Source organism: Malaya genurostris, chromosome 2 (assembly GCF_030247185.1).
Source record: "Malaya genurostris strain Urasoe2022 chromosome 2, Malgen_1.1, whole genome shotgun sequence".
Lineage (NCBI taxonomy): Eukaryota > Metazoa > Arthropoda > Insecta > Diptera > Culicidae > Malaya > Malaya genurostris.
This window is the reverse complement of record NC_080571.1, coordinates 3,325,323-3,469,501: the sequence shown is the minus strand read 5'-3', so window position 1 is coordinate 3,469,501 and position 144,179 is coordinate 3,325,323. Positions and strand designations below refer to the sequence as shown.

The 144,179-nt window shown below is 37.8% G+C and overlaps 1 protein-coding gene across 1 annotated transcript; it reads right to left on the bottom strand.

Annotated features, from left to right (window-relative positions):
* Positions 1 to 55,362: 55,362 nt before the first annotated feature.
* Positions 55,363 to 113,762, bottom strand: LOC131430779 (pair-rule protein odd-paired). The gene is made up of 3 exons (XM_058595981.1): positions 112,275 to 113,762; positions 57,438 to 57,607; positions 55,363 to 57,229 (listed from the first exon to the last, which is right to left on the bottom strand). The coding sequence occupies exons 1-3, from the start codon at positions 113,245 to 113,247 to the stop codon at positions 56,621 to 56,623; spliced, it is 1,752 nt and encodes a 583-aa protein (XP_058451964.1). The 5' UTR covers positions 113,248 to 113,762; the 3' UTR covers positions 55,363 to 56,620.
* Between the last annotated feature and the right edge of the window lie 30,417 nt (positions 113,763 to 144,179).

Here is a 144,179-nt window from a genome sequence, read left to right as displayed (position 1 = left end):
TCCAATAGCTAGAAATTTTTTGAAGCAGTTATCAGCTCAATGGCCAATTGTCTCAGGTTTTGTATCTTTTGATGGATAATTTATCACCCGCCGCAAATGATACAATCACTGTCCTGCAGTGGAATTGTCGAAGCATCATGCCAAAACTTGATTCATTTAAAATTTTATTGCATAGTCAAAAATGTGATGTATTTGCTTTATGCGAAACATGGCTTACTTCAAACATAGCTTTAAATTTTAATGATTTTAACATTATACGTCTCGATAGAGACTCTCCGTATGGTGGAGTGCTTTTGGGAATTAAGAAATGCTATTCCTTTTATAGATTAAACATCCCTTCAACTTCTAGTATAGAAGTTGTTGCTTGCCAAATAAACATTACAGGCAAAGATATTTGCATAGCTTCGGTTTATATTCCTCCAAAAGCACAAGTCGGACAGCGACAGCTTAATGAAATGGTTGAAGCCCTTCCTGCTCCACGATTGATTCTGGGGGATTTAAATTCGCACGGAATGATGTGGGGTTCCGTTTACAATGATAGCAGATCATCTTTAATACAAAACATTTGTGACAATTTTAGCATGACGGTATTAAATATGGGTAGCATGACACGGATCCCAAGACCTCCTGCACGCCCAAGTGCATTAGATCTATCTCTTTGCTCAACATCAATTCGACTAAATTGCACCTGGAAAATATTGCCTGATTTACACGGTAGCGATCATTTACCAATCATCATCTCAATTAGCAATAGCAATTGCATTGCTACTTCAGCTAGTATTCCATATGATTTGACAAAAAATATCGATTGGATTAAATACCAAAGTAGTATCTCTAGTATTTTGAATTCAATGGAAGAGCTCCCTCCACTTGAAGAATATGACTTCCTCATTTGTTCGATTCTGGAGGCAGCAGAACAATCCCAAACTAAACGCTTTCCTGGGCCAACGACTAACAGAAGGCCTCCCAACCCCTGGTGGGACAAAGAGTGCTCAGAGGCTAAACTCGCAAAACAAAATGCTTGCAAGACGTTTCTAAAACGGGGAGGAGGAACTCCTCAGAATTTTGAAAAACTTATGGTTTTAGAAACCAAGTACAAGAGCATACTTCGAGCCAAAAAATGTAGCTATTGGAGAAATTTTGTCGAAGGTTTGTCAAGAGAAACCTCAATGAGCACTCTTTGGAACACGGCCAGACGAATGAGGAATCGTAACTTGGGCAATGAGAGTGATGAATACTCGAACCGATGGATATTTGACTTTGCTAGGAAAGTTTGCCCAGATTCTGTTCCTACGCAAAGCATTATTCGGGGATCTCCTCCAAATAATGGTTTTATTAATAACCCATTTTCAATGATGGAATTTTCTATAGCACTCTTGTCTTGTAAAAATAACGCTCCTGGGTTGGACAGAATTAAATTCAACTTGGTGAAGAATCTGCCCGACCTCGCAAAAAGACGTTTGTTGGAATTGTTCAAATTTGTTGACTGGAGACAAGTGAAAGTTATCGCCATTCAAAAGCCGGGGAAACCAGCTTCCAATCACAACTCATATAGACCCATTGCGATGTTGTCCTGCATCAGAAAATTGTTCGAAAAAATTATTCTACGACGTCTCGACACTTGGGTCGAGACGAACGGTTTGTTGTCAGATACTCAGTTTGGTTTCCGTAGAAATAAAGGGACGAATGATTGCCTTGCATTACTTTCATCTGACATCCAAATTGCCTTCGCTCAAAAGCAACAAATGGCATCTGTATTTTTAGACATTAAAGGAGCATTTGATTCAGTTTCCATTGATGTTCTTTCAGACAAGCTCCACCAACATGGACTCCCAGCGGTTATAAATAATTATTTGCACAACCTTTTGTCAGAGAAACGCATGCATTTTTCATATGGCGATTTGACAACATTCAGAATTAGCTACATGGGTCTACCGCAAGGCTCATGCCTCAGTCCGCTCCTTTATAATTTTTACGTGAATGACATTGACAGCTGTCTAGTGAACCCATGTACACTAAGACAATTGGCAGATGATGGCGTGGTTTCAGTTACTGGACCCAAAGCTATTGATCTGCATAAACCATTGCAAGATACCTTAGATAACTTGTCCGTTTGGGCTGTTCATCTTGGTATCGAATTCTCTGCGGAGAAAACAGAGTTAGTCGTCTTTTCAAGAAAGCATGATCCCGCGCAGCTTCAGCTCCATATGATGGGAAGAATGATCCAACAGGATTTAACTTTTAAATACCTCGGGGTGTGGTTTGATTCCAAATGCACGTGGGGAGGACACATTAGGTATCTGATAACGAAATGCCAACAAAGAGTAAATTTTCTTCGAACAATAACAGGATCTTGGTGGGGTTCTCATCCGCAGGATCTAATAAAATTGTATCAAACAACGATACTTTCAGTGATGGAATATGGATGCGTTTGTTTTCGTTCCGCTGCAAACTCTCATATTATCAAACTTGAGCGAATTCAGTACCGTTGTTTGCGAATTGCCTTAGGCTGCATGCATTCGACACATACAATGAGTCTTGAAGTTCTGGCGGGAGTTCTTCCATTGAAAGATCGATTTTGGGAGCTTTCATCACGCCTGCTAATAAGATGTGAGGTGCTGAATCCCATGGTAATTAATAATTTCGAACGACTAGTCGAGCTTCGATCTCAAACAAAATTTATGACAGTATATTTTAACCATATGTCACAGGAAATCAACCCTTCAAGATATATTCCTATCCGTGTCAGCATCCTAAGTGCCCCTGACTCAACTTTATTTTTCGATACATCCATGCAGCGCGAAGTGCGTGGAATCCCGGATCATCTACGCTCGACGGAAATCCCAAAAATATTTTCAAGTAAGTTCAGGCATATTGACTCTGAGAAAATGTTTTACACGGACGGATCGCGAATTGAAGAAGCGACAGGGTTTGGTATGTTCAACAATAATGTTTCGGCCTCATTTAGGCTTCAAGAACCTGCATCTGTTTATATAGCAGAGCTAGCAGCAGTTCATTATAGTTTGAGTGTAATCGTCACATTATCTCCAAACCATTATTTCCTCTTCACAGATAGTCTGAGTGCAATTGAAGCCATTCGCTCAAACATGACTGGCAAGACTGAACCGTTTTTCCTGGGCAAAATAAAACAGTGCCTGAACGACATATTGAACAATAATTATCTAATCACTATAGTCTGGGTCCCGGCTCATTGCTCCATTCCTGGCAATGAAAGAGCCGATATTTTAGCCAAACGTGGTGCTATTGAGGGTGAAATTTATGAGCGACCGATTGCTTTTAACGAATTCTATAGCTCGTCTCGCCAAAGAACACTTGCCAGCTGGCAAACTTCTTGGGATAGTGATGATCTGGGTCGGTGGATGCACTCAATTATTCCGAAAATATCGACAAAGGCATGGTTCAGGGGACTGGATGTGAGTAGGGATTTCATTCGTGTGATGTCCAGACTCATGTCCAATCACTACACGTTAGACGCACATCTCCTTCGAATTGGGCTCTCCGAGACTAATCATTGTGCTTGCGGAGAAGGTTATCGGGATATTGATCATGTCGTTTGGACATGCGTGGAGTATCGTGATGTCAGATCTCAACTAATAAATTCTTTGCGTACCCAAGGTAGACTATCCAATATCCCAGTTCGAGACATTCTTGCTTGTCGTGACCTTTCATACATGAAACTTATTTATCATTTCATAAAGAAAATTGGAGTTCCAATTTAATAAAGGCCCCTTTTAAGACTTAGTTCTGATCCCAGCTGCGTCCATGAGTTCAACCAATAGCTAAATTAGAATAAAAATTATGTAATGATATAGATGATATTTAAGCTATAAGAGAATATGTTTTAATAAATTCAAAAGGTTGTGACAATGTTAGAATTAAATTAGGATAAGAATATTATGTAAAAGTGATGCTACGGCGAAGAAAAACTTATGTAAACTGCCTTAAGAAATAAACGTATTTATGAAAAAAAAATGGTATCCTTCGTTAGTTACCGAATCAAATAGCACCTTGAAACATTTTATCTCTTTATTTTACCAAATGGATAAAATTACCTTCATCTCACCCATTTATTTGTTCGCATTTATGTTTTCGGACAGAAGAATTGTCAAACGACTAAGTGGTCAACGTTTCTCTCCATTATTATTTCTGATTACTTAACCTACAATCAACGGAATTTCGACACACACTCGCTTTAGCTCAAAAAGAAGAAATATCACCAAAGATTAATGTGAAAATATGAAATTCTTCTGTTAAGAGAAAATTGAACAAATGCACAGATTTCATCCGACAGAACAAACTTTGAAGCAGTTACTTATACACAAAAAAAATTCTATTTTGATGTTCGGTAATAATGTTTGCGGTGACGATCTGTAAAATATCATTTTTACTGAAAGATACGTAAATTTATCTACCTTACGGTCATCTGTCAAAGAACTACTAAATATCGGAAAATCGTATGTGAAAGTTACGATGCATTTACTGACACGGTCTGCAAGCTCTGAAATGTCATTTCTCTTGACGAACTCCGTAAATGATGTACCAATATGTGGAAAATTAATAAAAGATAATGAAGAATTTCAGTAATTATCACTATACATTCAGCAGAAATACAGATCTGTCAAATAACATCATTTTCTTACGTAAAGATGTGAAAATTTCTAGATTTGAAGAGATAAAATTGTAGTGCAAATCCTGGCAGTAAGTTTTCATTAAGTGAATATATTCAAAAAAACTTCTACAACTTTTTATTTCAGCACTCTAAAAATATCATGGGTGATCCCATATTCTACTGAATTGCATACGAAAGATATTTCATCATTTTATTTGTATAAATTATTTCTGGCGAGCAAATGCAATTCAATTCATTCATCACACGCAAATAAATTAATTAATCGGATGGAAATATGTTTTGAAAACGAAATTGCTCCTTCCTTTCACAGATCTCCAATAAAATTTATTAAAAAACAATAGCACTTTACGGGTCAAGACGTTTACATATTTTTAGGATTGTTTTGTAAATTTCGCCGAACGTCGGTATTGAATGATGAAGAAGTCAGTAGAATTATCGAACAGATCGAAGTTCAGTGGAACTCTACTCTCTCATTCAGCAAATAACACTTTTACTGAACGGATTACCGAATGTAGCTGAACACAAAGTCGAAAGTCAGTAAAACTGTACCGACATTCGTAAAAATAATTCGGTGTGTACAGTTTTTAAGCAGCGAGAAAGTTTTCTCAGAATTTGTTCTGTACGTTCAAGTTATCAAAAAGCGTACCATGCGTACTTTACACACTTAGAAAATATCGCAGAATTCGGTAATTTTTTACCAAGTTTTCAACAGCTGAACCATCGGTAATCAGTTCGTTAATTAAATTGACTACCGATCGTTCGGTAATTGCTGAACTGTCAAACAACTACCGTACACTGTAAACCAATTGAATCTAACTGATTGTTCGGTAATTTATTATTTGTTTGTTTTCCTTTGGTTAAAATTCTGGATTTTCGGATTTCAAAAAACAACACAAATTCACAAATGAATGAAGGAAATTCCAACCTGTTGTGGCTATGGTTTTATTCCACAAAAAAAAGGTCAAATGTTCCGGCTGACCGGAATTATGAGCGCCTTCCAAAACACTGCACAATCCGTCTGTTTGACTGTTAGTTTCATGACTATCAGTTTTCACAGAAGTTCGGTTATTGGAAGATAATTTTACCATACGGCCAGTATGGTTTTTATCGTTCTCGGCAACTATTCAGATTTACCGTATGAATTGTATATCTATTTACAAAAGTCTGTAATGAAAATTTACGTAAGACTGATCGGCCGGTGAAAATTTGCATAATTATTGTAAAAGAAAACTCATGTACCGAAATATCGGTCATTTCTATAGATTACCTAAATTTCTCGTCAAAAATATTACCGATCAAAGAAATTAAATCTTAGTATGTAGAGCTCTAATAAAGTTCGATATTTTCAGGTACTGCGGAACTTTTGATTGTTTGGAGACGACGCTTAAATTTTAATTTGATATTGATCTTACCAGTTCGATCAGTCTTCACAGAATATGCAATATGAAATGACAGTCTCAATTCATTATGGTAATCATCTTGAGCACTGATATCAATTAGTCACTTACTGTGTGCGCATAGTCTAATTTAAATCATTAGAAAGAAAAAAGGTAAGTAAAATCTCTTAGTTTGACCTTAGCGCTTCTACAGCACAATCATTTCATTGATTCATTAAACAAATTTCTGATTGGTTCATCAACTGGTAAATGATATCAGAACTCATTTCCCCTGCCTGCAGCGGTTTTCTAGAACAGTCATTGAGTCATTCATGTCATTTTCGCTTGATACTAAACCTAACCCAGTTTCACCCTAACTGCTGCCAAACCTTTTGTTTAAAGCTAGTTTCGAACCTAGTTTCAACGTTGTTGAGCTGAAAATCGAGTCAGTTTCAAACCTGGTTGATATAACAGGTTTGCTCAAACCCCCGTTGCTAAGTGCAAAATCAACGCAGTGTTGTTTGATGAAACTAGGCTGGGTCAGTTTCAGTTTTCTCAAGCGAAAACGACATTAGTAAGCAATAGTTTTGATACTCAATTAAGCACGTGGTTCGAAATGACGAAGCACATCGATCAAGTATGCATGTGAAATCTTCACACAAAACAACTCGTTGCGCGCCAAACATTTTTTCGATAATCTAGTATTCTTTCCTTCGACGGTCAAATAAAGGGTGATTTTTTAAGAGCTTGAGAACTTTTTTAAACAATAAAACGCATAAAATTTGCAAAATCTCATCGGTTCTTTATTTTAAACGTTAGATTGGTACATGACATTTACTTTTTGAAGATAATTTCATTTAAATGTTGACCGCGGCTGCGTCTTAGGTGGTCCATTCGGAAAGTCCAATTTTGGGCAACTTTTTCGAGCATTTCGGCCGGAATAGCCCGAATTTCTTCGGAAATGTTGTCTTCCAAAGCTGGAATAGTTACTGGCTTATTTCTGTAGACTTTAGACTTGACGTAGCCCCACAAAAAATAGTCTAAAGGCGTCAAATCGCATGATCTTGGTGGCCAACTTACCGGTCCATTTCTTGAGATGAATTGTTCTCCGAAGTTTTCCCTCAAAATGGCCATAGAATCGCGAGCTGTGTGGCATGTAGCGCCATCTTGTTGAAACCACATGTCTACCAAGTTCAGTTCTTCCATTTTTGGCAACAAAAAGTTTGTTAGCATCGAACGATAGCGATCGCCATTCACTGTAACGTTGCGTCCAACAGCATCTTTGAAAAAATACGGTCCAATGATTCCACCAGCGTACAAACCACACCAAACAGTGCATTTTTCGGGATGCATGGGCAGTTCTTGAACGGCTTCTGGTTGCTCTTCACTCCAAATGCGGCAATTTTGCTTATTTACGTAGCCATTCAACCAGAAATGAGCCTCATCGCTGAACAAAATTTGTCGATAAAAAAGCGGATTTTCCGAATGGACCACCTAAGACGCAGCCGCGGTCAACATTTAAATGAAATTATCTTCAAAAAGTAAATGTCATGTACCAATCTAACGTTTAAAATAAAGAACCGATGAGATTTTGCAAATTTTATGCGTTTTATTGTTTAAAAAAGTTCTCAAGCTCTTAAAAAATCACCCTGTACTTATGCAATTGGTTATGCGCCAAACACCTATCGATGATCTAGCAACCATAGACGATTTTTTCAACGGAAAATTCCATTGTCCATACAAAACAACTTTATGGATTTCTCCCACTTTTCCGGTGAGTTTTTCTAATTTTTTTGATGTACGAACCCGATGGGGATAGAAATTGATCGAGCAAAAAAGAATCGTGTAAATCCGTTCATCCGTTCCTACGTGATGCGATTACAAAGAATGATCTGTGCATATTGACACATTTGAAAAATAATTTTTTTTTTGTGTTTTCATTTAGTAAAACATTTTAATAACATTCTGTGAAATTTTCTACCCTCTTGGAACAAAACTCAGCAAGTTATAGGTCTTTATCATTACTTATCTCATACAGCGAAGAAGTAAGAGCTCGGCACATAGGCTCAAGATTTCTGCTTCGATTGATTTAAAAACTTGACAAAACATTCTTGAAATGATTCATCATAACAAATTGTAAAAGAAAAAATATATTTTTTTTGAAAATGTAATACCCTACAGGCCCCTTGAACAGTACATTGTTTCCATTGATTTTATAGACAAAAAACTTTAAATGCGTTTTTTCTCGAAAGCAGGTTTTAAAGGCCGTGTATATCGTTTTTTTTTAAACTGCTGCACCAATTGTAATTTTCACTTTTAACAACCACCAAAAATTCAAAAAAATTAAAAAAAACTTCTATTCTAACTATGCTGCTTTGATTTGTTCACTTCCGATTAGTCTGCGCTGTGGACACTGCAAATCATAATTTTTAAGAAGCGTCATCCGATTTATTTCTCAATATTTTTTGACGAAAAAATTACAAAATTTGGTTCGAATAATGCTTTTTATCGTGCAAAACATTTGAATTTATTTTGTTGAACGATAATTCTGAGAAAATTCGCAAAAATGATGATTTATTATACCATTTAGACCCTACCCGTCCCCCTTAACCCACCTAAAAATGAGTTGATATCTTTTTATCAATCTGCATCTGTTTTTGCTTGTATATTCTTCGGTGTTAGTAGTTTTCAAATTAACTTTAATAATTTATAAAGGCATTCAGTTTGATAATAAATAATAAAAAATTATTGTTTCCTTTACATTATCAGTATCTTAAAATTATATCCCTTAAAAATTGTGGGTAGGAAGAACGACAATTTTAAGGTCAACATTTTTAGACATATTTTTAAATGACTCCAAGTAATCTGAAAATATCTTAAAATAGACCAGTAATTATTAAGTAATCATAAAGTAATCAGATCGTACTTTTCCAGTTTTGATTCACAATATCTTTACTGAAAGTTTGTAAGTAGTTTTCTAAATAAAGCTTACCGGACATTTTTACTGGTGGCTCAATACGACCTGAGTATTTTTTATGACCTGCGTGTTTTTCGTTTTTGTGACGCGTATTGAAAGCACATAACCTGTCCGACATATTAGAATGAACCTATTTTAATCGACCTACTGGTGTAATTGTGACTTTCTGATATGACTTATATTTCCATAAAAATTTCTAAAGAAAGTTTCTTTCGGTAGAATCTTGTATCACTAGTTCAATTCGTGAACAAATTTGAGTAAAACTTAGAAGTATTTTTTCCGTCCTTTGAAGCAACGCCCCAAATGCCGCACAGTGGTTCGAATCAATAAAAACGTGGACATAAATCAGTAGCTGCCAAACCGTTATTTTGATACATATAGTTGCTTTTAAGAAATTATTTACAAATATACACCGCGTAATTTGATTCTATCCCTAATTATTCATGGCCTACTTTGACAAAAAATATAACCATAACTTTTTTTTTCATGAAGAGATAGAAAATTTGTTTCTTCTACAAAGTTTTAGAACTATTAGATATAATTTACTTTGTAAAATATACCAAAAGTCTAGGTCACACCGTTTCGGATATACAAAGCCTTTTTATGGTAACCCCCTTAAAATCAATTTTTTATTCATAACTTGTTTCGAGTTATTTTTTTATACATACTTTGTTTGAAAAAATTGAAGAAAATAGAAAATCCCATATTTTTGTTGAAGGTAGTGCATAGGTTTGTTGTTTCCTGGCAAAGTTATACAACATTTTACATTTTTTTTACCTGCGATAAAACCTTGCACCGAAGCGAAATATGAAACTTTATGCAGCTGATTTTTAAAAAATTTATAGGAAAAGATATGTCCAATACTATAAAAAAAATCTAAATGTAACTCGATGGAATTTTTTGAAGGCCTTTTCAAAGTTTGTTTTAGTTATTGTATTATGACAACCCCCTTAAAACTAGTTTTCTAATCATAATTTGTTTCAAGTTATTTTTTATACTTACTTTGTTTGGAATAATTGTAGAAAATATAAAATCCCATAATTTTGTAGAAGGTAATGTATAGGTTTATTCTTTTTTTGGAAAAGTTATACATCATTCTACCTTTTTTTACCTAGTAAACAGCAGCAAACTTTTACAATACTTATAGGAAAATATATTCCTAATCCAATTAATTTTTCAATGAGAATATCCTGAGCACTATTCGTATGACTCATTTTCACTATGGCCATGCTGAAACCATGAATGGTTAAGAAACGGAGGACGTCACGCGTCTGCTATTTCTGTAACTTACTTTTGCAGGGAGCGTAGAGATGGGCAATTCGCTCCTGAGCTATTCCAGTGAATCGAATCTTTGAAGTGAGCTGATAGCTCACAGCTAATTTTAAAAGAACCGCAGCTCACCAGTTCACTGCACTGGTAAGCAGGGTTGCCAGGTTCACAGATTAATCATCTGTTTCACAGATTTTCAACCTTTTGCAAAAAAAAATGGCACAGATGTTCATAGATTTCTGAAATGGTCACAGATACTGAAATCGATCACAGATTTTTGAAATTGACACCAAAAATTACAGAGCGGTAGGATATAGCGAGACCTTTTTTTTGCTTACCGAAATGATTCCGATTAGCTATTATGGAAAGAAGGAAACGTGCACAGAATTTCCCAGACAGGTTTTTGGCTTGATCACAGATTTTTGAAAAAATGACCTGGCATCCTTGCTGGTAAGGTGGAAACAAGCTACGAGCTGAACGGATATTCGGCACTTGAAGAGCGAGTTATGAATGAGAAGAAATATGTGCATGAGCTTTTGTTCGTTCTTCCAAATGTGTATCTATCCTTCTTTAACAGATTGAATGAGCCATTGTAAATAAGAAATCTTACCTCTCACTCAGTAGGCTAAGGTACATTCAGGGATGCCACTTTTGCAGATATTCTCAAATATGACATAATAATAATTCGCAGACAAGTTAGTTCGCATAGTATTGTTCTTTGTGCATCAATGATTTCGATCATGAAAGAAAAACGGAGTAAGAAAAACGGTGCAAAAACGGCGTTCAAAACAAAGCTTCAGTTCAATCTAAATGAGCTGATGAGCTGATACATTGAATCGATTCCCTTTAGTGAGCTGATCTGTTCTGAGCTGCTCACCAGTATGAGCTGCTTCGCACATCTCTAAGTGAGCGTCGCACGATCAACATAAAAAACGTGTCGCTTCACGATAGCTCAATTTATTTACACGTTTAAAAATGAAATCTCATCGTGAAGGTTTGTACTTTTACAATACTTTTTCATATTTTGTTTGGAAAACTATTTTCCATTTTTTCATATGTGTTGAACTTTTGATAATTTTTCGGATTTTCAATATTTAAAACTAACTTGAAAAGGCCTAAAAAAATTGCACCGAGTTCCACTTAGACAACAATTTGCTTAAGTTGTGCGTGCAAGCATAAGTTTGTTTATGCGTGTTTAAGCGAACTTTGTAGTAGATACATAGGTAATTAGAGGTAGATTCTACGTAGATTTCCAAAAAAAACTGTTTTTAAAATAAAGTGAATATATCTCAAAAAATCATTTTTTTACATTATTTGTATCTTCAGCAAAAATACTTCAAATGTTTTTTTCTTCAAAATGAGATAGAAAAAAGAAATTTTTTGTGAAAAAAAAATTATTTTTATTCGAAATTGGTACTACCCCCTTAACAAAAATTAAGGTGCCACTTTCAAAAGAAGCGTAATATAATCTTGTAAAACTTCTTCGAAGACACGTTAGCTCTTAAAAATCAGTGAAAGTCAGTACAGACTTTTGACCGTCTTTTTCCAGTTTTGCAGTGGTCGCTGGTTTGAAATTTTAAATACGCTTAACTCTATAGTTCTGGAACCGAAAGTAGGATCTGATCCAAACCCAATAGCAGACCTTATATTTCACCTATCATTTGAGTAAAAGTTTGTGAAAAATAGGTTCAGCTGTCTTTGAGAAAAATGGAGTGAGTTTTTTTTTATTTGACATTTGTAAACCGACAGTAAGTTCAGTGCGTTGCGAAGTCTTTAAAATTAGAAATATTGGAGTAATGTATGTTATGTAAGTAAGTTATGATATGATATTATGAGTCTAGTGCTCTTTTTGATTGCACCGTGAAATAGTTGTTCCGAAAGTTTTATGATAATCGAGATTCCACTACCGGTGAAGCCCGCAGCGGCAGCCCTCCTATGGTTTTCAAGATCGAAAATTTGTTCGTTTATTCAGCGGTTGTAGTTGAATCAAGTTACAATTATTTTAGTTATAAAAATGAATGGGTAATCAATTTAAATTTGAAGATAATGCAGAACTTCCAACATAAGTATTAACACGTCACAGTCGAACAATTATGGTGAAATGGGTATAGCACATTTTTTATAAATATAAAAAGTAGGTACAGCATTTGCCCAAACTATCAAATGTCGTATACTAATCGATTCAACTCGATGAACTGCGCAAATGTATGTGTGGAAAAGAAAGAGATGTGAATCTCAGAGATGGTTGGACAGATCTTTATCAATCTAGTTGCAAATGAGAGGTTTTCCTATGAGTATTTACGCTATTGTTAGTTTTTTTTTGATCTGATGATTACTTTCCGAGTAATACAAAGTTTTATTTCAAAGCTTTTTGACAGTATCTGTCACGATTGACCTTGAAACCTAAAAAATAGTTCCAAATTTAGATACCTTATCGTAATACCAATCAAACGAAGCGTAGATTGTTAGAATCCTTCAACTGTTCACGGAGATATAGATATTTTCGCAATATCACAATATTAAAATTAGACACAATTTTCAATCACTTTGAAAAACGAACTGCAATCGTCGTTCAATCACTCAGATTGAAAGATTGAATACAGTACTCTTCAGCGTAGTATTTTGGCTCGATTTGCTTTTAGCACAGCTCTTTCTGGCAACATAATTGCTCGACTGGGACGTGTTAATCATTGTTTTGGAAATTCTGCATCATCTTCGAATTCAAAACGATAACCAATTCATTTTTATAACTGAAAAGATTGCAACTTTTTTCAATTACAACTACTGAAAATACGAAATTTTCATATCACTCAAATGCATTAAAAAAATGTGTATATATTTTTGAATTGTTTTCTAATAGAAATCTACTTATTGTTAAGTTTTAGTTGTGTAGATATCTATTGAAATTTTATTTTTGTTAGTCCAAAAGTCGAATCAAACTTTCCAACTTGAAAAATAACCGAATCACATAAAAAACGTACCGCACTGTGTTCGCTTCGACACGAATTGCTGCCGGGCGGATCCGGAGAAAAACTACGGCACGGTAATGTAGGAACAGTCCGGTGCGAGAGCTATTTCCGATAGTCGTATTTTACCATCAATATGGGAACTTATTTTTTTAGTGCTATCCCAACTCTCCAAGTTGGTCATGAGTGTCATCATTTTTTGGCCCGGGTTCCATTGAATATCCATGGGTAATGATTATCGTCTTTCGCTTGTGTCGCTTTCCAGCTCCGTCCTCTAGTTCACGTACAAAAGAATTCACCCGGAGAGGCTGCAAGGCAAGCAACTAATTTATGTTGATGAGATTGGGCTGGAAGAGCTAAATTTATTACGATTTTGCAAGGTCGTAAAATAGAGAAGCTCGTCTTGTCGCTCGTTTTTTCGGATCTGCGCTGAATTAGATGAACGAGAGAAAAAAAATTCGATGTTAATCTATCATTTGAGTGATTTTTGGCAGCAGGCCATGATTTGTTGCGCGAGAAACGTATTGCCAATCGTTATGCTAATTTATCGCTCGTACCGGATCGCGTTCGCGCACAGTTTAGAGAAATCAATCAGTTTGATAATCGGTCGAAAAATAGGCAGTGCGGTTTTATGTGCGAGCGCTCGGTTGCTAGTGATTTACTTGCCCACTAGTGAAGAAGATGTGTTTGTTTTCGGGGCTTGTGGTTTTATTTTTTGGTTATTGAACCAATTTCGCAGACCACCAGGCGTCTTGATTGATGTAAAATTGGTTCGCTGTTTTGCTAGATTACTGCAATGAGTGGACTTTCTGTTTTCGTTGCTGCCAAATAAACGCACCCGATTGGTGGGGGTGAGCGGCGGCAGGGGTGATGAAAAATGTGCTATTTATTTTTTTTTCCTTTTCATGGAAACGAATTACCCCATCACATTATCCCATTTTGTAAAAATGTTCATTTGCGTTTGTTCCCTCCTGATTGCGAACATCAAACCCGGCGAAAATACATTGGAATTCAGCGATTGAATTCATTTATCTTTGTTTCGACGTTTTTTTTCGTTTTTTCTTCTGCTGCTGTCATTTGAAGCATGTAAACGGATGACAACATTTTAATTGAAAAAATTCACACACGAGTTTAATTTATGTAAAGTTATGCCCATTGACGATAATATTAATGATAAAAATACCATTGTCAGCTTGAAGCTATAAAAAAACATACTGATCGCTGCAGAACAATAGTGAAAACAGCATTTTTTTCCATTTCGGTTTGTGAGAACACGACGAGAAAATATCAATTGATAATGCTGTTAAAATGCTTAATTACAAAAACAGTCAATGACAGCTATTGAAAAAGTCAGCATGATTGCAACTGAACGTACATTTGAGTGAATATAAAATAAATTATTGTTCATATGAACAAAAAAAGGAGGAAAAACAAATTGGATTATGGAATGCAAATCAGTGGAAAATGGCATCCGAAATTGGTTCATGTTTGACATCAAATGTCAGCCTACTTTGTGGACCTTAAAAAAACTACGCGACGCCTCACTGTCTGAGGTGGGAGACGGGTCGTTATGGAAACAAAGGAAACGCATCTAAATTCAAAATTGACAGCGAAAGTGTACTCATTCCAAATTGCAAGGAAACCAACGCGAACACCGCATCTTCGAGGCACGATTCCTCACCGTTACTTGTGACTCCCGGGCCGGAGCGGAATCGTCGAATGATTGTTCAGATTAGGAAACCCACAAAACCCACGAGCGGACCAGTAAGTAGTGGAGTAAGAGGGAACTAAAAACGAGAACCTTTTTTTTATTGGAATGCTTCTTTTCGTTTGTATTTTTACCTGACCGTTGTTTCTGTTAGAATGCAGCACAACATAGACATTTAAAAGCTCATATTTTACAATTTAGAGAATTAGTTATGCATTTGCGTTTGGATTCCGTCTGGTGCCGGCCGACGGAATTTGTTGTTTTGTGTTTTATTTTTCGAATATTTATACTGCCATTGATCGCATGTTTACCTCATTGTCTATGGGAGTCCCGATATCAAGTAGGCAAACGAGTGATTATGTCACTTTATTTATCTTATTGGTTAGAGAATTTTATGAAAAATCTGATAAATCTTATAACCCTTGCATCTTGTAACCTCATTTAGAGCTCTTTTAATTGATTATAGATAGATATAAGTACATTTTTGTGACGTGATAGATCTTTTGAAAATTGTTGATTTGGCAAGCGATTTGCAGTGGAAAGAAGTGCATTCATAAAAAGCACATGAAGTTCCTGTAAAATTGTGTATAGATTTGTTTAGATGCCACTACAATTTAGAGACACTTTAGTGATACAGTGACAAGGGACCAATCGCTTTTGCAAGGCAATAAAGAATTGAGAGTTTTATGAAGTGTAAAAAATAAACCTTTTTACAGATTCGCATGATATTCGTGACAGGAGAAAGCATGATATCGACCATATCGTTCGAATGTTTAGTCTAAATTTCGGACTTCGAACATACATGCATTATATTCAGATAATAGTATATCAAACAGTGATTTCAATTCATTTCAAACAAATGGCAAACGAGTCACATTCGAAAGCGTACGAAACCGCCCAGCCGTAACTCTATCAACTCTTTGTCTTAATTCTGGAGGTCAGACACAAATAAATCATAATCGATCGACCCGGGGCCAAAAGGCCAAATAATCAATTACACCATCACTCAATCCTTTGGGCCCGAAGTGGGCTCCACGCATAATGTGTTTGTTTCAACTCTACCGGTGCGGACGGATTCCAGTATGAAGTTTTCCGTCTAATGCAAACTGGAGTCGCAAATGTCGCTGTTGTACTGCCCGGTCCGTGAAGGTCTGTGTTGCGGTTGAATGCGATTCGAAAAATCCAAACGACATAATTTATTAACTGTCCTCCAAGGAATCGATTATCTGGCGAAGATATCTCCGACTACCCATGGCGAGATATCACCGTCGCCGTCGTCGTCGCCATCGCAGCAAACTACATGACGATGCACGGATCAAGGAAACAGCTGGTCAGCCGTTTCCCGGCACAAGGAGCCTTAGATTGATCAAAAATTCTGAAATATTAATATCTCTTTGCGGACCGAAATTTGAACTAATTTCTGTAGATTTATTGCAATCAAATGTCTCGACAATTTCAGCAAAAAAAATCAAACTAACTAAGAAGACAAACTGTTCCATAATTCATCGGGTTGTGTTTGCGGTGAAGAAGAGGGGGATTGCCTCAAATCCTTCGCCCATCAGTCAATCAGTTCTTCGGTTTTTGATTCATGTGTACAACGTGAGAGAAGGTAAAATATTACGGGAATCATTTAAAATAAATTATCTTCATTGGCAAGTTGTACTTCTAATGCTTTTTATTAATGCAGAACGATTTCGAAAGTGGCGCCAAGGAATTTTCGACCTTCTGGCTCTTCGGTGTTTAAGCCGTATCTCAAAAAGCGCCTACTTTTTACGTATCGCTGTCAAATGCGTTTCCCAGTCATGGTAGCCGATGGCCGTTAGCCGGTCCGAGTTGTATTTTAAATACACAGAATCAATTTGGAACTGAAGTAAACGTTTTTGGTATCAAACGATGTTTAGAAAATTGTTATATACAGTAGTATATTCGAATGAATGGAAAACATAAATTTTACTTATTGCATTTTATCGTGTTATTAAATTGGATTTTGGTACTTTTGCTAACATACGAAACCGTAAATAAATTAATGACTATTTTTTGGAACACTATCGAAATTGCACTCTCTTATTTAGTATTCAAATTGCAACGATTTTCTAAAACTTTGATTAATGCTCATCGATTGAAACAAGCTAACAGCTCAAGCATATTTCGCGGAAGGATTCCCGAACTAATCATCGAATGTGGTTCCATAAAAGAAGAGGATAGGGGAGAGCTGATAAATTATACAATGAGCGTATCGAACGGAGATTAATTTTGACCTTTTCAGTGACACTGCTATATGGCTATACGAGAGGGTAAAATATTTAATTTATTTTCAGTATCTAAACAGCTAAGTGTTAAATATTCAAAAATAAGAATAAAAAAGTGAGATAGTGTAAGAGTTTAAAAACATATTGATAATGCGAATGAGTAAAAACAACATAAAAAAACGTGTTTAATCCACCTAGCAGTGAGATGATACCTATTTTTATCAATCCGCATGTGTTTTTTGCATGAATATTCTTCGGTGTTTAAGTTTTCATGACATTATTTTAATGACCCTCGTTTTAGGCGACAATTTGAGATTTTAATCACTCATTACTCTGTAATGTCGAAACTGCAAATCGGATCGAATTTGAATCTAGAAGTGTGATAATCGATTAAACATGCCATGATATGTAAGTTCCACTCTAGAGTTTACGGTAATTTAAGGTACTTCCAGAGCCGGTATTCAGGAACCAGCATAACCCAAACCGATTCGTATGGCCATATGACGAATAAATTACAACAGTTTTGAGTTCAACTTTGAAGCTTTTCGGGATTGTCATCTTCTATATCGGTTTGAATTTTAAAAATTCATCATCATGTAATTCGAGAACAGGAAGTCATAATTGGATAAAATAATTAATTTTTGTATATAAGTTTGTTTTAATTAAAATTTTTGTTTCTGAAATTTGATTAGGCTTTTTTTGAGAAAACGATTGAGCTTTGAGAAACGATTTTATACTGGAACCGGAATTCTAAAAGCGGTATGGCCGAAGTCAGATAAATTCACCTGAGTAGCTGTACACTTTACATTTGTTTCAAAACATTTGAAAATCAGTTAAGACATCTTTGAGAGATCATAGCACGAATTAAATTTTTAGGTGCCTTCTGATCGACAACTGAATACCACTAAAACTGAAAAAAGTTAATTTTTTTATCGACTATCCAAATCTGCTAACCCGATAAACCTGATTAAATTATGTGGAATAGACATTTTTATACAATCCCCGAAACCGGAAGTTGGATCTGACTGAAAAGCAAGATGTTTTATAGAACTTTGAAACTTTTCATTTGAATCTTAGATGATTCTTAGATTTCATTTGCATCTTAGATCGGTTCAGCCATCTTCAAGAAAAATGAGTTACACAATTTTGATTTCGTTTCACATATCATCCTGTAGTTCCGAAACCAGAGGTCGGAACCAAACATAATGCAGGAACTTTGTTTGGGAGCATACGACTTTTCGTATGAATCTGAATTTGTAGAAAAGAAATTTTCCGAGAAAATTAATTGAAGTTATTTGTCACACACGCATTTGCTGATCTCGACGAACTGATTCGAATGGTATATGGATGTTATGTTGTTCCAGCATTTATTGCTGTAAGTAGTTTAAAACAAAATAATTAAAAAAAATTCTGCCATCATCTGGTTTATATATGTCATATTCGAACGATTATGTTGCCAAAAACGAGCCGGGCCAAAATCGGTCCGAGGCTAAATGTCATGAAAAAGAATGCTGTACACAATCCTTTTGGTTCTTAGAAACAATTGTATGTAACAGTATAAAAAATCGTGTTTTCCGTTGCTCCCAAGCATTTCTTTGTCATACAGCGCTCAAAACTCCTACTGCTGGAATAGGGGAAAAAGTCGCTTACAGAAAAATTTCGATATCTCCGTTAAAAATGGACGGATTTTAACAATCTATGGCTTGTTGGATAGGTATTACCGTGCGGAATCTAAGTCTGAAAACATATTCTGTTTTCAAGGTCAATTGTGACAGATACTGTCAAAAAACTGAAAATTTTGACATAAAACTTTGTATAACTCAAAAAGTAAGCATCCGATCTCAAAACCATTCAATAGCGTTTTGGGTGACGGGGAGACCTTTCATTTGCGACTAGTTTGATGAAAATCGGTCCAGCCATCTCTGAGATCTCGACCTCTTAGTTGACAACACACATACGGACACACACACATACACACACACACACACACAGACATTTGCTCAGTTCGTCGAGCTGAATCGATTGGTATATGTCATTCGGCCCTCCGGGCCTCGGAAAAATTTTCGAAAGTTTGAGTGAATTCTATACCTATTTTTTATATATATAAAAATAGGTAATATATATATAAAAATAGGTAAAAAACAAGTAGGAAAAGTTAAAGATACGAAATCAAGCAGTATCGGAATGAAGAAGTATCGAAATGGGTAGGTATCGGAATGGAGAAGTATTGAATGGAAAACGATAAACGATAATAAAATTGAATAAAATAAGAAAATATCGAAATGACGCAGCATTAATATGAATAATTATCCAATAAAAAGCAAAATCGACATAAAAAAGCATCGCAATGAAGAAGTATCAAAATGACGGTCTTCCGAAATAAAGAAGTTTCGGGATAAAAAAAAATGAAACGGAGAAATTATCAAAATGGCGAAGAATCGAAATGAATCAGTATAAAAATGAAAAAAATTAAATGTTCCGAAATGAGAGAATATGATTGAGAATGGAAAAGATTAAAAGATTAAAATAAACTAGAATGTATGGCACAAATAAAATCAAATAATTAAGTATAAAAGTTAAAAAGTATCGAAATGAAAAAAATCTAAATGGAGAGGTGTCAATATGAGAAGATATCGAAATATAGAAGTATTGAATCGAAGATGCCTCAAAATAAAAGTGAAAGCTTCGAAATAAATGAAATATCAAAATGAAAAAAGTATCGAAAGTAAGAAATGTCGAAATTAAGAAGTATCAATACACCCAAACCATCGTTTACGTAAACTTTTTTTACGTAACACTTTTTACGAGCAACCTCCCAAATACCGTAAACTTTTTTTTAACTTCGAAAATAAAAGGTTTTTACATTGAAATGAAAATCATTTTTGGTTCATTTATATTCCATGGAAATTAAAACAATATGGGTATTTTTGGAACGAGTTTGATGAGTAGGGTAACAGAGGTATTTTGGCCCGCTTTAGGATCGATTTTATTTTGGTCCACTTTGTAAAAATATCCACCAAATGTTTTAATATCTTTGAAAAATCCTTCCGCAATAGGTTACCTAAGATCGATTGAATCCATATAGTTTGTTAGGTGGGCCAAAATATATGAAGTGGCCAAAATACCTCTGTTACCCTAGATGTCGGAAAACGATGTTTGAGGTGGTTCTGAATTCCAATATGGCGACTTCCGGTTTATTAATATTCTTTGAAAATACTTACAATATGGGTATTTTCGGAACGGGTTTGATGAGCAGATGTTGGAAAACTTTGTTTGTGGGGGTTCTGAATTCTAATATGGCGACTTCCGCATTATGGATATTCCTTGAAAACTTTTATAATATGGGTATTTTTGGAACGAATTTAATGAGTAGATGTCGGAAAACGATGTTTGAAGTGGTTCTGAATTCCAAGATGGCGTCTTCCGATTTATTAATATTCCTTGAAAACCCTTATAATATGGGTATTATTTTCGGAACGGGTTTGATGAGTAGATGTCGGAAAACGATGTTTGAGGTGGTTCTGCATTCCAAGCTGGCGACTTCCGGTTTAATAATATTCCTTGAAAACCCTTATAATATGGGTATTATTTTCGGAACGGGTTTGATGAGTAGATGTCGGAAAACGATGTTTGAGGTGGTTCTGAATTCTAATATGGCGACTTCCGCATTATGGATATTCCTTGAAAACTTTTATAATATGGGTATTTTCGGAACGGGTTTGATGAGTAGATGTCGGAAAACTTTGTTTGTGGGGTTTCTGAATTCTAATATGGCGACTTCCGGATTATGGATATTCCTTGGAAACTCTTATAATATGGGTATTTTTGGAACGAGTTTGATGAGTAGATGTCGGAAAACGATGTTTGAGGTGGTTCTGAATGCCAAGAGAGCGACTTTCGGTTTATTGATATTACTTGAAAACTCTCACAGTATAGGTATTTGGACTTCCGGTTATTGAATGAGAGTCTGAATAAACCATTGATAGTCCCATGAATGATTTACTGAATTTATCCATATCCGACTACCGGTACAGTTTTTTAGAATATTCAAATCGTCACAGAGAATCATATAAAAAATTGTAGATGATATAAGTGTTTGGTTGAATGAACCGAACTTTGCCGATATCCAGCTTTCAGCTCCGGAAGTACCGACAATAGTAATCAAATGTGACAATCAGAGGAATCAAATTTTAAGGAATATCAAAGAAATGGAAGTAAGGAGTGTATCGAAAAGTAGTTAGCAACATTGATTATTGAATAAAAAAGCGAAAAATCATAGTTTGACATCAGTTTTCGATATATTGTAGAAAAATTACATTTTTAGGCATTTCACTGATTATATTGAAGAAAATCCTAGTTTCTGTGAAACGCTCGCACTTTGGACTTGACATTCTACATTAAAATCTGCACAGTTACTTTTGTGATTTTCCTGGTGGCAGCTGTCCAGTTTTTTATTGAGCTCATGCATGTTTTGGGACACTGTACCTTCCTTCCGAAAGTGACGCTTGACAATTGCCCAATACCTTTCAATTGGCCGGGCAGTTCGGTGGGTTCATGTCTTTGTCCACGAATTGTACATTATTTTTTGACAACCACTGTAGAACGGAGTGGGCTGAAGTAGTGGACTGAAGCCAAATCCGGTCAGAAGATAGGAGGAGCCTTACGCTTTCTGTACAATGGCAGCATTATTTTCTTCAAACATTCTTCCTCGTACACCTTGGCGTTAATTGTGCCCTTCGTGAAGAAAATCGACGACCGCAAACCACATATACAAATTACTTGCCAGACCAACACCTTCTGCCCAAACTTCACCACCGTGGTGTCAGCGTCGTCCAGGTCCTGGTACACCGATTTCGTATAATATTGCGGTCCAGGCAGGGCTCGAGAGTCTTCCTTGGCGTAGGTTTCGTCGTCGATCAGGATGCATCCGTCTTTATTCTGTAGAATCCGGTTATACAGTTTTTGCGCTCTTGTTTTGGCCTGAACTTGCTGTACCAGGGACTTTTTCGGCACCTTTTGTTTCTCGTACGTTTTCAGGGAGTTCCGAACTTTGATCCGTTGAATCATCCCGATGCTGGTGTTGAACTGCTTGGCCAAATCCCGCGTCGACGCCGATGGGTTTTTCCTGATGTGCTCAACTACTTTTAAATCCCGGCCGGGCTGGCTGGGACCCGTTTTCCTACCGGATCGGGGCAAATCCTTCATGGAAAGGGTCTTACCGAACTTCTCGATAATATTTTTGACACTGGTGTGGTGCACTTTCACCCGTTTTGCAATTTCGTTGTACGTGACACCACTTTCTGAGCACCAAGCGTGAAGAATTTTCTTTCGCGTTTCCGGATCAATTCGACTCATCATTGAAACGATAAACCATACCGAAACCAATCGATTGCGCAGCTGTTATTGACATGTAAACAAACATGTCACCGCAAAACACGCTGCAAAAAATTAAGCCATTCCAGAGTAATAACTGTTTGAATGTTGCTAATCACTTATCGATATACTCCTTATGAAGAAGAATCGAAATAGAAATGTATCGAAATGTGTCGAATTGAAAAAAATCAAAATGTAAAGAACGAACTAAAATAAATTATACAAAAAAAGAAGAATCAAATAAGGAAATATCAAAATGACGAAGTATCGTACTGATTAATAAATTATAATTAGTTGTAGAAATGACGAAGGATCGAAATGAAGAAGTATTGAAATGAAAAATAAAAGTGTAGAAAGCAGAGATTATGAGAAAATATTGAAATGAGGAAATATGAACGAAAATTAAAATGAAAATGTATCGAAATAAAGAAGTATATAATGAAAAAAGAATCAAAATGTGAAAGCAAAATGTTGGCATTACATTCTTTTTGTGAAATTTTGCCTTTCTGTTTCAGATTTCGCAGTCAATTCTAAGCGTACAGAATCATTGGATGGCTAGTAGTACGATCCTGTTGACTCTAAGAACCCTCGCAGGTCGGGGCTCGAGCATACGACAACTGGTTTGTTAGACCATCGCAGTATGCATTGAGCCGCCAACCCGGGCATCAAAATATGAAGAACAAACTAAAATAAATTACACAATTTAACTCTCCGTGGTACAATATTCACGACATCAGCGAAACGAACAATTTGTACAGACTTTCGGAAGATCGCACCACTCGTTTCGATCCTCACTCTTCTAATCACACTTTCCAAAGCAATATTAAACAAAAGAATTCTGGATGTCGGAGTCTCGGTTCAAAAATCGGTTTCCACAGTGACTGCTAAAGAGTGTTTCATGTGACCTTTTACCTGATTTATCTATTTTCTTAGTTTGAGTTATTGTGACGAAAATTAATTTAGAATTACTGAAATTTTGCAACATGGATTTTTAAGGCTCATTCTCACCAGTTCATTGTCATAATTTTGCTATTGCTCAGGTATTCATTAGTAGGCGTTGAAGTGAAACGAATCGCTTCTGCTGCTGCTTTGTTAACGATTTCACGGCTCTCGTGTGTGTTTGTGTGAATGCTTTTTCTTTGTAGCTACAATTACCTACGGACTAATGGAATCCATGGTAGCAACACATGGACTCTACAAACAATTATGAGCGTAAACGGCGCTAGTAAAGCAAGAACTAGAACACCGAAGACGTGCAGTCTAGCTATGCATCAGCATCAGCCGAAGACGCCTATGGATATGTTGGTTGCCCTTAGCAATCGAAAAGCTAACCAAAACAAGTTGCAGCAGAAGATTCTGTCCTCCCTCTTTTGGATCGAACACCGATGAAGTTGCGTTGCATTCAGTGAGGTGAAAATTGAAAAGTAAACCACAGATTGCTTGGACGGATGGACCCTTCGGGATCGCTTCGAAACGTTGTCTTTTTCTAATACAACCATTTGTTGCTATTCTCCATGTACAAATGTTTACTGTAAACATAAAGCAGACACGCAGTCTGCCATCGCGTGGTCCGCTCCCGACCCGGGCGTTATGCTGAGCAGAAGCATAATTGAGTGTGCTTCTAAAATTGTACGAGTGGCTACAGTTCATCAGTCTCAACGAAACGTAAATAAACACAAATAAATGAATTATTTCCGGTTCACATCAGAATCCGCTGCGGATCGATACTTTTTGATGTCCGGTCATCCCGTTGAGTGAACCGGAGTTTCCTTTCGATAACATTTTTGATCATAGAGTGCAACTAACAACAACAAAATACTAATACTAATAGAAATATAATGACAAGTTTCAAAGTTCGTCACTGACAAAGCTTTAGATTTCGAGTGATCATTATTCGGCGTTCCATCTGTTTACGGTATTCTAATCGTTCGGCAGTAAACAATCAGGCTTACAAATTGTCTTCCAATCTGATCGAACGGAAAGTGGCAGCGAAGAAAAACGCCATAACTCTTCCAACCAGCCCGAGTAACTGCCACGAGGCGAGAAACAGAGACAAAGTGATGAGGAGAGACAGAGACAGACAACCACTTAATTAGATTGAAACAAATGACTTGAGAACGGATGGGAGGTGGAAGTTAGTGCAACATCAGGGAAAAGAGTCTATTTGTGTCTATCTCAAATTTTTGTTCGATACTTTGGTCGTAAGTCAGACCTGCTAGCGCGAAGAACATTTGTTATAGGATAGGTTACATCGGGTAATATTGGAGGAAATCGCAGTGAAAGATTTATGGTCCAAACTGATTACTCACTCACTGATTCCTGCTCTGTCTATACCGATGGGCCAGGTATGAATGTTGAAGATTTTTCCAGACTGATAAAAGATCTGAAATGATTGGGGCTTGTTTCGTACTGCTGATTGATTTACGACCGAAGGGGTTATTAATTTTATTACAATTGAATCAACATTTTTTCCACTTTAGTTTGTTTTGTTTGTACGGGTTTGGATTTATGTTCGTCGAATAACGTGCAGTTAACTGTCATTGATTCTATCTATTCGGTGCCAAAGAAAAATTAGCCCAAATGCCATGATGGAGAGAGTTCCCTCGAAAACCGCCGCCTGATGCTCGAGTACACCGTAACAACGCAAAACAGATCATTAGTCTTCCTTTTGTCCCGAAGTGATGGCCACAACTAATAAGGATTAAACTATATGGAACACCGGGCAACAATAGGTGAAAAACTCTCGATTCTCCTTCAGCGGAACACAATTACCCCCGAAGCAGCATATAGCGCAACTACAATAGATGAAAAGTGACCGCCTGTGGGCATCCTTCAAACCTTATCCTGGTAGTAAGGATAACATTTTTTAAACTTGAAAACGCATTTTTTGTGAAAAATGTTGTTTTGTCATTAATTATTTGGTGCTATGCCCCGAAACCGGAGCGAAATGGGGTAACGCGATTGATCGCAGTAGACCGTGCCGCGCCACACATGTTTCGAAAACCGAATTGTTTGTCATCAATGTTCTCAGTTGTTTTTCTTGCATTTTACGAACAGTGTTATCACGCTCAAATTCCAGGCACGTTTCTTCGATTAAAACTGGTGAATTATTTTACAACCGCTGTATCACTTGGTTTGTATGCTAATTGGTTTATCGCACATTTTTTTTTGCCGCATTGAAACTGAACACGGACCTTACCGACCAGCATATTTTTGCATGTTTGTTTGTACAGTGCTTGTGTCGCTCGGAAGTAACAATATGCAATTTGTAGTATACCGCCTTGTCCCACGAACCTATATATGATTATGATAATAATTGATTAAAATAAGAGTATATATGATTTCACTGTCCATGCCCGAGTTCTCGTTTTCGATGTTCGCTTCGGGTTTTATGGGCACTTTTTATGTTCGCATAAGGTTTCCTCGACTGCGATTGCCTTGCGTTCTCCTTGTTCCGTTCTTACATCGGTTGACCCCGCATATTTTCCTTTCGGATGGCTGGGAAACAAAGTGAACATACGAGAGCACTCGAGACAATTTGTCGGTCCCATATGTCGGTTTGGTTTATTATACCTATGTTGTATCTAATTGAGCCTACCCGCTAGTGTAGAGTGCCTCGTTCTAACTGGGATGTCTTTCAGGAGTTGAACACAAGTAGATTCAAAAACATAGAGATATTTGTTCTTCACTAGTAACTAAACTAAATTGATTGTATAGAAACAAATATGAGTACACTAAAATGTCTATCTACGTGAGTCTATTTCATGCTATTTTAAATACGATTTTTCATTTATTTAAAAAAAAATTTCGCAAAACGACGGAAATTTTAATAGATAAATATATTGTGAAAGATATCGAATCTTGAGAGCGGTGTGTTCTCGTTATCTTGCAAAATCTTGAAATACTAATTTTATTTATATCGTTTTTTTATATCCGGCTTTAACATTTTGGTCGTTCTCCGGACCTTGAAATAACCAAAAAATGTGTTGCAAGTATTTACAGTGCTGTATGTAATAAATGAAGCGCGAATTTTTTTCGAGAATAGCATCTTAAACTAATATATGTATTTTTTCTTAGTAATTTTTAAACTTTTAGTTATTCATTGCATAAGGTCCGAACGTTCTCGGAGCTCAGTTCAGATCATTATCCCGTGGTTTGCGAGTTTGGCAGGAAAGTCGAAACGGTTGTTAAAAACAAAGGAATGATTTTCACCATGTTAATTCGGTAGTTTTCCAAAGAATTTTTGACTTGCATTTCTATGATAATCCTGCAATAAATTCTCCGGAAGATATCAAGACGTGCCTCAATAATTTTCACCGGGCTGTGCTGAAGAAGCGTGCATTCGGGAAATTCCAGTGAAAGTCAATCTTGTCACAATCGAAACTACATCCTAATCGATACTACATTCGTTTCTAGAATATTTATAGAGGGCACTTCCAGAGAACAGGTGCTCTGATCAAAAAGCAGATAGATCTGAACATCATAATCAAAAGTAGAATTGACCATCCCTAAACCGACAATTTTGGAAAGATTGAAGGAATATTCTAGGCCTTTTTGGAAAGTTGCCATAGTTCTGTAGTCCCGACTCAAGCCTGTCCTGTCAATAAAAGCGGAGGGTAAAAATCCAGTGTCATTGGGAACCACTTCATCAATTCCATAGTCTTCAGCAGTAAGGGAGAAAGTCTGAAATATGAATGAAACAACTTGTGTTGTCAATCAAATGGCCAAATGTGAGTGGTGACTGTTGAACATCATGAAACAGAACCGCACAGTTTCAAAATCGACCGAAATGGCTTTACTCGACGTGGAAGAAGCATTTGACAACGTCTGACACGAGCTCAACGTTCCAGTTCATCTGATCAATATCATCCGCAGCTACTTTCGGGACAGATCGTTTAATGTCCTACTCCAGGGAACGGTTTCCGATGCTTTCCGTATTCCAGCAGAGATCAGAGCTGCAAATTGTCAGTCATTTCAAATGACTTTGACAGACTGACTAAAATCATCGTCAACTGTAATCGGTACGGTCAAAGTGTCTGTCAAAGATACTCGATAGTTCAATGACCAAGTAGAAGTATACTCAGTCAAAGACAGGTGACGCATTTTATTCTCTCTCTCTCATTCTCCTATTCCCTGTTGAAGTAAAAAAAACAATGAGAGTACTAACATAAACATAAATTAATAAAGTTAATTGTTCTTTGAAAAATGTCATCGGATTTCGGAGTTTATTGGTGTACATGAATTTAATTCAATGTTTATGCTGCTTGATTAATATTTAGTCACATCGTAATCAAGCAGTGACAGGAGAAATGAAGATAATATCAATCGCATCGGCAATCAATGAGCGTCCTGGTAAGTATAACATCAAGAGAATTTAAGCTATGACAGATCAGCTCTCAGACACTCAATATATGATGATTGGTAGAGCCTGGTTGGCAGCAGTCCAGTGACATAAACTTTCCAATCTTCGTCGTGCAAAGTTGCTCGTTGATAGTGACATTTAGCAGCTCTGGCAGAGATTCCCCAAGGTAGTCTCCTGGGTCCACTGCTGTACAGTATCTTCACCTTGGATATTCCTCCTCTTCCAGAAGGCTGCTGGCTGTCAATGTTTGCGGATAATACAGCCATTCTCACGAAAGGAAGGCGAAATCAAGAATACACTCTAGAGGTGCTTGGACAACTTTTCCGAATACATGAAAAGGTGGAAAATACACTTGAATCTACCGAAAACGCAAGTGATCCATTTTAATAATCGTGACATTATTTTAATTATCGTCGTTTTAAGCGACAATTTGAGATTTCAATCACTCATTACACTGTAATATTGAAACTGCAAATCTGATCGAATTTAAATCTGAACGTGTGACAATTGATTGAACATTCCATGAGATATCGAAGTTTAGAATAATATTTAGAATTTACGGTTATTTAAGGTACTTCCAGAGCCGGTATTCAGGAACCAGCATAACCCAAACCGATTCGTATGGCCATATGACGAATAAATTGCAATAATTTTGAGTTCAACTTTGAAGCTTTTTGAGAATGTCATCTTCTATATCGGTTTGAATTTTAAAAACTAATCACCCTGTTTTTCCAGAACCGGAAGTCAGAATCGGATAAAATTAATTAATTTTGTATGGGACCATTAATCCTGTAATTTGATTTTTTGTTTTTGAAATTCGATTTGGCCTTTTTTGAAACAACGATTGAGGAACAAATCTCCAAATAACTAGGGGAACGTGCCACTTGAGCCAATAAGTTCTGATTCCTAATTGAAAGATTGAAATCTTTGAGAAATCGTAGCACAAATTAAATTTTTGAGTACCTTCCGAATCAAAATCTGAAATAAGTTTATTCGGTTATCGACTATCAAAATCTGCAAACCCGACATGTGAAATGGACATTTTTATACTAATCACTCTGTATCCCCTAAACCGGAAGTTAGACCTGACTAAAAAGCAATATGTTTTATAGCATCTTAAAACTTTTCATTTGAATCTTAGACGATTCTTAGATTTCATTTGAATCTTAGATCGGTTCAGCCATCTACTAGAAAAGTGAGTTATACAATTTTAATTTGTACCATCCTGTAGTTCCGAAACCAGAGGTCGGAACCAAACATAATTCAGGAACCTTGTTTGGGAGCATACGACTTCTGAGTTTGTAGAAAACAGTTGAGTCATTTAGATCTGTGCGCCGATCAAAATTGTCAACATCGGCGGCTGAAACGTCTTTTTGACCAGCGGCGGCGGCGAATCGGCGTGACGCTATTTCCTGAAAACATCGGCGGCGGAGGCGGCGCGATTCGGCGTAATCAATTATAAACATATTAAAAATTTTGATATTGATTCACACAGGACAATTTCTCTATCTTATTGTTTTGTCGACCTACAATCAAAGATCCTAATGTTTATGTGATCCATTAAAGCCAACGTAGTGAATAGAGATGGTAAATGGTTTCGAAAGCATCGAATTAGAAGAGAAATTGAGATGAGTATAAGTGCGATTATTTGGGGATGGTTGACTATTGTTTAAATAAATATTTCATTCATATACAAAGGTTTTTTTTATTGTGAGCAAGAAATATGAAGTTTTATTCGGAACTATTTTTCAAATCGCTTTTTACATAGTTGATAATTATCATGTATAAAAATCGTTTTATCAACTCAAAAAATAAGTATATCTTTTTCGTACGTATGTAATTAACATAAAATCGATTTGGCGCTCAAATTCATTCAGATATCAAAAATAATATCAAATTAACAAATTCAAATTTTAATTACATCACATTTGTAACGATTTCTTATAAAAACGGGTAAATTCATTTGAAAAGTCATAGTAGAAGTAGAAGAAAATGTTTTTACTTTGAGTTGGTAACGTTGATCTTAATTTATTATGCGAAAACTATCGTTTATTTAGAATGGAGCATGAAACTTTGTCCAATACCATTTTTCAAATGTCCGGAAATAACAAATAAAGTATCCAAAATAAATGGTACTCGATCGCTAAACATTCTAGTACCCGAGAAATCAACACTACACTGGTTTCTAAAAAAAATGTAATCCGAAAAAACCTAACATTATTTATTTTTTTCGGAAGAACCCTCCTTTTCTTGGTTCCATTTTTCATTTTCAGATGTCGCGACCGATAATGTTGCGATAATGTGCCAATAGCTCAAAACCTTTTAAATAAAGACAGAAAATAGACTTTGAATCAAATGACATTGGCTTCGGTTGACATCGGTAGTACTGATTTTCAGTATAAGTAGGAGGAAAGTGACTGTACTGTAATTTTCAATGAATTTTCATGAAAACTGTAAACAATTTTCCACATTGATCAAATCATTTTTTTGGCTGATGTAATATTATCGGCGGCACGATTAAAATGGGATAACCGGCGCGCTGATCATCTTTTTCTTAAATTGGCGGCGTGTCGAAATTATCGGCGGCGGCGGCGTGGCGCGGCGGCGCACAGCTCTAGAGTCATTTTCGAAAAAAACGAGTGAAATTATTTGTCACACACGCATTTGCAGATCTCGACGAACTAATGCGAATGGTATATGGGTGTATTCTTCCAGTATGTATTGCTGTAAGTAGTTGAAATCGATATAATTATGGAATTGCTTTCAACTGCCATCATCTTGTTTACATATGGTCATATTTGAACGATTATGTTGCCAAAAATGAACCGTACTGAAATCGGTCCGAGGCAGAATGTCATGAAAAAGGATGTTGTACACAGTATTTTTGGTACTTAGAAACAATTTTATGTTACAGTATTACAAATCGTGTTTCACGTGGCTCCCAAGCATTGTTTTGTCATACATTGCTCAAAACTCCTACTACTGGAATAAGGCGAAAAGTCGCTTACACAAAAATATCAATATCTCCGATAAAAACGGACGGATTTGAACAATCTATGACTTGTTATATAGCTATAATCGTGCGGAATCTAAGTCTTGAAACATATTCTGTTTTCAAGATCACTTGTGACAGATAGTGTCAAAAAACTGAAAATTTTAAAATAAAACTTCTTATAACTAAATAAGTAAACCTCCGATCTCAAAACCATTCAATAGCGTTTAGGGTGACGCACAGTGGTCCAAAACTGTAAAAAGACGGTCAAAAGTCTGTACTGACTTTCACTGATTTTTAAGAGCTGACGTGTCTTTGAAGAAGTTTTACAAGATTATATTACGCTTCTTTTGAAAGTGGCACCTTAATTTTTGTTAAGGGGGTAGTACCAATTTCGAATAAAAATAATTTCTTTTTTCAACAAAATATTTTTTTCTATCTTATTTTAAAGAAAAAACATTTGAAGTATTTTTGCTGAAGATATAAATAATTTAAAAACAATATTTTTTTAGATATACTCACTTTATTTCAAAAGCAGTATTTTTTATTCATCTGCGTAGAATCTACCTCTATTACATAAGTATCTACTACAAAGTGCGCGTAAATACACATAAACAAGCTTATGCTTGCACGCGTAACTTAAGCAAATTGTTGTGATTTTTATTTTGTTTACTTTTTGACAATAAACAATATTAGAAGAAGTGGAACTCGATGCAATTTTTTAGGCCTTTTCAAAGTTTTAAATATTGAAAATCGGAAAAATTATCAAAAGTTCAACACATATTAAGAAAATGGAAAAATGTTTTCCAAATAAAATATGAAAAATGATTATCAAAGTACAAATCTTTACGAAGTGATTTCATTTTTAAACGTGTAGATATATTGAGTTTTCGCAAAGCTACACGTTTTTTAAGACGATATGTTGATCGTGCGACGCTCACTAAGAGATGTGCGAAGCAGCTCATACCGGTGAGCAGCTCCGAACCGATCAGCTCACTAAAGGGAATCGAAGGAATGCATCAGCTATTCAGCTCATTTAGTTTGAACTAAAGGTTTGTTTTAAGCGCCGTTTTTTTTGTGCCGTTTTTCTTACTCCGTTTTTCTTTCATATGCATGATCGAAATCATTGATGCACAAAGAACAATGCTATGTGAACTAATTTGTCTGTGAATTATTGTTATGTCATATTTGAGAACATCTGCAAAAGTGGCATCCCTGAATGTACCTTAGCCTACTGAGTGAGAGTAAAATTTCTTATTGACAATGGTTCATTCAATCTGTTAAAGAAGAATAAATACACATTTGGAAGAACGAATAAAAGCTCATGCACACATTTCTTCACATTCATAACTCGCTCTTCAAAAGCCGAATATCCGTTCAGCTCGCAGCTTGTTTCCACCTTACCAGCAGGGATGCTAGGTCATTTTTACAAAAATCTGTGATCAAGCCAAAAATCTGTCTGTGAAAAATCTTTGAACGTTTCCCCGTTTCCATAATAGCTGATCGAAATCATTTTGGTACGTTAAAAAAAAGGTCTCAATATTTCCTACCGCTCTGTAATTTTTGGTGCTAAACTGTGATCAATTTCAAAAATCTGTGATCGATTTCAGAATCTGTGTAAATCTGTGACCATTTTCAGAAATCTGTGAAAATCTGTGCAATTTTTTAAATCTGTGTAAAAGGTTGAAAATCTGTGAAACACAGATTAATCTGTGAATCTGGCATCCCTGCTTACCAGCTGGTGAGCCGCGGTTCTTTTAAAAAGAGCTGTGAGCTATCAGCTCACTTTAAAGATTCGATTCACTGGAATAGCTCAGGAGCGAATTGCCCATCTCTACGTTCACTGCAAAAGTGAGTAGACACAGCAGACGCGTGACGCCCTCCGTTTCTTAACCATTCATGGTCTCAGCATGGCCATAGTGAAAATGAGTCGCACGAATAGTACTCAGGATATTCTCGTTGTAAAATAAATTGGATTAGGAATATATTTTCCTATAAGTATTGTAAAAGTTTGCTGCATTGAGTTGCATATTTCGCTTCAGTACAAGGTTTCCTAGGTAAAAATAGGTAAAATGATGTATGACTTTTCCAGAAAAGAATAAACCTATGCATTACCTTCTACAAAATTATGGGATTTTATATTTCCTACAATTATTCCAAACAAAGTATGCATAAAAAAATAACTCGAAACAAATTATGAATAAAAAAACTGATTTTAAGGGGGTTACCATAAAAACGCTTTGTATATCCGAAACGGTGCGACCTAGACTTTTGGTATATTCGACAAAGTAAATTATTTTCAATAGTTCTAAAACTTTGTAGAAGAAACAAATTTTCTATCTCTTCAGAAAAAAAAGTTATGGTTATATTTTTTGTCAAAGTAGGCCATGAACAATTAGGGATAAATTCAAATCACGCGGTATATATTTGTAAATAATTTCCTAAAACCAACAATATGAATTAAAGGAGCGGTTTGGCGGCTACTGATTTATGACCTAGTTTTTGTTGATTCGAACCAATGTGTTACGGGGAGATCTTTCATTTGCGACTAGTTTGATCAAAATCGGTCCAGTTATCTCTGAGATCTCGAGCTGTTTGTTGACAACACACATACAGACCCACACACATACACACACGGATATTTGCTCAGTTCGTCGAGCTGAATCGATTGGTATATAACACTCAGCCCTCCGGGCCTTGGAAAATATTTCCAAAGTTTGAGCGAAATCTATACCAAGTTTTTATATTAATAAAAATTCCATTTTCAAACATATAAACTGAGAAAATCTATCAAAAGATGTAAAGAAAAATCTAAATTACTCGAAAAATCAAATCTATGTTATGTACCAAGACTATTCAAGTGCGTATCTGCCGACAAGTTGTGACCTGAAAATGGCTCCATTCATCACATCCTCAACGATGGCATCCCAAGTTGACTTCGAAGAATGTCTGAAAAAGTGTGTATTACCGTTCATCGGCATGCATAGGAGCAAAATCATTTTTTGGTTTTATTTGGTCTGCTGCCACTAATTCAAGGTGGTTCTGAAGCGGCAAGCTGTGAACAAGATCTCTTTTATCTCCAAGTTTTCCATAATAACTAATAATTTCGACCATTCAAAATTATTGGGAAATCTCAAGGCAATATCGATAAATAGTTTCGTTTTGTTTTCCTGGAAATGAATTTATTTATTTATTTGTTTATTTATTTGTTTTGAATCATCGGACATTGTAGTCTAAATGATTTGAGTGGGAAAAAGCCCATTTGAGTTTACCAACACATCCAATGGCATAGTTCTCAAACAGGCATAAAAACCACTATCTTTTCAACTATACTAAAAATAATGACATAATACACACAGAACACTAATATAATTGTCGTTGATTAAAAAGCAGAATACATACAAAAATAAAAAAAAATAAAATATATCACAGAAGTTGTAGTCTGCGTATGGTGGATGCAAATTTTTTTGATGAGTCGCCAAACTCGAAGACACTATCTAATTGTGAAAAAGTGCGTATCATAGAAGTAACTGGCTCGTGATATCCAAAACTTGCGCGATGAAATCTTGTCGATAGTAACGATACATCGCGAGTTCTCCTAGTGGCTCGTAGATCTATACGGGATAGCAGTTCGGGTACATCAATTTCACCATTCAGGATTTTCACTACTGTTACGGCTTGTTGTATACGACGACGATGTTCTAATGATTCAAGGTTTAGTAGCTGACAACGATCTTTGTATGGTGGAAGGTTCTGCGGATCACGCAATGGTAGATTCTTGAGCGCTAATCGTATGAACCTTTTCTGAATTCTTTCGAGTTTCAAGCTCCAAGTTAGCTAATGTGGATTCCAAACTGGCGATGCAAACTCAAGTATTGGCCTGACTAAAGAGCAATAAAGTGATTTCAAACAATATGGGTCAGTAAAGTCGTGGGATATTTTTGAAATGAATCCCAGTTGCCTATACGCTTTTTTAGTTATGTTAGCTATATGAGAGTTAAAATTCAGTTTGTGGTCAAAAATAACGCCGAGATCGCTGATTTCACTGACTCTATGTAGGTTTATACCATCAATGCTGTAACTGAAGATGATCGGATTGCTCTTCCTATGAAATGTCATTACGGAACATTTAGCGATGCTAATGATCAGCAGATTGGAGCAACACCACTCCACGAAACTATTTAATACGGTTTGTAATTGATGGCAGTCTTCAATCGACTTTACTACTAGATAGAGCTTGAGATCGTCAGCAAATATAAGCTTGCATCCAGCACCCAAAACCGTAGCTACATCATTGGAAAAGAGAGTAAACAGCAGGGGACCCAGATTACTACCTTGTGGCACACCTGATCTATTGGTGAATGCGGACGATTCACAAGAACCTAGTTTAACACGTATAATTCTTTGGGTGAGGTAAGATCGTAGCCAAGTAGTTAGCTGGTGTGTGGCGCCAAGTAAACTGAGCTTACGAAGAAGGACTTCGTGATCGATACGATCGAAGGCTGCTTTCAAATCAGTATATATAACGTCGACCTGTGCTTTCTCTTCTATATGGTTAATGCAAGTTGACGCAAATTGCAGTAGATTAGTTGAAACGGAACGGCCTGGCATAAATCCATGCTGGTCAGATGAAATGTAACTAGTGGTTTGACGGAGAATAAACTGGTAGACGATAATTCCACGGTACTGCTGGACATTTCGTCGGTCTCCATTTTTGAACTCTGGAAACATGTAAGATTGTTTCCAAACTTCAGAAAACCTTGCCTTACTAAACGATCGATTGAAAATTTGAGATAGAGGTTCAGCTAAAGCGACAGCACAGCGGCAGTAAACAACAGCCGGAATTCCATCTGGACCAGGAGAGAACGAGCTTTTTAGTTTTTTGACAGCATTAAGTACCACATCCGGTGACACATAAAAGGTACTCAAATCAGCAACATTATGCGGTACAGTAGCTAAGGCAGAAGTCAACTCAGACTCGGTTGCAGAGCAGGAAGCGAAAACAGAGGCAAAGTGATTCGCAAATAATTCACAAGCGGTCGCAGTTGAAGATGCAGTCACATGTTCAAAGTAGACATTAGGAGGTAGTTTTGATGTTTTCCGTTTAGAGTTAACGTAATTCCAAAAGCCTTTATGATTATGTCGCAAGCCTGCTGAACTCGCAGAACATAAGATCTGTAAAGGACAGCGTTAAGGTTCCGATAAGCAGTGCTGGCGGCATGAAAATCATGGGCAGTAACAGTCGAACGTCTATGGCGAAGTTTGCGCTGGCATGCATTTCATTTTCGGCGCAATTTCACGCAAAAGTGGCGTACTCCAAGGCGGGGAGATCGGTCTACGTGTGACAGGAAGATTAGCTCCAAGCCAGTCTTGTAAAATATTACAAAACACAAATGCCATTGTATCAACATTAGATGATCCTAATAATGATTGCCAATCAAGGCTGAATAAATAATCTGCCAACTTTGAGTAATCAATTTTGCGGTAGTTCAGCGGCTTGACTTCACTAACTCCAACACTTAATGAGGGTGCTGCAGTAGGTTGTTGGAACGAAATAACCAATGGAGGGTGGTGAGCATCAATGGGTAGCAGTGGAGCAGCTGATTCCTCAATACATAGTTCCTGTTGTACACTGCGAAGTAATCGAAATGTTTTGAACTGCATCTTATGCGATGCGATACGACAATCTTTGAGAAATAGATGTAACTTAAATTCTGCAGCTCATATTCCGTGTTTGGACATTTCGTTACCTTATGGTCGAAATAATTGATTTCACGAGTACAATCAACTCAATCAAAACCGGAAATCCTAGTTAAAGTATTAGGAACTTCAAATATAATTGTATCCTTATTACACTGTGAACATCTATAAATCAATTGGAGTCACATGGCTTTATTTCCGAATATTGCTTCAATTGCAAATAACTTTCGATATCTCAATAGCTTCTCTAAATGCATTAAATTTCCATTTGTGATCATTAACATCATTTCAATTCTAACGATTTAAACCCTCACCAGTAGCCATCCTGAAACGAACAAATATATTTGCCTAAAGCTCTTTCGAATAGAAGCAGTACTCTGGGCGTACACAAATATTTTTTCACATAATCAGATTACGCTTTGGAAAAACAAATTAATTAGGATTATTCTTCCCTTCTACTGTTATTATTGCCCCATGCCCTATCTAATATTGACTTCATCGGGGTTATTTTTTTCTTCTCCCATTTGGGTGAATCATCGCCGTTGTTTGTCTATTGAAATTCCTTGAATAGTAATCCTGACAAATTAAATTTCTGACATCATTCCAAATTCTTCCTTTTTTTAGCACCTTTAGACTATTGCTGTGCAAAATATTTTCATATGAGTCTATTATTTAGAATCGAAAATTTCATTTTTACGATGAGTATTCCCTTATAACTCATTTTACTAATATTATAATTTTCTGTTATCAGTAGAGTTAATGTGTTGTTCGTTTTGTTGCAAACAAACTGTGGCGCCACCTATTTTCAAACTACCAGTGCGTCACAGTCGAGATCTTTTACAAACAAAAACTCTTAACTCTAATGATAATAATTGTTTCGATCCGATTCTTAATCAAATTCATAGATCATCCGAATGAAACCTCGGTAATCCGTCGAATGACACCATCGCATAAGCACTCCCCAAGGAGTATCGACACTATTCGGTCACGTGCCGCACTCCCGACCAGTCAACCGCTGTCGATCGAAAAGACCTGGGAACGAGTGTCTGACTTTTTCCGAGTGTGCCTCTCGGACACTGCATCGTAAATTTCAACTACCGAAGCAAATAGCTAAACCGCAAGAGTGAATCCTTTTTACAACGGTTCCCGGGTGGCAACCGAAGATGCTGCGAGGGTGCGGTAAGTCATTTCCTGCGATGCCGAGCGAACCCCACATTAAAGATTCATAACGCCTTTGGTTGCGAAGCAACGAGAGCGATTATGAATCGCTTCCGGCTTCCTATTGTCGCACTTCTTGCTCGCTCGAGATGCACGCTTTCCGTTTCAAGGGGACAACTGTTTTCCTTTCGCGTACAGCGGAATGCTTGAATTGGAATTTAATGACCCGTGATTTATTGCGTCATATATCGATGATTCAGAGACGCGCACCAAAACGAGCGCGCCATTTTCAGTTCAATAGAGAAAAAAAACATCATTAAAGTTCTATTAAAATGACAGCAGAAGTTCATCAAGTCAAAAGATTAAACGACTGCTGTCTGGTCTATCGAAACAGTCTTTCTCGCTGGAAGGTGAAGAATATTGAAAATCGACCACAGTAGGCGCAGCAGAGCACAGTAAAGAAACCCGAAAGGATGATTAATTACCCGCATAGCAAGTTACCGATCACGGACACACACAAAGCGCGGTCTTTAGATTCTTTAGATTCAAAGAAAAACAGAAGAAAAGATGAGTGGTATGCGGATTGAATCGGGAAAAAGGTGGACGTTTCATAAAACGTCCTGCCACGATTTTACCTAGAGCTCGGTGATAGCAGCAATGCGCCCATTCAAATCAATTATTCATCTTGGCAAGGACCTGTGTAACTGCTTACTTCGTAGTGTCCTTTCAAGCCGCTTTCTTAACAAAAAGATCGAATCGGTGTTTCGATAGAGACAAATGATGCAACGTTAAAAATCGTTCCCGACTCGCATAATGGTGACTATTTTCGGTAACGAAAACAATCATCAATCTCGATAGAGGAGTAGGTATTTTCTGCAAATTCCGTGGGAAAAGGATAACGGGAGTAACAGTCATTTTTTTTAACTTACAACTCACTTCTTTACTTCTTTACTTCTTTACTTCTTTACTTCTTTACTTCTTTACTTCTTTACTTCTTTACTTCTTTACTTCTTTACTTCTTTACTTCTTTACTTCTTTACTTCTTTACTCCTTTACTTCTTTACTTCTTTACTTCTTTACTTCTTTACTTCTTTACTTCTTTACTTCTTTACTTCTTTACTTCTTTACTTCTTTACTTCTTTACTTCTTTACTTCTTTACTTCTTTACTTCTTTACTTCTTTACGTCTTTACTTCTTTACTTCTTTACTTCTTTACTTCTTTACTTCTTTACTTCTTTACTTCTTTACTTCTTTACTTCTTTACGTCTTTACTTCTTTACTTCTTAAAAAGCTGTATAATACCATACAACACGATATAATATAACACAATATAATAATGAAGTAATATGCCATGGTACAATATATAATAGTTGTGTCGCAGTGTAAGTTATGCTCTTCTTTCGTCGCTATACTGCAGGAAATATAATATTTCTGTTTCAATAATAATAATAATAAAAATAATAATAATAATAATATTAATAATAATAATAATAATAATAATAATAATAATAATAATAATAATAATAATAATAATAATAATAATAATAATAATAATAATAATAATAATAATAATAATAATAATAATAATAATAATAATAATAATAATAATAATAATAATAATAATAATAATAATAATAATAATAATAATAATAATAATAATAATAATAATAATAATAATAATTTATAATAATAATAATAATAATAATAATAATAATAATAATAACAACAACAACAACAACAACAACAACAACAACAACAACAACAACAACAACAACAACAACAACAACAACAACAACAACAACAACAACAACAACAACAACAACAACAACAACAACAACAACAACAACAACAACAACAACAACAACAACAACAACAACAACAACAACAACAACAACAACAACAACAACAACAACAACAACAACAATAACAACAACAATATATAATACAATGTAATGTAATTCAATATATAACAAATAATGCAACAAACAACAGAACCACATGTTGCAATATACACTGAGGTCTTTTTTTAAGCGGTTTTTTTACGTGACTTTTTTTATGCGAATTCTCAGAGTTATGCGGTTTCCCTTCTGCGGCCTTTTTTATGCGAAGTTTCAGAGTTATGCGGTTTTTTTATGCGAATTTTCAGAGTTATGCGGTACGTAAATTCGCATAAAAAAAGAGTTCAGTGTACTATGATAAATATTGCTCTTTGGGATGGGCTTCAACCTACAAGCCATTTCGCACCCTCTCATTCTGCAACTAACGCAGAAGGCGATGGCACCCAGTCGACGTCGTTCTATTGACCAAATGTCATCATAGACGCTCGGGGAGGCATGAGATAGGAACTTGTGAGGACTTAGTTATCTCACAATTTGACGACCTGTACTTAGACATTCACTCAAAATAGAAATGAACAAATTATCTGATATCATCTGCGGATCCGTATATTCGTAGAATTTCTCAGTTGATCTAAACTTTTATGCTACTTAGCAGTTTGCACTTCATTAATTTGCACCAAAGTGCGATGTCTTAGCTGACGTACCGAACGTAAGCGTGTTTCGGCATATACTGGCCGATTCCGGCGTTGATCATTTTGGAGTTCTCAAAATGGAAAGCTATTAAACCTTGTTCGGGAAATAGTATAAGTCGTCTGATGAATTTCAGTATAATATCAATTACTAATATTTTGCGAACCTGTTGATAGATACTTTTGCGGAAACAAAAATCAGATGTTAGGTCACCTAAAAATTGTTTTAATATTCTATTTGTTCAATAAACAGTCAATAATAACCGTTTCTTGAACATATCTTTCTAAAAGCCTTTTCGACGTAGTAACGCCACTGATAACAGTCGAATCAGGGGGCTGAAAAGTAGCCTCCTGTTGTATTATTTGAATATAGATGGTGTTTAATCGAAATTAACCTCATTTTAGATTTCAGTTAAACGAAACCTAGTTGTTAGCAATAAACCTTTGAACATTTTAACAATATATTTTACATTAAGATCTTTAGCTCGGTATCAGCCGCAGATTGGAAAAAAATATTTTTAACCATGTCAAAGACCTGGTATTTTATTACAACAATTTTGCTATTAGACATCATCTAGTACGTCATAGCCACGACTGTTTTTTTTAATAAGTTGACAAATCTAGACAAAAAGTAAATTACAGCCAATAAATCATTGTCAAATTCATTTTCAACTTTATTAAATAGATTGTAAACACACAAACAGCATAAAACAAGCGTCGTTCAACCGCAACACAACCCACCGAAAGAATCTCATAAATTTAATTAAAAAATTGAGCAAACGACGGCAACGACGGCGGTGGCTTTCGAAAGCAATAAAAAACAATCCCTTCAAAGCACGAACCGGGGATCCTGTGTCAGTATGAAGTGTGAATTTGTGTGTTTGTGTGTGTGTGGGCTTGCATACGCTCAAATGGCAGCCAGATACGTGGGCACGTGTTGCGCTAAGGTCAATAGGATGCATAGTTCCTTACTAAGGAAGGATGCGCGAAAGAGGGGTGCATTTCAACTTTCCATTGTAACTATGAATAATGCACGAGTAATAATAACTACTTTCATAGGATCAAGTCGGATGCACGTGTTTGCGATAGTTCCGAAGCAGACATACATCACAGAAAAATTGAAGTATTAGCAAATAATCTTTCCCTGATTACATTGTAGAAGACAAGGATTGCATTTCTCATTTAGATCCTTACTTCTAATTCGTGGTCAGTTCGAGTGAAGGAAACTTGTCTTTCCGAGAACGGCGCCCAGTGATCGCATAATTTCTATACTGCAATAGCCGAGGCTCACCAGCAAATTCCACTCATCACCATCCATTAGCTGTTCAATCGGAATTTTTGATTTACACAATAAATTATTTCTCACATCCATTGCATCGTCCCGGACTGCCATCATCGCTGCAGCAGTGACCGACCGTGTGGCCACGATCGACAGATTCACCGACCAATCGACCGAACAGCACCGGTTGCATCTCCGTGGTCCGACAAAGCGATGTCATTAGCGGAAACCACCGGAGAACGTACGAACGAAAACACAGAAAAAGCTCTTCCAACTGCTCTTCATCAATGCGGTAGGTTTGTTCTAATTTTTTGTTTCCGATATCGTTTAATATGTCAACTTGCTCGGAACCGCAGCCAACCTGACCAACGACGTCGAATTGGCTTCTTCGAGATAATTAGCTGCAGTTTTTCGTGCTCGCGGGACCGGGTGCAGCACCGGGGTAGAGACGGGACACGTCAGCCATCGATCGGAAAGATTTATGTCCACTCCTCTCGTTAATGAGCGTAATAAGTTAAATTTGGTATGCTTCTCCGTAGCCCGGCAGCATCGAGCTGTAATGAACTGCTGTGAGTGTAAATAATTCTATTTACAAAACTTTGTTAATCGTGTTTCGATACACAACCTAACTGGGAATCGTTTCCGATTCATTACTAGTTTTCCCCCTCTCAGTTGATGACAGTGTTTGCTACGGCGTGTGACAATCACAGTAGCCTTCGGTTCTTTTGATTCACCAACTTGGGGGGTGGCATGCCATGAAAAACAAAGCAGCAATCATCGTTTCTGTGGAAAACCAGAAAAGCGTATGCTATTTTGCATTGATTTTGTCTGTGGCCTTCCCGGCACCGAAGTAGGCCTTTTTAACCGACACCCTTCCTGATGCACAGAACAGCCTCCCCTCGTATTTCACGGAGCAGAGACTTTTCGGTGTCAAAACAGTGATTTTTATTACTGCTACAATGTACCGATGTATGTCGCCTTCATTCCGAAGGGACAATTTTCCTTTCGAGGGAAACTGAATGCAGGAAATGGGCTGAGTGGGTGCAAACGTGATGAAATTGATGATGATGATGCTGCTGCTTCTGCTGAGGTTTGTAAGGAATCGCCTGGGACGAAGGGTGTAAGAATGCGTCGTAATGAAGTTGGAATGATTCAATAAACTGGCATTTCCGTGCGGGAATAACGATCATGGGTGATTAATTTGCGAGCTAAATTAAATTTGCGTCGAAGAGTTGTAATGTAATCCAGCTAGATGGGATCGATCTCAATTGGATTGATCGGCATTGTAATAGAAAATTTTCCAAAATGTGGTAAAAAATTACAATTATTGAATCGCTATGTATTGTTTGGTGAGGTTTTGGTTCCGGATTTAACCCGCATCCGCCCCGGCATTGACACTTAGGTTCCTCCACCAGATGTTCTATGACCTCTTCTGTGATATTAGAATTAAAGACTGTACCAGAAAGTATGAGCGCACCTAGTTTTCAGTGGAATGGATATGAATATAATTTTTATGGACGGAATTTCGATGACATTATTTTATAGGTATTCCTTGATGCATTTTGCGCAGTTCATCGAAACAGTTGTGATGATGGTTTTCGAGACCATATCGCAGCCACGAATAGCTTGTCAGACCATAGTTTTCTTACTAAATGTTTAGATTTGAATCGATATATGATATTGTGGCCACGACAAGTATTGGTAACATTCGACCTTTGGGGCTTGTTTTTAGGTTTATCCTCAAATGTGTTATCTACACTGAGCTTCTTGATCGCTTTTCGTACGGCTTTCTCACGCTTTCAGTTTAGAGAAAAGTTTAAACAACAGTACGCTGTCATAATTATACCAAATTCTCAATCATTACGAAATGGTAGCGGTTTTCCGACTGCATTGTTAAGGTCACTTACTTCACTTCCCAAATTGAAGTGATTTGCAAACCAATAAATTTTTTTGTTATAACCAAACATCTCAGTGGTAGAAATTAGCATTATTTAGTTTGAAATAAGAGTTAGAATATCAAAAATCATAACAAAGTCAGAATGAGAAAATTCTGTCATTGTAATATCAAAGCAAAAACAAAATATTTGCAGATGACGCATTCAGAATAGAATGCTTGTGATATGCATTTATTTTATCTGATTCTGAAGGAGTTTATTTCATAGTATTTTATTTGAAGATAGAACTACTGGATCAATTGAACTTGATGAAATTGAAATAACTCACGATAACGAAAAAAAAATATAATAATTTTTTTTTTGATGCTGTAAAAATATTGTTCAAGATATGATGGTAAGATTTGTTATTATTTGGTCGTTGTTTGTTATTTACATCCACCCGGGTCGCTTCTCCCTGAAAACACGTCTAGAACCAGCTTTGAAAAGCAATTGAAATGTGAGCTTGTTATGGTGTGGGAATCCATTCGAAAACAGTTCAAAAGAATTAGTTAGTTCAGACGAAAAAGTGAACAGGAGTTCTTGATTGACGAATGATTGGTCTTTTTTTGATTAAAAAAATAAATGAAAGCGATCGAACTTTTCACGAGAGCATACAAATTAACTACATTACGGTGGCAGGAATACTGCGACTCATTCGCGACTCTTGAAAAAGTACACAAACGTGAATGATTTTTTTTATACAAATCAGAGCCGAAAATGAGTGAGAGAAACCCATGCAGCAACCTCATCTTCGTATTTTTACTATCTCATTCGAAAATGATCGCATTCAGAACAAACGAAGAGAGATGAAACATTTCTTTCACTTCGACAGAAGAGAGTATCAATGCCAAAGTCACTCATTTTCGTGCGACAAGCCGAAACCAATTATCTACAGGGAAATCAGCCATATTTCAGTTCTCGTTATTTCTTCAATATGATGAAACCGGGAAACTTTTACTTTAAAGAGTGAATAATAATAAAATAAAACCAAAACTACTGAAGATTGATAGTAAACTATAGACTCTTGAAGATTCGGTTGAATATCGATACTGCGCAGTACCCGGTTTTTCACTGAAAACTGATAATGAAAGTGAGGATTAGCGAAAGAAAGAACATAATTTTGAAACTACTGTTCCGCTTTTGTCGTTACCCGAATCTTGGATCTTGTTTTCATAATTTGCAAACGATGCTGAGAATGACATTTCGTCTATTTTGCGTCAATGAAAATGACTTTTTTTGTTCTGGTACAAATACTATATTCGCAAAAAAATCGCTGCATTCACTAATATTGAATTGGTGTACAACATTGTATAATTAGTTGCTCTCAAATTTTTTTTCTCAAAAAAATGGTTTTGGCCACCTTTATCAAAGAGTATCAATTCAATCAAGTCTCCCATACTAGGAGCACTTGCTACTTCTTCTCCCCTTAAAAATTTCTTTATGACTATCTCTAAAGTAAAAAGTGGAAAAAATGATTATGGATGATCGCCGAATCACTATTAGAGAAGTTGCTGATGAAGTTGGCATATCAGTTGGCTCATGCCATCATATTTTTTCAAATGTTTGGGCATAAAACGAGTGGCAGCAAAATTCATCGTTGCTTATTCGTGATTTTTTGGCTAAAAACAAGACTTTAATCATGCCCCAACCTCCTTATTCACCAGATATCGCTCCGTGTGATTTTTTCCTGTTCCCAAAGTTGAAGAGACCCATGAAAGGACAGCGTTTTTCATCGATTGAAGAGATAAAGGCAGAATCGCTGAGAGTGCTACAGAGCATTACAAAAAGTGACTATCAGGGGTGTTTCGAAGACTGGAAAAAACGCTGGCATAAGTGTATTATATATAGGGGGGATTACTTTGAAGGGGACCATATAGATGTAGACGAATAAATAAATATTTTTTTTAGAAAAATGAGAATTCCGGGTACTTTTTGAACAGACCTCGTATGTGCGAATTTTGCTGGTAAGTCAATGAGTTGTTTCGTGGTTGTGATGACACACATGAACGCTTATTACATATTTTTGATAAGTTACTTAAATATTAAATTTTAACTAAATTTTCAGCCCTTACATAACTTGGTTATCGCCATTAGGACATCATTTACTTCTGCAATACATTCTGTAGATTTGTGATGACATTTCACTAGAGTAATACACCAGTGTGTAAGTTTCATTCCTACACTGCGGATTTATTCGGTGGGCCCCACACAGAATGGAAATCGCACTTCTTCTCAGTGTCCATTAGACAGACTTTGAATGTGTGCTTGTGATGAATGGAGCTGGTACCAGTGAAGCAAATTCTCTTCGCATGAATCGCTCTCACGTGCTCTCGCCTAAATACACCCAAGTGATTACTGGCGCGTGCGAACACTTATGTGAATTTCAATTAATAGAGAGTAGATCTGGACTTGCTATGAAAATCTTGCAAAGAAAAACGAAAACTGAACGATAAATTGTTTTTTTTTTTGCTGATTTTGCGTGCCCCACGCTTCTTTTACGCAAACCATACACCAGAGTGCTCACCGGCGTGTACACCTCTGAGTGAGTCCATCTCCTCTGTGTGACGAAGAGCAAGTATAATTTCTCTCCACGCACTGACAACATCAACGAGAGCTCTTCTCTTTCACATATATACACCACTGTTAAGTAAAGTGTGCACGCATCATGAGAGCGCGTGTTTATTTTCTCTTTCTCCTTTGGCACTGGATCACACCAAATCGCTAGAGCTTTCAAATTCGCTAAGATGAACGCAGATATTTTCACCAAAGTGTACATGCCGGTAAGCACTCTGGTGTACGGTTCGCATAAGAGAAGCGTGAGGTACGCATATTCAACAAAAATTCAATTCATCATTGAAATTTTGTTTTTCCTTGCTGCGAAAAAGATTTTCATAGAAAAGCCAGTGCTACCTCCTGTAAATTTAAAAATTAAATCACAGAAGTGTTCGCTTATCAGCACGCGCCAGTGGTCACTTGGGTGTATTTGGGAAAAGGTACGTGAGAGCGATTCATGCGAAGAGAATGTGATTCCTTCGCAACAGCTTCTTTTACCACAAGCACACACAGTCAAAGTCGGTCTACTCGACACTGAGAAGAAGTGCGTTTTCCTTTTTGTGCGGGTATCGTTGGCTGGATACACAGTGTAGAAATGACGCTTACACGATGGTGTATCACTTTAGTGAAAGGCCATCACTGCTGCAGACAGTAGGGTTTTTTTTGACGAGAGCAAAAAGATTTTGAAACTTTTTCCATGAGTCATTTCTTTCTTGAAGAATGGTTTTCCTCTATACATTTTCAATGTATAGAGGGCAAGACATATAAGCCATTACTCCTAGGTAAATAGGATGAATTAAACATTAATAGGTTAATAAGTTGACTGATATTAACAAACTTATGAAATATATAATGATCCAATAGAACGTTACTGAATTCGGGATTCGGGATCGGGATGAGAAATTGGAGAGTGATATGCAAAGAAAAAATGTACGCTCAATTTTCCGACATAAAACGATTTTAATTTTTATCCAAGTCCGACTCCCGGCTCTGGAATTCGCGACAAATCTGAACAGCTCTAAATATGTATATCTCTGGAATAAATCGTGAAATGTTTCGCAGATTGATAAACGTATGGTTTTTCATTGTGCAAATCAATTTTTGATGATACTACAAGCGAAAATGGCGTAGAAAGAAGAGCAAGTGCGGAGAGCAATTGAGTGAAAATCCGGATCTGTAAGTAAGATAACTTGCAAAAAAGTGTGGTTTTCCTGCAAGCACTGTCCAAAACGTATTTAAATCTTTTGATACACGTTTGATACCAGCCAGGAAGGTTGGGAGCGGAACCAAAATGAACCTCAGAAACCACCAGAACGACGCGAAGGTAAAGTAAACCAGATTTTTCGGTACGTACTGTGACTAGATTGATAGAAATGTCTCCAACTTTCGTGCATACATCCAAGCACCGGCAAGGTGAAAACTGTATCGAGCTTCCTAGAATGTCTTTTCATTGTACCATGCAACGGAGCGACGTAGAGGAGTATTTAAGGATGATTAAAAGCTAAGTATCCCAGAAAAATATTTGGTTTGCCAAGCCATATGCAGCTGTGGTCGGGCTATCCAAAGCTCCATCACTACCGGAACGGGAAACATGGGAATATACCGTGAAGAATGCCTAAATATGCAAATGTTCGCGTTCCATGATGTTTCCTCATTATTCTGGCCTGATTTTTTGTATCTGGTGACTAAGTTTAATATGTTTTGGAATGGTATATAACGAAGCAGGCAAATCCATCTAACAGCCCGGAATTGCAATCTATCGGGCGGTATTGGTTTCGTGAAGAGAGCTAAATTTAAAACAACAAAATACAACTATAGAAACAAACCGAAAATCTTGGACAAAAGCATATTGTATAATATATGTTCATGATTTTTTTAATGTTTTTGTTTTATTTCTCCATTCTAACCTCCATTTAAGTTCACATCGTACATATACAAGTGTTCATTCATAAACATACAAGCGTACGTTTGTCTTCATTCTTGCTTTTGCGTTCTTTTTATTCTATTATTAGTTTTCTTTGCCCATTCTCTGCTGAACATAGTGTGTAAACGAACACTTGACCTGAGGAAATGGTACGGAAACACACATACGTCTGTGTATATATTTTGCGAGTGTTCTGTTAGTATTGGCTGCTAGATTCATCATATCTGCGTCTCAGTTTACGAATGAAATTTGAACGCATAGGACACAAGTGCCAGTAAACATATTAATTACGCACCTATTCGTTTGATTGTTCACATCGATACTTTTTCATATAAATTAATGATGTCCAGTTTTTATACAATACATGGTCTCGAGCCATTATTCAACGTTACTTAATAACAACATCACCGGTGGCGCTTGTCGTGAACAGCAATTTCTATTTACTAACGAAAGCGGAAGTTTGCAAAAAAAACTTTTGCTATGAATATTATTATATATACTTCTTAAGCGCACTTGATATAGTAGTAACTGAAGGTTCTTACTTTTTAAAATTTTTAACAAAATTTAATTTAAAAAAAATAGAATATTTTTTCCTGGGGAAATTATTCTACTAAACGCTGATAAATCAATTCCTAAAACTAGCTAGATAGTGTTTCGCAATTATTTGCCTATTCTTCAAATTTAAATTTGTTGATAGACGAGTTTTAAAGTTGCACTTTTAATGTCATCATGGTCGGTCGAGTCTTGTACACAACACTGCAATTTTTTAACAACATGTTGGATGTGATGGCACTGGCGGCCTATTGTATTTGCAAAGAACTCGACGATGCAACAAAAATAATGCAAGACGCACTTTTCTCCATTCTTTGTCTAGAACTCTAGTTTTGCCGAACATTGAAAACCGAATGAATAATGTTCATATAATCAAACATTTTGTCGTTCGTTCGTTACATGAAATTTTCGAAATCAAAGTCCCACAAAGTCGATTTTTTCAAAAAATTTTTTTTTGAGATAACGCTAAATCTCGACGTTTCTTTGGCATAAAAAAATTTTTTGAATTCGGAAAATTCATGTACTCCCCCCTATGGTGCCTTTTCAAGATCGAAAATTTTCAAACGTTAACCGCTGGACCCTTACCCTTACCCATGTCCGATTTAGCTCAAATTTTGCATGAGGACTTTTTTCGAGGTGCTTAAACTTTACGATATTAGAGGTGATCCCAAAATATTGGCACCCTTATATACATTAGAGCGGTAAAAAATAGCGTGTTTTGTCGGTTACGTCACTTATACCATTATATCTCTGGAACCAAAAGTCACAGCCATTTGGTCTTCGAACTTGATCAATGGCCCGACAGTAGCTTTCAAACGAGCATAAGTTTGTTCAAATCGGTTTAGCCATCTCTGAGAAAATTGAGCGCGTATAAATATCTTCGAAAAGCACACACACACAAACACACACACCGTTGAAAAGTCGGTTTTTCCAGCAATTCTAATACCTTTCTATAGAGAAAGGCAAAACACTTGCTATTAATATTTCCAACAATAAATAAATATTTTTCTCGGTAGCCGGCTGCCCAGATCAACCAATATAACCAATTAATAATTTTAATAAATAATTAAAATAATAAAGCGGAAATAATAAAGAATCAAGACGCGCGTGTAATCTGTTGACCTTTATTTGGTTATTTAAAATGATTTTATAACAACTGTTAAGAATATGTCATTGCAATGAATCAACTATTTTGTATAAATCCTATTCACTCGTTCATTTTGTATCACGTAATTCCATTTATAAAAAAAGGGAAGTTTTTATTCATTACGCGATAGTATTGCAAATTTTTCTTTAGTTTCCGAGCATCTTGAAACCGGAACATACTAGGTCGCACGCGAATACTACTATTACTGAAATTAATACTAACCGATATCTTTCTCACGTGACACTTGTGAAGTGCGCAGTAGTATATATGGCCTCTAGTAACAACAAATGTTGGACTAACATCCCTTCCCATTCCTTAGACGATCTACGTTCGGGTCTGGCCGGCGCCGGTACTGATCAATGAATTCTGGGATTACCAGAAGATGTACATTGAAGGATGATTTACCATTCCCAGGTCGGATCATTTAGAAACTCCCTGTACAATTTCAGCTAATTCCGATCAGTAACGGAGTGGCAACCAAGGGTGTTCGCTCAAGCTCAAGCTCTTCTTGATTTTTTGCTAATGGAATGATGTTTTGTGTGCACCGTGTAGGCCGATATAAATAAGTATTATAAGTAATGAAATTTATCTGTGATTTATCGTCATTTTGGTGTAAATCAGCTACATTGTGTCAAAACTAGTGCAAGAACTCTGAAAGTGAAACGTAAAAGTAAATCGTATTCCCTTTATTTGTAATATTCTGAAATTTATTTGATATTAATAAATGCAATGGTAAAACATCAAAATGGCGGACATGAAATTTTCCTTAATGCAAATTACACCTAACCTAAAAAGTAATAAATTCAATAGCCCATAACACATGTGTCATAGATATAAGGGAGAGTGTTACAGGTACCCTTTTCTTTCTAGCTCATAACTTCTAACTTAGTGAACATTAAGCGGACATCTATACATCAATGGAAAGCTAAAGTCCCTGGCTAACAACTGATTAAGAAACTAAGTTGATTTATTTGATTGAAAAAAAATTGTTATCAATTTAGTAAAGTGATAAATTTTGGCAATTTTAAAAAAGGTGCTCGGTTACCGACACCCCAAGAAATTTCGCTAGAAATGGAAAAAAATAAATAAAGACTGCAGCTATTCAAAGAAAAAACAGAATTTATTCTTTTTGGAAGCGTTTTTGACAAAAGTTTCCACTGTCTGATTGTAAATTCGCCTTGGCTCTCTTGGTCGAATATTTGGATGGTGGCGCCTTTGGTATCAATTTGGCCGGTCTTCAACGTTTTTTCTTAGCTTTAGCTTAGCATCTGCTGTATTAGCAGCTAGATGTTTGTCTCGACAGCAGCCTGCATATCACTGACAATTTTTCAATATTTTTCGAGAAAAATGGGGTGCCGGTAACTGAAATTGGTAGACATTTTGAAAATTACAAAAAAAAATCTTTGGTTGCGAAAATTTAGATAGCATCCGGTATTAAATTACGAAATAGATCTGCTTCACCTCATAAATATTCAATCCACTCACCTTTCCGATTGATGCTCTTCAATTCATGATAATCTAAAAAAAGTCAGAAAAAAACTCTGAACTGTTGATATTCACGCAATTAAAAGTTCGGCACAAAAAGAACGTGCTGCTATTACACATACATGACATTTGTCGCATTGACGCTATCTGCTTTTTGTCAAAAGTTACGGTGGGGTGCCACACATTGACACGAAAGTAGTTTTGTGAACAAATTGAATTAACAATGTTTAATTGTTTAATTCTCGCTCTAGTTATTTTACTTTTGGTGAGTTGTGTTTGCTAAGTTGTTATACCATGCTTGACTGGATTCTGTAAACAGATTTTGGACCTTGAGTTCTGGATTCTACACATGAGTTCTGGTTCTAGAAATAAATCCTGAATTTGGACTCAGAACCTAGATTCTGGAAATGAATTCTGGAATTTAATTGTCGGTCTGAGTTTTGAAAGCTGAATTCTGGAAATGAATTATGTACCTGAGCCCTATTTTTGAACTCTCGACTTACTCTTGGAGTCTGGAATTTGATTTTGGGTTTGGATTTTGGACCTGAATTCCAAACTGAACTTCGAAACAGAATACTGGACCTAAATTCTGAATCTTGATTCTGGAAATGAATTTTTGACCTGAATTTTGGACTTGGATTCTGGTGGGGCATAAATTTTGAGAGCTCTAATTCAGGACCTGGATTCTGCATCTGATTTCTGGACTTGGATTTTTAACCTGGAAAGCTTTTTGGACGTGGGTTCTGGATCTGAATAATAGAACTGGATTTTGGACATGAATTCTAGATTTTCGCCCAGTACTAGAATTCTCGAATTGAATGTTGGACGTGAATTATGAACCTGAATTCTGCATCTAGAATTTGAACTTAGGTTCTGGGAATGTAATCTGGAACCTAGATTCTAAACCCGAATTCTGATACTGGATTCAAAACCTGAGAGCTAAAATCTGAACGAGGATCAAAAGTTTAAGAAAATATTTTTTTGTTTCGTTATTTACGATTCTCTTACTACTAAAAATATGATCGTAAATTGCTGAACCTATCACCGATGGTATAGAGTTAAAATGATTATGTTAAGCAATTTTGGCTCATTTTGGAAAGACGAAGTAGAGTGAAATAACACAATCGTTCCCACAAAATTTTTCCTGAATCGAGATCTAAAATTTCGAAATTTATTTAAAAAAATTTGACTCTAAAACTTTTCAGGTTGAAGTAATTATTTTTATGCCAAATGTAATAGAATTGCATGAAACATCGAAATCTAGTGTCATTACGAAAATAATTTTAAGAAGCTGACAATGGAAAAAATTGACAATGGAAGTTTTGAGATTTCAGAAATCGAAATATTTTTTCATGGCAAATATCTTAGAATTTCATGAAACGTCGAGATCTAGTGTCATATAAAATAAAATTATTTCTAAAATCGATTTTCTGGAACTTGAAAAAATTTTGATATTTCCGAAATCGCAAATCTTCTTTTTTGATGCCAATTTCTTTAAAATATCTTAACCTTCGAGATCTACTGTCATCTCAGAAAAAAAAACTACAAGGATCAGCCCCATGGGGCTGTTCGAGCCATTGATGTGGAACAAGACAACCAAAATTTCTAATGATCTACAATCAAAAATGTCAATCAATCGTCACACTTTTGAATCCGGAATTGCATGAGAGTCTGCTTAGATTGATCTCGATTAGGAACTAACGCCGAACTTCGTTTGTCTTTATTTGTATTTGTTTTATAGCCGACAAAATTTCACCAATATCCCAAATGTATTCAATTATGTCTTTGTACATTTTTTACATACGATTTCGAAATTTGAGCTTCTCTCTACCAAGCTTGTGTTCAAGTTTTGTATGCAAGCAGTTATTTTTATAGCGTTAAATTTCTCAACCATTGTGCGATGTCGGTTGAAGCGATAAACTTTTTCTCATTATCAATCGAGTTCATCTTATATAAATTGGAAATTAATCTTATGCACTCAAATTTACCCTGAGGTAGTTGTCAATTTCTCAGGTGAAACGACATAACATGGAATTTCATCCGAACTTGCATGACACAAGATCTGAGTGTACCAATAAAAGCTTCAAATCGTTTTATGGCACTTTTTGTCTTGCTGTCTAGCAACAACCTACCTCTAGCATACTACGCGTAGGACTGAAACGTTAGCTATAATTGTGCTTCTATTTATAGCTTCGCGTGCTTCCAACAGCTTTGCTTTTGCATCGATTGACCAATCAGAACGATGCTTTCCCTTTGATATATCGCTTACTCCTTCAAAACCGTCGTTTATGGCAGGGAAATCCGGTATGCCGGAGATTTTTAGCAAACAAAATAGGACACTGCTCGCTACTAATCAAAATTTCAATCATATATAATTGAAAATACGTGGCTTGATACATTCAAATCGAAACTTAGAAATATTTCCAATCAAATGATGAAATAATATTAATAATTGATACAAAATAGACTACTGAGATGTAAGTGTTTAAAACCTGACCACATTTCTACGTGTATTTTTCCTTGAGTTTCTGATTTGCACCCCTATATACAAAATAAAGATGTGTCCCACATCAAAATTTTGGAAAAAAAATCGACTCTGGAACTCCGAAATTGAATTTTTCGGCATCTCGGCGGATTTTTGTAGCTGTATAATATTAATCTGAAACTCAATCTAGTTGCAATAGTTTTTTCCGAAAAAAACCTCATGTAATTATTTTTCATAAAATAATTCTACATTTTTTTTCCAATTCCATCATGTTTTGGCGTCCCCGGCTGTTGGCGCCCGAGGCGGTCGTCTCACTCGCCTCACCCTCTCACAACGGTACTGACACACATATAAAGAGGAAAACATTTTGCGATTTCGACGAACTGATTCGATTGGTATATGAAGCTCAGACCTCCGGGCCTTGGTTCAAAAGCCGACTTTCAAAGTGATTGCATTTCTTTCCTTTATGGGAAAGGTAAAAAGAACAAAATCATGGTATGATGCAAATTTGATGTACATGAAATTTTTCAGTTGTTCTCCACGTACACCAGTTTCACATCGTTTTGGTATTCCTTTGTGCAGTGCTCGCAAAAGGCTTTCCGATAGAATGCAGTACTCTGAAACTGCATACGATCTCTCAATCCACGTGTCAACCTTCTTCTTTATTCCCGATTCAATTGGCATTCAATTTGTCAGATACAAACGATTTACTATAATCGCAATCATCATTCAAAAGGACCGTTTCGTTTTGCTTCGTCGTTCCAGCGAGCTGCTTCATTCAGCTGCTTGATCATGCTTGCATTCATTTTTTTTCTGTTGTTCAAGACTTCAAGACCGCCCTCCACATGCATCCTCCGCCTCCGAAATGCAAATGGGCAATAATAACAACAACCTGCAGCTCTGATCCGAGAACCGTGCGCTTCTGATGAGCTCTTTGGCCTCAACAGGACGTGCGAAGGGGTTGTGTAAACAGACACGCATACTTTGTTTTTCATCTTTCGTGAAAGACGTTAACCGGAAACGTCGCACATCTCTATTTGATTTAAATGTCAGCAAAAAACAAAACTGTTCTAGTGTGAATCGTGAATATAAGAATAAAGCGATATTATTGAAATTGAGCTTCTCATCCGCTTGTCTGTGACATTAGCATAAACGCTCGAATAGCAAAAATATTATTTATGGAAATTATACTTGTCATAAACCAGTTTTCTTTCTGCTTTCGGTCTGAAACTTCGCCGAGTGAAGATCGACCGGGCAACGACGACAGGCGAATTTCATTCAGAGGGAAAGAGGTGTCCCATCTAGGGAACACCGTGCGGTGCCTGGGTCTGTACCTCGTTTAATAAGCTGTCTGTTCGAACTTCGTCTCTGCACACCGTTCTTTTGAGGGGGGGAGGGTGACTGAGTGTGCGACTGATTTAATTTCCCATCTGTGGCGCATATTATTCGCCGTTTTGCCATTTTCCGATAGTTTACGATCAATCAACGCGCGTCCCGGCGTGGATGATTTGCGGCATGTTGTGAAACGGGATACTCGCGCGGATCGGTTCTCGTGGTGGTGTTCGGATCCGAGAGCCGGTGTTTTCGGATCGGGGACGACGATGATTCAGCGGTAGAACCCGGGGAGACTAATTGGAGTGCCGAATAGGATGTCATTTCTCACAAAGCAGGAAAATTCAGTCGGAATTTGTCGAATTCATTTACACATTTTTTATTTTTATTGTTTATTAGCTCTAAACAACTCTCGAGATGGGAATCCTTCTCCGTTTTGGGCCTTTTTCTGGTTTTGTTTGTTTGCATATATTGAATATACCTTTAAATATATAATAGCTACCTTTTTTAAAATTTTAAGTATATAATTTACCATTTCTTGCTTTGTTTTATTTACTCGAAATAGGGAGGGTTTCTTCGCTTTAGGCTAGTTATTTACTAAACTGTTTATTTTTCTCAAATATATTAAATTTTTGCCCTTATTCTATGAAACGGCATTGAAAGTTGTGACCTGGCAAAAATGTCGAGAAGTGACCGAAACAAAACGATACACATTAGATACTTTAAACATTAGAAGCCAACTTCCTGCGTGAAAAGTATCCCCGTCAGGACAGCAGCGTTAAGTATTTTGAAAACGGAACAAAAATAAATACATTTCTTTTTCATTACGGTCGCTTAAGCTTTTCTCTTACAAACTATTATAGATTGTGGCAGGTGACGCCTGCTGCTGCTGCTACTGCTACTGCTTTATTCCCTCCACTGAGAAGGAATAGCAGACATTTGGAAACCTGTCAACTTGTCTCGCTACGTTAGCTATCATTTATCATTATTTTTACAATTTATATAGGAAACAAACAGTTTAAAAAGTCAATCTTTGATTTGCTAATTGGCTATTTACAAAAGAAAAGCTACTTTCTACTCTTAGCTGGAAAGTCCATATCACACAGATTTTTCTTCTTTTCTGAGATAAACTATTTACACGGTTGTTTGATCGCTGAATTGTTTACGAAACAAATCAGAGTTGGCTGTGGATGGTTGGTTGGTTTGTGCTTCGCCTCCTTTGATTAAAACTCTCAGCCAAAGGCTGTTGTTAACAGGGTTTGACAGATCAGCGTTCTTCTGTGTTGTATTTAGGTGATGTGAGCTCAAGCAGGCACAAAATGGTACATATTTCGATCTCTCTCTCTTCATTTTCAACAAATCTCCTATTACTTTCTTGTATTTAAAAGCTATATAGTTTGGTTTTTTGGCTTGCTTTAGAGTTACGTATATTTTCCATTAGTTCGCAGGAAGTTCGAGATGATAAGCATTGGATTGCGCTTGTTGGCGGATCATTTGCGATCGTGATGTGCTGGATGAAACAAATACCTAAGCGGGACGTGGTTAAAGCATCAGAGGCGCTGACGGCAGCGCCGTCACTATTTCAGTAGTTGAAACAGAGCTCATCGAGCAACAGTTGCTCTCAATAAGCCGTCGTTGGCCCGTGATGCACCAGATGGTGATGGTGATGGCTGAAGTGGTTCAGATGGTTCATCGTATCTGGTCCCGAGGGTGGCGTGGGCGAGTACCAATCGTTCGGATGATGCTGTGGGTGATGATAGAGCAGTGGATGGTTATGATGACCAACCAGCATAGACGAAGCGGTCGCCGTTGCCTGTGGGGACACCGACGACGCCGGAGTCAGCTGAAGCTGTGGTGGCGCTAAACTACTCGGATGGTTCTGCAGGTGATGATGGTGTGAGTGCTGGTGGTGCGAATGATGCAACTGGTGGTGTTGATTTTGGCTCAGGTGCGAGAGGGCGCTATTCGTCGATGTGGCTGTCGTGGAGGCGCCAACCGGTGACAGCAGGTGATTTGAGGATGGAGATTTCGTGTTATTGTTATTGTTACTATTGTTGTTGTTATTATTGATCGATTCGCTGCTCAGTTTGCTCGAGTTGTGGCTGTCATGCAGCCGACTGATCGACGGCGGGGTTTGCGTTCCACCCGTTATAATGCTATCCGAGCTGGACTCTTCGCCGTCGCTGTCGTAGTTGTGCGATGGGGATTTCTCTCCTAAACTTCCGTGGACCTGTCAGGGAGAAAGAAGATGAATAACCATTAAAGAGCGGCGACTGTTGACCGATGGGACCGCGTGAACGAAAGTGTTTTTCGGTATCGGCAAGAGTTGAAAACCATCTTTCGCTTTTCGTTCGCGTGTATCACAAACTTCAATCTCGAACGAAAAAGTTTATTTGCGTGTAAATGGAAGAAGAAAAAAAACTGGAAACGAAACGTACCTTCATGTGTTTCCTCAGCGATGATGGATGAGTGTAAGATTTATCACAACCATTAACACGACAGTTATACGGCTTATCAGATGTATGGACGTGTGAATGTTTCTTTCGATCTGACGAGTTAGCAAATCGTCTATCACATCCTTCATGCTCACACTTGAAAGGCTTTTCACCTGCAGGAAAGAGAAAGAGAGAAAGAGGCTTCGGTAAGAAATTGCACAGCGAATGTTGGTAGTTATGTGATCTATGTCAGTGTAAAACTACAAGTACGCAACCAATCGCAGCTGGCCATGGCACAACCCCGACAAACGGCCGTCACTGTCAGATAGTTTTGTTATTATTTTTTTCCCTCGTTCTGTTCGTTCGCAGTTTGCTGTTCCTACCAATCTGTACAGAGAGTGGTTTATTCAAATGTTTCTGCGAAACAGTCATAAATCATATTCAGCGAAGGTCCGTAGGAAGAGGAACCCGCAGTCCGGCAGAGTGCTGCACATTTTTTGGATTCCTTCCGGGGAATGGGCTGGTGTGTAGCAAGTTTCGTTCCACACAGGAGGCACTAGAATTTATGGCACCTTATCCTTCGTGTCGACTTCTTGTGACCTTGTCGCGCCCAAGAATGTGCTGAACTAACAGACAAAGACCCAAAAACTTTCGAAAATTGCAAATATTTGAGTTATGGTTTTTATGGCGTTTAACTGTAGTTTTGATATTTTGCCTTTTTTTCAGGAAACTCGTGCATCCTGGTGCAATCCCGGCAGAAAGGTCATCCGCCGGCAGGAGGTTATCTTGGTGGCAGAATGTTTGAACTAGAGTTTGAAAGAAAAAATGTAATCGAATTTTCTTGAAGCTTTTTTTTTCAGGTTACTCGAACAGAAAGGCGTAAGATTTATGTGGATTTTAATCCACTCCCTTAGGATTATTACCAACATTAGCCTAGGCACATAAAATATGGTAATGGTAATTATTCGTAGAAATTCACCTTTTAAATCGAATAGAGAGGATGCACCTTGAAGCCTTTTCTGATTGAAAAATGTCCCATGGGAAGAGTAGGATTTCCTCCTTCGGGGCTGACCAAAGCCGTAACAAAAGGAGAAATCAAAATAAAATTCAACCTTTTCTTTTTGATTTTGTAAAATAAAGACTCGAACCGTCGCACAGAAACCGAGGGAAACCGACCGGTAATACACGCATAGGAATGAGGGAAGGAAAAAAAATACATTCGATATAATAAATGATCAATTTAATATGTTTGCCCAATTTGGTTTTCTTCGTTCTCAGCGCGGACAGAGCTTGAGCATTATTTCTCGGGGGTCCACTTGGCTGGCGGGTTGAGGTTGGAAGGCTGGTGGAAGGCTTTTTCCCAAAATAAATTATTTCATGGCTCGTAAAAGTGCGAGGTCCTTCGGATCGAAGTTGATCGTAAATTTCAGATTTTTCTTGCCTGTTCGCCGTACCTTTGAGCGAGGGTGAGCCGAAAGGAGTCAACGTCAAAGTTCCGGGATCCCGGGATCGGAGCAGGGACGATGATTGAGGTAATAAATAATTTTCAAATGACTTGACAAGTCCGTTCTGTCAATGCAGGATCTCCGGCAGGCAGGCACCCCATACAGAATGCGAAAGGAATCTCTTCGCAACCCAAGATGATCCTTTTTATCGTTTTTCTGAGGTTGTTCTGTAAGACACCTTGGCGCACACCCTCGGCTCACTTATGCTAAAAGCGGATTTTACACTCAATAAACCGCTTTCAAATGATCACTTTATTTGGGCCAGAACGGTGTGTCGTTTCGCGTCCTAGCAGCACACAAGAAGGTGGCGATTTTCCCCCATCACGGCAGCCCCGAACCGAAATCTAAACATTATGATTATATATCATCTGCAAAGCGTTTTATTAAAGCCTTCGGTATACACACACACCCCCTCCCTGCTGCTTTGATGTGATGCTGGAAGCTGGATGCCGACTACTATATTATTGTCCCAGCGGCTAGATTTGCCGTGTTGCTAGCCGGGTTGCGGTAGTGGCTGACGATGTCGCTGACGCGTCACCAGCAGCCATCCAACCGTCGAAGTCTTCTGGGTCTCATCCGGACGAGATTGTCGACGGGGTTGGATCGCAAGAATGGCTTTCGCTCACATTTCGACTGGTAGTTAAGAAAAATGTTCCATTCTATTTTTATCTAATTAATTGAAGTATTAAATTAAAGTTGAGTACAGTGAAACACAATTCTACTCAAAAATTAGAATAATGCAGCTAAAATGTCAGCTAAATATCAATACATAAATTTTACATCACCTAAAACAATGGAAGGATGACAGTTTGTCTACTAGAAGACATCCCAGTTCAATCGTTTGTGTAAAGCAAATAGCCTCCTTCCAAAATTTCTGAACAATAGCATCATTCTGAAAATATAGACTGTGCGCAATCTAAGTAACCCTTTGCAAATCTAAATCTTTGAATCGAGTCGCAGTGTCAAAATAGCCAAAACGAAAAATGAAACAAACGAATCGTAGCAGGCGCCCAGAGATTCTTGCGTGTACACGCTTTTTGAACATAACTCATGGTTTGAGTTGCGTTTACTCAAATTCATAAACTGGAACAATATGTCAAAATTTGAGTATGGATTTGAGTAAAATTTACTAAGGCCATGAGTTCTCTCGCATTTATTCATACATTAGAGAAAGCGTTGAGTTTTCAAACATTTGAGTGAAAAAATACTTCTAGCAGTTCAGTGCGTTTTCTTAATCGGAATATTTTTTATCGAATTTAAGAATGCAAGAATACGTCGTTTTTCATTACCGCTTCTAGATCTGGCTTCTGAAATCATGAATCATCAATCATAGATGTGTTCAATAGTAATTTTGTGGTTTCAATTATGCTAAGTGAGAGATACTACATAAGGATATCAAAATCGTTCAATTTTGACTCCAATACGGTCAAATTGAACGGTTTTCAATCACTTTTTTGCCCATCCTATTTAAAAAAAAGAAGTGCAGTGCAAAAACCTCAAATTTTGAGTAAACTTCACTAAAATTGTTAAAAAAAAATATTTATTCCTTATTTTGAGTAAAATATACTCAAATTTTGACAGCTTCGTCCCTTACTCAAAAATGAGTAGATAGGTCGTAACTCAAGTTTAGAGTACGTGCACTTTTTAATGAGTTTGAGTGGTGTGTCACTCAATTTTGAGTTATGTTCAATGAGAGTGTAAGAACCGGTTGAATTGAACGGCTCTCAATAAATGTCAATGTGGAGAAGTGATGGAAGAGAGATTGTATGTAAAAGTTGCTGTTATGTACACGAACGTTGTACATAAAATTTCAGCGCCGTTTAAAGTTGACAGCCATGGCTTATCATGAAAGCATACATGTCAAAATTTGAGTGACGGCTCGGATGATCCACGGGTCATTGGTTGAACTATATTTCAATTTTGAAAGATAGGGCTCTTTTTGACAGTCGCGGTTCTTTTTTAAGAACTGTGGTTCGTTCACTCGTTGTTACGAACCGGTTCAATTGAACGGTTCTTGTGCGTTCGCCCATCACTGTTTTCAAAAAACACAGCAAAAAGTTATGAAATTCAATTACACAGTACGCAATCCATAAAACCATAATTTATCACATGATTAGAGTCGAAAGGAAGTAAAATTGTTTGCTTCAACTCTTAATAACATATCAGAATGCATGAATAATGCGTTGAAGCAACCGTAAAAATATGTCGTTTCAACGCTCGAATATCCAAGGTCGGTCCAAGGAATAATTATCAAAATGTATCCCAATAATTTTTTTTTGTTCGGTATGACTTTAGAATACTCGACAGAAAAACAGACTGGAAAAAGACAGATTTCCAGAAATTTTAGTGTCGTAAAAAAATCTGAGCCACCTTCTTCATGTTCTGTCGGAACATGTATAGGAGCTGCAGTATTATTTTTGAAAACGATAAAATAACTGCTTAAATTAAAATACTAATTACTAATTTTATTATGTACGCTGAAATTGCTTGCGTAGTCTATTGAAACAAAGTCGTCAAATTCCGCAAAAGGAAGATATAACCAAGACTTTTTTTTGCACAGATTTTCATAAATTTCGTCGAACAGCACAGGTTTTTCGAAGAATGACATGGCATCCTAACCGGAAAATATTTCTCTCTTGTCTTGGTGTTTTACTATGAAAGGTTTTTCGCAAAATGAAATGTTTCATGTACGATTTCTTGAAATGAAGTATAATTCGCATGAATAAAAAAAAATAGATGGTTGTGTACTAGACGCAACCGACAAACGTGACATTAAAAATGCATTTTTCAAATTCATCATCAATATGAATAAATTTAAAAATAGGCTACAAATTGCAAAGTCAATATCGTAATGATTCCTAATATCTCGAAAGTAATGCTTTCAAATCAAGTTAAATGTGGCAAATCCTTTTAAAAAGATCGAATACTAAAATTGATGTTGCCTCATATGCTTAAGTTAAATGTTTCCAAATCGATTGTTTGCATTTTTTTTATTGATACCCGGACCTGTATACGTACAAGGATGGCTTTTATCGTATCAAAGAACGCTCACTAGCAACTCTTCAGACAATTCAATCAGTGCCATTACGGATATCGTCGCAGCAACAAAAAACCGGCATGGTTCATTTAAAATAGAATAGACACCAGTGCGAGAGCGAATTTCTCTCCATGAACTGTCTGAGAAGCAAAGGTTAGCTCGCTGCTGTGGGGATTCGCTATGAAGCAACAAACGGTCGCTTATTTTCGTTTCGCGATCCGATTCTGTATGAGCAGTGGATAATTGCGATAGAATCATTTTACTATTGAAAATGTGTGTGAATTCTCCACACAAAGGTTTTGAAATATTCCCTATCTTTTCAATGGAGATGGGGACCGGTCATCAAGGATGCCAGGTATTTTTTTTAAATCTGTGTTTGATCTAAAAACCAGTCTGCGAAAAAATGTGAACATACGGTCTCGGCACTTCCAAGCGCCCTGTCAGAAACACATTGTGGCAGTGCTTTCCCTAGCAAATTGAAGACTTTATGAGACTTACTGCCAGTCTGTGATACGGAAAACGGTGAAAATCTGTGTCATTTTTTAAATCTGTGCAGTGTATTGAGAATCTGACACAGACTAATCGGAGAATCTGGCATCTTTGGCGGACATGATTCGCAAATACTATATATTTTAAAATACTTTTTCCTAAGCAACTACAATTATTCAACAGATGTTTGCTGTTTCCACGTCAGACGAATTCGGCTATTTGGTTGTCACGAATTTCGCAACGAAATATGCCACCGTGACATGATCAATTTAAAGCTCTACTCACAGTTTGAAGAAAACATTGTTCAAAAAACGCGAAATCATGTAGAAATATAGCATTGTTCTATTCAACGCCAAACGACATTTATCAGATATCACACTGACATTTTGAGATCTTTGTTGGGAGCGTGCACGCACTCGGTTGTCATTCTGACGGAGCATATTCGAATGCGGATGTGTAATCTAGTAGGCTGTACCGTTTATTTCGGAATGTTTTGTTTTCGAATTTTGAAGCCGTCTAATTTCTTGTTTTGGTTTCTGTTTCCTGGTAAAAGTGTACAACTGCGGATAAAAATTCCACAAAGGACAGTGTTGCCTTCATCAAACTAGCTCACGGTACCCGCCTTCCCGTCCCGATACCCGATGGTTGTGACGGGTGAAACCGTTTATTATGTATTCAAAACCAGATCTTCCAGCACCCACAAACAACCACGCGTACATTGTACAGTGAAAAGGGGAAAAATAAATGATCCCCCACTTTTTGTGTGTTCGCGCCTGAGAGTTGCCCGGCTTTTGGTTCTCGGTTCTTGTCCCTTTCGTCCTATACATTACATCCTTTGCCGAGGGAATCACATCGTTTTTTTTTGTTGTTGTTGTTGCTGCTCTACAAGCGCGCGTACAAGCATATTGGAAGCGATTTTTCTTTTGCCCTAGCAGAACAACGGTCTCCTTTATCATCCCTGTGTCTGTGAGTGTAGCTCGGTCGGACGGATCAACTGTCTCGCGCGACGAGGGTCACAACCGCCGTCGATTGAAGAACCCGAGAACCCCGACCAACAACAACAAAAAGAAAAAGGATTACCACGGATGACATATTGATCTTGCTTATTGAAATAAATCGCTGCCTCGATGAAATCTCTGCACACGCACAAATGCGACGCACGCAAGGATCGATAAATTTGAATAATTTTAATTAAATCATTCCCTTGGCGTCCGACTTTGTCTACCAGGGAGAATGGGAGTTTTCGAACATGGAACGCATGGATCCTCTGATGTCTGAAGTCAAGTTATTTATTTCAATCGGCTTTGGAACCGGCCGAAGCGCCACCAACAGAACCGTCCGGGTCGAGTTACTCCTTAACCTCCCCAATTTCAACTAAGCTCCAGGTTCGTTCGCCGTAAAACGATACTCGTCGGTTACCCGGCTCAGATTCGAGTATTAAAGATGAAATAATTAATCGTTTTCGTGTTGTGTCCGAACGGGAACCGTGTGTCTCATTTGAATATTAGACGCCAGCCGGCGCAATGGCCAGCAGACGCCTTAAAATCGACGATCTTCGAACCAGGAGAAATTAAACGTTCCAAATTATTGTCTCCCCCTCTCAATACAGCGATGCTGAGCAGCGAGAGCACACGCGTAATCTCGATCTTAATTTGATGAGATTCATCTTCTTTTAAACGTTCTCGTCGTCGTAGTCGTCCTCTACGCCGTCTCCACCGACCACTGTCGAGGGAGAGCGATCGAATGGCAGCAACGAAATTTTCTTCGGATCTCGGATCGGATGAGAAGTGTGGCGTCAACAGGCATTTTATCGCTTTCACTCCCGCCTTCCGGGGTCCCGGGAGAAAAAAAATATCTCCTATTCGCAAAGCAACGTTTGGGTCTCGAGTCTTCAGGCAGGACAGTCTGGCTGGACCGATGGCCAGCGATAGATAACGGCCCTAATTAATGAGTGTGGTTTAATTATTACAAATGATCGGTGCTTGGGGTCCATGGGGTGAAACCGGATCGATGCTATCGCGCGCGCTTGTGATGTGATTAGATATCTCGCAGTGTCTATCCCATCGCGATGGGATTATTTCAATCGGACGTGGGCTATAAAGAGTGAGGATTTGTAGCTCCCTAAGCTTGGAACTAGCGATTCAGTTTCCCACCGATCGTTTTACATCGAAATTGGCTCCAGAAAACACGACAGTTGGCACCAAATGGACAATCTTCGAGAATTACGATTTGCTTGCCAGATCACAGGCTGACAGGTAGTAGATTTGTTTGTCAATGCCATAATCGAGTGAAATTATGGTCACAAATTGGTCAGCCAATAATGGGAAATAGGTGTTCCGATAACAGTAAATTAATTGTCGAATTTATTCGTTGATATCCTTGTACAGTTGGTATTCTATTTCAACAATTATAAAATCACAAGCGACAAATGAATGCACATTATAAAATGACAGGTAAAAGTTTCAAATATCTTCAGTCAGGGTTGCAAAAATCTGTAAATCCGAAAAAATGTCTGTGAGCTTCCATTTTTCTAAAAAGTATGAAAACATAAAACAGCGCGACCATTTCAAATTTTGACGAAAGTCTGCGAAAAAGCGGTCGGCGATTGAACTTTAGGCCATGACATTTCGTCAGTAGTGCAGCACTCTTATGCCGTTTTTACACTTATGCTACATCGGTGTAGAAAATCGTGGCTACTATGATGTAGTGCAGCATCAGAAAGTTTACTTGATTCAAAACAAAAACATATAAAAGTGTTGTTCCTTTTTTTGACAAAATTTTCATGATTTCCATAAAATTTTAAGTATCATAATATCGCATATCGCTTAGAAACAAAATAATTCATAAAATTATTGAATCTATTAGCATGTCGTGTCAATACACTTTCGATGAAAAATCAAGCAAGTGGATTAACACTGAATGGTTGCCCGATAATTTTTATACTTTTAAAAAAGTCCCATAAATTATCATTAACTTATCTCTTGATTGTCCACGAATAAAGTTTCAAATAATCTGTCTCAGACTTACAAATCGATTGCTAAAAGTTTGTGGAGGAAAATTGTTTTTACTGGAAAGTTTTACATTTTTTCTTTGAAAATATTTTGTAAAATTACATCTATTATCATGCACGTATATGGAGCAGGGAATTGAATATAGAAATTGCTTTACAGATCTATAATTTTCAATATGTTTTCGATGCAGCTGAAGTCTATTTCCTATTACTACTGATGTACATGTCGTGTAAATTTCTGTGTTGGTTTCTAAATCTGTAAATTGTCAATTTATGCAATGTAATGTACGAGGATTTCTGATTGATTATAGATAACTGAATACTCAAGAGAGATAGAACAAATAGGTCTCATGTCATGTCATCAGGAATCTGCAATCAGAAATCAGAGAGATGAGGTCGGCAAAATTGAATCAGAACTCTGGATTCAGCAATCAGAAAATTTAGAATCTGAATATTTGAATATGGAATTTATAGATTGCATTTATTTATAGATTCAACCAGGGCTGCGAATTAAAAATTTTTGAATCCAAATTCTTCAATCTGATATCTAGAATTTGATCAAACGTTTGAAATCTGAAATTTGGAATAATAATTATTGGAATACAATTAAATTAAATCTGGAATCCGCAATTTGCAAGCCTGAATCAGGATTCTCGAATCTAAAGTATGAAATCAAGAATAAACCATCTTCAATTTGCCAACCTAAATCAGGAAACTGCATTATGGATTCGTGATTATGAAGACTGTAGTCTTGATTCTAAAAGTTAGCATTTTGACGCTGACGCTCAACTATCAACTATCTGTCTGGAATCTTGACTTTGAAGCCAAAAACTACTAACATGGAATAATTGGAATTTGACGGCCAGGATGTAGACCATGTTCGATGTACGTTGCTACTATGTCTGTTTCGAGTTTTGGAGTGGCTAAAACAGGATCAGAGTGGCGAAATGGTAGCGCGTATGCACGGAATGTATAAGAACGCAGGTGCGAGTCCTGTCTCTGAGTGTATCTTTTTCCAAAAATTCACCTTTTCTGTTAGTTTTTCTTTCACTTGGCTTCTCCAATATATATTTCCGCTCAGTCATTGCAAAAACTGAATTGGAATTTGCAATCATCAATCAGAGATTCACAACCTGAAAATTAAGTTCGGAAATTCCGAATCTTATTACTCTGGGATCGTGAATTTAAAGTCTGAAACTTACAATCTGCTGCAAATAATCTAGAATGGTTTCCGAAAATTTTAATTCTTTAATCTGGATTCGGAATTAAGGGCTGAGGCTAGTTTGTTTTAGGGTGCTTTAGAGGGCTATTTTCACTCTTCAGATCTGATTTTCTCAGAAACGGTGACGAATATAAAAAAAACCCAACTGACAATCTCTTAGAAAATTAGTTAAGATTATTTTCAGAATGCCTCATTGACTTTAGCGGTCGGGAAAGTCTTTTTTCTGAAGTCAGAATTGCATAGCTGAAAACGCCGCCTTTCAACTTGTTCATTGAATATCTCGCCTTCAAAAGCATGGATCAAAAATCTATCCTGACAATGTCAGGATAATTTAATTCAGACTCGATTAGTGCATAAAAACTTACATGTTGTCGCGATAAAAATGAAATGAAACGTAACGAAACATGAGAGAGAAATAAAATCGGCTCAGCAAACCAAACAAGCGGTAGCTTTATTGGATGCAGACACATTTTATGCAAATTTGTAACCGAAAATATCGAAATTTTTCTGGTCTCCCGGCCTATTATGCGAGAGAGCATGGAGAGAAATGTAATTCGCAGAGCGTGACACGTGGTTATACGCGACCTACTGGGCTCAGCCCTTAAGATCCGTATTCCAGGAGCTTATAATCAAGATTCTAAACACTATAATAGACAATAAGATATTTGGAATAGTAAGGAGCCTAGAATCAACTATCCGTAAACTACAATCTAGAATCGGGAATATTCAGGAAACAGGAATGTTTAAGAATTTGCAATATGCAATCTGGAATCTGAAATCAGTGAACTGGGAATCAGGAGTCTGGAATTGGAAATCACGGATCAGATTCTACAGCCAAGCGTCTGGAATCAACAAACCAACAACAACAAAACCATGCGGAATCATTAGGCTGGAATCGCGATTCATAATCTTCAATCTTAAATTTGGAATGTAGAATTTTCAATCGGAAAGTTTTAATTGACTTTTTTAGTCCTGGAGTCTGGAATCGAGAATTTGGAGATCGAAATTTGCAAATTGCAACTTGGAATCTGATATCAACGGCTACTTGGAACATCTTGGAATGGAAATCAGGAAATTAAGATTGGAATTCAGGATTTGAGACTTGAATCTGGCAATCTAAAATTAGAGTTTGGAATCTCTAATCTGTAATTTGGAATCTACAAATGAGAGTTGAAAACCCTTCTTGTAATCAGCTGCTATTTGGAACCTGAAATCTGCATTATGCTCTCAGGAGTATGGGATCAGTAATTTGGAATCAAAAACTGAGAGTCTGGAATCAGAAATCTGCACTATGGATTCTGGTAGTACGAGATCTGCAGTATGGAATGTTAAAACTAGAATCGCGAGGATGAAATCGTTACCTAAAATGTTCAATTTGGAATCAGGATTTTTATGTCAAGATTTTGGAATCTGGAGCAACCGCAAATCTGGTATTCGCAACTTGAATACCTGACGAAGGTATCTTGAATCTGGTTTTTCTATTCTGGGATCGGAAATCTGGCAGCTGGAATTTGCAATCTACAACTTGAGTTCTGGGACGAGGCACAACAATCAAGAACTGGAATCCGCTATCTAGAATTTGAAATCTAGAATCGGAAATTGGAAACTGAAAACTAGAATAGAGGATAGGCAATTATGAATTAATGAAAGTAAATCTGCAATTTTTAAATATCTAGAAATCTGGAATAGTCGAGAAACGAAAATCTGGAATATTGAAATCGTAAATTTGAATTTGAAATAATAAGCATTGAATTTGTAATCTGACAAATTCAATCCTGGGAATGAAATCGATAGTATGGAATATGAAATTCACTTTCTTACATCTACAACTAGGGAATCTTTATGTGCAGATTACAAGTAACAGAATCTCAACTCTCAACTGTAGATTACGATGTACAGATTATAGATTCCAAACTGTAATTATAGATTGGCAGATTCAAGTTGCAAATCGGGATTTTGAGTATCCATTTCTTATATCGTTCCAAGTTGCTTCAAGTTACAGTTTGTAATTTTCAATCTACAGATTATGAATTACGATTCTAGCTTAATGATTCCGTTTTTAGGTTTTCGATTTAGATATTCTGGAATCTTGAATCTGGGTTCTCTTATCAGAACTCTGGAATCAAGGACTCGCGAATAAGTGATCTAAATTTAAATCTTAAATCTTAAAGCAATTTAGAACCTGGAATAATCGAAATTTGCCATTTTCGATAAGCAATTTGAAAGCTGAAAATCGGGAATCTAATCCAATTTTTCGATTCAGGAGTTTGAAATCAGGGGAGCGGGTCATTTCGCCGAAAGTCGTTTCGCCGAATGCCATTTTGCCGAAAGTCGTTTCGCCGAATAGGTCATTTTCTCATTTTCACTTAATAAACCCAAAATACCACATACATTTGCCTGGTAGAACCACCTATGCAATTGCTTTGATGCTTAGTTGCTAATAAAGACTGTCCCAGAAAGTATGGACGCAACCAAAAACCGCTGCCATTTCGCAATGGTTCAGAATCTGTCAATTTTTATGGCTGCGTCCTGTTGTTTACACTCTTCTCTAACCACTTGTACAGTTGTTTATTCGTTTTCATTAGTTTGTTTCGAAATGCGTGGACTTTCAGCAGAACAACGTCGAAAAATTGTGTACAAATGGTGCAAAGAACGCGGACTGTCACTGAGAAGAATAGCAAAAATGGAAGGAGTAAGTAAAAAAGCCGTGCGTAATGCAATCAGGAAGTTCGGTGAGTATAACACTTTTGAGGATAAACCGAAAACGGGTCGAAGTCAAATGTTCTTCATGCTAAAGAACGTTTGAATCTTCGAACCTATAAGAAGCAGAAACAACCAAAACGTAGTCCGAAACAAGAAGCATCGATCAGGCCGAGGGTTCGAAAGCTGTACAATACTATTCTTGCTGGAAATTTGAGCTGCATAATCATGGACAACGAAACCTACGTGAAACTCGATTACACATCCTTGCCGGGACCACAATATTATACGGTGCGAGAAGGGCAAGTGTTAAACCAGTCCGAGACATCGATCGAAGTCGAAAAATTTGGTAAGAGCGCTAGGGTCTGGCAAGCAATTTGCAGCTGCGGTAAGATTTCGAAACCCCTCATCACCACTGCTTCAATGAACAGCGAAATATACATCAAGGAATGTTTACAAAAACGACTTTTACCCATGATTCTAAGCCACAAGGATCCTGTTGTCTTCTGGCCAGATCTTGCTTCTTGCCACTACTCGAAATCAACGATAGAATGGTATACTACCAAAAATGTCACTCTCGTCCCAAAAGACATGAATCCACTAAATTGCCCACAACTTCGACCAATTGAGGAATTTTGGACATTAACGAAGGCACATCTTAGGAAAAAGATTGGAAAAAAGTGTTAAAACTATACGAAATTTAATGAGGAACGTTCGCAAGACGATGCGCCAGCTAGTCTACAATGGCTATATAGCAAATAATATTATGTTGTTGTAGTCTAATATTATCAGTATATCCAATAAAATTTGAATATCTAACATTTGTGAATTATTTATAGCGAAATTAAAGTGCGTCCATACTTTCTGGGACAGTCTTTAGTCAACAAGTTTTCCCCGGAACTCCGTTCTGAGGTTCATGAATCAATCTTTATTTTATATTAAGTACAATTGTAGGTCAACAAACGGGCGTTAACGCTATTATTTTTCATTTTTCTTTATTTTAAATCAATTCTAATTACTATTTTAAGACGATTTCAGGATTCGGCGAAATGACCCTTTCGGCGAAATGTCATTCGGCGAAATGGCTTTCGGAGAAATAACCCTGATCCGAATTCGGAAATATGGAATTTGGTATTTGTAACCCACAACTTGGAACGGAAATCAGTAAACGAGAATTGGTATTTAGAATCTGGAATTTGCCATCAGGAGCGTTATTCTAGAATTTAAATTATGAATGTTAGTAGTTGGAAATCTACAATTTGCAATTTGACCTGGGAGCTTGAATTTGAAGCAGTTGGTAAACTGTAATTTGGATTCTATAATCTGTATCCCAGCATTTTAAACTTGAATCAGGATTCGGGAATTCACTTAAACCTTGAAACAAAAAAAAACTATTTACCATCTGCCATTTAATGTCTTGAAACGTCGTGAAACGAACCAAAAACGTCAAATTTTCAATCAGCAATCTTTAAATTCTAGAGACTAAATTTAGGAATCTCGAACTTAGAATCTATATATTAAGCTAAGTAGAGATTATTTGTCCCGGGTTGACGGTTAATTGCATAGGGCACTTGTCTTACAAACCAGTTGTCGTATGTTCGAGCCCAGACCTGGAAGGATTCGTAGTGTCAGTAGAATCGTAGCACCAGCCATGCAATGGTTCTGTACACTCTGAATTGGCTGCGAAGTCTGTTGAAACAGAAGGTCAAATTCCACTACAGGAATGTAATACCAAGGCTTTGCTTTTCAGAGATTATTTGGTAGAGAGAAAAAAGGGATCTATAGAGTAGACATATTCTAGTAAGAACAAAGAGATGATGAGAATGTTCGGTAATGTGAGGTATCCCGAGAGTCATATAAATAAGATATTGAAGATATTGATACCATTTTTTGTTAAGTGCACTTGAGCTAAGTGGTTTATTGAGAACTGTTAGGTGGCGCAAGATGTTCAACATAAACTGCTAACGCACCGATGAGTCGAACGCGAAACGTAAAAATAAGAAAATAGTTATGAATCAGAAAAAATTTACTCGCAAGAAGTTTAGACGTCAGTCTTTAATCAACCTCAAAGCCGATGTGAAATCAACAGACACTATTTTCAAGAAGTTAGTCAAATAAACGACAAATGACTGGTGAGACCAATGGGCTTATCTACGAACTTAGAATGTTAAAATTTTGTTAAAATGAATACTGGTTTGGACACTTTATGTGATTGTAAATGCAATTTGAAGCCAAGAAATCTACTCTTTTTCGATTGTCCTCCAATCTCGAAACCACAATCCCGTTTTCGGCCAAGCCAAAAATATCTTCATCCACCCTATCCACAGAACAGATCGCAATCACTCGATCTACTCGATGATGATTATCTTGTAAAACACATCCCGAGATCTTCTTCAGCAATAACAAAAGCACTAATAGCATGTGAAATTCGATATTTTTTCTCTCCCCCATTGGTTGGACATCTGCAGTGGAAAACGTATTGCTGAGATCGATTCTCGTCCGCCAAACTATCAACGGACAGCGATCTAAATGAGAGAAGCAAAATAATTTAAATCCATTAAAAGATACGGTTCTCCGAGTACGAAAACACTCGCGTACGGGATCGACCTGTCCAGGACATTTCCGCACGTATGGGAACCGGTTTTTAGTACGTGCCAAGGCGCAGGAGCAGTACCATTCTCCGCCGAATAATTGACAAAGTACACGAAAAAAGATCCACTGACACTCGAAACGTCGAACCGTGGGACGGAGAAAGAGCGTGGCAAGTAAAAACAAACAAACATCCCCACGCACATGGCCAGCAACGCAACCACCAAGAAACAATTTGAGGCAAGTGATTAATTTACACGCTATTTGTTTGTTGAAAATTATTCTGACACGCTACCGCCAACCGCACGTACCGCAACCGCAGCTGCGTGGAAACCAGGAAACCACACTTGAAAAATGTAAAATTTAACGTTCAATTTCTTCTGAACGGCGCTAATTGATCGGACAAACATCTTCTCTCCCGGATCACCATCAGCAGCATCCTCACGATCGTGTGTGACAAATGGTTTACATAAATCTCACCGGTAAGGTGCACGCGCCCTCACTTGACTTCGACGGCATTAATTTAAGTCAATTATCCAGGCCTGCCTCGGATGCACAAGCCGGAGTTGGTGAAAAGGAAAAACAAATCCCGGGACATCCCTCTCCGGTGGGGGTATCGACGCAGATTGACAGCTAGCGCTAATGGCTGCGTGGTGACTCACCTCGTGATTTTGACGGGTCCGTAAGCCCAAACGCTGACACCTGGACAAACAGCTATTAGTGAAATGTGTTGCAGGCATGTGAGCTGGCAAAACAACGACCATGTCTTTATCTTGCTTGCACGTACGTTTTAGCTCCACCGGTTATTCATCCATCCGTGGGATACAATCGATAATCGGACGGCCATGATTAATTGATATGACCCCGGGTACGCAGCCGGCCATGTCGAGGGGGCAATCAATTAGTGTCGTGCTCGGCGGACGAATTTTTACCGGTTCGACTCGAAATGTAGATCATAAATTTAGATAATTTCTTAATTAGTTTTATATTCGCCTTCAATCTCGCAGATTTGGAACTTTCGATGTGACGCAAAAACGTTGGGCAATACGGACAGTATTATTCAAATTCCTGCCCAATCATACCGACGGGCCAACGGCATGTGGAAATTGAGGGAGCCTGAATGCTGCTCGTCTGTGGCGCATTTTTCGTTTCGAGCGAGGCGCGCGTTCAGCAGAATTCCAGAGGTTCCAACAGTACAAAACACCAATATCTCGTTTCAAGATACATGTGCTTCGTTTTGTTTACGTTTTTTTTTGTTTCGTCCTATGTCCGTGCTTCACTTTATCCGAGCTGTCTGTTTCTTTGTGGGATTCTTCCTCTGTTAGGTTCGTGTCTTTTCGTTGTTTTGTGCGAGGATCTTGTTCCATCTGTTCCATTGTTTAAAGGTATTTGAAAAATCTTCATCAATACCGAAGTACCTTTGTCTCTCCCTTCGGGTAGGATCGCGGCCAAAACGGACCCGAGTTTGTTGGAATTGAGAAATCATTAATCATACCGTGCAACGCGATCGAAGCAACGAACAAACGAACGGTGGAACGCTGACTCGGAGAACTCACGGGTCTCAAGGTGAAGCCAGAAAAATAGCTTTAATTTGGTAATTAATATTTGACCCGCGTGAGGCCCCGTAGACAGCGCGCGTACCACCCACTTCTGACAGGCGTGTAAAATTCGGGGAACTAGCTGTGGTTTGTTGATCTAGATTCATGAACTGAGAGGTTGAGCGATATTTGTGGAATGTTAATCGCTTGGGATTGACCGTAGTATTTTGATATGATTCCACAGAGTGGTGGTGTTTTTGGAACGTTTCGGAATGATAGTTCGCACATCATTTGCTCGCAGAACACTTCAAATTGTAAGTTTTTTCCAATACAATTAGAAGTTGAATATATTTTCGTTCCATCGGAACTTTTTTCCAGAATTCTGTTTATGTTTATACATTGCCCGTTATGATTTACGAGCCTATGGATTTATTTTCGTGAGTCCACCATCGAATCCATGGCATACTGCGTGACGTGACACGCCGCCAGAGAGAGAGAGAAGTTGTGGTCTGTGTTTCTGCTGGGGTCTGGGCGAAGAGCGTCAACTCGTAAATCAGCAACGAAGCCAAAGCCTCCTAAGATGTTGTTATTATAACGACGCACGACGAGTCGTAAAGGTGCTATAAATTTTTCGGAGGGAGTGATCGTTCTTCACGCATACTCACACACTGAGTCGTCACACGGAAAAAAAATCCGACTGAACCAACTTGGTTTGGGGACGATTGGGAGGGTTGCGGGGCCGTCTCATAAAAACATGATTTAAATCACCCGGCTCATTATGGTTCAGCCGTGGCTCAACGACGGCCCGAAAGCGCACTAGCGCCACTTTCAACCGAGTTTTCTCCGGGAAAGTTGTTTCGATGTATTCATGGCACACCTGAAAACTTTTGCCATCCAATGAAGCTCTAAGGTACTTGATGCTGCTGATGGCGTTGATATAACCACTTTAGCCACTTTCCGTCAGTTCAGAATGGCTTTAAAAGACGGTTTTGTCACAATGGATTCCAACAACAGCATGTTAATTTAATGCAAATGAGTTATGGGACTACGCTCCTCCTCCTCCTCCCACGCGTACATCCACACCTCGGTCGACGAGTAGAACGACTGGCATTTCACTTGATCTTGATAATGAATTAGGCTATCAACTTTAATGGGATACCGTAAAATTGTTGCCCTTAATCCCTGGGAAAAGTACGCAGCCAATGTGTCATTAACAAAAAAAATTGTTCAAATACAGGGAAAAAAAAAGCAAGATGCGAGTGAGTGAGTGTGTTTGTTTGCGCGCGTCCTGTTTCGCCATCAGGAGGGGAAGTTCCGAGCGCACGTCACCAGCAGATAAACGTTCTCGTTTTTCGGGGTGGTTTTGTGCCTTTCACCACCCTTGACAACACACCAAACAACATAATCATCACGGATCGTAGTAGGCATTAGACCTTCTTGCGCACAAGGACACGCAATCCGGTGATGATGATGATGATGATGATGATGATGAGGATGACGATGTTGGTGATAGCATTATTATTGCCGATTTCTGTGCCTTGCTAGGCTAGGGTTTTCGTCGTCCGATTGTGTGTGTGTGTTTTTATGTTGCTGTAAGTGTGCATTGTTAGAATTGTGTGGTTGTGTGCTTTCTCCTGCCCTGCCCGCTCCGGCAGTCGTTTGTTGAGCATTAGAAAGGAAAGCACGACCACACCGCGAACGACGCCCGGGTGTATATAAATTGTACGTTTAGAGAAACTCCTGATCCCACTGCTCTGGTTGGTGCACGGGAGGATTTAGCTGTCACGGGAAGCTTTGCTTGGCTAGCAAAGTTGTCGGCACAGGACAGGAGACTTGGACTAGCTGCTCGCTGACTGGCTGACTGGCTGGCGAAAGCAAACCCCACACGTGTATGTTCAGGTGGAGTGATCTAAATTTCCAATTACGGAACCGTTTGCTTTTCATTTGAAATCGATTTTTGCTACTGCGGTTGGTACTATACGCTGCCATCTGATTTTGTGATTGGGACTGGGGATTGTCCCGAACCTTTGGATCTAGCAGGAGCCAGCAACAGAGCTGCTTTCGATTAATACCAGAAGCTTACAGTATTATAAAATGAAATTCAACTCGGATCTTGGAGGTTCTCGCACTTGAATTTGAATTTCGAAAATTTCCTAAACGTTGAATAGTATCGAATAGTGCCAATATTTCGTGTGATTTTAGTTCAAAACACGAACGGTCTTCTACCAGAATCCGGACCAGTTCGGAAGTTTGAGACCGAGCATTGTCATGAAGGAATATCACTTTACTTTGTCTGGTACCATATTCTGGTTGTTTCAACTAAATTGATCAGTTCAAATAGATCATTTGTTGTTTGTATCGTTGAGTGTTTAGCCTTCCACTCTTTTTGGAATGATTAAGTAACAAATATTGCTTTTCATAATCAATCGAAAATTATTCACTACGGTTTTCATCTTCGGCTACTTGAAAGTAATGCAATAATTTTATATTTATTAGGTCACACTGCCTTAGCTCTAAGATACCAAAGGCAAGGAATCCTTATTATTGTTCATTATTTATCGAAAGTGCCTTCCATAACCTGGTTTTATTGTTAAACAGTCAAATATATTTATTCGAATATTGCGTTTTGTTTCTTCGGATCACTACTAAGATTTATAGATTTATATTTATGCCAATATGAGTAATCTATTCTACTTAAATTATAGCGGTGATTATGATCAGAGCTAATAAAAGTCATTTTCATTGACTCGAAATAGACGAAAATGACGAGAAATTACTGTCACTCTCAGCTTCGCTTGCAAACTATGAGAACGAAATCCATGTCCAGTCAATGAAATAAGCAGGAGAGTAGTTTCAAAATTGTGTTTTTTCTTTCATTTGCCCTTTCAGTCATTTGCAGTTTTCAGTGAAAATCCCATAGTATGCCGTGTCGATATTCAACCGAAGCTGTGGGAATCGAAAATGACAGAAAAAGGTTTCATAATAACTTTTATCTGTTGGTGCTCAAATTTGTAGTAGTTTTGGTTTCCAAAGAGGTTCTGGGATGTAATTACTTCGATTTGTCATATTTTAGTCACTTTTTTATAGCCAAACGTCACAGATTTTCAATACATCGATGAAAGAATGAGAATTGAAATTCTCGATTGAATTTTCATTAGGGCGTATAAGCAAGTGACAGTTTCTCTTTGTTTACTTTCTCTTATATTAATTATCAAGTGGTTTCCACGTTTATCACTCAACTCCTTGCATAAAATGATACCCGAAACTTTCGACTTTCAAACAGAGTAGTGTATTCAAAGAAAATTTTTTTTTAATCACATTACAATAATCGAAAGAGAGAGTGATTAAAGAGAACGCCCTAATGAAAAATCAACCGAGAATTCTGCTGATGCTTCCTGAAGACGTTAGTTGGGTTTCGTCTTGTCATAGAGGAAAGAGTGGCAATAATGCTCTCTCTTTGTTTCAATGAGAAACGAAAATGCTTCGTCTCTCTTCGTTTGTTCTGGTGTCGGTCACTTACGAATGAGACAGTAAAATATTGAAAATGAGGCTGTTGGATTAGATTTTTTTTATTAGGAATGCGTGACAATTCTAAGCTCTGATTATGATCATATATGATCATTCCAGACCGATTCAAATATGCCAAATTCAGAAATGCCGCGACTGGTAGTTATATCGTACGACTTTGATCAAGATGATTGCTTTCGACTCAGGAAGAATATATCAATCGCAATTAGATCTGAACTTTTTTATCCTTTTCAAAGCTGTTTGTTTCGAAGCGAAGCCATTGAGCAGTACCGATAATAAATTTATTAATCTTGTTTAATTTTTTACGTTTTTACGAAAATAAAACCGGAATCTTTACCACTTGTTGAATGTGAATGTGAACCGAATTTAATTCTGAAATATCGGTAATTCATAAATTCCACTTCGTTGATTTCGCCGATCATTCGAAAATGGTTAAACAAACCGTCAACTTTTTGCTGACAATCTCGGTAATAACAATTTTTGACTAGTTTCAACCAAAAACAATAACTGTTTGAAATTATTTCTATACACTGGCTCGTGTAAATAAAGTTATAGTTTAGATAGTTATTGGTGGACAATTGAATGAATTGCAAACATTGTCTTACAAGCTCAATTGTTTTCGCCGAGATTCGCACCGCCGAGTACTCGGTGATCATCTCGGCAAAAGATAGAATTACTGAGAGTCTCGGATATCTCAAATTTGACAAGCCTCACTGATTACCGAAATCGGTCTAATCAAGGATGGCTTTTATAGTATCAAAGAACGCTCACTAGCAACTCTTCACGCGATTGAATCAATGCCATCAAAGAGAGACGGATATCATCGCAGCAACAAAAAACCCGGCATGGTTCATTTAACATAGAATAGACACCAGTGCGAGAGCGAATTTCTCTCCATGACCTGTCTGAGAATCAAAGGTTAGCTCGCTGCTGTGGGGATCCTCTCTGAAGCAACAAACGGTCGCTTATTCTCGTTTCGCGATACGATTCTGTGTGGGCAGTGGATAATCGCGATAGAATCATTTTACTATTGCCGCTTATTCTAACTACGTGCATATAACCTTTGTATAATTTGTGTCTATGAACATGTATTTGAATTCTCCACACAAGGGTTTTGAAATATTGCAACCTAGTAAGAGAATCATCAAGTCGAATCATCGATTCGATTTTCTGCGATAATTGTCAACTTGCGATTCTCTCTTGGGAAATTCCACACAGCAACGATCATTATCAGACTGTAAATTTTTTTAAGGGCCGTGAAATACTCAGAGTATGAAGTGGAGCGAATAAATGTAGCAAAATTCTCTCGCGGTTCATGCATTGAGAGACCCGAGTTCTTGTAGCATCTTCTACCGGATTGAAAATGTAGTATACAATATAGATAAATATCGAGCAGCTTCTGTCAAATTTTCGGCAATCACCAACACTGAGTCTAATATCTTTTCAGCATAAATATTCGTGCAAAAGCAAAGTCAGTTTAGTTCCAGATGTTGGTTCTGATGTCTATTAATAAATGGTGGTAAGACGTATTCAAACGTTGTAAACATCGGATCAATCTCACAAGTCGGTTCTTTTTAGAACCATTAAAATATTTCCAAACAACTTTGCGAAGATATCCATTATTTTACATCTCTGACATTATCCACCCTCTTTTTTTTTGAACGCGATTTGCTCCGGATCAGTAAAAGGGTGGCGATGAGACTTAATTATTGAAAAACGCTCAAAATTGAAATACAACCGCTAAGTGAAAGGTCATTTAATTCTCAGCATAGATTGGGAGAATTATACATGGACTTCAGAATTGGATATCACAGTCCCAAGTAACACGCACTCAGAGAAAAAAATATGTTCATAAAGTAGAAGCTTCAGAAATGCGACAGTTTTATCCTCTTTTGAGCTTTTTGATTTCAGCCAAAAAGTTATTTTCCCGAAGATCTGCAAATACTCTTCCGCGGTGTCGATAATTTTCTCGAGAGAGCTAATTTTTTATTGACTACATTAGCTAGGAAAACGTCCTTGAATTGTGGTCCAAAAATAGTATATTGATTTCGCAGTTCTTTTCAAAATTCCGACAAAGATTTAGGAGAGAAAAATGCTTTTGAATTGAATTTAATTATTTAATTGAATATATAAATAAAATGCATTCTAATGTCTAACTCAATCAATATAACTTTCGTTTTTGGCTGGTTTTCTGATAACGGGAAAGAGCTAATGAAAAAAATACATTCAAAACTACTCAAAATTAGGTGAAAGTCATTGATTAATAAAAACTTTACCGGGTATGCATATTCTTTTCACTCAAACTTGTAGTAGCTAGATGTTTTGGCAAAACATGAAACGTGGAGATCTACAGTGATCTCGGAAAAAAGTACGGGTGTGTAATGTCAGAGACATAACTGGATGTCGTGAATACGAATAAAACTGACACGATTTCTTTGTACTTTCGAATTCGGAATTGATAGTTGATCGATTGTGTAAATTGTGAAACTTTCCCCCTTTTCACTACGAGAATTTTAAACGATTTTTGACGTCGATTATCTCATTTCGGATTTGCATATTTTATTGAAAGAAACTATCAAGATGCTGTACAGGATTCATTTTTGCCTTTTAGAAGGATCAAATCGTGGAATTCTCTACGTTATTTAGCACAGTTCGGAACATTTTTCTCGAACGATTTTCGCACAGCGAAAAGTGCACGAAGCAAATCAAATTTTTTCTGGATTTTCACTAAACTGATAATTTTCACCTTCGATTTGCATAGAAGTTATCTAAATAGTTCTTTAGATAACATTTAGAGCCATTAGAACGGCTGATTTTATATAATGTTGTCCACTTTTCGTTTTTCGTTTTCTTTCTCTCCAATGCAAACGACCAGCAGCTCTGTTGCATGATGCAATCGCTCTTGTTTGAGTTGAAACTAGCTTTGCGTACAAACCGCAGTGTCAAATGATGCGAAACTGGTTTAATGCGTCTTTTCGCCTTGACGACCGGAAGGCAAATGAGAACTACTACCTGAGCGTTTGAGGTTTTTAGCCACGCAGAAGGTGCGCTCTCCGTTGCCGCTGTTCGAATGCGACTTCTCGCCCCGACGTCTGCTTCCATCCAACGCACAAGAAGAAATGATCGATTTTTGACTACGGTTCCCCTTTTATAACGTTCAGTAGAAGATATGTGCCTGACTACCGCAAAATCGTCATCCTTGAGCGAAAAACCCAAGCGAAAGTAAAGAGTTTTCCGCGTTGTTTTCAAATTTTGAGAAAACCTAATTTTTGAGTTATTTGTGGTGATCTCACACTGTTCACAATATTATCCTAAATTCATGATCATATTTTTGATAATATAATGAAAGAATTATGTTGCTGCCATTAATACAAGTCGAGATATTCACGATTAAGTTCTGCCCATTCTTCCATATGGCTTATTTTGAAAAGGCGCCCCATAGTAAAGTAAGTCGTATTCACGACAAAATGACTATTTGGAAATTTGAGTTCATGTAAGCCTAGAGTTTGAAATTGCAGCTTTCATTGAATTTCCCGAATAGTTGTTCTCAATAGTATTCGAATGTCTTTTACATCTCGACTAGAGATGGACAAAACAATTACTGAATGTAACCGATTGTGTTTTCTTGTAACAAATCTAACGATAACAGTTCTATATGAATTCATAAATCATTGTTTTTCAACTGTAACAACTTTTATTGTTAATTATTGTGATTATTTACTAAATTAAGTAAAGGGTTACAAATTCGTGAAATTTTTGAAAGCATTTGCCTTTGCATGCAGTTATTTATTTAATTTTTATTCCTGCTTGATTTGAATTTGAAACTACCATTCTTTGATTCCATCGCTCGTTTTTTTTTCTCAAAAGAAACATTTCTTTTCAACCGTTCGCGAACAAATTACTTATTTCTAATCTCGACCTGCGTTGAAAGTTTTGTACATGATTTATTTCAGACAACACTCCAAACCTCGACGTTTCACGCATTTCTAAGGCACCTAACACCAAAAGAAAAATTATCGTTTTCTAAGATTTCAGAGAATCCGCGTCACACCACTGAAACCTGCATTTTGGCAACCATGGCATGTTCCACTCATAACGCGCATTGACTGCTATGATTGAGAACACATAAACAACAACCTGTGCGCTAGTTTTGAAGGAAATTGAGCTCGGTGTTTGCAGCACACGCACTGAGGTGGGCCATTAATTACCGGAGCAGAGTGGAGTGGAGCAATCGTGCCACAGTCACGCCGGGTGACAGTCAAGGTAGTCGACGGCAACCGGGACGTGCCAACGATAACAGATTGAAACAAATGTAGAAATAAAAGTGCAATAAAATTGCCATTTATTTGTAAAGTCGCTGGTAGTTGTTTGACTCTAGGAGGAGGAGGAGGACAAAAAAAAAAGAGCAGAGCCCAACCACAAGCTATGAATATTGCATTAAACGAGATGTATCTTAATATAGTTGGATTCGGTATTACACCGGTTCGACGGTGCACTTTTCTCCACTTGTTCTGCATAAAGTTTTAGTAAGGAACTAAACTCGGCGGACTCGGTTGATCCCACGGCGCGGTGGGGAACTGGGCTTCAAGTCAATTCGTATCTTCCTTTTTATAGAAGTGAACAATTTGCGTGCCATGGCTTATGTGGAAGAAATCGAATTGTAAAATAAATAATTTATTTTCATAAAAGATAAAATTTATGTCCGTATGTGCGAGAGACGTGGAGAGCACACCGGTGGATGTCGTCATGCTGCTCGTCGCTTGGCAGTGCCCAACTTGCAGTCAACCGACCGAAGCGGAAAACTGTCCGGCTCAGGCCCCAATCGCCAACCGTCCCAGCGAAGTTTGTGTGATTCGTGGAAATTGAACCGAGAAATCGACTGAAATCAATAAAAATATATAACACTCCCTTAAATCAAATTGCACGACTCTACTCACGACCTCTGTCCTCACTGAATCGGGGCGCAGAAATATCTTGTTTTCCCTGCCCGGGTTTCCCTACTTCGTCCATTCGATGTGAGAGAGCGGGACATACCAAATACCGAACACAAAAGTCATATTTTAGCCCGTTTGTCTTCTTTCACCATTGCGAAAGGACTCGGTTTTGGTTGGGAGGGGAGGGCGGTTGGAGGCCAGTAGTTTCCATATGGCACACAAGAATGAATGTGTGTAAAAAAATTAACAATCTCGATCTATTGTCTCTCGCGCTCGGGAGGCTCGGGCCCCTTGAACAGAGTTCGGCTTCTTCGCGTCCGATATTCCGCCGACTTCGTGCATATTCATTGGAAAATCGTGCACTGATAGCATGATAAACAAACAAACAAACCAAAAAAAAATAATAATAAAACGGTTCCCTCTGCCCTTTCGTTTTGAATTGGTTGAAGGAATTCAAGCCGAAGGATGGTTCGATGATCAATGCTGTTTCCTATGAACGACATTTAACTGCACACAATTATAGGAATCATACAATTATCAACAAACTGTGTGAACCTAGCAAGTGGCTCGATGAATGTCTTGGAATGTTGATAATTTTCAACGGACGAAACTGCTTCGAAGTTTTACGTTTACGATAAAAGCGACGATTGATTGTGCACTTTCGTTTGGGGGTCCCACTGAATTGGATTTTCCCAAACATGAACGTAGCAATGGGTAGCAACCAATAACAACTCGTTTATTGCATATTCCGGCTTCAGCTGGCCTGGTCAGCTAAAAGAGCAAGCAATTTTCCACTTGTGACCCCTACAACGAAAAAAAAAAAACAAGAATACTAGAGAACAACAACGACCACAAAGACCGAAGAACGACAATCAGTCGGATGGCATCATTCTGCTTTTGTTTCGAGGGGAGAAACTGCCACCATCATGGCATGCTATGTTGTCTGGAGGAAGCTGCACCATGACGCGAAGATGATGCTGATGATAATCATAATTCCACCGCTCCTCACCGATTCTCTTGCGTTTGCATACCGCACCGCAAGGGGGCACCGCTGAGACACAGCAAGCCTTTGCACCTCTCGTCGTGGTCTGGTCTTCTTCGGCGACAAAACTGCCAACCGGGGGGGGGTTCTCCGGCGGTTGGTATTTTATCATATTGAGTCGAGAATTTTCGATACTGGTCACTGGTGCTATCCGATCCATTTACTTTACTGTTTGAAGAATAGTTTTAAAATCAGTATTATATTAAAAGTTACACGATGCTAAATGTTTTTGGAAGCGAGAAGAATAGTACCGAAAACATTTCCAACGGGAGCGTCTGTCCCCAATGGTCCAATTCTTCCCATGTTACCTCGTGCACTGGGGTAATTGCTTTTGCTTGTGACTGAGGGCGTGCGCTTGCTTGCCGATCCGCTCGAAAGATGTCGCCGAGATCACGAATCCAGTCACGTTCGCCGTTCGCTTGGTAACGACATGTGATTGCATTGATGTGAGAAACAATAAGCGAGATTTCCGAGCGCGAATGGCGGAGGTTCGAAAACCAATAAAAATGATTAATATTGCAAACACCACCACCAGGGAAATGGAAAACCTTGCTTCGTTAAAGGGCATCTTGAACCGTCGTTTGGCCGTGAGGGGCTCGGTTTTGACGTGGCTTTCGATCCATAATCATGAGTGCGAAAATTTGCCTTTAGTTTGATGCGTGAAGACGCGTGCAAACAAATATGGTTGCTATGTGTGGCAAACGGATTCAAATCGAAGCCGTCTGCGACGTAAAATTAAGCTATTAGACAACTATTCGCCAACCGATTTTTGGATCGTATTCACAGCTTGCTTGGATTTTACTAAAACAGTACGCGGCAGCAGAGTTATTGCGATTTATGGAAGACTAATTTATGAGTCCTTCACGGTGATCACTATGGTAACTCCAGGGGCAAACATGGCATCCAAGCTAGCGCTTGCTGTAGAAGAATATGCTGAGCAGACCGGTTTGGTGTTTGAGTACTCAAAGATGTAGTGCCAATCAGTGACCGGTAACTTAAGTAAAACCTTTCAAAGCATTTTGGTGCTTTCCGGAGGGCCGGTTTTGTTCAATTCTCGAGCCCATTATGTAATCATTTGACTGATCAGCGTCAGATTCATGGCGATTTTGATCTTTATGTTAAATAGACAAAAAAATGGCAAGATAGAGTATTGAATTTCAGACGTACTCAAATGGTTATTTTACCAAAATATTTAAAATAAGCACCAAATATTTTTAGCAGATAAAAATAACATAACCTCAGGCAAACAGCCATTGTTGCAAAACATAAGAGTAGTTGTCTTCGCTGTAGTTGAGCGAATATTAAAAAAGAGCCGATTTTTGATTTTTACTTCTATATAAAATTATATGCTTTTCTAGAAAAAATGGCTTTGCATATTTTAACGTTTAGAAGTGATCGGCGATTCACTGTAAAAGCGGAAACTAAATGTGCTTATCTAAGGAGTGTATCGAAAATAAGCTATCCACATACATTTGTGTTGTACGCATGTATTTATGAGGGTTTTTATGTTCAGATCACAGCATGCTGTGAGTTTGGCTGTCAGCTTTCGTTTGTTTACTTGTTTGTGCGGTTGAAATTCTGCGTTTTCAAAATGTCGCGTAATGAAAAGGAAGTGAAAATTAAGGTTCTGGACACATGGCTAAGTGAGAAGGGTATTACTATGCGAAAATTGGCGAAGCGGTTTGGAATTCATCGTGCCAGTTTTAAAACCATCATTAATAAGTTTGGGGAACCCGGTTCTTTCAACCCGAAACTGGACCAGAAAGTGGTATCTCTAATCATGAAGAACAAATCAATGTCAATACGTGATTTGGCCAAAAAAGCAGGAACGAGTGTCGCAATGATCCAGCGTATCAAGAAGCGAAATCACCTGAAGACCTACAAGAAGCAGAAAATCTAGAAACAAAGTGTAGTGTGTCCGGATGCATGCCTTTTTATGGACGGGTAGACTTATGTAAAAGAGGACTCAAAAAGCCTTCCAGGTCCACAATACTTACCAGTCGTCGTTGGGGTGGATGTGAGCGATGCGGACAGGTCGATTCAAGTGGAGGAATTCGGTCGAAAGGTACTGGTATGGCAAGCAATATGTTCCTGTGATTTGAAGTCAACCATTTTTAACACTACCGGAATTATAAATGCAGAAATCTATCCATCTGAGTGTCTCCAAAAGAGATTACTGCCTTTATATAAGAAGCATATTAAACCTCCACTGTTTTGGACGGATTTACCGTCGGCTCACTATGCTAAAACCACTCTCAATTGGCTTGCGGAAAAGGGTATATATTTCGTTGAGAAATATATCAATCCACCAAATTGCCCTCATCTTCGACCCATCGAACGTTACTGGGCAATCGTGAAGAGGGTCTTCACGAAGACTGGTAAGGCAGCTGGGAACATGCAGGAGTTCAAAAAAAATTTGGGCTCAAGCGTCCAAAAAATGCGATGCAACACTTGTCCGGAACTTGATGAAGAATGTTCGATCAAAAGTTCGAAAATTCGTGAAGGAATAACTTAAATTTCATCCGGTTTTCATTATGCTCAAGTTTGACCTCGTACAATAAAGGATCAATTTCTAGTTTGAATAAAATATCGTTTTTATAATAATTTGAAAGAAGAATTCGTGGATAGCTTATTTTCGATACACTCCTTAATAAGCGTCACTTTTCCAATATTGATACTTACTCAGACGATCAAAAACCTAACCTAATCAAGTAAATTTAGAAGATTGAAAATATTATAATCAAATCTCCTGAATGATGAAACTTCTAAGGAAAATGCACAGAAATATGGAAGAACAACAATCGTAAATGACGAATTTTATCACTCCAAGAAAGTTTTATCAAACAAAATGTCGAACGAAAAACCCGAAAGTTCACCGAAAAGGTGCGGAAAGCTTCCGCATAGACTAGTCTATTACGACAGATGACAGCAACTGACAAATCGAAATGGTAAACAGAGCATAAGTATGCTTATAATCACCTCGTTTCGCCTCGCTCTTTGTCAATCCTATATGCCTGTAGCTTCCTTTTGTCACTTCCCCTTCTGTTCGCTTTTTTTCTTCCGTCAGTAACTATAGCAAATGACAAATAAAGTGTACGAAACTAGAGGATCCACTTAGATATTTATATCCCTTTTTTTACGAGCGGATACAGTCCCCTGTGAGTGGAAAAAATAAACAATATTTATATCTGTCAACCGTTCCGCATGGGATAACGCGAAACAAGATGGCTGCTGAGGATTAGAATTGATCCCTTCCTCGTCCCCTTTAGAGACTTCTTCAAGTTACTGGCGATTTCCGCCTGCAATATTCCTCTATCCATCGGTCAGGTTCGCATCCCGATCGCGTCATTCAGGATCGTTCTTTTCTTCTGGTTGTTGACATCATTTTGGGTTCGGGACTTTGAACACATGATGAATGAAGTGAAAACAAAACGGCTCGTTGTTACCGAACAGTCGCCGAAGGTAAAAGTAGGTACCGCTCTCATATTTATATATTTGTCAGTAATCCCCCTTCATATCCTCTTGCGCTGGGTTTGGGTTTCGCACCCAAACACACAACAATGGATCTGCCAAACCAAGGGTCATAAATCGGAGAGGAAATAGGTATTTAACATACAGTGGTTATTAGCCGATTGTTGTCGTCGTTTTTTTTTTTTATTTTGCTCCGATACCGAGGGGACGGAGACAAGGATCAAAATCGGCACAAAAGGCTCGATCGTAAAGATGCTATGAATCTTCAATGGGAATTGTATGAAATACAGTTTCAATCGAAAGAGAGAGAGACTTGTGGAGAAAAAATGAGGTTAGATGTCAGTTTTATGCCGGGTCTAGTAGGCAAAGATTTTCCGAATGGATGCGATCTGCTACTGAAACCCCGCTACAAAAAATTAGCATAAGGGAATTCACGAACTACCGCAAAAAGATTGTCTCGCCATAAGGAGATATGCTTAAAAATTCTTATCCAATGTTGGCGCTTCAGCTCCAAGCCAATTTGGATTGCTTCGAGCTGTACAATATCGCAGCATTATTAAAGAATACAAAAAAAAACTGTCAAAATTATCATTCAAGCGTGATGTTTAGTTATAACACGCGTTGTCAGACATTCTTATGATTTTTTTTTCTTTTCCGTCAGTTTCTGCTTCGCGCTCGGTTTCTCCATACTCAGGTATGTCAGCTGATTGGAGCGAGAGTAAAAAAAAAACACAGATTTAGGATGCTTAGGAAGGGAAATGAAATTAAAGTTTTTTTTTCAACGGGATTGAAATTGGTAGCTGGAGTCAAGACATCGATCAAAGTCGTTTCAAGTGAACTTAACTGAAAGGCACCGTCTCGTGGTCGGAACAGGCATGTCAAGCAGCTCAGGGCGTACGGTAATGTGTTGTGTTTATCAAAAATGATCCTCGACGAATTTCTTCTGTGGCATCGTGGGAAAAAGTACAACTTATGGTTGTTTTCCGCAAAAAAAAAAAAAACTTTACGCAATATTTGCAATTTTCATGTTATACCTACAAGGTTCTTATTTATTACACCAATCCGTGAAGTGTCTCCATGCGTTCTCTCCGTGTGCTTATAACCATATATCGTTTTAATTAGTTTCCATCTTCCTGATTCTAACTCCTCCATCCTTTCCCCATTCCAATGTTTCCGGGTAACGAATCGGTGCCCATAAAAGTAAATCATTTATTTTATCGCCGACTCTCATCGAAGTACACCATGATGATGAGTGCCGTACGACAGCGACAGCGTTGCCTGGGGGATCTAACGAAAAATAAAACATCATGTCCTCCGATTCGCCCGGTTGGGCGAACGCGATCCCTACGGCAAATGACCACTCATTCGGGTTGGCTCAACTTTTATTGGTGTTTCTCCTCCCACTTCTGCTCGGTTTTGCAGCCGTAGCCACCAATCGCAGTGAATGGCATAAAAGTAAACATTAAACAAGTTGCACAACCTGCAGAAATCGCCATAGGGTGGTGATTATGGGTTGTTCGAACCAGCTGTTCCGTTCGTCCTGGTCAAACTGTCTCACGATTCGCGTTATTGAGTTGTCACTCCGGAATTACTCTCTGCTAAGCCTATCTTTATTCCATTATGCTCCAATCATCGCACCTTTTGCATCAGTAAATCCTTTATTTTGTCTTTTTTCCCCACCCGCTGCCAGAGAAAAGAATATGGTTTTCAAAGGAGATCGCGTGTGAAATTCGTATTGAATTGTATACTTTTCTTACTCTGGCTCTTGTCGCTGATTTTTTGTATATATTTACATAAAACAAACATAATTCTAAAAATTTTTCCCTTCCGCTGGCACCCCTGCTGGAAGGTTCTATAACGATGGTTACTTGTTCCGTGTTTGAGGGCTTTCGAACAATGTTCCCTCGAATGAAAAAAGTTTATTATTTTTCTGTCGTTCGATTTCTTAATATTTTTTGCTCTGCTTTCGTAGCAAGCCGCGAAACTTGAAATTAACGGCGAGCGTGCTAATGAAAATGAAAGAGCTTCTGACCAACGCTGCCGCCTGCTTAGATTGTCTACTGAGTGATTTATCATTTTTTTTACAGGAACTTCTCAATCGGATTTCCATAAAATGGCAATATTTTATGCTAGCACACAGGTATAGAATGTTGCGATCGGTTCCGAACAACGCCGACGTTCAACCGGTGAAGAAATGAATATTACCAGAGGGCGGTTCTGCGCTGTCAAACTGTCAAACTGTGTCTAGCTTTGCGTTGAACAGGTGTTCGGTAGACGTTGGATAAATGTTGGAGCAATGTTAAAGCAGTATTAAATGACTTCGCTCAAATCGATAACACAGTTGGAAGTACTAGGCACAATTCGATGCTAATTGATTCAATGTCTTCTTTTATAAGTTAACGAAACAAAACATTGCTAGTTTGAATTCCAGAAATATTCGACTTAAAACTAAATATTTTATTCGATTTCCCAAGGTTGGTAGCAACGCTGAAATTCGAATTTAGATACTAGATTTTTGTGAAAACTTCCATCAGACTAGAATCTTCAGAGGCTGCTCGATTTATTAAATAATGTGATTGACCTTACCTACAAATAAAGGTATCAATACTCATTATCTATAAAAGAAGAAAAGTATGGAATAAATTTATTCGAATTTTAAATATCCATGTATTCTAGAATAAAGCAATAATAATCGAACTCTGGACTACAAAAGACTCAAAAATTCAAAAACTTTCTCATCCTACCAATAACGGATCGGTGCCAGACAAAATTATTTTAGTCATCGATGCAGTGTAAGCTCGCTATCGGAGGTCTTTTTGAGTGAGTTCTCAGTTCTTCTATGTAGAAACTGGATCTACGATTTTTACTCAGATTTCTGATTGAAAGTTGCGACTCAGAAGTAAGTAGAGTTTTGGAAACATGCTTGTCTCGGTAGAAACAGTTGAGCTGCTACTCTTTTGACTCTAGTCATACTTTTACGTTACGTTCGAGATTCGTGTGTCCTCAATGTGTTTTCTACAGGAGAAGTAACTGGTCCAAGGACCGTGAATAAAGCGATAGCTCCGCAAAAATTACAGTTCATGTTTCCAAATGGTCAATCCATCTAAAGAACATTGTATTGAACCAATTCAAAATTTGTTCGAAACGCGTAACATCACGACTAAGCTTGGCCATGTAGAGCACATGTGGTGTTCAACCTTTTCTGCTTTAGTGTAGACTAGGAACCTGTTTCGGTCAATACAGAGTGCTCTTTTACCTGAATACGCTTCGCTTCAGTAAGGGGAATCAAAAGTTAATCACACTTTCCTGGTGGTATTAAGTGAAGGTAATTGACTAATAGGCTTCGAATAAAAAACATGTAATTTTTCGTTAGTTTTTTCAGTATGAAAACTTGACGTGAATATTCTGGAAAAAGTAAGAGAACAGAATGGCGTCGACTGGGTGCTTTCACCTTTTGCGTTATTATCAGAAACAGAGCTAATAAAAGTCATTATCATTGGCTCAAAATAGGCGCAAATGACGAGAACTGTCACTCTCAGCTTTGCTTGCAAACTATGGGAACGAAATTCATGTCCAGTCAATGGCATAAGCGGGAGAGTAATTCCAAAATTGTATTTTTTCTTTCAATCGCCCTTTCAGTCATTTGCAGTTTTCAGTGAAAATCCCGTAGTATGCAGTGTCCATATTCAACCGAAGCTGTGAGAATCGAAAATGACAGAAAAAGATTTCACAATAACCTTTACCAAAGAGGTTCTGGGATGTAATTACTTCGATTTGTCATATTTTAGTCACCATTTATAGTCACAGATTTTCAATACATCGATGAAAGAATGAGAATTGAAATTCTGCTGATGCTTCCTGAAGACGTTAGTTTGGTTTCGTCGTATCAGAGATGAAAGAGTGACGTTGGCAACTATTCTCTCTCGTTTTTTCAATGAGAAACGAATATTCTTCGTCTCTCTTTGTTTGTTCTGGTGTCGGTCATTTACGAATGAGACAGTAAAATATTGAAAATGAGGCTGTTGGATTGGATTCTTTCATTGAGAATGCGTGACAATTTTAAGCTCTGATCAGAATGAGAGGTAATGAATTGGTTTGGATGTAAAAACCCATCAGAAATCAATTGTAATTATGAATTTATTAGTTTTTCAACTTTTGTCGAATTTACCCAGAATATTCGCGTGAAAATAGATTTTCGTTGCGACGTGTAGTGATTGCTGGTGGAGAGGTTGCCATAGAGATACGACTATAATTGAATGTTCTTCCAGTCAATCAGGTTGTTTCTTCAAGTGTTTTCACATACAGTGTTACAGTGTAGTTTAATTGGCAAAACAATTTCCCCGTATAGGAGCTAGCTACGGATTCGAGCTCCGTCTCTGCGGTAGTTTTTCCGCGGTTTTCATTAGATAGTTGTATTCGCATGTCATTTTTTCAATCTGTTTTCCTAGTCAGATACTGATCAATTTTTTTACGTATATAAATAAATCAAAAACATCTACCTCGGCAAATTACCTTAAGGTTAAAACCGAGGGAAAAAATAGTAACAGAATAATAATAAAAGCTTCTGCTTTTATAACCTTCTATTAAAATTCATATTTTTTGGAACTTTATCAGAATAACGTATCAGAAGATTTTTCAGTGGAGAGCAATATCAAACTAAATCCAAATGTTATAAATAGCTAATTTGGACGACTAAAGATTCGAAAACGATTAGTAAGGAATCGCTTATCCAACCTTGTGTATGGATAAGAATGAAAAAAATATAAAATAAATACGTTAATAAATAAATACGGGTCGTTTGCTTATCCTTCGCAATAGATAGGCACGTACCCAGAGGGGGACCCAAGGGGCCCTGGCTCCTCCCGAAATCAAAGTAAAGCAATTTCCATTTTGGGATTTTAACCACTATCTCCGGAATCAGGGAAAGAAGTGAGTCTCTCGACCATCAACCAACAAGATCTGCTAATTAGAAGATTTTACCAACCAGTTTTAAATAACCCGGCTCTTTTCGCTGTCGATTTTTTTTGTTTTCGAAGCTTAAAAGTCGGTTTTCACAGTGCTTACAACCAATGTCAAAATTAAAGGAAATGGTACTGGATGACCAGAAAGTGCAATGAGGATTAGTACTGAGCAGTCTTTAGCAAGATTCTGCGAATGAAAAAGATGCCCTGCCGCTGTATGCCGCACTTGCATACTCATGATTAAAAAGATGAACGCGAGCACACTTCGGAAGCATTTGATGATGATGATGGTGTCGGTTGGTAACTGTTGACGAAGTCTAGATCCATTATTATACGCCAGAGAACAGAATGATTAGCAGACAACAGACTGAAATCTTCACGAGTGCTCCGAAGCGGCCTAGGAAGGGTTATTGGGCGGAATAATTATGAAACCGGTTGTTTGGGTTTGTCTCGGTATACTTTTCGTAGACTATCTCGAAAAAAGACATCTTCGACAGCAGGTATAAGTGTGCATTATTGAAGCGATTGAAAATCGATTTTTCGAGACAATGCACAAATACACTAGAGCATAATGTGAGCTTCATTTCGGAGCTTTGACCGCTACTGCAAATCGTCCTATTCATCTCTGAGAAATTTATTTGAGTTCCGTTTTACTAAGAAGATTTTTCTGTTGTTGCACTCCAAATAACGAATTTAAATTTTTATACTGTCCAGACCAGAGATGCAAAGTAAAAATTTTAAATATATTCTCTGATCCAGACACGGAAGTTGACTCGATGAAATTCAATAGGATCATATGGGATTAAAAGGCACTTCATTTCAATATAAATTTGCTAATCAACAAATTTTGCAAACTAGAAAAGCTTACTGAAAAGTTTCGAAAAATTTGTTTCTTTTTACATCGTGACGTATACGAACACACCCTTGAAATTAAAGGTTTTAATACTCATCACTCAGTTTTTCCGGTCAGAAAGTCAGCTTTGATCCCTTCCCTTTGACACATAGAACTTCTTGCTTAAATCCCTCATCATCATGAGTTATATGCATTATTCCTTATTTGTGGGCCCTCCCGAAACGAAATCCTGGGTACGGGAAGAGATCCAAAGTTTATCTGTAATATATGAATCCATTGTATGCAAACACTGCTTTGAGGCGGGGCTGGTCGATGAAACTATAACATCTGATCGCGATTTGCTACGTATACGAAATGGATCATCGAAATTCGATTACCAGTCATTTTGTGATGTTCAAGTCCTTCTGCAGCAAATATTACTTTACGGCGAAATTAGCAAAGGAACGATTGTCCTCGAATCACTATTTGATTTGTTTTCTTAACAGGCTGATTGTGCTAACACAGTCGAGAGTTCGAGAATGAAGATATTTGGATGTTTACATGAAACATACGAAAACCACATTTCTTCTAGCTCTGCTAACTAGACTAGGTAAATTTGTCCCAACAAATTATCGAAATTCACGTTAAATTTCGTTCGAAAAGTTGGCTTTGAAAAAGTTAGCATATTATCCTGATTCAAATTGATTATTCCAATTGGTTTACTCGTCCAGATTTAGACAGAGTCACCTGCCGGAAAACATTTTCACTCGGTATTAACTGTTGCCTCTCTTTATTGCAACGCTTGCTACGATATTTGAATAGCCTCATTTAATTTTATACGTTTATTTAATTAACTAGTTTTACTGTTCGTGACCATTCGAAAACGATCCTACCTATCGAATCACAGATCCATTGTAGTCAAACGAAATCTTATTCAGTATACCATTTTCAAATGATCAACAACTAAATTTTCGAAAACAAAAAGACGCTGTAAATTTCAAGCACAATCAAGCACTGTTTAATAGCTCCCAAATCAACCCGAAAAGCATCATTTAGGAATCGCTTTCAAATCACCTTTTTATACGGTTTTACTGGATTGACGTTTGTGTTTCCCATGCTCATAAATCGATCCGTTCGAAAATAGACTGCCATTACTGCCCATATTCAGCGTGTGTGATTATCGTAACGCCATCTTGAAATGCAACAGTGTTGCATTACGCGCGGCGCAGATTTCCGAGCTCGAGCGTCGTGAACAAAACCAAAGGAAATTGATAGTCTGATTTATGTTCCGTCTCTCGGATCGTTTGCAATGGTTCTTTCATCATACTGTCACAGATTACAGACCAACTGGGCATCACCGTTAATAGAGTTAGCGTTGAATTAACGTTAGGTTGGTTTTTAAGCTACAACGTTTGAAAATCAAGGTTGCTTTGTTTGCAAGGTAAGTTGAGCAAATCATCGTTCGATCAGGCTACTAAGATCCGAGATTCCGAGTCCATCCCATCTGTGCCGGTTTTTCAATTGCCTGACCAACGAGCAGATGTTTGTTTTGTATCGGAAAATTTATGTTTCACCCGTTTAGTGTAGTGCACTTTCCGGGCACTACACTAGACAGCTGCCGGGTTATTCAATAGTGTTTGTAGTATTGGAGAGAGCAAACAAAAAAAAATGTTTCTGCGGACAACACACAAACCAGAACGGTCCAGTCCAGTCATAAAGTAGAAACCAGAAGCAAAATGCACTAACTTTTGTATGAATGGTGCTCGCCGGTGTACCGGGGCTACAAAAAAAAACCTTCGACCAGAAGGGTTTTGGAACGGCATAGCGGAGATATTTCATATTTATATGGTGGCCGAATAGACGCCAATAATTCATACGGGAGTCAACTGAGGCGCGAAACTTATTTCTCCATTCATGGATGCAATAAATATTTTACATATTGTTCAACAAGAGCTGTATTCGTCATTGATCGGACCGTGTCCTGCTGTCGGAAAAGGGCATTCGAGTGGTGCTGTTTCGGTCCCGATCTGCTGGAAAGACGCCAAACAATATTGTTGCCCCAGGTCAACGCGAAAGGATAATCAGTTGACCAGTTATCATCGCATAGTGTGCCGTGCGCGACCAACCAACCAATATGGCGGATGGGAAGCGTTCATTTTACTTTTTTAAAACACTTTTCCACTTGAGCTCAATTCAAGAACGAGAAAAAACGAACAGATGATCAAATTGTTATTAAAAAACACGAAAGCGGATCGGAACCCTCCGACCAATAGAACCCGTTTATCCGACGATGATACTTATCATCGTCAGGGACGTCATTATGCGTTTCACGCTTCGTAAGAGAGCATCAGGAGTGCCCTAATCATGATGATCTTTCACGTTCCTGCTTGGCTGATGTTGATGAATGGCAGCGTGAAGATGAGCCTGGGTCCCCTCCCTAAACATTTGTCGACGACTGTCTGCCACTGCCGGTGAGTGCACACATACCGGAATCAAGCACCCATCGACAAAACGGAGGGAAGTGCGTACCGAATCAGCTAATAAATAGTGCAAAAGGGACGGGATGAGTTGCTTTTATTCACTCTGTCTGTCTTTCTCTCGCTCGCCTTTGTGGTCGCTTTGTTGCAGTAGGCTCTGGCGGCTCCGGTGTAAACAATTCCTTTGTGTTTTATGAAGTGCTAAACTAATAGCTAATATATTACTCAATATTTTATCGTTTGGGAGTCGGGGTTTGACGAAATGTGGCCTCACCTTTCCACCGGTTTCCGTTGTCACACATCCAGGGATGGAGAAAAACATCTCAGAGTAATTTGGAACGCGTATCCTTTAGAGATCCTTCCTTTGTGTCCTGTTGCACATTTACCGTTTCGATTTGTGCACAGGCATATTTATCATTGTCATATTTGATTAAACATACCATTCATTTTTTTTTGGTTTGAAGATATCGACAAACCGGGTGAGAAATGTGTATTCGAGAAGTTTTTTAAGTAAATTTTTAGGAATGATTTGTTCTTTTGAAATCAGTTCTTCCATATCGATCGCGGAACGAAGACACAGAAAATCCCGCCGGGAAAAAAACGGTATTCCTTCAATCGTTCCCGAACGATTTCAAACACCTTACACAATGCACCACTTTCGAATGACCCCACTCGAATGAACTTGAATTCCTGCCTGTCGTGTGTGTGTGTGTGTGTGTGTGTGTGATCTAATCCCGAGAGTTTTGAAGTAGCTTATCGGAGGATATCCCTTTCACAAAAGTTAGCCGACCGACCGCCGAAATCAATTCAAAGTGATATGTTTATTTATTTTGTTTGATCCTTTCTTCTCGCACTTTTACTTCTCTCTGGGTGTTACCAGGACTAAAGGGCTTCGGGATGTGTGCATAACAGACGGAATGGAAGCGGGTGGAATGTTGCTTTCACGACAGTAAGGAACAAGCTTACTGTCGGATAAGCAGCACAATGAAAATAACCTTCTGAATCGGTGGAAAGTTTGAAGAATCTCAAAAACCGGGTTTGATTAGCTATTGTAGATTTCGTCTTGAGTATTTATTTTTTTTTCTCCAGATATAGGCTGATCCCTTCGCTCGGTGTAAATCAGTTCTAGTCTGTTACAGTTTTTCGAGTGCTAATCCGAACTGTCTCGAGGAGAACAAACAAAACCCCGAATATACTACAGAAGAAGGTTGAAGAGTGCGAAAAGTTCTGCCACAGAACACGAGAACACTGTAACGAAACGTGATGTGAAAGAAAACGTAGAAAGAACCAGTCTCATGAGGATTATCGGGTGTAATTTTTACTTACCATTCAAGCGAGAAAATTGCATGATCAGAGAAAGATCTCTATCTCGGTTGGCGTGGAATATTAGAAAATTAAGATTACATTGAGTAGGTGGTTGATTTTTCATTTGCCTACACAGCTCATCCGAGTAGGCCAAGCCAGCTGATAAGTTTGTTAAGATTATTGGCAGTACATAGATTTCAATCTGCCCACCCTCGCAGGACAGCGGGAAGAAACAAAGTAGGCACTGCTTCGCACGGGCGAGTTGGGGAGTGCGATAGGAAGCGCAGCATGTCATGCCAGAGCCGACGACATAAAAGAAACTTCAAATTGAAATTACCTAAGAAGTCAATTTTTAGACAGTGTACTTGGATGGGTACTGTTTATTTGATGTTTGCCCTCGGTTGCTACAACCCGGACCAGGTACGGAGAGGAAATCGTGGCTTTATTGCTTCTTTGCGCTGCCTTCGGCAGACGTCAACTTCGAAGATGGTTGATTATGTTTATTTGATGTTGAGACATATTAAACATAAATGAACAAGACCAAAATAAATCGTATTTTTCTCTCGTTTCTGTCTCCACCGAAAAAAAAAAGAAACAGGATAACCTGATGCTTATGACAGTTAGCTTTCCATCCCAAGCACTCCATTGTGTAGATCACCAAGCAGTAGATGGTAGAAGAAGCGGAACACAAATCCAAACACAAACACATACACACACACACAAAGTCCGAGTTTGATGTTTAGGAAAGAAACGAAAACGATGAGGGTTTTTTAATCTGATATGAAACTGCTTTCTATAGTCTGTTGAGCATGGTAGTTAAGCGAAGCTGTTGTTATTTCGTTCAGTTGGCGTGTCAGAAGTCAAGTTTGAAATTTTAGTTCGATTATGTGTTGTCTAATCAAACAAAACGAACTCAGCGCTGTTGTTATTTTCAATTTTGCTCTTTTTGACACCCCATCCACCGGTTGGTCCGACCGATCTCGGCTGACTGGCGGACTCACAGACTACGGAGCTCGATAGTGATCGCGCGGGCTCACGAAATTGTTCGACCCGGTGCAGTGGAATGGAAGCTGACTTTGCTTACCGGAGTGCGGTGTAGTACCGTGGGATCGAAATTGAACGTCACATTTCATATCCACCGTGGGCAGTTAGTGCCGCTGCTGCCCTCATGCTTTCCCTTACTAACAGTAGTCAGGAATGATTAGCGTTTCTAAATTGGTTTTCAGATTCATCGGTCGAAGTAGGCCGATGGTTTGATTTTCTTCGTTTTGCACTCAAAAAAAAAACCAGGTGAAAAGAAACACCATATTTTTGCCGCTTTGGCGACGGCATAGTGTTCTAGACTCCATAACCAAAATGCCGTAACATTCAAGGATCTCGGTTCTCAAAAAAAGCGGCTGAAAACAATTGCACAAAACCCACTGTCATCGATCCATGAAAAACATGTATTGTACTCGGCCATCCTTCGAGGATGAAGGTTTTCTGTGGTCTTTTGTTAGCATTGGTGGTGCCTGCACATAAAGGAGGTCACTAGCCGCCCGGTGGTATTGGTGATGGTTTGATAGAAGACAATTCGTTTCTCGTTCTTCAACTATGATTGAGAGTAGGTCGGTAGTCGGTAGTTCTTTTCTTCCGTGTGCAGACATAAATCTATATAAATATATATATTCTGACAACGGATAACGGGAAATCTCGTTCGCCCTCTTCATATTGATTCATTGTGCCTTTTTCAATTGGTGGCAAAAACCGGAGAGACAATGGGCTCCTTGAGCTTGCAGAATTGAAGGACATTGAATTCGGCAAGATGTGCTACTTCCAGGATACAGACATGGTGAGGCGAAAATTTTCTTTCCGACAGCGCTGCCAGCTTGTCGGATGTGTGTTGTCAATTCGAAGAAGGCCTGCCATTGAGTCATTGACTAGAAGTATATGTATTAGAATTAGTTTTTTTTCTTTCATTTATTACCTTTGAGCGAAAATGATTGTTTCTTCTAAACCTTACGTATAGCTGCACTGATTTTATTTGCTAGTACATTAAAGTTTTTTTTTGAATCATCATTTTAATATCAAATCATCTAATCTTCTTGCAAAAGTTATGTTTTCAGTTACGTAGATTTTACTGGACACTATTCGGTATGAAGTTATAAGAAAACAAACCACTAACCAGAAACACTAACAAAACAAAACAACTTAGCATCTTGAAAACGTCACGATTATTACGATAAATTTATACAACAGAAATGTAATTGTGACCAGCGTTGCCAGATTTATCTGTTGGATGTCAGATTTTTCTCGCTTCACCAGACACTCAAACTAACCAGATCTTTTGCCAGATTTTCCGATGGCCGTGTATGGAAATTTTTGGCCGTGTATGGAAATTTTTGAACCCGAATTGAACCCAAATAAAAATAAAATTCTTCACCCATAGCCGGCCAGAACACGAAAATTTTTCAAGAAACTTGTGCGAACAGAAAAAAAATCGATTTCAACGTTTGCGTCGTTTACTCAATTGCAAGTTTCGAATTGAAACTACCATTTCGGATGCAACCCTCGCCTGGCAGCAATTTTACCTGGGGAACAATATCCTGTATTCCAAATGATACAAATTGTGCTGTTATAGCTGATGCTACAGTAGAGTCTGAGTACTTGCTTTACCTTATTTTTCTCCCATCCAATTGCCGAAAACTGGACTAAGTGTGGGATATGCGCATTGTTTTGTCTAAGTGAACTGATTCTTTAGTTAACAGCAATGTTTCAGTCTATGACTGCCAGGGTTTGGAATATTCATTCACCGGTGAATGAATATATAGTTTCCATTGCATTGTGAGCGAACAATTCCACCGCTCACCTTTCCATTCAAAAAGAACCACACAAACAAAACGCTAGTGGGAGCAAATATATTCCACATATGCACAGATGGTATAGTATGCTGGTATTAGAGTCTTCATGAAGCACAGAAGCCATGAATATAGTTTGCTCTTTCGTGGTCCTGAACGTCGTTCTTCTCACAAACAATTCATTGCAAGCTAACAATCTTCACGGGGCTAGTAAGTGATGAAGATTATATATTCAGTTAATGATGACTTTATGCCACGAAAACTGTTGCATCACTTATTCAATTCGTGTCAAGTTAGTAGAGGGTAAGAATTCTTAGTTATACTTGAATATTATAAACAGAAATAACAGGAGCGAAGCAATTCGCAAATGCGATCTGGTGATCTCACCAAATATTGCAAACAAACGAACGCTTCGTTTACTGGCTGTTAGAGAGAAACTAGCTCCTGCAGTCTTGTTACTTGTGTAAATCAAATTCTTGCTGAATAGCGTTTAATTGGGTTTAATCGTAGTAGTGCATGTGAATCGCGTTCGGAGCTCGAAGTAACATGCGACAGTTAAGAGCCAGACTGAAAATTTAATCTTCATCTCTATCTTGCACCGTGAAGCTAATTTGCTTGCTGTTAACCGTTGTGCACTCGAAAAAAAAAACACCTTTAACCACCCGAATGGGTACCCGGGTACCCATTTTTTTAAATCGCTGTAAGTTGAGCATTTTTCAACCGATTGAAGTAATTTTAGCACTGTTGGATTCAGGAACTTAAGCTCTTTGGGATTGGTACCCATAAAGATGGACATGGTGCTCCTGGTTCCCAGGAACCCGGATATCCTAAATGAGTTCCGACATCGAGGCATTTATACACGGATTTCACGTATTTTTGTAATCTTATCTAAGAATTGCTATATGAAATCAAGTGCTATGCTGAGTTGTTATGTTTATATATTTCAGGGGGCATCCGTTATGTACGTAACATAAAATTTTGAATTTTTCTACCACTCCTTTCCCCCTTTGTCAAGCATTTCTCAATCTTTTCACCATGTATTGTCACGTATTTTTGAAACCTCTCCCCCCTAAACGCGTGACGTACTTTATGTATGTTCCCTTATATACTTCACTTTCTTATCTTCAGTTTGAAAATTATTATGTACTTCAGGCCTATTGCGAGGAGCACGCAATACAATTTTTAATTCTGGCAACAAACATTTCGAAACATCACGAAGTTACTTCCCAAACAGTTTCGTTCTCATTTATATTTCCTTTTTTTCGTTCTATGAGAGTAAGTCCAGAATAGGCCAACTACCCTTTAGATGACGTCATTTTTCTACAAAAGGTTCATTTTGGTACGGCCTTTCTCAAATAGCTGGTTTGGAAAAGTTTCAAATTAGTAAATGACATTTATGGTGGAAAACACAAGTGTCGGAACATTCTACGGAAATCCGGATTAACGGGAACCAGAAGAACCTACTACAGCAATATACACGGCCATCGAAAAGTGGATAAATTTCTGAATTTACCCGTACTGAAAAAATTCAAATCGGATGGAATTTGCCTTAGTTACAAGCATTTTTATTTGTGGGTACCCGGGTACCCATTCGGGTGTTTACGTAATAAAAAAAATTTGAGCCCCCCCATTCGACCCCCCTTACTGTAAAATGAAAAGTCAAAGCATGAGAAGTTATGGTCCAACTAGTTCTTGGAATTGACCGAATTGCAGAATCTTAGTTTAAACCTAACTCAGAAATTTCTTATTTTGAAATTCGAAAAAGTACCCGGGTACCCATTCGAGTGCATAAGGGTTAATTATGGGGCATACGCCGTGAAGCATGTATACTCATCTTCACTGCTTTATTCATCCAAACCCTGATGACTGCTTATCAATGGACTTATGGCTTATATTTATACTTATACTCGATTGAAATTAAAAATTTCTTCCCGTACCTGACCCGATTAAACAATAAAAGAAACTCAATCACAATGTCTTAATTAGTAACAACTCGGGTACGATTCTCACTGATATTTCAACTGCTTTCCAAGGCATCCAGGTTTCCAGTCTCTACGAACATCCCGATTTTCGGATCTCTTTCATAAACTCATTCGAATCTAAAAATTGAGCTTTACTGTCCGATGCTTCAAATTGCTTGCGAAATCAAATAGCTTCCTAATTAAAACACACATTTTATGGCAGAAACTCGTAGCCACATGGTAAAATTTTTACCTGGGAGCCACGCATAATACAATTTGCAGACATTTTGTCATCACGGTATTCCAAATTAGATTTCTCTATATATAAGGGAGACTGGGGTGTTTTTTTCGATCACGTGATTTGAAAAAGTTTTGAATATTCGAGTTCTGCATCTGGGAAATGTTTTTCAGTCAGTATTGTTTTCAATATTTTGTGTTTTTTAATATCTAACACGAAAAAAGATTGATGAGGGCAATTGCAGAAACAAATTTTTTATAAAAAGTTACCACAGAAACCGGATTCAAATCCGTTAGTTTTTTCAATTCAGGAAAATCGTCAATTCAACTTGTCCTTCAATATTGTGTTGCAGTTCGTAATCGTCGCTGCTGCTGCCAATACACTTCAATCAAGATCGTTATAATTCTGTTATACTCCAAATGTAGTGGAAGAGACTAAACGAAAAAGCTTAAATCAGCGTCTGGCGGCTAAAGCAGAGCTCGATGTAAAACTGTAAACGATTTTTCAATGAATAAGAGTTTTGCTTTTAAAATATATTGGAAAGTAAAAAGCTGCGATGTAACTTTATAAAGAGTGTATCGAAAATAAGCTATCCACTTACATTTGTGTTGTACGCATGTATTTGTGATGGTTTTTTATGCTCAGATCACAGCATGCAGTGCGTTTGGCTGTCAGCTTTCGTTTGTTTACTTGTTGGTGAGCGATGCGGACAGGTCGATTCAAGTGGAGATATTCGGTCGAAAGGTACTGGTATGGCAAGCAATATGTTCCTGTGGTTTGAAGTCAAACATGTTTTATACTACCGGAACTATAAATGCAGAAATCTATCGATCTGAGTGTCTCCAGAAGAGATTACTGTCTTTATATACGAAGCATAATACACCTCCACTGTTTTGACCAGATTTAGCGTCGGCTCACTATGCCAAAACCACTCTCAATTGGCTTGCGGAAGAGACCAAATTGCCCTCAGCTTCGTCCCATCGAACATTACTGGGCAATCGTGAAGAGGGTCTTCAAGAAGACTGGTTAGGCAGCTGGGAAAATGCAGGAGTGCAAAGAAAATTTTGGCTGAAGCGTCCAAAAATGCGATGCAACACTTGTCCGGCACTTGATAAAGAGCGTTCGATCAAAAGTTCGAAAATTCGTGAAGAAATAACTTAAATTCAATCCGGTTTTCATTATGCGCAAATTTAACCTCGTACAATAAATGATCAATTCTTAGTTTGAATAAAACATCGTTTCTTATCATAATTTGAAAGAAAAAATTGTGGATAGCTTATTTTCGATACACTCCTTGTTCAATCACCGGCTTCAAATAAACGCGTGAAAATAGATGTAAATTTACAAAATATTTTTATCTCTGTAGACTTACTCTGCGCGTGTTCTACATGCAGACTAATTCAATTGGTAAAACAATTTCCTCGGGCAAGCACAAGTAGCGGGTTTTGAGGTCCATTTATGCGACAATTTTTATTTCTGAAGTTTCATTCGTCAATCTATTTTTCAATCCGTTTTTCTCGTTAGATACTAATGAAAAAACTTAAAACTTGTTCAAGATGGCTTTTCTGCTTAACAAGGCAAAAAAAGGACAGTTAAATTGATTTATGAGAATCGTCAAATAAAACCCGGTTGATTCATCATGGAATCCAAATCGTTAAGCATTAATTAATAGATTTCCCAACTTCATGGCGTACGAATTTGGAACAAAATTTTGAATCGGTTGAAATTTCATGTTCGAATTATTTAGTAAGAGAAATGATTGATTTTTTGGGTTTGACATTCGTTCTTTTCAATGGGAACTTTTGCGAATCCGCATTTTAATTCTAATTTTGAGTGTGATTTGGTCTGATGTGTTTGGATTGAAGCTTTTACGTGGCAAGAAACCTTCACAGGCAAAGAAATCTTCGTTCATAAGCAAAATTTCTTGATCAGATACCCGTTCAGTTCAAATCGACAATCCTGGCGACACTGAAACAGCCCCGACCCGTTCGGTTTTCCACCCTTACTCAAGCAAAGCAAGAAAATTTCTTTCGGCTGGTCATTTTTCATCCGGAGTTCCGAGTGTTTTTGTCGGGATATCAACCCCCATCCGAAGCGGAAATCTAGAAAGGAGAAAGTTTTTTTTTGTGCACACAGATCAAATGGCGGGAACAGCAGCCATTTTTTTCTGCTTCCTTATACTGCTACTGTAATCAGGGGGAATCGATAGCAGAAACGATCATTGCAACACAATTTGGAGGTGGGAAAACAGGAACGGGGTGGGACAGATGGAAAAATAGATTTTCATTTCTTCAGTTATTGTTCGGTACCGGGAGTGGTGATGATAGATTTTTAATGATGATAAAGGAAATATTATTTCGGGAAAATCCGACAAGTATCGGGAAACAATGAATTATTTATGCAAACATAATTTATTCGTCTTTTCGCTATGACCGTGACGGAATTCCTATGGCGAAAAAAATTTTTCCCATCAACTGGAGTGGAAATTTACAGCCTCCTTTGTTTTACCACAGGGCGTCACTTCGGCAGTTCACTGAATGCCTCCACTCGAATTACTCGTCAAAGTGTGCCATGACCCGGTGGCCTGACATGTGATCCTAAAATTTTAAGACACAGAAAAAAAGACCGATAGCGTAAGACAAAAGAAAAACAGCTAAGAACCCATAAGAGCCACTTACAGTCACCGCTAGATGGGCATCAAGTAGAAGCAAAAGGAACTGAGCGACGCCGAACGAAACAGGAGGAAAAAAAACAAAATCTTATCTTAAGTGGTTGTTTTCAAATCATTTGACACTCGAAATTTTGGCCCTCTCTCTCGGGCGAACCGGGAGGCCTCGGCCACTCGAAACGCTTAGGGAGTCACCAAAAAAAACAAGAAGTCTAATTGGTTGACATGACACCGATTAAGATAAAAACAAAAGGATTTCGATTGAGAAGTGAAGGTGGAAGCTGACATGACAGTCGATCGATAAAACAAAGGCAGAACGTGAAATTTGATCTATGCATGTTTGAACGATGAGCGCGTGAATTCACCACACGAGTTGCGACGTTTGTGACAGTGTGTGTTTGCCGTACTCACCCAATCACAATCTATGACAGCCAAAACGTCAATCGTTTATGGTGATAAATGAGCGAGAGAATATTCGATTGAATAATTTCATTAAACTACACGTCGTACGCTGAAATGAAGTACGTGTGCCGATGAGGTTGACAGAAAATCGATACGGTCCAGATATCGTTTCTGGTGACCGGATTGGGGCGGGTGAATGACGACGGCAAGAAATGTTTGTACGATTCAACAAGCTGAAATTCAATCCCAGTTTACGGCCGGGCTGCCATTGGGGGCCTGTCATAAACAAATTAATATCTTGTCAAATATTTATTGTTGGAATAATTTTCAGCGTTTCACGCTTTGCCATCGCGCGTCAGTCGTCGCCGTCGTCGTCGCGATCGAGTGCCGCACGATGACTAGCAAGCTGTAAGGTGGATCGATAAATCATGACCCGCACCAGGCGTCATAAACATTCATTGAGCAGTTCTCATTAATCGAGCAGTTTTTCACCATGTTGCATACTCCGTACAGAACTGTCAGGACAGAAAATATTCACCACATGTGCAGTGGTGGCGGTGGTGGTGGTTGCATCGCGCACTCGGCTGCTGTGATCCAAGTGATGTTGCGCTAATATGGAATCAATTTAAAAGAGGGCGTGATAAGTAGGCGGTTAAATTATACATAAGAATGAGGTTATTATTATGTAGTTATAACACTCTACTCGGTCGGTTGGATGGATGGGTTTTTCTTTTCGAAAAAAAAAAACAAAACAAGTTTCTTCACCGAGCTAAAGGCTCGACCGCGTACTGTGTGTGTAAATAGCCTCAGGGCATGGAAGATTTTACAGATCCCTCTGCGTTTGGGCTCGGTTGAAACAAAAGAAGCGAAGAGAATTGCGAAATAACACGACGAAAGCGCGTTGGGCCGGATCGTGCTGTGAAAATAACTTCTCAAATTATACGTTAGCAACTAAATTAGATTACCGGGAGTTCCTTCGGTCTCGTTGCAACCTTCAAGCTGAGGGCTGCTGGATGAAGGTAGGTAAATCAAGACGTTCCGAAGGTGATGATATTCGATCTACTCCCCTTTTCCACGCGGCAGAAGTTGAAGGAATGATGAACGTGGGAAAATTTTTGACAACTCCGTCAAACAACCTACCAGGGTGCCCCCCCCGTCGTCAGATCTAAAACTAATTCAATAAAAATGTCCCTCAGCAGTCCGTGGTGGTGTTTGCGATGGGTACGGAAAGTTTTCGCCCATTTTTTTTTTCGTATCCAACACCACACCCAGCCCCAGGAACGGGCAGGTCGTTGCAGTGTGCGCAAAAACACTGAGCGAAACCACAAAAGGGCGCACACACACATTGTTTGCCCTCTCGCCGTGCATTGTTTACACTTGGCTACACCGCCGATGACATTTCCCACTCCACATCACCTTTTGGTATCCTAGTATCTGGTTGAGGAAAAACTATGCCACCACAACTCGTTGTCGGTGCCCGTCTTTACTCGGATGTCGGTTTGTGTCGGTTTAAAGTGTTTGTGGCGAGAAAAAGTTTTCATTAAATTTTCCGCCTGTTGGATATTTTTTTTGTGGCGTCCTGGTCGTTGCGGTCGAATTCAGCCGAGGATTGTGCCAGCGAACTTTGCCGAGGAATATTGCAGTTTTATAGTTCAGTTCATGAACTGTTTCGATGTTGGGCCATTTTTTTTTCTTCCAGACAAGGGCAATGCTAGTGACACCTCGTGACACGGGAGCGCATTAATGCACTACCGGTTTGTGTTCCGTCATAGAAGACCATGATACCGACGTTTCTTTTTCCGCAGTTGAGATCTTCATCAGCGTCATTTCTAATTGACATTTCAATTTGCACCGACTGTTCGGGTTTGACAATCGGGCGACTCTTTTGGTTATGCACATACAAGAGGCAGAATAACTGTGTTATATGATTTCAATTTAATTGTTTGGTCGACTAGCTTTCACTGGCCTCTGCTTTTCTGTCTGCCTGCCTGCCTGCCAGATTGCAGCCGGGGGTTGTGGTTCGGCTTTCATACGAACCAGGCAGCGTGTCATTGACAGAGGACAAACCCGGGTTGCCCACCACGGACCACCGACTAGCCAAACGGGAGCTCTAACAACCCTAACAACTTGTGGGAGGAGTTGAAATTGCTTTATTGAGGTTTGCGCTGTGCTGTTTTATGTGTCTCTGTTTATCCTGATGCCCTTTGTTTTCCGTGCCGGATGGGGTGTCACCGGCCGTAATGGAAAAATCGATACTCTACCCGCTTTTGACTCGTAGTCGAATGCTTAGTCCAGCCGCGGCCTTGTGGTTGACTTTAAACCTAGCACCCCAAGCACCGGTCCCGGTTATGCTGCTTTAACAACTCCAGAGCTTACTTTGATTAATGGCAAACGCTTTATTGTTACACCATCATCCGGTGGAGGTTAAAGCGTGCATAAATATTTACTCACCACGCCAGGTCGGGCGATTGTGTACGTGTGCGTTTCAGTGTGGTGAACCACTTTACGCCTCGGTTCTTGTTTTCAATTAACCGAATAATCACCTTTTTCACAGTTATTAGTCTGCACAAACAATCTCTGGTCTGGCTGGAGAGCTGTGAACTGACGGATCACCACGGATTGAAAATCAACGCAGTAAGCTGTGCATGGTAGTGGTTCCCATCACTAAAAACCGGAATCGTTTGTTTATCAATCAATCTTACCTTCTTAGCCCGGGGGCCTGAGGCGTGTGCTCAGTAGAAAAAAAAACGAATTTTGAAGAATCTTGAAAAACGATTCGAGCAATAAGAAATTAATTAAGATCCATCTTCTCGTACACGAGAGCCAAGCAAAGAGAGAGAGGTAAACGGAATCGATAGTAGGGAAAATTGATGTTACACGTTAATTAAATTTCGTTCGTTCTAACCTGAGCTTCCAGCATAAGAGACCTGCTCTAAAAGTCTTCAACAGTCCGTTGGATTCTTTGAAATGGATCTCCTCCTAGAGGCAAAATGGTAATTACCGGGAACAAGGCATGAATAATTTAATAATTACCGCACCTTTTCGGTTCACCTTTGCAGAAGGTGGATTTTTCTTGTTGATTTTCTCGGGAAGTAGCTTACCGCAGCAGCAGGTAGGTAGGTTACCGAGCTGACTGACAGGGATAGGCAGGGTAGGCAGTGCGGCAGGCCAAAAAGTCAACTCAAAAATTGCCCGAACAAAACATTTGCGAGTGTGCGTAATGCAGTTTTTGCATACCTGAATCTACACGCTTAATCACGGCTGTTTATTCTCGCTATTATTGCATTACACACAAAAAAATCTTTTTAAATCTCAAATGTCATTTCGAATCCTTCAGCATTAACAGGTTTAAACAAATCACGCGCGCCTGACAGAATTCCAACAGACACATGAATCAAAGTGCAAATAGTTTAATTGGGTAGCAAATTCTACGCATTGCTTGCTTGAATATTGGGGAATGATAAAAATAAAATCAGTACATAACGACGATTGCAGTTCTTCAGTGAAGCGTAACTAACGGAATCGTTTGAATTATTTAAAAGAAAAGAAATATTCATGGAACAAATATATTATACTGTTTTTCTCTCCGACACTAAAAAAAATTACCACCTAGAAATCAACTTATTATTATCTCGATACACAGACTTTTCTTTTTTTATGAATTATACAAGAAATGTTATTGGCGAGAATCTTGTAAAAGTGCCTTCAACATGAAGAGAATATAGTATCACAAATGAAATGTTTTGAGATGTCTTTATTCTAATATTCGCTCTAGGAATACGCTTGTCGATAAAAGAGTTTGACCCACGCACCGCACCCCGGAACCATGATTTAAAATCATGAATCATGTCTATCATGAATAATAAGTCATGATTTCATGATCGAAACGATTGATATCATGAACAATAACACATCTTTCATAAAAATTTTCATGATATCAATCATTTTGCTCATGCAATTTAATGTGAATATGGTTCATGATTTCATGATTGAAAAATCATGGTACCGGCAAATGATTTTTACCCGTGTGTACAAATTTCTGCACAATTTCGTTGAATTCTGGGTTGTGTTTTAACATATCCAGTATAATTAAATTGGCAAAACGATTAAAAAATGTTTCACAAACATTAAACATTTACTTTTCGGTCCGTTTTTCATAGGGTAATCATGAATAGTTACAGATTCTAATTGCAATAACTTATTAACTGCACCTCTAAACAACGTTTTCAATCAACTGAGAAGTAATGCAGTGTGTTAAAAACGAGAGCTTAAGAATTTTTACTCTACACATAAATTTACGTGGAAGAACATTCAATATTGTGTCTAAAACTCCATACATGAAATTCATTGAAATAAAAAAAAAAGAATACTGAGAGCAACCGTCGCGACTTGAACCGAGAATCTATGGATCACTAAGTACGTCTTTTAATCGACTAAGCCACAGAAGTACACATCTTCTTGGCTAATAAAAGTGCATTTAAATTCATACAGTCGCACCTGCTAGCAGAATGCCAGTCAAAACCAGTAAAATTCATGACAAACTAACATTAAGTCATAACATATGAAATTTTCCGTCATTAGACAAATTAGGTTTTCATGAATTACATCGTGCGAGGGTTTAAATCCACCTGTAACATTCAAATTTTTTTGGTGTGTAACATTCGCTCTAATAATGTGAGAATGCAACATGAATCTCAACTCGACCGTGCAAAGTCTAAACATGTACGGAGTTCTGCGCAATCGGGATGCATTCTGTGCTGAATTAGTCGCTTCTCTTATTGTAAACAGCGTAACAATATCACTTTCTGATATCTAAAATATAATCAGAAATTATTGGTTTGGAATTTAGGTATAGAGCTCAATTTCAGAATCCAGGTCCTAAATATAGCTCCAGAGGCCAGTTCCAGAACTTAGGATCAGAATTACGATTCCGAATAACAATCCAGATCTACAACAAAGTTTCAGAATTTAGTTGAAGAATTTAGATCGAGAGTTCGTGTATTTACCCTTTGTGAATTAACCGCGATACTTTGCTTTAGATATTAGTCGTGTTGTGTAAGATGATATTGGTATTCACGTCATCCAGTAATGTCTTTGAAATGGATACCCATGGCATCGTAGAATTTAGGTACCATACCTAAACAAATACATCTTTCAATCTATTTCTCGTTGGAAAATTTCCAGCAAAAAGTCCATCGAAACTTTTAAGTCAAAGCGACTGAAAAAAATAAATTAGTAATGTTTTATGCTTATTTTTGCATTTCTCTTCTAAAACACTACTTATTTCTGTCATGATTGAGCATTTTTTTGCATAATCTTTCCACATTAAGACAATGTTTCTGAAATCAGAGATAGTCTCTCGTTAAGCTTGCAATTCAATAGAAATGAACTAGCGATTAGATAATTAAATTGGGGAAATATACAAAAATTTAATAATGAAAAGGCATATTCCTCAAACATGTCACTAAACAAACAAACGCAAAGGTTCTTTTAGTATCCTGAATCAAAAATATACTTTTTGATGGGAGAATGGAAAAGAGTTACTGTACTTGTTCAAATGCAGGCAAATTTTGCTCTGAAAGATTTATTAAAATTGCATACTCATGAAAAATTTTGTTAGTCTCAGGAATATCAGTGAATTCATATTGGACTTATTCAAAAATGACCTCCAGCCGAAAGAAAGGTTCTTGATTTGAAAATGATTGTAAAAATAGTTACAATTTGAAAAAGTCAGCTGCTAAAGACCTTTTGATTTATTTCATTTTGACACCTGAAAGATGCTCTCGAAGCAGAGATGCCATTTATACAGATTTATCTGTATTATACAAATTTTTACATGCGCATACAAATTTTATACAAAATACAGATTTTCTCAATTTAATACAGATTTTACAAAATGTAATAGTGAAAAATTAAACCTTTCCGAATTCGCTATCTTATAGTATTTGATTGCAGTGACGGGATAAAAGTTTATTAATGAACGGAAAAATCACAAGACAAAGTGGAAATTTTTATGCACAAACTGCCGCTGTGGGAACGCAGCATAGATCAAGTTGCTCTTAACAAACAAGCGAACCATGCTTCGTCCACTGCAACAGTCGGTAAAAACTTTGAATGCAAACACCGGATAAATACATTTGTTTTGAAAGAACCAGCTAAGTTTTGTCTAGTTTTTGCATTCAAAGTTGTTTTGTCCGGTTCTTGCAGAAAAGATATTTTGAAACGATTCTTGCATTGCAAAATCCATGTCCGGTTTTTGCTCACAATGTTTTTATCCGATTTTTGTATTTAAAAACACTTAAACAGGGTTTTCAAACTAAGTTGCACTTATCTGACTTTTGCATTCAGTCGTTCATTTGATAGTCAACACTGGAATACATTTACATTAGAATTTTAAACTAATTTCAACTGATATTCAAGGAAATTATAGAATCACGAAACTTTATTGACTTGAGTTTGCACATTAGGCTTTGGAATTCCTTGTCAATTTATGAAGTCAACATTTTCAAACTGGGTATGAAAGTATATGGAAATGAAATTCAATTGTTGTTTTTACATAAAATCTCATCGTCTTAGATTTTTGTGAACTACGAAGATATGAAACATGAATGCTCTATGAATCACATTAGGCTTTGGAATTCCTTGTCAATTTATGAAGTCAACATTTTCAAACTGGGTATGAAAGTATATGGAATTGAATTTCAATTGTTGTTTTTTCATAAAATTTCATCGTCTTAGATTTGTGTGAACTACGAAGATATGAAAAATGAATGCTCTTTGAATCGCTCATTTTATAACCATAATTGTTAAGTATATTTTTTAACATAATTTCATTGCAGAAATTTCGTTTTATTGAATACAGATAACTACAGATATTTTTTTTATACTGGCCAATACAGATTTTCTATAAAAATGTTTCGCATCTCTGTCTTGAAAAGAGCTATTTAAAACCTGTTGATATTTAGTGGAAATCATGTTACATTTATCTGAAATGCACATCAAAATGATAAGATATATTGTTACCTCTAGATTCTATATGAATTTCATATGAATGTCACATTGTTTTTCATATAGATTTCAATTGAAACACGGTTGACCGAATCAAGTGTTTTGCACATACATTTGTGCTGTACTCATTTCCACTTGAAAATGAAGTGTTTAACACATGTAGTTCGATTCAATAGCAAAACACGTCACATCCAAGCTAAGTGAAATATTATCTCATCTTGCATCCTAATGAATTTGCACATGAAATCATAAAACAAATCGTTTTGGTTATGTTTTGAAAAAGCACTTTAAATTGAAATGCTATTTACGTACGAACCGATCGCACCAATTTTTATCAGTGTACCGAAACGAAAAAATTATGAGCTATGAAAATGCACAGGTTGCTGCGATTTTGCGTGACACGGTCGCAATAAACACCAACAATATCTGAAGACGAATTATAAAAAGACAGTTTCTCTTTGATTACATTTTCTTTCGATAATTTCAATGATAACGTTTTACGCGGCTCAAAACAGCGATCTTTCGATGTGTTTCGTTAACATGAATAATGAATGACAGGTTTGTTGGTTGAATTCCATATTTAGTTTTATCTGAACCGATTGCGTCTGAAGCTCCCCAGAATTAGGTTTTGTATTAAAAAGATGGAAATTTGTAAATTATATGATTGATATTCTCCGGCGGTGTCTTCCATTGATCATATATAAAAATATTTTCCACATTTTCGTGAGCCAATACTTAAGCACAATACCACGATTTCTTTTAGGATACTTTTCTCCTTCCAACAAGGATGCTTCAGGTTCTAGATCCTCGTATGCCACCAACCAAGTTTGTTGGCCCAAAACAGCAATCGAACTTCACGGAACCGACGGAAGGTCGGTCACCAAGTAGTGCTCATTGTTCTCTCATTTTCTTCCTGGAAGGTCGACCCTGTTCCTCCCGACGGAACAGTCGGAATTTTTGCAATGACATGAATGAGACCTTCTTTCAACTGCCTAGTTGTTTGCGTACTTGATGGGAGTCAATTGACATTTGACTTCCGACACTGGCTGATCAAGGAAACGGGAAAAAAAAAGAACTACAACTTACCGGTGTGTGTCCGTTTGTGGATCTTCAGATTCTCCGATCGGGCAAATACCTTCCCGCAGGCCGGAAACGGGCACGGGAACGGTTTCTCGCCGGTGTGTACCCGGATGTGGTTGACCAGTTTGTACTTGGCCTTGAAGGGGCGCCCGTTGCGGGTACAGCCGAGCCAGAAACAGGCATGGGTGGTGCATTCGGGTCCACCCACGTGGTCTACCGTCAGGTGGGTTACGATTTCCTGCATCGAGTGGAATATCTTGTTGCACGTTTTGCGACTACCGTCTGCGACGGCGGCAGCGGCCACCGCACTCAGTGCGGTCAATCCTAGCCCCAGGTGGTGCGGAGGAAGTTCCGGTTCTACCCAGAGACATTGCATTTCCTGCTTGATCGACGGGGGATGACGCATGTAGCGGAAGAATGCCCCCGAGGTTCCCGGGTTCACCGGAAGGTTAGCTAGGTGCTGATGATGTACCGAGGGATAGTTGCTCTGATGATAAGGATGGGCATAATCCGCTGTCAGGCCCATTCGCATTTGATGCGGATGAAAGTGATGATTACTCAATGACGAGGCCGAGTGATGATTAAGGTTGTCGTGAACGGCAGGATGAGCATGATGGAACAATGAAGTAGGATCGCCAGTTGCGCTGGCAGCGGAGGAACTGAAGTAATCATTATCACGCTTCAACGCGAGGAAGTCCCTCGAGTGATACGGTGCCATGTGACTCATGTGTGAGGGCGGTGATAAATGGTGAGCATTGTAGGTACTACTTGCATTCGCCGATGATTGATAGAAGGACTGCGATGACAGCATGTCACTTGGCGTGTTGGAACTTCCCACCGATGGTGGCAACATGCTACCGGTGCTTGCTGTGTCGACGTCACTCTGCTCCAGATGATCTGGAGACATCTTAATTCCGAACGTTGCCAAATGAGAGTGATGTGCGGTCGAACTTGTGTCCATGAAAGCATTCATCATCATTCTGGAACGTTAGAATATACCAAATTCTTTGCTCTCACTAAACCGACACCGTTCTTCGTTCACTAAACTATTCACTTACGGTAAGTACTACCAAATTCGTTTTCAAATCATTTGTCTCCTTTAAAACTGTTGGCTGTCACTGCTTTTCACTGTCACAATAAAATCTCCAAACCAAGCGGTTTATTGGTAATTTTCACCACGCGATACGCACGCGACACTCTGTATATCGTTTCAGTTCACGAATGCACGAAAACTCTTGGCTCTTCTTCTCTTCACGCTGTGCGATCTCACCTAGTGATATCTCGCTATTGCAATTGCACATTGACACTCACTCCTCAAACGACCCGAGCTCGGTACTGGGCTCGATTGGCTGATGGCTTGTCTTAATGCCAAAACGCGCTGTGAGAGCCACAGCAGTATGGTGTTTACAATACGACACACGCAGCGGGACTAAACTCTAAAATTCTATCAAGATTTGACCTCACTACAGGAATCCACGTATCCTATTGAGCGAACGAGCGTTGGTAGCATACTGACTGTAGCGCTAGCAAGAGCAGGAGAGCCAACGGCCAACATCCAAGCATGTACTGCCACACTGTCACTGAAACGATAAACGGTGGGAAGGCAAAACCACGCCTCCTGACGCTTTACACACTTGATTGGATCTCGGCACAAACTGAGGCACTGGGTTTGTCCCATTCTCTCTTCCATTTAAAACGGAGTTCCCATCTCACTTTACCCGGAGAGTAAATGTTTTCCATCATACTCTCACTCACAGAGAAAATATACCCACACGGAAGATGCAGAGAATAACTTGAAACAATGTAGCCGCTCTGTACCAGGGGGCTCTCACTCTACCGCATCATTTCCACCATCGAAAAGATCGGTTTAACTCGATACCGAACCATGGAAGTGCAGAAATGAAACTGAAATAATTTGATTCACGCATCTCTCGTTACTGCTTCTTCTGCCGTAGTCAGACCGAAATGATTTGCCCTTTCTTTTCTTCCTTGGCAGCCGTGCGCAACCGACACGACAGGACAATGAATATTTTATTATTAATTTAACCCAAAATTGTTATTGTTAAAATATTTGTCAAATTTGTCAACCTTAGTCAAATATTCACAGTCGGGGAGTCCTCCGCGTCGCTTTCTTCGGACAGCTCGCCACCATCCATTGGCCACGGTGGAGGGAGAAAAAGGGACAGTTTCAGTTCCGACGTGGAATATGTGTATGCGCACCGTTCGTGTGTAGGAAGGACCAACAGCGACAGCAGTGGACAGACTGTTTGCTGTGTGTTATGTTGCTCCCTGTAGCGGTCACAGCTGCGGCCCAATGTTGTCGCCGCACACCTCGTTCCTGCACTGATCGCGATCAGCGCTTCGAGGATCGAGAGTTGATCGCTAGCGCCGATGTCATTTTTCTCCCTTTGTTCGCGTAAATTTGATAATTGAGTGGTAACATCTTGCCCGATGATAGGTAACCGAAAAACGACGACTTCCAAACAACCTCTTGGTCTTGGATCTAGGCCTATGGTACACCTGACGGCAACGGGCTGAGAGATCGGAGGAAAAATGGCCTCCTCGATTGATGCCGCAGCATGTGTCAACTGCGGATTGCTGCGATGTCGCCGAAGTCACACCAACTGTGCGCGAGCGCTCATGTGTTTGTGCGAGTGTTTTTTGTTTGTTTTGCACACGGGGCAAAAAGGTGCGATCATGTTACAGTTTTAATTAGCCCCCATTGCGCGGTATGGGACTGGCACTGTCTTGGGGACTTTTCCGTCCTGTGGTCCCACAGCCGATCGTGACGATTGCCTTTTTCGTCGACCCGCTGGCTTAGAGATCTCCGTTGGTTCTCAAAGGAGCAATTATAATTAGTTTACGTAAATGGTGTCATCGTGATCGATTCCGTTTGGATGGGACGTGATCGCACCGGAAAGATGGGAATATTTTCAGCGGCTGCGGCCGTAGAGGGCTGAGTCAATTACCGTATGATTAAACGAGAGGGTTTACTGTTTTGATCGAAATGAAATGTGACCCGAAAAGCTTATTACCCCCCTGACCAACCCGGGATTCAAAATAGATCATGCCAAGAACCTTTCTTTTGTTTTTTTTTCACTGTACAAAATGTAACAATAGTTCAAATATTATTTTTAAGGTTGTTTTGACATACTATAAATTAACGAGCTAAAATATGAGTCACTAAATTTATAACTTGAGCCAATTAGTTATGATTCCTGATGCCAATGACTGTTCGAAGAAATAAAACTAAAACAGCTGGCTGGGGATACGTTTGTACCAGTTTCAGTCCTATTATAGATCTTCCATATAAACTTCTAGCTGCTGAATTCGCTCTAAGCATTTTTACTATTCATTTACAAGCATTCGTACTATCATGAAGCGTACTATTTGAACTGGTCGAATTTATACGAACTTCTATTGTCTAGTTATTGATTCAAATTTATGATTCAATTGAGGCTCGTTAATTCGCTTCTCAAAAAATCAATAATTTCTAGAAATGAACCGATTTAAACCAATAGATTTGAATCTGTATAAAACTATTGATTGTTTCATATCATGTTTGTTTTGAAGTAATACCGATTTTACTTATTGCCTCATTCAAAAGAAAGGACATAGGATTGTTGCAAAACCGACTCGTTCACGGAGACCCCTAGCATTATACACCATTCGACTCAGCTCGACAAGATCGGAAAATGTCTGTGTTCTCTCGAAGATGGCTGAACCGATTTCAACAAGAGTCGATTTCGAAAACATTAGACGCGTTCGAAAACTACTATTAAATATTGCTCACATTCTTCGTGAACGCAATTCATTCTGCCATATGAAGGTGAAATTGCTTATATTACTCGCACCTGTGTCGAATAACGTTGTACAGTTCACTGCACAGAAGAGCGAAAATAAATGAGAAATGGTACGCATCAAATTTGTTTTTTGATGTTTAGTTATTATTTTTACGGGTTTAAATAAAAAAAAAAAATTTACTGAACGATCTGTAAAGTTTAGCCAATTCACGCCATCTGTCAATCAGAGATGTCCATTTCCTCTGTGTGACGAAGAGCAAGTATAATTTCTTCCCTCGCACTGACAACATCAACGAGAGCTCTTCTCTTTCACACATATACACCACTGTTATATAAAGTGCACACATATCATGAGAGCGAGTGTTTGTTCTCTAGCACTGGATCACACAAAATTGCTACAGCAGAGCTCTGAAATTCGCTGAAGTGAATGAACATATTTTCTCCGAAGTGTGCACGCCGGTGAGGAGTTTGGTGTACGGTTCGCAGGGGAGAAGCGGGGGGTACGCATGTTCAGCTGTTCAGCAAAAGCGCAATTTTTCGGTAATATTTAATTTTTCCTTGCTGCGAAAAAGATTGTCATAGCAAGGCCATCGTTATCTTCTAGAAATTTAAAAATTAAATCACAGAAGTGTTCGCTCACTAGCACGCACCAGTGGTCACTTGGGTGTATTCAGGCGATTCATGCGAAGAGAATGTGTTTCACTCGCACCAGCTGCTTTAACCACAAGCACACACTCAAATTCTGTCTATTCGACACTGAGAAGAAGTGCGCTATCCCTTTTGTGTGATGTACGCTTCTTGCATCCCCTGTGTAGACATAAATCTTACACCAGCGTGCGTCACTCTGGCGAAATGCAATCACTACTGTCAATAAATGACTTGTTGTTAATAAATTCTAATGAATATTACCAAATATTTGCTTTCTTCGTATTGTAAATTTCAGTAAATATTTCTGACTACATCAGTAAGAATCATATCTGCTAATCAATTTTATTTTTCAAAAGTGAAAAGCGAAAATTTTGTCTTTTAGCGAAGAAAAATGTACGTGAACGTATCAGGTCATTCTAATATCTTTGATTTCCAGATTGTAAGCATATTTTCAGTATTTGTATTTTATCTGTAAGCAGTATATCGTAGAAACTCAGCACGGATTCATGCCGAAACGCTCAACTGCTACTAATCTATTAAGCTTTACGACGTTTATAACAGATGCTATGTCAAACGGTTTTCAAACAGATGTTTTATATACGGACCTCTCCGCTGCTTTTGACAAAATAAATCACGCTATTACTATCGCCAAATTGAACCGACTGGGTTTCGGTTCCTGTATTCTTCAGTGGACTGAATCGTACCTCTGCAATCGACGGTTGGCGGTTAAGATCGGTGATAATGTATCTAATGATTTTTTTGCTTTTTCTGGCATTCCACAAGGCAGTCATCTCGGACCACTGATTTTCCTCCTGTACTTCAATGACGTGAACTTTTTACTGAGTGTCCCACAATTATCATTTGCCGACGACCTTAAGTTATTCAAAATTATTAAGACAACTGAGGATGCCATTTCCCTCCAGAGTCAACTAGAAATTTTTTCTGAGTGGTGCGAGATTAATCGAATGACATTAAATATCAGTAAATGCTCGATCATCACGTTCACACGGAAAAGAACACCTATACGTTTCGACTATTGTCTCCGAGGATCTACGATAGATAGAGTCACATGTGCCAAGGATCTTGGGGTTTTTCTTGACTAACAACTGAACTACAAGCAACATATCTCTTACATTGTTGCAAAAGCTTCACGTTGCCTGGGATTTGTAATGAGAACTGCTAAGCACTTCACAGATATCTACTGTTTGAAGTCTCTCTACTGCTCGCTTGTACGTTCAACGCTCGAATATTGTTCGGCGGTATGGAATCCGCTTTACCATAATGGGAATATCAGAATCGAATCAATACAGCGCAGATTTGTTCGTTTCGCTCTTCGCCAGTTACCATGGAATAATCCTCATCAGTTGCCGAGTTATGAAAGCCGCGGACTGCTTATCGGACTCGATACACTGAAGGTGCGACGTGATCTGTCCCGTGCATTGCTAATCGCCGACGTTTTGTTGAACAGTGTCGATTGTTCAGCACTTCTTTGTCAAATAAACATAAATGTTCGCGCACGAGCTCTTCGCAACAACAACCTTCTCAGAATGCCTTTACGCCGCACTAATTGTGGAATCAATGGCGCCATCATTGGATTGCAACGTTCTTTCAATGCTGTTTCGACGGGATTCGAATTCCATGTCCCGCGTAGTCGAATTAAAACTAGTTTTTTAAATATACTTAGAAATAATCATTAGAACCATATTTTGTCTGTTGATTATGTATATTAGTTAAATAAATAAATATATAACATAGAGTTTATGGGAGCGGGTCAGTTCGCCAAAAACCATTTCGCCGAAAGTCGTTTCGCCAAATGCCATTTCTCCGAAAGGGTCATTTCGCCGAAAGGGTCATTTCGAATACATCATATTATTTTTTTTTTGTGTTATTATGCCTCTTGTATAACTGATGTGGCGCAGCCACATAACCGAAGCGGCTGAGTTCGCCGTCGGAAGCGGCGGCCTCTTGCATACAAACCTGTAATCGCCTCGTTTGCCCGGTCTACTTAAAACTAGGTTTCTTTGCTTTAGTTAGGTCCGAACGAGCGGTAGCGTTCACTTAGTGAACGGAAAATACCACATACATTTGCTTGGATGCAATTGCTTTGATGCTTAGTGGCTAATAGTCAACAAGTTTCCTAGGGAACTACGTTCTGAGGTTCATGAATCAATCTTTATTCATGAAGTACACGGAAAGACCGATATCAGCATTTTGGCGAAAAAATTAGTTGATTTTCTGATTTTAGTTAGTTATTTTTTGAGACAACTAAAAAAATCTTACTTTTGCTAATTTAGGTTTTTTAATTCTAATTCCCTTGATAATAATAAAATATTTGTTGAAATGGCTATTTTTTTAGTTAAATTCACCGATTGTCATTTCTTAGCTAAGGCACACTTCATATCCATTCAACTAATTTTTTAGTTGAATTAGAGAAATAAAACGTTGTTTTCAACCAACATAAATGGTTGAATTGGTTTCTGCCATTTGCAGCTATATCGCGCTCTGTCACCGAAATAACGTTAACACCGTAATGACTACTAGCCACTAGATGGCACACTACTACCGAAAAAAATTTCAGTCACGGTTGTCTTTTCTATATTGGCAGGTATAAATACGATGTTGTATTGGAGAAAAAGACATAAGCGAAACATAAACTTCTTTTTGAACATTTTTCTTCTAAATCGCTGTTTTCTTCATTCGACTTCGCAAAATCAACTCTCTCACTGAAAACTTTGAGCACTCGGAATATCAAAACCGAATACAAGTAGTACATCGGACGGCGTGGCCCGGAAGGTTGGAAGATACAAAAAACATTATTTGACATGTACAATTAGATTACAACATTCGAAACTCAATTCACTGTTCCGCGTAAAAACATTATTACCCACAATCGCTTCAAATGCGCACAAATTCTGAATAAATACACTTTCCACTAACAGTTTACGTCATTTTCACATACCGGTTTAGAAATTTATATATGGATATATCGTAACACATGCGTAAAACATCTAAACAATTTGCAAGCAGTTTCAACAAGACTGTCCCTTTTAGCTTTTTAATGGATTGTTTTGTTTTGACACTTCTCATGAATTTTGTGGCTAATAAACTTGTTAATAAAACCAATTTCATTTTTGTTTTCTTTGTGCTTCCTTCAGTAATGATGGTGATAGATAAATAGAAACAAATTTTCTGATTTTAATAACAAAATTAGTTGTCAATGAGAATTTCGTGTTGGATTGAAATATTTCTGGTTTGTGTCCAAAATATTCGCCAACTAAACACATTCTCTAAAAATAAGAGTTTTTTTCAGCAAAGTAGAATTCTCAATTTTAACTAATTTTATACTTATTTTGGAAATTTTGTTGTTAAAATCAACTAATTCAAAAACAGTAATACGAATTAGCCGCAGAGCTAATTTCGGTCGTTCCGTGTATAATCGAAAGTCTACAAAACGGACGTTAACGTATTATCATTCATTTGGGTTTATTTTAAATCAATTCCAATTATAATATTAAGACACTTGCGGAAATCACAAAATGACCCTTTCGGCGAAATGGGATTCGGCGAAATGACCCTGATCCAGAGTTTGTGCTCCAGCTCTCAAACTACAAAGTAGCTGGTGATCATTCAATTTACTGGATTCGGATCACCGGCGGTAATCAACGATACGAATTCTATTTTCTCAGAGTCAATATGCCTGAACTTACTTGTAAATATTTTTGGGATTTTCATCGAGCGTAGGTGTTTCGGAATTCCACGCACTTCACGCTGCATGGATGTGTCGAAAAATAGAGTTGAGCCAGGAACATTTAGGAGGGTGTCACGGATAGGAATGTATCTTGAAGAGTTGATTTCCTGTGACTTATAATTAAAATATACTGTCATGAATCTTGTTTGAGCTCAACTAGCCGTTCGAAGTTAATAATAACCAGGGGATTCAGTGCCTCACTTCTTATTAGCAGTCGTGATGAAAGTTCCCAAAAATGATCTTTCAATGGAAGAACTCCCGCTAGAACTTCAAGACTCATTGTATGTGTCGAATGCATGCAGCCTAAAGCAATTTGCAAACAACGATACTGAATTCGCTCTAATTTGATAATATGAAAGTTTGCAGCGGAACGAAAGCAAACGCATCCACATTCCATCACTGAAAGTATCGTTGTCTGTTACAATTTTTTCAGATCTTACGGATGAGCACCCCACCAAGATCCGGTTATTGTTCGAAGAAAATTTACTCTTTGCTGGCATTTTGTTGTCAGAAACCTAATGTGTCCTCCCCACGTGCATTTGGAATCAAACCACACCCCAAGGTATTTGAAAGTCAAAACCTGTTGGATCATTCATCCCATCATATGAAGCTGAAGCTGCGCGGGATCATGCTTTCGTGAAAAGACGACCAGCTCTGTTTTCTCCGCAGAGAATTCGATACCCAGATGAACAGCCCAAACAGACAAGTTATCTAAGGTATCTTGCAATGGTTTTTGCAGATCAATAGCTTTGGGTCCAGCAACTGAAACCACGCCATCATCTGCCAATAGTCTTAGTGTACATGCGGGGTTACTAGACAGCTGTCAATGTCGTTTACATAGAAATTATACAGGAGCGGACTGAGGCATGAACCTTTCGGGAGACCCATGTAGCTAATTCTGATTGTTGCCAAATCGGCATGTGAAAAATACATGCACTTCTCTGACAAAAGGTTGTGCAAATAATTATTTATAACCGGTGGGAGTCCATGTTGGTGGAGCTTGTCTGAAGGAACATCAATGGAAACTGAATCAAATGCTCTTTTAATGTCTGAAAATACGAATGCCACACGGAACCACCCGCGATCCCATTTCAACCAAAATATTAGTTGATTTCCTGAATTCGATTGGTTAAAATTTGGTACAACTAATCGATTGTTGTTTTAACTAAACTGTAATTTTTGTTTTTCGATTAGCAGAAACGATGGTTGAAACAACTAATTTAACTGTTTGAAAAAAAAAATGCTGTCAATAAGTGAGGACACATACCTTTCAATTTGAACAAATATTTTAGTTGAAATAACTGGTGGTGTTATTGAAACAAAATTCTGTTAGTTGAAAAATAAATCGGTGTTATTTGTTTTAGACATGGCAAATAGTTGAATCAACTCGAACAATGTTATTGATTTGCAAAAATAATCAAAATCTACTCACTGATATACGTCATGATCTATTTGAAATAAGTTCGGTATGTTGAGATTCATGAAATGAATATCATTGTTAAAATAGAAAACAGTATTTTATATTGACATGTAATATCATTAGGGCTGATCACTGCTGATTTTAAGTGATCTTTACCAAGGAGTAAATTATCATTACGAAATCAGAACTGATCTGATCTCAAAATGGTTTTGTTTTTTGTATGATCATGATCATGTCAAGTCGAGATCAGTGAAGATCTAAATTCTAAAAAAATACTTCTGATTTGATCGGAAATGATTGATGTAGAAAAACGTTTTTAATCAGCAAAAGTGCCCGGAGGGGCGAGTAAATTAACGAGATTAACAATTTTACCTAACATGAGTTTTGGTAGATGATGCCTTCAAACGATTGAACTAAAGTTATGCACTGATAATTTTAGTGAATTAATATGAGCTTGGGTGCATCAACCGCTGGGAATTGGAATTTTGCGACGGCAATTCAAACGCGCCATTTAATCGCAACGCGTTCTGTGTGTTTGAAATCCTTCGCTCCTGTTACTTTTATAAATTAAATTCATGTCCAAAAGCGTTTTATTGCTAATGCATGAACATCATCATCCGTATCAAACAGCTGGAAGTAAATCAATGATCGAATTTGAAGCATAAAATTTTTGCGCATACCTGAAAGATTACGAGATGATCATTCATTAACATTTTCTAATTTGTCACCAAATCTTTTTCATCTTAAACAAGGTTAACTTTATCACAACACCGCTGTTAGATAAACACTTGTTATCATAAATTTCTCAAATCGAATGAACACAATTTCACCAAACGCTTTAACCATCGATGTTGTTTTCATTGACATTTTGAAGCGACGCGAACAGATTTCAACTAAAAAAGTTGTTGATTTTGCATTGCGATTATTGTTTTGCTTTCAACTGTCTCCGGCATTTGACAGCATTCAAAACAACATATTTTTCAACTATGTCACTTGAATATATGCAAATCAAAAACCATATTGGTTGAATCAAAAATAAATTAGCTAAATCAACTATAGCAAAAATCAAAAACTGCGATATCGCAATTTTATTATCGAAGGGTTCTCCGTGCATTTGTTGTTTTTGAGCGAAGGTAATTTGGATGTCAGACGAAAGTAATGCAAGGCAATCATTCGTCCCTTTATTTCTACGGAAACCAAACTGAGTATCTGACAACAAGCCGTTCGTCTTGACCCAAGTGTCGAGACGTCGTAGAATAATTTTTTCGAACAATTTTCTGATGCAGGACAACATTGAAATGGGTCTATATGACTTGTGATTGAAAGCTGGTTTCCCCGGTTTTTGAATGGCGATAACTTTCACTTGCCTCCAGTCAGGTGGAACAATATTTTGCTCAAGAAACTTGTTGAACAATTCCAACAAACGTCTTTTTGCAAGGTCGGGCAGATTCTTCACCAAGTTGAATTTAATTCTGTACAACCCAGGAGCGTTATTGTTACAAGACATGAGTGCTATGGAAAATTCCATCAATGAAAAGGGGCTATCAATGGAACCATTATTTGGAGAAGGCTTCTTAATAATGCAATGCGTTGGAACAGAATCTGGGCAAACTATCCTCGCAAAGTCAACCCCTTACTCATGTCCGATTTAGCTCAAACTTTGCATGAGGACTTTTTTCGAGGAGCCTACACTTTTGAGCACTAGAGCTTTACGATATTAGAGGTGATCCCAAAATATTTGTACCCTTATATATAAGAGCGGTGAAAATCAACGTACTTTGTCGGTTACGCCACTTATACCAATCATTGCATGGCTAGTACTATGGATTCTTAGTGTCAGTAGGATCCATAGTACTAGCCATGCAATGATTCTGTACACTAAGAATCGGCTGCGAAGTCTGTTGAAACAGAAAGGCCAAATTCCACCAAAGGAATGTAATGCCAAGACTTTGACTTTGCAATATTTTGGGATCACCTCTAATTTCGTAAAGCGCTAAAGCTCAAAAGTTTAAGCACATCGAAAAATGTTCTCATGCAAAATTTGAGCTAAATCGGACATGCGTAAGGGGTGCTGCCCGGCGGTAGGGGTTTGAAAATTTTCGATCTTGAAAAAGCACCATAGGGGGGAGTACATGAAATTTCTGAAATCGGAAATTCTTTTTTGATTCGGAAAATCTTAAAATTGCATGAAACGTCGAGATTTAGTGTTATCTCAAAGAAAAAAATTTTCTTGAAAACAATCGACTTTCTGAGATATTTTTTCAAAGTCCCAGAAAGTCGATTTTAAAACAAAAAATTTTTTTTTTGGGATGACACTGCTTAACGAAATTAGGAAGTTATTATGACATTCAAACAGATTTAAAAATGATATTTCACACGAATAATTGGTTGTTTTAATTATTAGAAAACAGTGTGGAGAGCTATGTTCAGCGTGATGGATTCGTCAATGCTTTTCAGACAGCCAGTCTGGGATCGAAAACCGAACCCGCTCAGTAAGATTATGGAAATTTATCTGACCCGAGAGGTAAAAACCTCTATAACTGAAACAAAAAAGCAGTATTTAGAGCGTTTTTTAATTTAAAGAACAATTGGTATGTGATTTTGAAACTCTCAAATTCCAAAAACAATGAAGGTCTATGACTTTACCTGTAACAATCAGACACCAGCTTACAGTGTTCCAAGAATAAAGAAAACTTTCTGTCCGGTTTCATCGCCGGAGGAAACGAATTTTCCTCACTGCGCAATAATCAAACTTGAGCTTCTGTTTATGATCCCGGGCGGATTCCCGCCAGGCGCAACTCGAACAATTTGAGTCGATTTATGCGCTTGGTTCTGACTTTTTAATCGACTGTTCAGAAACATTCAAATTGTTTCAATTTCTCAAAAAGTTGGTTAACATGAACCCGCTGCCCGGATTTGAGTCAGCAAGGAGCGGAACGGAATCGACGCAAAACGGCAAAATAATTGTGATTTTGGCCGCGAGAAGCCGAACCTCTCTCCGAAGAAATATGAAATATTCCCCGTAAAACATGGGCAATAATTCTCACCGGTTGGGCCGAAACAGCTTCGAGCCAGCCAGTTCCCAAAACTGCCGAAATGTGGAAAAAGAAGTTCGCTTGCCCCAACGCACATTAAAATTATTTATTCGGCGAAGGCGTCCGACAGGTCGGCTTACGAATGTACGGGTTTCCTGGTCTCAAACGTTTTGGTTTTTTGTCGTGAATACGACTTACTTTACTATGGGGTGCCTTTTCAAAATTTACCCTCTGAGAGAGTGATAAGTTTTTGATCGTGAATATCTCTTGTTGTATCTAACGAATCAACATAATTTTTGCTACATGCCATCGGAAATATGATCACAATTTTATGATAAAATTTTCAGTTGTGTGACATAATCTCAAATAGTTCAAAATTAAACTTTTCTGAAATGTTTGGTATAAACGAGTATCAAAGAGGATAATTCATATGGCGCGTTTGCCTTTCTCGTATTTTGAAAGCTCATAGCTCAGTGATCTGTGGAAGGATTTATATAATCTAACTACCAATAGAATCGAAATTTTTCAACTTAAACGTGTATAGCAAGAGCATTGAAGTATTTCAATAGTACACTATTGAAAAACCTATCTCATTTGACCCATGTCAACACCAGCCAATCAGAACGCGTTCTGAGGAAGAGAAGAAAATAGCTGCTGCTGTACAACAAATCGTTCAAGAAAAATGTTTCCAAAAGTGGTGAATATCGTAGTGAGTTCCTCAATTTGGTCCTTCTGAATGCTAGAAACGAATCCCTACAGCATATTGATAGTCTCTTTCAATAAATTATGCAAATCCGAAATGAAATAATCGACATTGAAATTCTATATGCGGCTATTTTTATAGCCGTTAGGACCGCCCATTAGTGAAAAAGCTACAAACGAAATCACATAAAAGGAAATCTCTTAACAAAAATTGAATCAGTTTGGATTCTATCGCCACTGCGAGCAGATGTGTTTTGTGTCGTCTGCACAGCTAGTTTCGCTTTCGACAAGAGCGATTACGTCACAGCTGCCAGTCATTTCGATGGATGAAAAAGCAACGTTGGAGAGCATTATAAAAAATCAGCCGTTCTAATGGCTCTAAAATTTTTCTAAAGAACTATTAGGATTTGTTTTTCGCAAATCGCAGGTAATTATCCTCAGTTTAGTGCAAATCAAGAACAATTTGGTTAGATTTGTGCACTTTTCGCTGTGTGAAATTCACAGTAATCGAGATCAAGTGAAGCCTTTTTTTGAGAAAAATGTTCCGAGTTTAATATCGTAGAGAATTCCGCAATTTGACCCTTCTGAATGCTGGAAATTAATCCCTACAGCATATTGATAGTTTTTTTCAAAAAATTTTGCAAATCCGAAATGAAATAATCGACATAAAAATTCTGTATGCGGCTATTTTTATAGCCGTTAGGACCGCCCATTAGTGGAAAAGCTACAAACGAAATCAAATAAAAGGAAATCTCTTAACAAAAATTGAATCAGTTTGGATTCTATCGCCACTGCGAGCAGATGTGTTTTGTGTCGTCTGCACAGCCAGTTTCGCTTTCGACAAGAGCGATTACGTCACAGCTGCCAGTCATTTCGATGGATGAAAAAGCAACGTTGGAGAGCATTATAAAAAATCAGCCGTTCTAATGGCTCTAAAATTTTTCTAAAGAACTATTAGGATTTGTTTTTCGCAAATCGCAGGTAATTATCCTCAGTTTAGTGCAAATCAAGAACAATTTGGTTAGATTTGTGCACTTTTCGCTGTGTGAAATTCACAGTAATCGAGATCAAGTGAAGCCTTTTTTTGCGAAAAATGTTCCGAGTTTAATATCGTAGAGAATTACGCAATTTGACCCTTCTGAATGCTGGAAATGAATCCCTACAGCATATTGATAGTTTTTTTTCAATAAATTATGCAAATCCGAAATGAAATAATCGACATAAAAATTCTGTATGCGGCTATTTTTATAGCCGTTAGGACCGCCCATTAGTGAAAAAGCTACAAACGAAATCACATAAAGGAAACTCTTAACAAAAATTGAATCAGTTTGGATTCTATCGCCACTGCGAGCAGATGTGTTTTGTGTCGTCTGCACAGCTAGTTTCGCTTTCGACAAGAGCGATTACGTCACAGCTGCCAGTCATTTCGATGGATGAAAAAGCAACGTTGGAGAGCATTATAAAAAATCAGCCGTTCTAATGGCTCTAAAATTTTCCTAAAGAACTATTAGGATTTGTTTTTCGCAAACCGCAGGTAATTATCCTTAGTTTAGTGCAAATCAAGAACAATTTGGTTAGATTTGTGCACTTTTCGCTGTGTGAAATTCACAGTAATCGAGATCAAGTGAAGCTTTTTTTTGCGAAAAATGTTCCGAGTTTAATATCGTAGAGAATTACGCAATTTGTCCCTTCTGAATGCTGGAAATGAATCCCTACAGCATATTGATAGTTTTTTTTTCAATAAATTTGCAAATGCGAAATAAAATAATCGACATTAATATTCTGTATGCGACTATTTTTATAGCCGTTAGGACCGCCCATTAGTGAAAATGCTACAAACGAAATCACGTAAAAGAAAGCTCCTAACAAAAATCTAATCAGTTTGGATTCTATCGCCAATGCGAGCAGATGTATTTTGTGCCGTTTGCAAAGCTAGTTTCGCTTCCGATAAGAGTGATTACGTCACAGCTGCCAGTCATTTCGATGGATGAATAAGCATCGTTGGAAAGCATTATAAAAAATCAGCCGTTCTAATGGCTCTAAAAGTTTTCTGAAGAACTATTAGGATGTGTTGTTCGCAAATCGAAAGAAAATATCCTCAGTTTAGTGCAAATGTAGAACAGTTTGGTTAGATTCTTGCACTTTTCGCTGTGTGAAATTCACAGTAATCGAGATCAAGTGAAGCCTTCTTTGTTTTTGCGAAAAATGTGGAAAAGGGGAATGCTTGCATAATTCATACAATTGATCAACTATTTGATATTCGGAAGTGTTAAGGAACATGTCATTTGTTTTCGTATTCACGACATCCAGTTATGTCTCTGACATTACCCACCCGCCTTTTTGGCAAGAGCTTTAATTCCAAAAGCATAGCCTTGACAATTCTTAAAGCAGTGAGTTTTGACACATGGCTTGTCACTTAAAAATAATCTTCATACTGAGCTGAGTAGCTATAGTGAATACATCAAACAACTCAGATAAATAGTTATATAATAATAACAAAAAGTCAAATCATATTACGACTACTACCAGCAGTGGTGCTAGTTATAATAAGTTATGAGCCATTGTTCGGACCTTGTGTCGTTTTTTCATTAATAACTTTTTCTACGAATGTCGGAAATTAGGGTCCTCGAAGATTTTATTCTTCGTTAAATTTCCTACGAAAATATTCGATGTACTGATTTTTAGAGTTTATAGGTTGATCTCCAGCCGATTAATTTATAAAAACTCAATTTCCTCATACTAAATCCCATACAAACTTTGAACCTCGGGCGCGAAAATATAGTTTCACCGATTGAGCTAAAATTTTGCATAGTGGAGCGAGAAAATAAACCTTTTCATTTTTTTCCCATACAACCTTGTCCCACTCTAATGGAATCTGGTCTCGCAAGGCAGTAGTCGTATGTTCGAGCTTTGATCTGGAAGAAGTATTTGTTTCATAAGATCATATCACTAGCCGTACAATTATACTGTTGATTTATGATTTAGTAGACTCTTTCGTAACGATGTCATGAATGTTTATCCGCAGCTGCAAATCACTTGCCAAAGTTGATTTTTTCAGCGAACTTATTAGTGAAACCTATCTGCTTCGATACATTTATTGTATAGAGGATCAATGATTTTTCTTTGATTCCCGTGACAAAATACTGCAAGATTTATATTGGGACTTCTATCAAAACCTGCTACCTTATTGTGGAGCGGGAATATAAAAAAAAATTATGAGATCGTTTTCCGAAATTTTCAGATTCCAACTGTCCCATACATCCAAAAATAGTGCAGAACTCTTTGACCTGTTACAGAAGTACTCTACGGGTCATGACTGTATATGAAAACAAGACAAATTCGACGCAGCGGAGAAAACGGACGCAAAGACTTATTGGGTGGAAAATAACAGGGCGTTTACTTACTTCACCGGAAAAAACAGAAACCACTGCCTCCGTAATCGAAGGATCAGAAATTACCGCACAACTACTTCTCCGCATACTAGCCCTCTATCACATGTCTTAAAACAGAAACAAAAACAAAAAACCAACGACATGAAGCAAGCACCGAAGTAATGTAAAATATGTAAATTGAATTATATGTTAATTTATGTAAACACAACACACTTACTGATATTCGCTGCTGCCTGTCGGAGAATTTATTGCGGATTCACCGCTGGACGGACGGACGGTAACCTGACGGCCGGTCGCTGACGATGAAGTTCCCAGTAACTGACGAGTTGGAGACGAGGTTAGGACAGTGCTTGATAGGCTCGATATCAAACCCGAGCGTACCGAAACGGAAACGGCTGACCTATTCATTAGTAGTAGGCTGGTTCAGGTTTGAATATCCAAGCAACGCCATTAGAGCAGAAGCAAGAACAAGAAAACCCGTCGCGTCCACCCGGCGACTGTCAGATAAATATGATTGCTATTTATTTATGGATGCACCTTATTTGTAGCCGTAATGAGAGCAATAAATTTCACCAAATGTTCTGACTTTTGATTCATGTTTCGACGGACTCTGGCGGACGGAGAATTGTATGTAGAACAGTTGAAAATAAAGATCACGATTTAGAGTTTATATTTCTTCACAAACACACATACACCCACCCGTGCCAGAATCACACAAATCTACCGCGAGATGCTGGGGCTGTGGATTATTCGGTATAACCTAAAATTAGCAATTAATTATTCAGAGATTCCAGACCTGGGCCTGAATTATGAATATGCCGCATTGCCCTTGAAGCAACCGCTCGGTTATTTTTGTTTTTTTTTCTCAGTGGAAAGCGAGACGGCGAGTGAAGGAGGGCAGGAGGAAGTCTTCTTCTTCTTAGGTTGGCGATCGTTTGTCGATAAACTGATTTATTGGTTTTGCGAATAGTAATGATCATTTTATTATGTGACAACAATTTTACGAGCTGCCAACAAAAAATGTTGGTCTACGAATTGTGGATGGAAAATGATTCGGCTTTTGAACTGGACGGTATTTGGCATCATGTTTTTAGAATCAAATTCTGATTAAATGACAAGTTTGCGGACGTACTTTGAAGCTTATTTTCAACCAATCATTGTCATTATCAGTATTTTGTTAAAAAATCTGTTATGTTTCCCGTCTACAAAAAAAGGAGATACCACAAACAAACATACAGACTAGATGGTAACAAAAATTTTTCCTCCTCCGTTAAACTGGCACCAATGATGAGAAACTGGTAGCGCTGTTGAATTCCCACAACCCCTTGTTTACAATGCAAATGTCAAACTCTCAAAATGTAAGAACATTTTCAAGTTGTATTCTATTATTTATCCTTCTTCACGATGAACATTTCCGTAGCTAGAAAGTAATGAAATTCAAACAAAAAATTTGTATATTTTCGTGTGCTTACTGAATTTTAAATGTAAAGCCATTCATAAACCACGTTGACTCTCTGGGAGAGGAGGGGTTTTCATGAAAGTCTGCGTTTGTCTACGAGGGGGAGGGGGTTGTGCAAAGTCTACTTAGTCTCATTTTTTTTTATTCCCAAGAAATTACGGAAATCAGCCAACCAGGCTAGAATTATGTTTCATCAGCTTAGCTTTACCTGAAGCACGCCAGATTTAAAAACAAAATGTAAAGCATTGCTGAAGAGCGAATTTGCGGAATATATCTTTTTCCTATCGTTCATTCGGTAAAGACGTTTGAGAATCATTGTATCTCATTGCCGCTTCTGTATCTGTAATAACTGAGCATTGATGACACCTCCCTGTGAACGACTTTCGAATTTATCGATATAACTAAATTAACAGTCAACACAAATAGTACACTCGACTACTTAGTTTAGTATTTCTAAGACTGTGGACCGTTAATTATTTTAACTTTGAGGTTAAATTTGACAGTCGAGTTATCAAAAATAACCCTGCTCGAGAGCATGATTATTTTTGGCAGCTCGATAGTTATTTTCCGACATCGTAAAAAAAATCTTGCAAAACTATAAAAGTTTTGATCTTGAGTAAAACTTACTCCCTCGTAATTTTTTATACTCTCAGTAAAAGAAAATACCTCAAACGAAGTAAGTTTTTCTCGAAGTTTTTCTTACGTTTTCAGTACACTACTTGTTATCATTTTATTTTCATTGCGAAATAAATTCAAATAACTTTCATCCGTCAAACCGTAGTTGGACCGTAGTTTTAGTAGTGACGGCTGTGCACTTTGATAATGCTTGAGTTGAAGAAAAGGCCCTTAATCTTCAACCTGTACATTAGGGTGGGACAAGGTTGTATGGGAAAAAGATGAAAAGGTTTATTTTCTCGCCGCACCAAATTTTTCGTTTTCCTTTTGGGTCCCATAAGCACCACGCAAAATCTTTTCGCGCCCGAGGTTTAAAGTTTGTATGAGATTTAGTATGGAGAAATGCACTTTTAACAAAAAAATCGGGTAGAGATCAACCTTTGAACTCTAAAAATCAGTGCATGTAACATAAATGGAAATTTAATTAGGAAAAAAAAAACTTTAGAAGACCGCAAAACAATCCGACGTATGTAGAAAAAGTTATTAAAGGAAAACCGGCACAAGGTCCTAACAATAGCTCATTCCTTAATATATCTAGCACCACTGCTGCTAGTGAAAGTAATATGATGTGACTTCCTTTTAATGTGCTATAACGGTTGATCCGAGTTGTTTGATATCTTCACGATAGTTACTCAGCAGAGTATAAAGATTATTTTGAAGTGACAAACCATGCTCCAAACCTTATTGTGTTTTTATTTGCGTAAAATAGTACCATCTATATCTTCTAAACTATAAGAGATAGAGAGTTTATATATTCAGCAAAGTTATTGGATTTGAGTTTATCTAAAATATTGTAGAAGATTCCAAGAACCTATTTCTTCAAATTGAAAAGTTAGACTTTTTTGTGTCTTTACAGTGAGTTTTGGAGCATGGCTTGTCACTTCAAAATATTCCTCACACTCAGCTGAGAAACTTTTGTGAAGACATCAAACAAATCAAATCAACCAAATCAATCAAATCAAATAAAACAAAGCACAATCATATTACCACCAAAAGCAGCAGTGGTGCTAGTTATATTAAGGAGTGAGCCATTGTTCGGACATTGAGTCGATTTTCCTTTAATAACTTTTTCTACAGATGTCAGATTGTTTTGCTGTTTTCTAAAGTTTTCCTGCTCGATAAATTTCCTACGAAAATAACACATGCACTGATTTTTAGAGTTCAAAGGTTGATCTCCAGCCGATTTTATTGTTAAAACTGCATTTCTCCATATTAAATCCCATACAAACTTTAAACCACGGGCGCGAAAATATAGTTTCTCCGGTCGAGCCAAAATTTTGCATGATGCTTATGGGACCCAGAAGGAACACGAAAAGTTTGGTGGAGCTAATATCAATATTTTGTCCCACCCTACTGTACATTCTTTCATCGATAGGGCCGATCCTACTTTCGGCTCAGAAGATACAGGGTGATTAGTGTAAAAATGTCAGTTTCACATAAATCAATCAGGTTTGAAGATTCTGATAGATTTTGATGACACTTATTTCAGATTTACCGGTATTCCGATTTCGATCCCAGAAAGTACCAAAATATTTTGTTCGTTTGTTACGATTTCTTGAAGTTGGCTACACTGATTTTCAGATTTTCAAATTAAATGAAATGGTTTACAATTCCTTAGATTCGGGAATAGACGATCTCAGTCATCCTTTCAAAGAAGGCCAAAACAAATTACATAAACAAAAATTCAAATTAAAGAACTTATGGTCCCTTACAAAATTGATGAACGTTAGCCGATTCCGACTCCCGATTCTGGAATTACAGGATGAAGAGTTTTTAAAATTCAAGCCGTCATAGAAGATGACGATACCAAAAATACTTCAAAGTTGGACTCAAAACTATTCCTGTTTATTCGTAATTACACTCAGAAAAATCCTCACTTCAATGCTACGTGAAAATGTATGTGATTTTTATCCATCGAACTTTTCTTGTAATACTTATGTGAAGTATAGATAGCACATAATGAACTCATGAACTCTTAGTCCACATTTGTATCACGTAATATCACGTCATTTTTTTCGTAGATTCTATAGAATAATTTTGTGAAATTTATACAAAACTCATTTAAAATATACTGTAAAATTTATTTCATCTGAACTTAGATTTTACCATAATTTTACATAATAGTCACATTATTTTCATGTAACTGTTACTATAAAGTTGTATATTGAATCTTAATAATGTATATTGGTACTAAAAACTAATAGATTACATAGTCTATTGGACATAACATTGCGATAAGTTTTGTTTGCACGCAGATATTCTGCAAATTATAATTTTAAATTCGTTTCTGTTGAATCACTGACGAAAAATATCAGAATTACAGAATGCATTGTTCTAAATGTATGATCTGATTTTTTCTTCGGAGCAGCTAAACTGAAGCAAACATTGTTTCCTTTAAAGAATGCCTTCAGCTGGAACTAGTAGTTCAAGATGCGATTGATGTGCTGAAATACAATCTAGAGGTTTTGCCTTTTGAACTCCGCTGTAGAAAAAAAAAACAAAATTGAATTGTGTTTCAGTTCCGTATTTCTGGTGCACAGAATTCGCGTAATTCGCCAATTGGTCTTGTAAACTCAATAAATGGTAAATTTGCTTATAAATATACTTCTACTTGATACTAGTAGTAGATCTGAAAGTATAATAAAAATTAGCTAGACTTCATAACTGTCGATAAAATCAATAAGCAATTATTTACTCTAAAATCACTGTGACAAATACCGTAGTTGTTTGTTCTAGGTTTTTTAACTGACGTCATATTGCGAGCACAAAATGAACATGCCAAAATTAATTCAAGTAAGTACGTGACACATAAAATATATGTGACAACAGCAATAATTCTGACATATGGTTCATTTCATATTCAATCATGATCCGATGATTGGTAAGAACATCACGTGAACCCTGACGACAAAGCAATTTTTTGGAATCTACGTTATTTTGCACATAAGGTTAACGTGTGGATTTTTTTGAGTGTATAATTCATGGCCATACGGACCATTTTGGGTTACACTCTAAACTCTAAAGTGAAACTCACTTCGAAATCTCATCGGATGTTTAATCGATTGTCACAGGTTTAGATTCAAAGAAATGATTTTATGGTTTCATACAATTTCTCTTTTCGATCCGACTTACAACTCCGAAATCAAGGGGTAATGAGTGACTGAAATTATAAACTGTCACTTAAAACGACGTTCTTTTAAATATTTTCATGAAAAGTAAAAATACCGAAAAATATTCATGAAAAAACACATGCGGACTGATAAAAAAAATGTATCACCTCACTGCTAGGTAGATTAAGCTCGTTTTTTACGACAGGGGCGCACAGTTTTCACAATTGAACCAACGTTTTCAATTTAAGCCGTACGATTTCAGTGCATTCTTTTAGTGTGTATCGGCTCATTACTGGAACGGTACAGAATGACGTATCAGAATAGTACGAATCGTGTAAGTTTACGTTCTTGAAGACAAGAAAAATTAAAAATGTCATTCTTCACAAATTTTGTCAGCATGTTCAGCAGCTGAGCTTCGGTCATGAAATTTCTGGACAGAAAAGAAAATTTTAAAGTCATGACATTTCTTGACAGAAAAGAAAAGTAGTACCGCCAGCAAGAGAAAATTAACCGAGGACGGGTATAGCGTGATGGGTTAGTCTGTGCCTTCAACGCAACCCACCTGGGTTCGATTCCCAGTCCTCGCACATAAGGAGTGTATCGAAAATAAGCTATCCACAAATTTTTCTTTCAAATTATGATAAATACGATATTTTATTCAAACTAAAAATTGATCCTTCATTGTACGAAGTTAAACTTGAGCACAATGAAATCCGGATAAAATTTATGTTATTCCTTCACGAATTTTCAAACTTTTGATCGAACGCTCTTCATCAAGTTCCGGACAAGTGTTGCATCGCAGTGTTTTGGACGCTTTAGTCCAAATTTTTTGAATTCCTGCATGTTCCCAGGTGCCTTACCAGTCTTCTTGAAGTCCCTCTTCAAGATTGCCCAGTAATGTTCGATGGATCGAAGATGAGGGCAATTTGGTGGATTGATATTTTTCTCAACGAAATGTATACCCTTTTCCGCAAGTGGTTTTTGCATAGTGAGCCGACGCTAAATCCAGCCAAAACAATGGAGATTTACTATGCTTCTTATATAAGAGCAGCAATCTCTTCTGCAGACACTTGCCATACCAGTACCTTTCGACCGAATTTCTCCACTTGAATCGACTTGTCCCTGGAAGGGTTTTTGAGTCCTCCTTTACATATGTATTATCGTCCATCAAAACGCATGCACCTGGACACTGCAAAATACGCGAATACAATTAACGGGCCCATGTTGCTCTTCTGTTCTACACTTTGTTCCGAGATTTTCTGCTTCTTATAGGTCTTCAGGTGATTTCGCCTCTTGATACGCTGGATCATTCCGACACTCGTTCCTGCTTTTTTGGCCAAATCACGTATTGACATTGATTTGTTCTTCATGATTAGAGATACCACTTTCTGGTACAGTTTCGAGTTGGAAGAACCGGGTTTGTTTTCCTCTTCCTGGTAGCTCATCAGAATAGTGTTCGCCAAACTTATTAAAGATGGTTTTAACACTGACATGATGAATTCCAAACCGCTTCGTGTCCAGAACCATAATTTTCACTTCCTTCTCAATACGCGACATTTTGAAAACGCAGAATTTCAACCGCACAAACAGGTAAACAAACGAAAGCTGAAAGCTAAACGCACAGCATGCTGTGATCTGAGCATAAAAACCATCACAAATACATGCGTGCAGCACAAATGTATGTGGATAGTTTATTTTCGATACACTCCTCAGAGTTAGAAAGTTTTTCTGGCCCGAAGAAGCGAATGGCCTTAAGGTTAAAACATAAAAATAGAAATTTTTTTAAGGATATTAGCAATCCGTTCGAAATACCGGAAGGCAACTTTGAGAAGCTATTTCGAAAGCCTAAATGTTTGGCCGGAAAGTTTATTAGTTGTTGGATCAACTCTTTAAAGCGATTCCTCTAAGAGATGGAAGAATTAAAACAAAACCGGTTTATTTACAAGTTCTTACAACGATACCTTAGCTCAGACAATATTTGAAAATAATCAACTATGATATTCACAAGAAAGTGTATAACATATTAACCTACTCTATTCAAGTAACATATTTTAAGTTCTCATCAAGTTAACAGTCGGGCAAGGAATTATTGCAATAGACAAGTATCTGTTGGGAGAATTTGTACGTATGTTTCTGTTCTGAGCCTCATATTTTCGGTCGGTTTAAACTTTCCTGGGTTAATTACCGTATTCGAAAAAGATCCAATTGTTTAAAAAGAACCATTTAAAAAAAACTATATTTGCACTAGTTTTTGTATTTGTAATTGTAAAGCGAAGAAAATATTAAAATGTTCTTTCTTTTCTACGTCTTCCGAACAACCGACGAGAAAGAGATAAAAATAATTCAGAGCAAAGAGAAAGTGTAGTTCGATGATTTTCGCCTGGATGACCAGGAATTCTAATATGGAACGAATTGCTAATAATCCTCAAAAATAGACGATCGAGAATCAGCTGAATTTCCTCTTGATCGTGGTACCACGGGAGCGAGTCATTTCGCCGAAAGTCGTTTCGTCGAATGCCATTTCGTCGAATGGGTCATTCCGCCGAAAGTCGTTTCGCCGATATTAAGACTATTAAAGAATTCGGCGAAATAACTCTTTCGGCGAAATAACCCTTTCGGTGAAATGACCCTTTCGATGAAATGGCTTTCGGCGAAATGACCCTGATCCTGGCACCACTTGCAGATTATATTGCAAAAAAAAATTGTATTGCTCCTAAGTACTTTTTCAATAATTTTGTTGATTCTTTCGCCAAAATGTTGAAGAGAAAATTATTTTCTTTTTCATTTCGAAGTGTCAAAAAATTTCTTCTCGAACTTGACAATAATTCCGAATTCGGAAAATAGGTGAAATTTGTTTGGAATTTACTTTTCTTTCGAGAAATTTTGTGACAGAAACTCGACCGCTGATCTACATATTTGAGCATTAGAAATAACACATTTTTGCAGTTATACGTTTCATACTTTTTGTCATATATTTAAGTTCTGAAACATGTAAGATTACATGCCCGCTTAAAAGGCGAAGTGTGTTTGATACATATGGAACATTATTTTGCAAATCGAACGAATTCCGAGAACAAACATTTATCGGTTTATAAATTTTTCAGTGACATGTTCTCATAAATTTAGTTGGCACATGTATCAGGATTTTCGATAGGAAAGTTTTTTTTTTAATTATAGAGGTTTTAACCTTAATAAGATCATTCGTCTTGTCTGGCCAGAAAAGCTTTATGACCCCACGTGCGGGTTGGGGATCGAACCCAGGTGGGTTGCGTGAAAGGCATCGACTAATTCATCACGCTATACCCGTCCCCTGCTTTTTTTTTAAATTTTAACGAATTCTGATAAAATGCAAAAACATCTTGTCTTTGAAAATCTACTAATCGAATCAATTCCAATTTTACACATTTTTACAAGAACTTATTGAACAGCATTTATAATTTTAGTATGATAATCAACTTGTTCTAATAATTCTATTGTTTAAACCATGTTTTCTGAATTAAGTCATTACACTACTTTCGTTTAATTGAGTCATATGTGAAATAAGCGTCCCCGGTGAATTTCATTTTTTTGTGCACATTTGGAACTGAAAATCGTGTTCCAGTATAACCGCAATGAATGCCTACGATCATCAACAAATAAGTTCTGCAAAACCTGATTGTTCAGTTTTAAAGAATCAACTTTACTAATAAGACCTTTCATTTGATTTTAAGATTAAGATGATTGAACTCAGTATTCTATGAATGCACTTTTTACTCGGTAAAGTCAATTAAATTTGCTTGAATGTTGGATCAATATCGAATCATTCGTGGATCAATGATGGACCGTAACGTGAATGCACAAACAATCACCTTAAGACTCTAAAAACACTACAACAAAGTCATAATTCTATTCCGTAGATAGTTATTGAAACAAATTAGTGTGACACATCTACAAGTGCAACGGTAATGAGGAATCCAACCTATCTATCTAGGTCATTCACGACAATCTACTGCAAAGTATGAGCAAGAACACCTACGCGTTTGCGCTAGAAAATTCACACAACCGAAGATAGGAAGACGATCTAAATTTCCTGAGGCCTTACTGAGTTATCCGATTAGCAGCTATGTATGTACTTCCGTGGTGCATTCCATGCATCGCGAATGCAGCTCAACGATGCACAATCAGGAAAAGAAAGTGCTGCACGATCGGCGCGGAAATTCCTCTCACCAAAAACGAGCATCGCTGATCGGTCGGATCGTGCTTTCTTCCGTCTTGTAACGTCTGAAAGCGAACTTACTCTCGCGAACCTGACAACGATGTTGACGAACGAGTGAAACCAGCACACCCAGTGGGTCCGACAAGATATCCAACTGGTTTTATTTTGCTTCTTCGCGCTCGGGCCACGCTCTTTCACGCCCCCTTCTCGCTGTTTTGAACACTGTTTTCTCCGCACTCCGCACAAGCATACACAGGGCGCACGCTCCCGCCACGGCAAATTAATTCATGGGTATTCTTCTGTCGGATCACCGTTTCTCTTTCACTCTTCAGCCACATTCTATCTCACTCTTCCTACCGACACTGTACTAATTTCTTCCTGGCACCACTGTTTGCCATGCTCGCGCATACCAAATGCATCGCTATCTCTCGCCATTCACGGTGGGCGCTGGATTTGTTCAACACAAACGTCGGTCTGTTTTGCGGTTCGAGTGTGGAGGAGGGTACCGGTAGATGAAGCGAATGAGAAAGAGAGAGAGAGTGGGTAAACCACCGAAGTAGGCAGTCAAGTGGAGTGGAATAAAAACAACTAAGTGGGCGCGGTTCTTTCGCACCCGGCTATCGTTGTTTGAAACGCGGCTGGTCGGAGTAGCAACAATATCAAAGTCGGCGGAGCATTTCCGTGACTACGATCGGCATTTAGAAATCACTCATATTTTGACAGAACAACTTAAACTATGGTTTGTTTTCTTTCGAAACAATGAACTTGGACTATCTTAGTCAAGAATGTTGTGTTTTCATAATAAAGTCTTGAATCAGTTTTGATCTTTTCTCTATATATTTATTTCAAAGTGCTTAGTTCAGTGTTTATTTTATCTAAATCTATTTGATTTCTTACCATTACAGAACGTCTCATCACTGCATTCGTGTTGAAATCGTAGTTTCTGAAACACAGTGACCAGCAAGTTCGTGTAAGTCCTCATCCAAAAAATTCTGCGCAAATCTGTCTATGTAAATCAGTTGATCAGTTAATCGCTTCCAAAAGTGATCACTAAGAATCCTTCCAGGTCGCGACTCGAACATACGACTACTGGCTTGTAAGACCAGCATCCTATGCATTGAAGCGCCAACCAACGTATTTTCTATGCGATCTTATAACATTTATTTAAAATTGATAATAAAAGCACTAAACGAAAAATGTAAGAGTCAGAATCGTGTTTGACATATATGAAATCAAACCCTTGTAGAAGGTGTAACTTTGACTGTTTATTTATTGTTACAATTTAGTTATATTTGAAGGATATGTTTGATAGGTAATTTCACGCGTTTTGGTAATGAAAGTGGAACTAACAACTTTTTCGGGACGTATCTTTGTACTTTTTCGAATATTACTGCTTTTGAAATTTATCCAAAAGTTTGGGTGAGCTTTGTTATAAATCGGATTTAAATTTTATTGCACAATATGTTACTTATATTCCTGTTACGAAACATATCGAACTTTCTATAATGATAAATTTCACAGTTTTATCAGAAACAAGAAGCTACAATAATTACGAAAAGAGTAAGAAAGACATTACAAGAATTGGGAAAGTAAGTAAGTTCTACAATTTCAAATAAAACGAATACGTTTCTTTGATGTTTGCAACCATTTGAAGCAAATAGTGTATTGAGGCGGGGTTATGTGAAAAAGATTCGATCAGAGATAAAGATTCTTTTCGAAGATCGAAAGGGTGAAAATTGGATGGAGCTACTCGGTTGAGTAAATCAAATTATTTGCCTGTACATACGGTGAAACTCAATACTTTGTACATATCGTAAACTATAATTTCATAAATCAGTCTACTGTTCGTATTATGTTCAAGTGATTTAAGGAATCCCACCATAAAAGGCAGTTAGGTTTAGATCAGCGATTCCCTACAGCCCTCTAGTACGCACTAGCTTAATTTTAATAGACAGTTAACTCAAAATTGTCTATAGATTGGCAATGTGTCGCGATTAGTGGGCTTCGCCAACCACTAAAATCTTTCTGAGAATAACTCAGAGTGCATGTTTTCATGACAAGTTTATATATGAAGACACGTAGGAAACTATTTAATGAATCAAAGTTATCACATCGATCAAATCAATTAAAAGTAATTTTTGAATATATCATTGCTAAATCCAATCCAGGATCAAACAAATTCATTAGTTTCAAATACCTTATGATCAAAAAAATCCCGCGCTGGTCCAATCGGTAAACTTTTATTCTCTCAACGTTGGCAACACTATTATACACATTCTGTCAAATTTTGACGCATATCGTACGATTAGTTTTTGTTTGGCTTCTATACAAAGAAGTTGAAAAATTTTCGTGTGGCGATTTTTATAATGGATGAAAATTTAGAACAACGGCTCGTCTTCGAAGCCCCATTTCGGAAAAAAATAATAGTTAACAAATGAAAACTTAAAGGGTGTTACGATCAAAAATTGGTCAAACAGGAATAATTTTAAATAGTTCAAATGTTTTATTAAAAACTTTAATCTATCTACATTTCAAGCTTGATTGATACAGAACAGAAATATTAAAAATACATATAAAATAAATATACAGGTCTTTCGTTTAACTCCTTCGATCATGTTTTGTACAGACTCCTCGTCAGAGAACGCCAGTTTACCTCACTGACAATAGTCTGTTGCTTCTTCTTGAGTTTGAAATGGACAATGTTTCAATATATTTCTATTTGGTTAAAGCTATAGCGTTTTGAGAGTGATCATATCCTAGAGCACCTGTACTGCTTGGGCAAAGTAAAACAAAAATTTTTGGTTGACATTCCGGTCGCGATTTCAAGGTCAAGGCTCTTGAAGTCGTTGTAAGAGATGGCTGACTAGATAGGGGAGACCGGGGCTAGTAGGCCGAACGGCTGTTTGGCAGAGCAGCTTTTCTGAAAAGGCTATTGTGCGCAGTGGCGACATCTATAATGATTTTGGCGGAGCATTAGGTCACCCATGTACCGACGTAATTTTAGTTGTTTCCAAGGGGCAAATCACTCTAAACTTTGTCTGAACTCAAACAAGTTTTACCGGGAGTAATAAAGTTTAGCAGGGATCTCGCTAGATTAGAATGGGATTAGAGAAGTTTAGCCGAGATCTGGAAAGCATTATTTTGACATAAGAAGCTGTGAACGTGGGAGCAGAGATGCCAGATATTTTTCATAGAAAACCTGTATTGTTTTGTATAAAAAATCTGTATTTATCTGTATTCAGAAAGGAAATTTCGAAAATAAAATGATGTTTGAAGATGTTATTCCATTAGATTATTGTTATAGAATGGCAGATGCAAAGAGCATTCCTTTATATAGTAAGTCCTTGCCGCACGGACATGAACATTTAACGACGAAATTTAATTGTTTTTGTTATCAACCACAATTGAATTGTAAATCCATATACTTTTTTCGTTTGAAAATGATGACTTGGAATTCAAACATGGAATTCAAACGCCCATTACGCAACGTCAAGTCAGGTCATACAACTTTTCAGTCTGACAATAAAGTTTCATGACGCTGCACGAAAAAATTTTCATTTGAATATGGGTAATCAAACACGCTCAGACGGAAAAGTTTCATTATTTCTTTCTTACTATCTGTGGTATCTGTATAAATCTGTACTTAATTTGAGAAATTTGTATAAAATCTGTACTCTGTATTAAATCTGTATGCGCATGTAAAAATCTGTATAATACAGATAAATCTGTATAAATGGCATCTCTGCGTGGGAGCTCGAATGACAGATACACTTTAAACAAGATTAGGCAAAACTAGGTTGGATTAGTTTTAAATTACCCAAATTTATCTAGACTAGTTGGGATTAAAAGAGATTAGAGAAAATTGTTTTGGAATGACATGAGTTTATTAGTATGAGATTGTCTAGAGTTTAGAGTGATTTGCCCCTTGGTTGTTTCTGTGTTGTCGTTTGGGAAGGAGCACGGTTTTTTTCTTTTTTCGGCACTGATGAGTAAATTTCTGTTTTTGTAAAGTAATACATGTAACGTGGATCAATTTATATTTGATTTTCAAAAACATGGTACCATTGGAAAGGGTATTCAAAACTTTACATAATTGCATATTGGTTTTCAGTATAACCTTACTTTTATTTTCGTTAATCGTGATTGTTCTCGAAAACATTTATTGGGGCAGGTTGACCGAGTTGTAATTTTGGCTTGAAGTAATGTGCACTTAGATATTCGTGAAATGTTATATTTTTTTTGGACGGAATTGGATGTTTATATTGATGATAATAAGGAAAGTATACATGAGAAATAAGTAATGGAAATAAATTAAAATCATTGACAAATAGAAATAAGAGATTAGAATCGTTAAAAGTTGGAAAATGTCGATAGAAAATATGATTCCAATATTTAACAGACCTCTCCCCAAGGCTGATTCGGAGGAGAGTCAAGGTCGTGAATCCCGAATTAATCCAAAATTTTAACAATTCTCTATTAAAAGCAGCATTGGAGGAGTAAAAACGCTGGTGGAGAAAAAGGTAGAAAGGAAACTGAAAAAGTTCACTAATGCGGTCGAAACTAATTCCAGAATAATTAAAAAGACTTAAAAACCAAAAAGGGAAGTTTTTTTTTCCCATACTTACATAATAAAAATGGTGCATACAGACTTTTTTAACTAATGAAAACGTTTAGTGATGCAATTGATGTGTTTCACATATATTTTAAAACTTGGCCAACCTAACTCCGGCTCTGGGGCTGGTTGGCCGATTTTTTCTCCGCATTTGATTGTTAATAACTATTTTCCTAATTTTCATACAGGAATGAAAAAAATCACACATGTGCTCTTCATGACAGAGCAAAGCGTTTATCAAAATGTCTAACCAGAAAACGTACAGAAATTCCGAAAGCGAAACTCGGCCAACTAGCCCCGGTCTCCCCTATTCCTTTGCGAATTTCGACAGCTAAAACTGAAGTTAGAAAATCTCTCTTCCAGTTCCCGTAAATCTGTTTGAAATATGAATGTCTGGATGTAGATTTTATCACCGTGAACCATTGTATGGTTTAACTTTATTTGCTGTTTGCGTGAACCAGCGAATTGATTACCTTATCATACGATTCAGAATCAACACATTCTTGTAAGTCGGCTAGATTTTTAGTTTGATGCGCGGTTGTAGTCGATATTTCTTGAATGGAAAGTTGCGGTTTCGCTTGTAATAGCTTGTGACAACCGGCTTTTGATTCCCTCTCGATATAGACTTACTGTCTGTCAACGAAAGATCTTCGAATACTTTAGTTACATTAGTTTTCTCTTTTTTAACGACTAAATATAATAGTCAATATTTCTCATTTCCTTTATCATTACTTTCCGTCGTACCAAAGACTCGGGTGATTCGTATTGATGAGTTGCTTAAATCCGACTCTGTCACATCTCACCTTTCTGTTCTATATCTTCACATCCTTGCTCTCCCTTGAGTACTATCATGTTTTTATCTTGTTTCTTCCAAATGGTCTCTGGTCAGCTGAATGTCTCAAAAATTCATAAATTTCGACAACTTTGCGAGCGAGTAGTATGGATTTTCGCGGTGCACAAGCGTAATTTTGGACGGGTCGCTACTCTTGCTTTATAGCCATTTTCACAACTGAGTAACAATTATTAAAGTCAAACAATAGGCATGATGCGTGTTGAGGTCGAATGCGACATTACGTGCTCGACAAATTTGTAGTCTAATTTCAATAAAGTCA

Bases quoted from the DNA above. Each gene is read 5' to 3' on its own strand.
- LOC131430779 (XM_058595981.1), bottom strand. From the start codon at position 113,247: ATGATGATGAATGCTTTCATGGACACAAGTTCGACCGCACATCACTCT. The intron at 57,608-112,274 runs GTAAGTTGTAGT...TCTTTCCTGCAG, and splicing joins CCACAAACGGACACACACCG to GTGAAAAGCCTTTCAAGTGT. The intron at 57,230-57,437 runs GTACGTTTCGTT...TCTCCCTGACAG, and splicing joins CGCTGAGGAAACACATGAAG to GTCCACGGAAGTTTAGGAGA.